This window comes from Camarhynchus parvulus, chromosome 3 (genome assembly GCF_901933205.1).
Source record: "Camarhynchus parvulus chromosome 3, STF_HiC, whole genome shotgun sequence".
In the NCBI taxonomy this organism is placed as follows: domain Eukaryota; kingdom Metazoa; phylum Chordata; class Aves; order Passeriformes; family Thraupidae; genus Camarhynchus; species Camarhynchus parvulus.
In genome coordinates, this window is record NC_044573.1 from 62030547 (window position 1) to 62174725 (window position 144179).

General features: G+C 39.3%; 2 protein-coding genes across 3 annotated transcripts in view; both read right to left on the reverse strand.

Moving 5' to 3' along the window:
- Positions 1-17247: 17247 nt before the first annotated feature.
- Positions 17248-73675, reverse strand: CLVS2 (clavesin 2). The gene is made up of 5 exons (XM_030944727.1): positions 73249-73675; positions 64434-64608; positions 32938-33048; positions 30225-30445; positions 17248-25537 (listed from the first exon to the last, which is right to left on the reverse strand). The coding sequence occupies exons 1-5, from the start codon at positions 73635-73637 to the stop codon at positions 25450-25452; spliced, it is 984 nt and encodes a 327-aa protein (XP_030800587.1). The 5' UTR covers positions 73638-73675; the 3' UTR covers positions 17248-25449.
- A 60298-nt stretch (positions 73676-133973) lies between these two features.
- The window catches only part of SMPDL3A (sphingomyelin phosphodiesterase acid like 3A), a 12852-nt gene continuing 2646 nt past the window's right edge, over positions 133974-144179 (reverse strand). For both annotated transcript variants that reach the window (XM_030945288.1, XM_030945289.1), the window contains exons 3-8: positions 143554-143698; positions 140562-140658; positions 139137-139315; positions 137824-138004; positions 135743-135867; positions 133974-134565 (exon numbers count right to left, since the gene is read on the reverse strand). In XM_030945288.1, coding sequence (XP_030801148.1) covers positions 134254-134565; positions 135743-135867; positions 137824-138004; positions 139137-139315; positions 140562-140658; positions 143554-143698 — 1039 coding nt within the window. In that variant the 3' untranslated portion in view covers positions 133974-134253. The remainder of the gene's footprint in view (positions 134566-135742; positions 135868-137823; positions 138005-139136; positions 139316-140561; positions 140659-143553; positions 143699-144179) is intronic.

The window sequence follows — 144179 nt, forward strand, 5'->3', positions numbered from 1 at the left end:
CATTGGGAAGATCTGTCTACATACCTGCAGTGTTACTTTCCTGTTCTTTTTAGCTATTAACCAGACCTGCAGTGTTACTTTCCTGTTCTTTTTAGCTATTAACCAGAGACTTTAGGGTTATACTTTGCACTTTCAGTTCCCAAGTACATTATCTTGTATTTGCAAGACAATACTTTTTTGCTTCTCCCTTATTTGTCCTCCCTGACCTTAGTATACCAATTTTTGTTCATATTATAGTCATGAGTTACCCCATCTCCATTATTCTGTTTATTTCACAGCAGTGATGAGATTAAGTTTTTGCATTAATATATAGATGCCTATATAGTATCTATGGTATTTAGTCTAGAAAGCTTGGATGGATTGACCAACTGTTCCCATTTTTATTCTTTCTAAAAAAAAAAAAACCCTTTAGGGTCTTAGTGGCTACTAGGAATAATATTTTTGTATCTAGAATCTTGTTGTTTGCATTTAGCTAGGATCTTGTCACGTATCACTGCTGATGCAGTCTGATACCCCTCCTTCCTAAATCAGAAAGAGAACAATTCAGGATTATCTAGGTTGGTGAGATAATTCTCCACTTTTTTTCTGAGGTGAATTCGATTTGTCAGTGGATCACTGAACTTTATTTCCTGCTGAAAGGACCAAACTCATGCTCTTGATGAACATTAGGATAGTCAAAATTTGAGTCTCAGTTACAAAGAAAGTAATTACACATGCAAAATATGTCAATTACTTATGGAAATTGCAGGTTATATGAGTACCTGTTCATTTGCATGCGCAATTACCCAAACTGAATAAGAAACCATGACAAATTTAATGGGCCAATTGGGTGTGCAGTCAGGCATTCAGCTGACTCATGCCTAATTGGGCACACTACATTTTGAAATTGTTTTCCCAGGTTTGTGTTTACCTTTAACATTTTGGGTGAAGGCTCTATAGTAATTCTTTCACAGTTATAAAATTGAACAAAGGGTAATCACAGCTGTCCTCAAAGAACACACAGCAGCACTGCCTGTAAGCTTTTTTCTACTTTTCTTTCCAGTTCAATCTTGTCTGAAAACTATACAACATCCGGGCCATGATGTTCATATTGTCATTAATCCCTTTGCAGACTCCATTCCACAGAAATCTATCAAATTTTTTGAAAACAATTCAACATCAATAGCACCAGCATGCAGAGGTTATAACTGACTTTTCTCTCAATTTTGAGATTTAAGGATTGAACTACATACACCTAATGCTTTCTCACCATGAAGTTATGCTTCTAACAAGGATGACATTTAATTCACTGGGAACCAGAATTTTGGTGACAGGCAAATATAGATATTTGTGGATGCATGATTTATGCACATAAGTTAGTTGGGTCATCACAAATCAGATACCTGCACACATACCTACTTACATTGTGAGTGGCTCTGCGCATAGGCAAACTGATGGAGGTATACAGATCCACTCCTAAGTCAGACAGGGGTTAGTACCTGGGGTGCAGTACAGACACTCACATTCCCCTTAGTCACTGCTAATCTGGCTGAAAATAGCTGAAGAAGAGTCTCATAATAAAGCACGAAAGATTTCAGGAGGAAACAATAAATGTAAGTCTCATGAAGGTAGGTAATTGTAATTCTGTATGTATAGCAGCAGCTTGCAATAAGATTTTATGACTCAAAAATGAGACTGTGGAGATCCTGTGAACAATTCTTTGGGAATGTAAGCCCAGTACTCAATAATAGTTACAAAAACAATTAGAACATGTGGATTGTTTTTTAAATTAAAATTTTAATTAATTTTTAAATTTAAAAATTTAAATTTTTTAATCAAAAAATCATGGCAAACATGAATAAAAGAAGTATGGTATATTATTTTTATAGAATATAAGATAAAGGGTATAAAATGAAATTATAGGCGGCAGGCTTAACATTAACAAAAGGAAGCAAGTTTTATGAGGTATACAATTAAACTGTGAAACCTTTTGCCTCAGGATGATTTGGATAGCACAAATAAGAACAGGTCCAGAGATTTTTTAATAAAACTTGGAAGTTACACTTAGGTATTCTAAAATATGATGTTGGAGATGTCCATCCACTAAGCTTCTAAACTCAAGTGCCAGAAGTGCAGAGCATGTCAGGAGAGAGGTGGCATTCTGTCCTTCCTGTATCTTGTAGTCTTTTCCTAAGCATGAAATGTTGCTTACTGTCAGACATAGACACTGTTGGACTGTTACCTTGGTCCATATGGTTGTACTCATAATCTATCTCAATCCTTTCCTTGGGAACTTTTATTTGCCTTTTCCCTGTTGTGTGTTCTGTTCTTTTTTCATGTAAGTACAGTGTTTGTCCTCAGGCTTATTGAGCTGCAACCTAGATTTTCTGACCATTTCTCCAACTTGTCAAGATTATGATATTTAAATCCATTTCCTCTCATCTTTTCTAGTAACAATGATTACATAAAGAAATGACTGAACACAATAACACTAAACCTTTGAAGACCTGCACAATAAAATTACCTAAAGATCATAAAACTGACTGATGTCATATACAAGGGAATTATAGCATTTTTAAAATTGTGATATAGATGTCGGGATAGATCTGGAAAGATGAAATGTTATGGTTCCCAAAAGTCTATATGATTTTCCTTCTATGCAGTCATTTTGCATAATATCACTATTAGTATGGAATATCCTAAGAGTTGTTTGGCTTATGAAAATTTATAAGATTGGTGCAGCTACTGTTCTCAGTTTGTAGGCACATGTTAAATTAAGACAAGTTTTAAAAAAGTCTAACTTTTTTGCCTGAAAAAGTGATGTTATTTTGAATTATTTCATATTACGCTTTTTTACACATATTACACTACACAAGGTAGATTTTCCTTCTGTTACCAAATGGTGATACTTAGAAGCACAAAAAACCTTAGTGCACTGAAAGCCTGTCCTTAGGCTGAAGACCCCAGAACTCACTATTTTCACTTCTGGCAGTAGGGCCAGGAAGGCAAAGAGCTGCTATGTGCAACACAATGTTGCTCTCTCTGAAGAATTAAAATATATTAATGCTAGCAAAGCCCCGTGCTAAATAACAGCTTGACCAGTGGAAACCTACATTTGCCAGGCTTAGCCAGGGGGCTGCACATGTGCAAGGACAGACAGCAACCTGTGCAGATATCCTCTCAGGTGCCCAAAAATGGATTGCACAAAGGCAGACTTGGGAGACATCTAAACTAATCATGCAGAAACGGAGATGGAAGGAAGGAGAGCATGGAAGAATTTAGGCACTTTATCTTGTTTTGCACCTCTTTCTTGTCCTGTTCTGCAATCTTTCTTTCAGAAGATAAGGAAGAGCCAGTGTGTTTTTTTAAAGTATGTCTGGAACAGAGGGCCTGCATAGCCACTCAAGCTCCCACTCCTTTTTTTTCAACACCATGTTGTACTAAGACCTCTCTCACATTTGAGGAGCAATGTATTCAGGGAGGAAACTGCCAGAAAGAGAGGAGAAAAGGGTATTTTTATTCCCTTCTCCTGGAGAAGATAGACCTTATACTAACTCACTTTTCATGAACTTACCTGAAAGTGGACTGTACCTGGGTTAGAGGTCACACTCATCATTCTAAACTTGCTCAGTGAAATTAGCCCTACAGAAATATTTTAGTACTTTTCTCTTTAAAAGATATTTTGATTCAGATTCTGTAACTTAGTTCCCCAAGATGACTGTAGCTATGATTTTTTTTTTTCTGAGAATTCTAACTTGTTTGACAAAAGTAATTAGTAAAGTCTGCCTTTCATGAGGTGTTTGATTTAGTGCCACATATGAGTCTTATTACAAAATTAGTCTCTTATACACCAGTAGAGAACACATTAAATGGATTAAGAATGCACTAATTGGCAGATACCCAAATGCAGCTGTCAATGGAGAGTTATACTGAAGTGAGGAATATTCTAACAGGATGATCCCTGTACAGGGATTAATTCAGTAATGTTTTATTAATGCTCTCTAATAATACACAATATCACTGTTGGTAAAATGTGTGGATGACACATAGATTGTCAGAATAATGGATAATAATGATGTAGACATCTAACTTGTCAGTCTGGGCCCTCTCAAACAAACGATCTTTTTAAATGCCAAGTATCTCTAGGAAAAAGCATCTGGACTATGCCTGGGAAACTAAATATTGCATATGAAATGGGGACTTGGTGAGAACCAGACAGAATTAGCAATGCTCTCTGAGCTTGAGATTCCAGAGTAAAGATGAGGTGAAAGGGGTCTAATGAAGACATGGTCAGTATGCAAATAGTGGAGCTGAGGTTGGGGACAAAAGTGTACTTTGTTATGTGACACTGGTGACAGCATGAATACTGGTGGAGAAATTTCCAACAATTGTCACTATCTTCGCACACAAGCAGTAACCTTGCTCATGGTCTGTTGCTCATCACATCCTGTTTTCCTGTGTCACATCCTTTGGACAAAGCCTCCAAGCTGGTTCAGGACTAGGAGAGTGCTGTGAGCACTGGGCAGCAAAGCATTGCTGCTTGCAGCCCCCTTCCCTCTGCCCCAGCTCCTTTGTCCTTGGTATTAGCTCTGCCCAGCACCCCATCCCAGGAGGATGAAGCACCAGACTCAGCCTCATATCCATGCTCCCCCACAGCCTGATAACTTTCTTCATTCTTACCAAAAAACATGCAAGTATTTATCTCACTAATGAGGCCTGATGTGTGGCTGCATGATGGTTTTGGACATTTGGACAGGCATAAATCAGATACGCATTTTTTTTTCAGTAAGATATATCTTTGCACACCCATCACATTCTTGATATTTAAAAAAATATTTATGTTTATATAGTAAAACAATAAGATTAAAATTTTATAAGTTTTCAAATAAGCTTTCTAACAATAACAAATCTAGACCCACAAGGTTTCTCTTCTTACTATAAACAGCATAAACAACATATTACAGATTTATGCTATAAAGACAACTTCACCCATCCTCAACACCTTCTTTTCATCAGATTACATAGCTCAAATAAGCGCATATAAACTACCGTTGTTGATTAAGAATATAACAAGTTATTGAAAACAAATCTACCACCCTTGGAGTCACAGCACTACTGAAGATTAAGATTCAAGCTGCTTAGAAAACACAGAAATGTCTAATAAGGTTCTTGATATTAAAACTTCCCAATTAACTAGTTTAGACTGCTCACAATAACATCTCAGATTCATACATAAATACATTATTAGATAAATTAGTCTTGTTACTCTACTAACTGGAACCTTTTTTCCCACTAAATGAACTTATGCCCAATGCCCAAATACTGTCTTCAAAACTTCTAGGTATCCAACTAAAAGTATACCTGCTTTCTGCTTTAATACGTAATACTTAAAACATTCTTTAAAATACCTTATTAAATATTGAAATATCAAATTTTGACAAATACAATAGCATGGTCAGTCCTTATATCCCCTCTCATACACTTGGATTTGACAGGAAGGTTCCTTCAGGTCATCCCTATAACAGAAAAGAAATCTGACCCCTGATCAGCCCATATGTGAGAGTGGGCAGACACATGCATCACACTAAGCACACACCCTTGTTCTCTTCCTAAAGCAGGCAGAAGAGAAGGACTTTCCCCACCCAGCTGACAGGGTGCCTTGCCTTCACGTCCAAAGACAGAGACAAGTGCATACAAGTTATAATCACAGTGAAAACTAAAGATATGTCTGGAAATAGAATGTATATCACTCCTATGAAGTTGCCCTTCATAGCCTCCCAGCTCTTCAAGGAGCCCCATGCCACCCAAACTGAAGCCTCAAGCTCTAGCCTACTCTTCTCATTAATCACTTTTGGAGACACAATACACGAGACCATGGTCTGAAGCAGAGGATTGCAATGTCATAGGGGATGGGGAAAATAATGCAGATCTTCCCAAAGGAGGGCCTGAAGCTGCAGTCTGAAGTGCCAAAATCACCTAAATCTGATACCTAATAAATTCTTCCTTCCCTTACATTTAGAGTTGCCTTTTTTTTTATTTTCTTCTTCTTTTTTTTTTTTTTATTTTAATGAATAATGCACCAATCTTCTAGCATGAAACCAAGCTAGCTCCAAATCACACCAGGCTGATTCCCCAGAATCCCAGAGGAAGACTATGATCAATATACAACGTCTTTTTGCAAGACTTTAAACACAACAGGACTACAACCAATTAATGTATTTTAGAAAAGCCAGCAATCCTAAATCATTGGTAAACACAAGTCCAGAAGATTAGACTGCTGGAAAACCTATCAGCGAGGTGCAATAGATTGCTATTATTAAAGTTTCTAATGGGCTGCCATGGAAGGAGTGATTGATTTCCAGTAAAAAGCATTGGATTCACAATAGGAAAGCTACCACCAGCTTCTGTTTAAAAAGAAGGTCTGAAATGTATAAAGTAGTTTGTGTACAGCATTCTCTTTTCCTGCTGTTAATTCTTTAAATTACCTTTTAACTGCTACTGATACCATTTCTTTTTCATACATTAGTCTTAGGTGGCCCTATCACAGAATTCTCAAAACAAACAAGAAAATATCCTTCAAACCTTTATAATCAACATTGTTGCCATCCAGCACTTCGCAGAAATGTGACTGTATAATGAAACAACATGTACTCAGATGTATAGACAATTCTCTGGCTAGAGCCAGAAGAACAAGAGGGTAAGAACTGTTCCATGTGTTACAAGCTCAGACAGTTCATGGGAACACAGAGAGAAGGGGGTTTTTAAACTGTTAAGAGGAGCATGTTGGTATTCTGAAATAAACTCAGGCCGTATTGAGATGAATACTGTCAGGCCACATTTGGTTTTCAGGCTCTCAGATTTTCTGATGCTACCTTCAGTCATTCAGGAAAAAATAGCCAGACTCAGATACACCAGCAATACACAGACTTAGGCTCTGGATATGCCTCCTGTCATTTCTGAAGGAGAGCCATACACATTTTGGTCCATCTGCAGCTTCCTGTGTCTGCACAGCTACCAGGGCCTCTGGCTGCATTCAATACCCCATGGAAAAGGGTGAGTGGCTGTGGCATTCACATTCTCTGAACAGAGAGACATAATTCTTTCTCTCTCAAGATTTTTTTCCTAAAGAAGCACAGAGAGAAGAAGAAAATAACAATTCTTATCTCTACTTGCTGCTCCTGTTGTTTTGCACATGTGGAATGTGTTAGGAAGATTGTTTACCTGAAGTGATTTGTCTCTTGGATTCTGCTGAGGATGGTTTTGTTTCCTTGGCCAGTTGGAAAAAGTGTTGGGAGACAGTCACGGGTTTTCTTTAGTATTCTTTGTAGTATAGTTATAGTATAGTATAATGTAATACAATATAGTTTAATAAAGCAATTGTTCAGCATTTTGAATCAATGGAGTCAGATGCCAATCATTCCCTGCATTAGGGCACCCTGATTTTACTATAGGTGGCTGCATAAAGAACTATTACATTTGAGAGCGGTTTCCAACATTGGATACAGTAAATCTCCAAAAGACACATCAAGACAGACATCCTAATACATTAAATACTTGCTGCCATCCCTTCTCTCACTTCCCTTTTACTCTTCTGCCTGCTTTAAAACCTCCACATGCAGTTAGTTGTCTTTTTAAATTACAGAACAAGTAAGTACCTAAATAACTTTTTCCTGACTGCTGCAAGCAGCAAATAACAATCCTTCCTTTGCTGACTGGTAGGTCAGGAGAACCAAAGCTGCATCTCCACTCCCTGTTCCCATATGAGTCAATGTTCAGCTAGTGCTCAAACACAAAAATTCATTGCTCAGAGTAAGGGTCTGAGTTATTGACATCTCCCAACCAAGTTACAGGTTACTGCAATCCCAAATGAGTATTCTGAAAATTTCCTTCACTCTATGAAAAACAGAGTAATTTTTTATTTAAACATGTGGTAAGTTCCAGCTGCTCCCTTGAAATAGCTGGGGATCTCTGGGTTATGATACCCCTCAGCAAAAGGAGGGTAAGACATTAGAATGAAACCTCTGAGAGAAGTCTTTGGGTCTCCACTGCTGTTTGAATAGAGGCCAATTTTTTCAAGGAAGAGATTTAGCTGACCACACAAGTATTTTCCAGATTCATAGGTAATGAGTCCATGGATCCAGCAGAGGACGCTATGATTTTTGGATTTTTTTATTTTTTAAGGAGAGAAGAAAAATGTCAAACTGTAGTATACACCCCTCTCATAAGCTAGTTTGATGTTCAATATGTGCTGAATGTAAAGAGGCACAATTTGTTAAGGGACACTGCAGTGTCCTTTATTGATCCATCAGAATGCACATCAGTTGTTCAGGAAGCCTGAACTTATATTACTCACACTTCTGAAGACTTGAATATTCACCATAATAAAGATCAATGCAGAAAGGTTTCCTGCCATATCACAGTTCATTCCTTTAGCCTTGTCTCTCAGAAGAGTAGCACATTTCAGTACTTCCAGCATGAGCTGATACATCTTCCGAAGGACGTGAAGTAGAGGTCAGGTGTGTGTGCAGCAGGGCCTCTTTGATGATGCAAGCCTTATTAACTGCATTTTATTAAGCAAGTATTATCCTTTAGAGACCTACCTCTTAGTTATACATAAAAGGTGCAAAACCAGCTTCTTTCATTGTTTAATAACTTGCAAAGAAACAATTCTCTTCTCCTGTGGACTGTGTGTGCAGTGCGTAGGCTGTTTCATTATGCCTCCCCTGCCAGTCTTACCAACAGCCTCCCCTAGCTAAGATTTCTGCTTTAGGATAGGATGAGTAGTGCCTTAGAAGTGACTGTTCCTCTTTATTGATGAGGGTGCATAGAGTTAGGTCACATGTAAATGAAGGTTGGTCGGATGAATGCCACCCATTTTGATTCAAGTAGTTATTTGTCAGCTGCTCTTATTGTATGTTCTCCTTCATGTAAGTGTCCAGCAGCTGTAATTTTGCATCAAAACACCATAACAGCAAGTTCCCTATGGATTAACAATGCAAAACATAGCATTTGGAGCATAAATTATATGAAGAACTCTGTCTTAAGGCAAATGGAGTACCTTCCATTGTGATACATTTAATTTGTCTGAAGAAGGAGTGAAGAGCAATTTAAGTGTCATCATGAAGAAACACTGACCTATTATAGATGCAGATCAACAAGAGTATTATTTTCAGCTTTGAAAATAATATACAGATATTTAAAGGTGTAGGTATAATTGTAAGTATAGACACAGATATTTGGGAACTTGTTTTTCACTGGTGATAGGAAAAACATTGATGGAACAAACTTTTTCCATGTGGCAGAAAGACAGATTATTTTATCTTGAACACAGAAACAATGCTCAAAATAATATGTCATACATCTGACACAATTCTGTTGTGAATTAATTCAACCACTAGGAGCTACAGTCCAGTTCCTCTGAACCTCAGCCATGGCAGCCCACTCTTCCTTGTGCCACCCTTCAGATGCTCTGCTCTGTGTTCACCTCCTGTCTGATATTATTCTTAGGCAGTTTCATTTCCATCATACATCTTTTCAGAGTCAGGAGTGATTTAAATGCATTTTTCTCATTCCTAGCTAGCCGTCTGAATCGTAGAACTGGGATTTTGGAGAAAATACAGGACAATCAGGCAATCAATATACTTTTTGAGTCAAATTTATCTTTTGGGGATGCGTTACACACACAAAGGAAGAATAGGATCTTTCTGGATAACAAAAGATGTCTTTAACATCTTTGTGGACTCCAAAATTGGTTAAAGTCTGTATGCCGGAGACATTTTCCGACTGACTTGCCCTTGCACTCTTGTTTTAGAAAATACACCACTCTGTCCTTGAAAGAAAAATTCAAAAACCGCATTTCTTGCCTTTTCTTTTTCGCAATGTGCTCCACGAGGGAGGAAGCAGAACCCGAATACAACTCTCTGCTTACTTCCCTTTCTTGCCAGTTCTTCCCTCACATTTTCTCCAACGTGGATGCCAGTCAAGGGCAGTGAGAGTTAATCTCTTGGCTGCCCTTACAGAGAGCTCTGTGTTTCATAGTGCACAGCTTATCTCCTAGGGGTGACGACAATAACCATGAATTCTCTTCTTCACTCATCAGAGCAGGGATTCAGGTGATTATCTCACATATAGATGTCTAAAGTCAGGTAATGTGAACTTCCCACATCTATCTTAATGATAGCAAGACCCTGCAGCATAAGTCTTTGAAGAATCCCAAAAGAGGACAGCTCTTACAACCAGCAAATCTCAAATGCATCACAGTGTTGGACACTAAATAAGCCCGTAGCATACAAGCTATTTTAGTGAAGGTAGGAAAAGCCATACTAGGGAAGACTAAAGGTCTGCCTAGTCCTGTCTCTTGACAGTGGGCAGCAGCTGATGCCCAGGAAAGATATCAGAATACTGCAAACAGGAATGGATGAACTGTCAGAATACTTGGAGCCCTGTGTCTCAAGATCTCCCTGAGACAGTGGACATACTCCTCTTTTTGTTTAATGACCCTAAATAAATAATCCTTTTATAAATATTTTTTTGGAAGTCATATATATTTTCAGCATCTACAGTGCTCTGTGGTAATGGTGAAAAAATTTAATTAGAGGGTGAATGAGCATTCATTTTTTCTTATGCATCCTGAATGTGCAGCCTGATAATTTCATGTCTCTCTTTGCAGCCTGGTAATTTCATGTCTCTCATGTTACTCTTTTCTCATATAAGGAAAAAAACATAAGACTAAAAACCACTCATGAGTTTTTAGGCTTTTATCATACTCCAAACCCCACTGGCTATTTTCAGGGCTGAACTGTCTTAGCACATTTACTCTTCATGTGCAAATACCTTTACATCATCTTTGTTATCACTCTATTAAAAACTTTTAGCTTTATTTTATCCTCTCTGTGCAAGCAAGCTCAATGCTGTACTTTCTAGATTGACTATTGGTGGTAGTCAACAATGCTGCAAGGAGAATACAATTTTTTTAATAAATAACAAAATAACATGTTCTCTTTGCTAAAGTAAATTGATTTTTAGTTGAGAGCTCATCAGAAAGGAAAGGGAACCATTACATGCTGGAATAATACTTTGAGCATGGCATTATTTACCCTAATGCTTTAGTTCCTTGCTATCACTCTAGATCTTCACTTTTCTCTCTCTCTTATCTACCCCTCCATAGGGGGTAGATGGAGGGGTAGATTGGTAGATTTATTTCCTCTCATAAATTGAGACATTTGTTGTTTTTCACATGTGAAAGTGAAAAATTAGAAAAGTGATTCTGATGCCCATATCAGAATTGTAGGATTTTGAAGAGAAAGATGCAAAGCCACAAGCTTATTTATTTAATATGCACTTCAGAAGATCTGAGGTTGGGGTCTTTGGCTGTCATCAGGTGACAGAGGATGAGGCCAAAGCTTTGGGGAGGATGGATGAAGAGAAAAGGAAGAAAAATAACAAACTTTTGAATGGATGAAGACGGTTCTGAAGGACTGGAGACACATACTGGTCAAATCATGACCTTCCTGAAAGGCACCTACAGCAAACAAGAGATGCTGATCCAAACAAAAGATAAAAAAGGAAATTTAGTTCATAAGAAAAGTATATGGATTTTGAAATTATACTTGCCTCATATTATAACCAATTGTAAAAATCTCAAATTTTTCAACACAATAAAATATACAAGTTGAAGCAGAAGCATTTTATGCCATTGTTTTAACAAAAAAAATCACCAAAGGAATAATTTTATCAAAATAAACATATTTAAACTGTTTAAAAAAATACCTCAAAAATGTAGATGTCATCTACATGTTGAAATGTTTTACAGCTTCAACTTTGCTTTTTCCAAAATCTTCAGTAGAAAAGAGCTTCTTGGACAGATTCTGACCGGTCTCACTCAGGAAAATAGAGAAAGATAGGAAAAATTCATAGCCTAAAACTGTTCCTTCCTGTGCAGCCTGACTCATCACACAGATGCAGGAATGCAAACAGGGTGACATTAATCATCTGTGCCCTGGAATTATGGACCTCACTATCTGAGGATAGAGGCAATAAAGCTGAGCAGTGCGTTGCTTAAATTTATAGAGCAGGTGCAAGCACTAACTAAACTTTTCAGAAGACTAGTCTTGCATTTTAAGAAGGTAGTTAATGACATTATTATTTTCTAGTTCAGTAAATCAGGAAGTAAGTGACTTTTAGTGTCCTCTTAGGCTATCTAATCTTATTTCAGTTCATTTGGTAAAGGAACCAATATATATTTGCAACTAATGATTTTATATGACAGAAGTCAAGCAACAGAGCACATTCAATTTAAGATCTTCTCTTCCATGAGAAATTGTAGTAGTTTGGCACAAGACACAAAATCAAAAATGATATGAGAACACATCTTCCTTTAAAAAGTGCAATGCTAATCATTCAGATTCATGATATCACTTTAATAATCAGAATAGCAGGCTTGATTTAAAAAAAAACACATTGTTTTAGTTATAGGTTATAAACAGACAGAAAATCAATTTTAAAATCAAAGTCATTTTGAGTAGGAAAATCAAAGTCAGGTCATTTTAAATCAAAATGCTCTTGCAAATAATGACTGCAAACTTGAACATTAAAATCAATACTAGTACTGCTACTAGCCTCTGGTAGTTTTCCTCACAAAATAAAAAGTCCCTTGGGAAACTCTCTCAGCTTGAAAAAGCTGACAGTTTTATTCTCTGCCTTCCCAAAATTAGTTCTCTGATGGCACTGATACTTTTCTCCCTAGGGTGCAGCAGTTCTGTTCAGTAAAGCTATGTGACAAAATCCCATGGAAACTAAACCCATATAAAGTACCACTTAGAAAGAAGAGGTTTCCATATCTGAAATGAAAACCAAGGAGCTGTGCTATAACTGGTCTCTATGGCCCCTCATCATTTAATGACTTCAGCCAAACACAAACTTACTTCTGCAGTCTGAAACCCACAAATATCACTCTGCAAACAAGCAGCAGTAAAAGGCAGCCCAACCAATACACAACTTTCCCTGATAGCCTTTTGTAGTAGATAAATTCTTACCTGAGCTTTAAAATGTAAATAAATAAATGATTAAACAGGGGTCATCTTATTAGTGCTTTTTTCTTCCATGTGTGAAAATAAAGATTAAATTATTTTTTTCCAGCAGAAAATGCTCAAGACAAACTGCATTGTTTGCTTTTTCTTGTCTCTGCAGAGATTTAAATTGCTGTCATCTCGGGCTTTATATTGCACTGTTAAGGTGCAGCTGTGAAAGGAAAACTAGGCAGGAAATTGGCATCATTATGCATTTTTAAGGTGCTTATATTTAATCATTAAAACCAGCAAATATTTCAATAATGAACTGGAGAGAATAGAGAGTCAAAAATAAATGTTTGTAGCTGCAGGATTGTGGAAACGTGACTTGATGAATTACTTTGAAACAGAAAAAAGGACTCATCTCCTCCCTTAAAAAAAAAAAGAAAAAGAAAACCTCTCACACAAAAATCACCTCATCATCAATAAAATTGGAAGACATGAAAATAGCAATAAATGAAAATTAAAGAAATTTTTCTCTATTAGATCCACCTGCTTCCTTTCATAATTCAGGACATTAGCAGAGAAATTTAAAGGCAATGAACTTAGAAAAAAAGGAACGATACCAAGTCACATTACCAGCTTCCCTGAAAACCTCTGGAAGATCTTACACCAAACATCAAGTGGCAGAGGATGTTACTCACAGGAATTGTGGCTTCAGGTCAATCTCAGTTAATGACTGAATTTTAATTAATCCACACTGCACTTCAGTTGCCTCTGTATTTTACTAAATTCTTATAATGAGGCAGTTTTATCATAGTGAGACATTACCAGTAGGCTAAATCTTAGAATCACAAAATTGTTTGGATCAGAAGGAACCTTAAAGATCATTTAGTTCCAGCCCCCCTGCCATGGGCAGGGACACCTTCCACTAGACCAGGTTGCTCAGAGCCCATCCAATCTGGCCTTGAACACTTTCAGGGATGGAGCATCCTCACCACCCTCTGAGTAATGAATTTCTTCCTTACATTTAACCTAAATCTCTCCTCTTTTAGTTTTAAACTGTTCCCTCTTGTACAATCAGTATCTGCTCATGTAGAAAGTGGTATTACTAGAAGACATATTCCTTGTCCCTTGTCTTTAATTCTGGAGGTTGAAGACCATCATTCCCTAAAGTGACTGCAAACCATGTCTCTTTAAGAGACTATGTATCTGACAGGTAAGTTTGCAAGCATTTTTTCAAACACTCTCCTGAGAGCAGCATCATTATTTCGTTATTAACTTCAGTATGTAATTTTTTTTCAAAAGACACTATATGTCAAAGGGTTTTAGTGGCACTAGAACAACTTAGGAGACTATTGTGGTTTAGCCTGCTTGCACAGGGGTGCATCAGCTTGATGCAGCACATGTACTGAGATCCATGGTTACAGTTTTCTTAAAGAAAGGAAAGTCACATGAACAAGAAATTAAATCAAAAAAGAGAAGATGTGATGTGCCAGGTCCATGTTTCCTAACAAGACAATTTGTTTCTCCTTGAGGTCTTTGCTATATGAGCATTAAAAGGATCTAATAATGATAATGTAGAGCCTTAATAGAAAAAAATCCAGTTGATAGTATAATGAACAATTGTACCTCATACTTTATTCAGAGCATTTTCAGATTTCAGGGTATATTCTTTAATTGTGGTCTCTTGATCTGAACTTTAAAAGGGTACATGCATTAAAGAAAAAATTGTAAAGCTTTGAATATGTTATTTTCCACTATTGTGTTTATTTAGAAATTAATTTGAGGCTTCGTATTTCACATTAAAATTTTATAAATTTTGGTTTATGTATCAAAATCTAAAAAAAAATTTCACTAAGATCAGCATCCCAACTGCTTCTCCATCAGGGTTAGACTTTATGTGGTGATTCTAGGATTGAGATACAGTTAAGATCAGTCTCATTTTTACTTCATTGTTCCATGAAGAAGAAATTACATGTCTGTTAAAAAAACATTTTTATTTTCAGAGACTGAACTGAAAATTAATGCTATCAAATCATATGATTATCTGTTTTCTGTAGCATTACCACTACTGGAGATAAAATTTAAACAGTCATATTTAAATAACATTTTTTCATTAATATTTTTTCTATGAATTTATTGGTGAAAGTTGCAAAGTTGTATATCTGAATAAAAGAGAATGATAGTGTAAAAATAGTATTATCTCCATTTTGACCAGTGTGACATATTTTTGCCACATAGGCACTTTCTCAGTTGCTAATCTCCAGGGGTTTCAGCAGTTAAGCTGATGGATGATGGGAAGAGGATTTCTTGACAGCCCAGTAATCTGTCCAGAGGGGAAAGGATGCTGTTGGTCAGGGCTCAGGTACTGCAAGGGCTTTTGACTAGCCAACCATCTGGACACGTCTGGAGGGCCAAGGGCTGCTTTTCCCCACTGCTCAGCTCATGAGAATGAAAACAGCACTGCCGAGAATCATGCAGACAATGCAACAAAATACTTTATTTGCTACTGACACAAAGAATTTTTGGCTTTGTGAACACTTACTTTGTTTATATTGTGCTCTACAGACAGAGATGTATGTAAACACTGCCAGTACTATTGAAATTATTAGCAGAGCTCCCAGTTTCACTATCCACTCCTCTACCCTTCATCACTGCAGCACTACTGTGGCTGCACCAGAGCTGTGGTAGCATGATAGGTAATTAACTCCACAGACAAAGCTCCCATACTCCTGCACATCCCCCTGGCCATGCCACTACACTGATGGGAGTTACACTGACTCCAGTCTCCTTCTGACTGGAGGTCATGTATGGACTCCTGCCCACAGGGAGCAAAGAGCATTCCTCTGCCCACCTACCTACTTTTATGGTGCTACATGTCTAAAATGTCTGTGTAGACCCAGTGTAGGTCCCCATTGCCTCCCAGTTCCCTCAGAACAAAGGCAGGTCTGGACCTCTTTCCTCCATCCTCCAGCCCACAGGCTGGTCTCTTCTGGTAGGAGCTGAAGGTACCAGAGTTGCACATGAACTGCAGGATGCTCCAGCCAGCTGCACATCAGAGCCAGGCAACCTGAGCATGTCACAACACGCTGACATGTGGCCTCTTTTTCCCACAGAAAACCAACATTAGGGGAGGCAGTCCAGCATGGAAGGTGGGGTGAGACAAGCAGACCCCAAAGATGACACACTGAGATCACGTTGTTTGCAGGGAAAAGCAGCCTGGCAGCACACAAATGTGTGGTGGTTATAACCCAGAACATTGGCATTGTAAGCCACACAATAATAGGGGCTTCAACTCTGCTGTCAGAGGGATGCAATTGAGGGATTTCCAAGGCAGCAGAGAGCTGTATTGGCATGTAGCTTGTATAGTTATGTCATGATGAAATGTGCCATTGTGCAGCAATGGCTTATATACTGTGTACGACCATGCAGCACCTGGGAGCTGAGAGACTACATTCCCACACAGATGAGAACCCATCAACATTTTTTCAACATGCTGGCATAAGGAATGCATCTGCATACAGCACTGAAATTGTGTGTGAAACAGGAAGCTACTGCAGCCTGTTGGTTTTTTTTAATCTATGTAAACCAAAGAAAAGATACAGAAAATGTACAGAAGAGGTGAATAAGTGTCCTTGTGTCTAAAGCAAGGCATACTACACAAATGACATTACAGAAGCACATAAACACGTTACTGTAATTTACTGGGCCTTGTCTCTCATGGGAAAAAAATCTAGAATGAAATATGGTCATTCAGCAGGCAGTGCTCCAATGTCACACAGCCTGCTCTACCCTTCCCTGGTTAATCTCTCCTGAGAACAGAAACATTTTGCTGAAGAAAGAACTCTGTGAAGAGTTAATCCCACTTCTCCCTGATGTGGCATCAAAAGAAAAGTCAATGAACACGAGACAATGCTAGGGAACACACTACACACGGAGCTTAGAGGCAGGAGAGTAGGAATTATCTTGGAGGGGGAAATGAGCTTTTCTTGTGTTGCACCTCTAGTGATCTTCACCTGTGAGATAAGAGAGACTTCCAAGTGACAGTTCAAAATGGTATTGTAAATGTGAAATATTTTAACTCTCTAAAACTTACTGATGGGTGGAAAGAGACATTCAGTGTTACCAGACTTTCACGCTGACATGCCACTCAGTATTTTTCTTTCAATACCTTGGTAAAAAAAATGCAGTTCATCCAGTTAAAGTATGTCTTCCGTATATGTTTTACCACAAGGAAGCCAGACAAACACATCCCATGTACAAACACAAAAATATATATGTATTTTAATTTTCATTTGGTCATATTTTATTTAACAGAATGTCATTCTTCCTCAATAACCAATGATGACTCAAAGTAGTAGCACTCTCCAAAGCAGCCCATTGATCACAGAGAACTGATGATATTTAAATATACAATATAAAGAGTGATGTTTCACAAAGTTGCTTTATCTTCAGACTTTAAGTTAGAACACAACAGACCAAAATTAACCATTTCACTAGGTCCAATAATAAAATTCAAACTGACAAGTTGTGAAAAGAGAATAGTAATTGAAACTTTACAGAGAAAGAACATGATTAATAAACTTGTCCTGGCTTTACAAATCTCAGACCCCCTGAGTCCTAACAATACTAAACTGAGAAACAAACAAATTTTATCCTGAGGATACAAGCATTGTTTGCAAATTACTCCTGCAATTTAATTTTGAATTTTGATATGATGCTTTAATATTTTCCATAAGGCTCCAAAGTAGATTGCTGCATGCAAAAAGAACATTATTCAGTAGTTACTGTTATGCAAGTACTACAGATCACAGGAGCCTTAAGGCACAGATTGCCAATCTGCAATTTTAGATGCCACCACGACTAGCTGTTAATCATTATTCTCATAACAGAGCTGTATTATTAGATTATGTGAGTGATTTTGTATTTGCATGAGTGCAGAATCAACAGAGTTAACATGATTTGTGCACAGCTTTCACTGGGGCACGAGTACTTATATAAAATGTTGTTGATTAAAAGTTGGGGCAGTAGAGTGACAGCTAACAGTCAGGGAAGGTAACATCTTAAATCACAAGAGCTGTTTCACCTACACTTCTAGCCAGACTCTTTTGTTTTGTATTCCTTTATGATGTGGTTGGCCTTGGTCTCATTTTCCATCTCACCCTGTTAACTAGAGATTTATAGAAGGGAAATATTTCAAATACTGGTCCTCAAGATCTACTCTGCAGATTATCAGTATGTTTGGGTTTTTTTACAGTTTTCTTCAGTTATTCATAGAATAAAGCACACACAGAAGACAGGATGCTGTTGAACACAAGAGGGTAGGAGAAGGGATGAAAAGCTGGGAATGTTTTGCAGAGCACATTTCACACAGCAATCCTTAGGGTGAAAGAGCTAGAGAAGCAAATGATTTAAAAGAGCCATTATTCTCAATTTGAACACTAGAAAACTGCAAAACAATTTTTCTTATTATTGTCAGGTAATCTAAATGTGTCCCTCTGAATATATTCATAGCTTTAGAAAATTTTCATTTTCTACTGTTAATTCCTGTTACCATTGCTGCATCAAAATGCATGTGAAAGTCAGGGACAACCATACTGAAAGGAAAGTGATTTTACACTAAGTCCTATCAAGGATACAATGCAACCAAACCCTAGAAGTCTTTAAGTTATCATAATCTTAGGCATTACTTGTAACAATCACCAATTTCATATTCTTAGGCATTAAGTGTAATGCTTAAAGTTGTCAGTTTCTTTTAAATCATCTCCGCTCTGAGTGACTAATGGCTACAATTAATATCACCAGCAGCACTGTTCAAAGACACAGGACACAGATCACCAGCTACAGCTTGAAGGCTGCATAATTAGCACAAGACACAGAGGTTTGCAGGGGAGATTCCCACAACACTTCCACTCACAGCTTTCCACAGAGTAGGTGCTGATACTGATGTCAGGGCAAGGCAGGCTGCAACTTGAGCAAGCACTGAATTCTCCCAAAAATTTTTCTCTGCAGCAGGGTTTTGCAGAATACGTCCCTCTCTTCTCTTCCTATGGACAGGTTGGGGGGCTCTGCCCTTCCAGCTCCTGCACGCTACATGATACCCTCATCCTGAGAGCTACTGTGGAAACAGCAGCACCAGAGGCACTTCAGGTTTAGCATATGCATCAGCTTTAAATATATCCAAACTGAGTTTGTGTGGGAAAGTGAGAAACATGTTATCTCTCCTTCCTGATGACAGATGCGCCATGGGGTTTGTAAGTCCTCTCTAATATTACTGAGCAGGTGAAAGCCTCCCTCATAATTAAAATGGTTAACCAGTTCACTCCAAATACCTAATGTTGCTTTCTCCTGAGGCCTGCCACCTTTCCTTACAGCCACAGGGCTCTTTTAATTTTCTCCTTCCATGACTTCTTCACTCAGGCAGGACATAGCACTTCTCATATTCCTGAGACCCATCTACAGGTGTCTCTGCTGTCTTGTTCTGACCCCTAAAGTTATATTCGCAAACTCAGCTACAGCACCTACTAATTTACATGGTAACCCGTTTTCTAAAGATTTGGGAAAATCCATTGTGGCCATACATGGTAGACCATGTGAAAAATGGAAACTCTGCTCATAATGTAGAGGGGGGACTCATAATAGGCTACTGATTAATTACTTGGAAGTGTTAATGCAAATTCTATCACATCATTTTTGCCATTCATACAGCTTTCCACTGCAAGCTTGCTTCTTTCTGTTTTGTTTTTTTAATTATTGTGTTTTATCATCTTCTATTATCTCTCCCCTTGATTTTTTCTACTCTTAAATTTTTATTAACCAAGGGACCTGATTTGAGATGCCTGCCTTTAGGCACTGCTGTTTGTTGCTGATGATGCGACAGCTTCTTTAAGGAATCACAGCCGCATTTCCATATCAAATAAAAATCCTAATTAACTCCTGCCATTTGTCTACTGCAAATTGACAGATATGTCAATTCACTGGAAGTGAATTCTCTACAAAAGGAAGCTTTGTCAAACCTTTATTTAAGAGGACTTACTGTGAGCCAGTGGTTCAGAGAGAACAGATCTGGCTGACCACAGTCTCTGCAGACAAAATACTTTGGCCACATTTTAACAAGCGTGTACCATAAGGAATTGTCAGCATCTTCCTTTGAGGTCTCTCTATTTCCCCTGTGTGCAGTGCTTTCCCCCTGGCTTTGGATTCCACAGCAAGAGCTGATCAATTCATATTTTGAACTCACTGCAGAAACTTCTTTTTTCTCTAGTTTTAGATTCAGACCATGCAAGTGTTAACATGTCTTTTATCAATCAAAGCAGTTTACACACACAAAACACAGGAGGAGGAGTGACAAAAGTGGGAACTTCTCACCCATGTTTCAACTTCACCACTGCCCAGCACTGCACAAATTATTTTTTAACAACAACAAAAAAAAACCACTTTGCAAATTATGCAATCCAACAGGGGTCAATGCTGTTTTGTGCCAACAGACACCTAGGAAGGAAATAAATTAAGATCCCAAAAGCTGATAGGAAAAAAATTCCTACACAACTGAAAACTGAAATGCAGACTGAAAGGAATGTCCAAGGGGATCTGCTAAATACAGATTTTGACACAGGATCATTCAAAGCTACAAGGCAATACAGGACGTGGGATTCTATCTACCTGGCTTGCACTGTCATTTGGGGTCACCTGAGCATGCCTCTAAACAAAATGTTGATGTTCCTTGTATAGTTAATGTAAGATAAGTATCTTGTTTTGTTCCCGACGGATTTCTTTATGAGGAAAATTTCATTTTGTGGGAGTCTTTGCATTAAACTACCTTTTTTCCGGAGAATGAGACAGGGAAGAAAGGTATTTCATTTGGAGGACATACACCCTCTTTGCCATCTCCTCAGCAGAAATGGTTAAATGTACACCCAGATTTAATTCCACAGGAAAGCAGATCACCCCTGGTTTGCAAAGGTCTCTTGGTAAAGTGTTTAAAGAAACTAGATGTGAGTGAATCATCAATAAGACCTTCTTACACAGAAGAGGGACACATCTCCTGTTAAAATCAGACTGAGTGATCAGTGTAATCTTTTCCACACAGAAAAATGTCTTCCATTGATATACGTCTCTAACTTGCTCCTGTTTTACTACCAGAGAAATGGGACGACTATTATTTTCTCAATTTCATTGAGTGTTTTGAAGTTTGTGGACAAAAGACCTATTCTCACCACCAGTAGTACACACTCACTGGCTGCTTGCAAAATACCTTTCCTTAGAGGGACCTGATCCAGCTAGCAATGTGATTAAGCGTTATCTTCAGTACAATGCTATGAGACCTTTGCTGTTGTCTTTCACATTGATATTTATCTTCCAAATTTGTCTTGGAACCCAACACTGCTAATAGCTCAGCAGGGCATTCCCCAGACGCAATTTAATATTATAAAATCCAAACTCCCCCTAAAATCCCATTTTAATATTCTTAATAAAATCCTGAAGCCTGATTGGTTTTGGTTTTTTTCTCTCTCGCATGCTCTTTCAAACATGACTTCATCAAAAAACTTGACAAATACATACATCAATAAACATAACAGAAACAATATAATAACAGGGATATGACCAAAGCTTATTGCAAAATGTTTTCCAAGTAATGCTAAATGGTAGTTCTTATGATGCTTGACAAACTTTAATTTCCCGAACGGAACAGGAAAATAATAAAAGGCATGAACAAAATACTGTCAGGTTACAATTTTGTCAGGTAATGTGCTTAGGCTTGGCTGTGACTGTGATTAAATAATACAAAGAGCATTCCATGCAAGGTATTGAGCTAAAACATTTGAGAGCGACATTAAAGTGAATCTGCTCCTCCACATATCAGTGACCTCTTGAGGCCCCTTTTACTCTTCTTTTCTTTAATTCTGTTTTCAGTTTGTGACTAGGCATAGCATGTTTGTAGAGTGCAAAACATCTTCTTAAATATGCTATACAGTAAATTTACATTTCTGTAAAGACATCTCAAACTATTTTACAACTAATAACTATTGGGAGGGAGTCTGTGTATTTGTTGGAGCTTAGTGGGTCTGATTACCTGTCTCTATAAAGCCAAGAGTCTACTGACATCTCTGATTACAAGCAGATTTTGGTCATAGAAGTTTCCATAATTTTTCCATATATTTTTAAACATTTGTGTCTTGGAAAAGTCATTATGTAAGAGGATATTTTTAGAACTTATCAAAAGCCCAATCAATTTTTACACTTTTTTTTTAATTCTCCTTTTTTTTTTACATAGTTGGACAGGTATATCCAGTTTCTCCACTAAGTTCCTTATATTGCAGGATATTTTTATATGCATATCAGCATGCATAATTACAACAAGTTTTTATTCTACCCAATACACAAGAAAGGTAAGAAATTAAGAGGAGTTCCTCCCAAGCATGTGCATTCTGGTTTTAGCACTTCAATTCTGCTATAAAAATTAGACAGCAATTCCTATGATAATAAAGATTGGAAAAAGTTTTCAGTCCAAATTCATCTAATAAAAATTGAACTACCTATAAAGATTTTCTACAAGAAAGGCGGAACCCTTTATGTACCCTGATATGTAAAAGAGAAATGCCTTCAAAGAATAGTGAGAGCAGGTAAAATATATTTATTTCTTTTACCCATTTCCATATTCTTTTTCAATGCAATTCACAATTGCAATTACCACTGTCAGAATTTGATTCAGTGAAATAAAAGCTGCAGCCAAGATGACCTGTAGCCTAACTCTTCAAGAGAGAGCATCTTATTGAAAAAGCAATTTTGTTCTTACTGAAAGATGAGGTCCCAGTTACACAAAATTATAATATATCCTACTTTCACTTTCTGGAAAAAATGTATTCATACTCATTATCTTAAATTGAAATCAGACATCAGAAAATATTACATAAATTACAGTTAAGTGCACAAATAAAGGATTTTCAAACAAAAAATTTATAAGCTTCAAAACAAATTTCAAGCTTCATACAGTGGAACAGATTTGCATTTTGTAATTAGACAGGTGGTGTACTCTGAAATCAGCATTCCTGCTGTCTTACACTAGTCTGGCCCAAGTATGTAAAAGAATCCATGAAGATGTTGATCACCACTGTGTCACAGCTTGTGTAAATGTGGAGTACTGACTAAATCCTGAAGCCCTTATAAGGAGAAATTTTCTACTGATGTTTTAGTTTTATCTGACAAGAATTTTTAAATCATAACCATGGCAATATAATATTCTACTAACCAGAAGTGTGGAAATATATAACATACATTCAAAAATGGCACTTATGCGAATACTGGAGACACATCTCACTTCACAGCATGATTTCACAAGGAATGTGAAAAATGAAACTGAATAAAAGAGTACATAAGAACTGATCATTTTTTCAAGTCTCTCAAACCACAGAAGTAGTATTAGGACAGTTTCTACTACTGACAACTTTTAGAACAGACTGATAAGAAGTTCAGGCTCCATATCTTTCCTCTCTGCATTTCCTAACACATACCATGAAAACAGAATTAGGAAAGCAGAAAGGCAAGGAGTTGTTCAGACAAGTTCCTGCAAGCTGATGGCATATTAGGGCATGCACTGTCAGTGCTGCTAATGACCTGTGAAGTAGGAAAGCTTTATCTGTGATTTGCCTGGGCTAATCAAGGGTGATGCTGGAAGAGTCAGGGTCGTCTCAGCCCTGAGAAATGCTGAAGCTGCCACCACGGGAGTTACAGCTCAACTCGAGACGACAGACTTTCAAGTTCTCACTCTGCTCTTAACCCATCTCAGCGTACCAAATCTTACAGCTGTAATCCTGGATGAGAAGAGGTGACCTACAACCAGTAACTTGGAAACTTCACCTATCACTGGAGCGATGGAGGAAATGTTTTAAACTCTAGCACTTGGGAGGCAGGGTTGCTGTGAACTATCACCTCCAGTGTGGTCAGTGTTTTCATAACTAATCCCTGCCCTGCCTGAAACATGCTCTTACAATGCCTTTAGCTATTCAGATGTCTTGCTGGGCACCGTGTGTGTCCTCCCACTCTGACTGTCGATTTAAGTCCTAATAAGAAATTACATTATCACCTCTGCACGCCACTGGCTCCACACACATCAGCCAGCACACAGAGATCACACAGCCCCTATGTTTCAGCAGATTTACCCAATCCCTAGTGAAAACTGTTGCCCTTTTGAGGTAAAATGTATTTCTCTATTATGGCACATGTTCAGTATATACAGTTACACTACAACCAAAACAAAGGTGTCCCAAACTATAGGCTGAGATGCTTGACTAAAATTATTCATATTAATCTTTGCTTGGAGTGGGATGCTGTTGATCTATTGAAAGTTCTACTATATTGATAATGACAGTGTCTCAATATACAATCTATAATATATCTAAGTACATTGAATAGGTATGATTTCTCATATAAACCTTCCATGAAATATACTTATCTAACAATGTCACCTTGTATGCTTGTCAGAGATTGGTAAAAATATATATATATGTATCCAGTCTCCCAGTGCACAGGATTCAGTGACTAACCTCTGCTGCCAGGCTTTAGTTTCAGGTACTGGTTATTCCACTGTAGTTAGAGGACTAATGTCTCACTCCAAGGGAGAAAGAGTTCTGGAAATATTCTTGATGTGCACCCAAAATGCAAGAGAAGTAACTCCAATGTGTCCCACATGACAACACCCAGATTAGGGTACCAAGCCAGGTTACTTGTGTAAATGAAAAGTTAGGGATGAAACCTCAGAGACCCATACAGCTAAATGACAAAGCTATCCAAGAGTTGGTTCCAGTTCACCTATGATCTTTCTCACAATGCACATTGTTTATGCTAAATAACAATCCTAGACCCCAGTGTTATTTAAGAAACCAATTCCCATAGTTAGGAAACATTGCACTGATTACAGCATCTCCCAAGCACTTATATTCCCTCTTTATCTTAGCACACTATGTGATCATTGCAGAAGAAAATCCAGTAGTCAGTGTACTGGTTGGCTTCCCATGGAAAGGACAACACTTAACTGCCTTTGATGTTTTTCTTTGTTCAGTATGTTTCTCTCTGTGCATGTGTGCATGTGAGAACACGCGCGTTTTCTTCTCTTTTTTATGGTACACTTCACAGACATATTTAATAGTCACTCATTTCCATAGCACTTGTTTATCATAACTTACAAAGTAAAGTTGGAGGATTATATTGTATTTACAAACAAGTTGGCACTTACAGAATAAATTATTGATTCTTTTTCTTTTTTTTATTTTTCTTTTTTTTTCTTCACTTCTTTTTCACCAAAGGGCTTCCAGAATTCAGGCAGAATAGTAACACCTGCTGCCAATATGCTACATTAACATGAGTAAATAGGGTTCCAGCTGTTACACTCTTCCCCAATGATTTTCTTGTTGCTGAGAGGCAGTGCCTTCCACCTCAGTTCATGTCCAATGCTCAAAAACTGTTAGTCAAGTGAAAGCAAAGGCTGCATGTTTTCTTCCTCATTCTTATCCATGCGTTTCAGCACCCCAGGATCCACAACTGACTGAGACCTGCAGAGGGACAACATGTTTATGTGACATTTCTAGATCAAGACAAATGAGGGTAAACCTCAGCTTTCTTTTGTTTATTTTAATTTCTGTCAGTGTTTAAAAATAAGGGTACAGCATTACCCAAGCATCTGATCATTGCAAATCATCAGGAAATACCCTCATAGAGGGATAACAGGGCTCAGTGCTGATCTGTAAATATGGGAGCAAAAGGTGGAATAAAGTGGATTCTCTCTTCAGTGAAATTGTGAAGCAGGGAGTATCCTCCACAGACAAGGGCAAACTAAGCAGTCCTCAGTAGTGACTTAAGCACTGTCTCTCCAGAAGATTATACAGCAATGGGCTGGCAAAGAAGGTACAATTCAGCCACCCAGCTGGCTAATCACCCACTGCAATTAGCAGGATGTGTCAGCTGGAAGCACAGGTTGCTCCTTTTCTGAATAGCATCTTAATTCAACAGTGCAAGATCCTAAGTCAAACCTAAGAAGAGTGCCATGGTTAGCAGGATTTCTGAAGCAGCACAAATGTCTCAAACTCACTTTTCAGGTCAACTGAACAAGGCAGGGCAAATTCACTGATGATTGTAACATTCCTCTAGATTCTCTGATTCAGCCCAGAAGCATAACATGATACCAGAGCCCTGCAACAGCCATATGTGAGAGGCAAAGAGGAAAACTGAGTCTCCAGCAAAATCAAAATGTTCTATTGAAAACAAATCCTGGAGTGTTAAGATGGGGTCTCACATCAGCCATGGCTCAGCTCATCAAAAAAGCAGCTGCTTCTGGGCTACAGTAAATGCAACCCTGGTTAGATGTTTCCTTTAGTGAGAAAAATCTCAAGCAGGAAATGCCTACTTCTCTTTCCTTCTGTAAAGATTTGAGATGACTAAAGAGCATGTGTACATCTCTACAATGCAGGCATTTATTTTTGATCAGTGGAAGCACACTGTGCCTGCAGCATTGCTACAGATTTGCCCATTTAGAGGGCCACAGTGCAGAGAAAAACCTTTACAAATTCTAACCTTTCCTAAGATAAGCACATGGAGTCAATCCCCCCCCCTTATAAACTAGCATCCTCCAGTGAAACCAATGAATGAGGCTGATAAGGTCTTTCTCAAAAAAATTTAAAGAAAACTTACAAAAACACAAGAAAAACATCTGACTTAAAGCTTGGGTGAAAACTTTAGACACAAAGATATTTTCTAATATATTTATCCCATTCTCGTACTAATACTAAAATCAAGAGAATTAGCTTTAAAAATACTATAATCTCTCTTATGATAAGCATAATTTAAACTTTTTTAATTAAGAGTGTACAATAATACTTATCCTGAACACTAGTCAGTTCCTCAGGCAGAAAACTAAACCACAGAATCAAAAATGCTTTTTTAAAAATCTTCACAAGGTACCATGCCAATGCGAAGCTGATTGAAAATTTGCTGGTGGAAAGCAGCACTCATGGAAAATCCAGTTCATCATGATAAAAATTGCTGTGGAAGCAAATTAACTTCAAAGGTTTGCCAACTGGATGTAAGTGCTAAAACTGAGCCTTTTCCTTGCCTGCCAGCGACTGAGCAGACAGGGTTTCCAGTTCTCATCTGGGGAGAGTTGAAGGGCAGCTGGAATTGCTGCAAACCTGGCCTCCAGTTCCCAGTGAGGAAGCTTTGCCCATAAATTCCTAGGGCCTCCAAAGCCCCCAGTGCCAAGGCAGGTGTGAAAATTCAACTGCACAAATCCTGTTCTATGGTTTGTAAACTGAGATGCCCAAAAGCCTTGAAGAAGAAGGAGATATAGTTTGCACTCAGTTTTAAACAGAAATTTACTGTCATGCTTCATCAGCAGCAATTCACAAATGAAGGTACGTGAAAGGAAAAACATTTAAGTCTATAGCTCCTTCTCTACTGCCTACATCTCCCAGATAAATTTACAGACATTACTGAATATATTCTGAGAAAACACAGTGGGTCAGAGTTATACTACAAAGTCCCATTGCAGAGGTGAGGAACCAAACCACAGCTCCTCTGCAAAGTTTATCAACACAGACACCTGCCCTGCTGGGTTAGGTGAGAGGAGGATGCAGGTCTCCAGCTGGGTGCCTCAGGATGACAGCCATGGGTGAACACAGCCACAGGCTAAACCTGACTGCTGAGACAGATGCAATGTTGCCAGATGACAAAAACAAGTTCTCCCCAGAGGTCGGTGCTACAGGCGGCATTAATTCCTCCTTATACCCATCATCCTCCTCCCAGTCAACCTTCCTTTCAATGTGAGGTCATCCAATTCACCAAAAATTCAAGGAGATCTGGAGAAATGTCAGCAGTTAACACTTGGGGCAAAAAGAAATGGGGGGTAAGAAAGAAATGAATTCTCAGTAGCAGTTTGGTTTTAGAAAGACATTCTTTCAGGAAGTAAACTAATTTTAAAATGGGAAGCCAAATTAAACAAGATAATTGTTGGAAATCTGCTAGATGCTTGTGAAATTTGTTCTAAGCTAAGCACTTTTCATTGCCTTAGTCATGGCTTTTCATATATTAAAAAATTTATGCACTAACATATACTGACTGTGGGTTTAAACTGAGAGAAACAACCCATTACTTGCTGAATAGTTAAATTTAATTTTTAATGAAATAGAGTTTATCTGTTTTATTGTAAGTTTTCTATTCGTGTTTTAGCAGAGTCTGTGCACTTAGTACACTGAAGTCTTGGGACTTTCTGTCAGTCTTAGTATTAGCACAGTAGGTCTACTTAGTACTTTTTATGTCCAGCAGCAGGGAACAAGGATTCCAGCAGATTCTGGATGCATGCTGAGAAAGAATACATAGAAGGTGAAGAAATTTTAGCATAATATTATACAGATACAGATTTCAACGTTTATTTTCTGCACTAGGTCTCCTACTGTGTTAGTTCACCCAGAATGAAAGAATATCAATTTGAAGCTTACACTGAAGTGTAACACTGTATCAAAAGAGTTTTCAAAAACAAGGTAAATGAGAATAAAAATTATTTGAGAAAGAATGAAGAATCTGGTCAACTCACTGCTTTTCCACTTAATAATATTCTTGCCCAGGACAATCTGGAAAACTCTGCTCCAAACAGGATATTCCAAAAGGACTTGTCATAGGCCTTCTCATATTTTATTTTGTTGCACCCTTGGATGCAGTTCTTTAGTCTCACAACATCATTTTGCAGCAGAAAGACTTCTGAATTTCAGTTCCTTAATTCCATCCTTCTAAGACAGCTTCTCTCTTGACTCAATTCTTGTATTATGTGCAAATAATATGTAAGTGTATTGCTCACCTTCCCTTCCCCTGGCTCTTTTTCTCTGTCCCATTTTCTCCATTAATTGTGTTAGTTACACATTTCTAGCTTCCTATATCTGGGCATTGGGGATTTTGGAGGCTCTGGGAATTTATGGCCAAAGCTCCCTCACTGGGAATTTGAGACCAGGTTTGCAGCTGTTCCAGCAGCCCTGTCATATAGTTTCAGAACCTTTTTTAACTTCTTATCCTAGCTCATTCCTATCCAATTTCTTGCTATTTCCCACCTTCAATAAAGTGGAGGCTTTTTCAACACAAAATCCTTAAACTTTATTGGGTTTTTTATTTTTTTTTTAATTTGCTATAGCAATATTATGTTTTCTCCTCTATTTCCACAAAAATAACTCCCTTTTAAACCACACTATCCTTCCCAGTCTAGGCAATATTTTCCAGCCGAAATAATCTTCCTGGCTGAGAAATCTGAAAATATTTTATCCTGATTGATCTCTTTCCAGAGTTTCTTTCCCTTCTGAATCACATACTATCTCCTGAAACTGAGTACTCAGCCTGGCATATCCTAACTTAATTTTAATGATTTTATATATTGGTTTCTGCCTTGTTTGTTCTTTTCTGATCTATTGCTAGGCCTGTCCCTTATAAGCTGCACTCTGACTTTTTGCTGCCCTTTCTATCACAGCTGTAATCTTTAGCCTTTTCTCTCCTGCTGCCCTGGCAAACTTGGATCAGATTCACCCCTTCCAAGTTAATGACCCCACTGCCTCCATAGCTACTGGAAAAGTAACTAAGCTCTTCCTATACTTTATTTTGAATGGTAAAACGCATCAAGCAATTACATTGTACCTTCTCAAAGAGAAGAATATCAGAATGCTAGAATGTTTACCAAACTTGAGTATAACAATTGGAACTGGTTTTGGTCCTGGTTCTCTTACTTTCTCAGACATGCAGTCACTGTGACTGATGGTTCAGATGCCATACATGTCCTGGCATCTACAGGCTGGTGGATAGGATACCACGCAGTGGGCTATGAGGTAGAGGAAGATAAGAGCTAACACTACCACCCAGAAAGATAATTGACCCAAATTTACCCTCTGCACGGAGGCTCACTCCAGCTAGCATTGTTCCTCCAATAAGTACTGTAGGCTGAGGTGAGATAGCAGCTTATTCCAAAGACAGTGCTGTGTATACAAACCTATATGGCACCACAGAAAAAATCAGCTGCACTGAGTTCACAACTCACATGTGTAATAATCACGGCCATGATCTCTCATCAACACTGATCTTTTTAAGAAAGGGAAAAAAACCACAATTGTCTTCCTATATGGTAGACTGAACTACCTACAGCTTCATAAAGGATGAAGAAGGCAAATGTTAACCTTATGGCAATACTAGAAGACAGCAGTACCTTTAACTCACCTTTTCATGGATTTGGGAGAGAGGTCCTTTTCTATATCCTTCGCAGGAGTGTTGTAGGAGTCCGCGTTGCATTCACTGTCATCATCGTATTCGTGGTCGAGCAGTGTTCTTGCCCACGTGCCCATGTCATAGGGGGGCAACATTCCTCCAAACTCTGAAGGCAGGATCTCAGGGTGTATGAGCTGATGCAGGCTGTTGAGGTTGTTACCATGCAGGAATATCTGTATGTACGCATGCAGGTAAAAACACAGGCATATCACCAAAAAACATCAAAGCCCAAATGACATCATCATTATTAGGAGGATGTTGTACAATTTAAACATTCTGGTTGTGTTGGGCTAGCAGAGGAAGGTACACATCATCTCTGCCTTAAGCATGGTCATACTATGTTCATAAATCTCCAAAGTGATTAAAGCATAAATAACTTAAAATGTGTGCAGGGAAAGGGACTCAGGGAGGGCAAGAACTGGCATCTGGTAGCTAGATGGACAAAATATTAGACAAACTGCCTTGTTAATCTCTTGTCAATTGCTCTCCCTAATTCTGTGAATTAAGTTAATAAATTAATATTATAACAAATGAATAAAAATAATATTCGCCATATACAACAAGGAATATATATTGACTATCAGCATGTAGTCATGAATTCTATAAATAAGATAAATTGTGCAGTGTAATGATAACAGTGCTGGAAATATTTTCCTCCTTAATCTAGTCCTACCAGTAGCTGCCATTTATACTTGACAATACATGAAGTAAGCAATAACAGCAAACCACTGTGACAACACTGAGGGAATAGCTGGTGGACTATTTGATATTTTCCATCAATATTTTGGTAGACTGATATTCATATATACTTCACACTTATATATCTGTATATTAGTATGGCGTGGTATGAATACTTGTATTTGTGTTTACATTCAACTTTAGTGTTTCCTCTCAGAGATCTTTCACGTTCCAGTTCAGCTTGCAGGGACTCTTCTGGGCAGCTACACCTTAGCATAATTTGTAAGAGTTAAATTCAAAAGGCAGAAGGACAAAGACCAAATATATACTTGTCTTTTATTGCTTACTTCAGACCACCTTCCAGTCAGCTGTGGACCCAGGAAAGTTAATATGACCATGCAAAACCAGTGATTTTCTTCTGTCTCAGAAAAGAATTTATCCTTTTGTGAAAGAACATTTATTAATGGTGAAAGTTATTTGCTTTATGGTGCCTTTACAGCTAAGTGTTTCACTTCTTAGCAATTGTTTGTATATATGCCTAGGACTGCATTTATCAGAATGTAACTATCACTTGCAAATCTACATGACAAATTAAAAAAATACATAATAATTCAGGATAAAAACAACAGATAAATAATAAGCCTGATAAAAAAATCTGAAGAGAATTCTCTTGGGTTTGAGGGGTATTTTCCCCAATCATTTGTTCTGCATCTAATAATTTTTTTTAAAGCTCATTTTAAATTTTATGTGCTGGTCATAACAGTCACATTTTGACACTAAGTTTAGGACTCTAAATCAATATTTAACCGCCTGACTACTTTTTATAGGTATTTGGTATTGACAAAAAAGGTTGTAAAAAGTCAGCATTTCTGAAAATATATGCCATTGATTCAGGTGTCTAAATAAAAATTTAGATGCTAACTGATAAGCCTCCATGTTCAACTGCCTTGTCACTTATTTCTAATGCTGCAACCCTCTCATGAGCTGCACTTTACTTGCTAGTTATGCATATGCAGCACTTGAGTTGAAAAGGCCTCAGACATATCTGGCACTACAATGCTCTTTGCAGAAGCTGCAGTCAACTGAGTGCAACTGAATCCTGCAAAATGGGGCTTCATTTGCATATTTATAACAGATATTACATAAAAGGCTTTGTGATCTATAGTTCAAAATCTGTAAATACCAGAGGCTTCTCAAGCATAATCTGTCAGTAAAAAACAGCTCAACACCAGGGATCATTGTGGCCTTGCAGAGTGTGTTTGAGGAGAAAAAATAGAGAGCTGCTTAAGAAGCTGATTCCATTGAAAAAAAATAATAATCGTGTTCTTTGTAGTGCCGTTGTACATGATGCTGATTGAGTTTTCCTGGATGACAAATTTCCTGTTACACAAATAATATCATTCTATACACTATAACCACCAAGCTCTAATTTAATTGCACTGATGCAAATGGTACAAATTCAGCAACATCTCAGAGGCTGCTCATGCTTATGCACAGATGCATGCACACAAATTCCCTTTTATTGGTTTTCATTCAAATTAGTATTTGCAAACTAATGCTACTAGATGCCAGCTGGGTATTTTAGCTCATGCTAATGTCAAGGAAAGCACACTAGGAAAGGACTTTGTAGTCACTAACTCTGTTTTTAAAAGAAAGACACAAATAATTTTAACAGAAACTAAACAGAACTGAATTGAATACAAACTTAATAGAAACCATAATGTTGGCAGTATTTTTTTATATAACCCCCAGGAGCAAGCATACGCTTACATTTTAAAATACATTTAAGTGCACTGCTTGACTGTGTCCTTAAAGGATAATGTTGTATAAGTTTCTAAAACAGTTAAAGGTACCCTTTACAACACAGATATATTTAAACATTTTCCACCAATAGCAAGCTGATATCTTATGTTAATCTGCTTTATTAGAGTATGATGCATCAGCAGATGATGACTGCCAGGAAATGGACAATTAAAAAGAAGAATACCCTTTTTCGTGTCTTCTCCTTTAGAAAGGGCCGGATAACTGTGTAGAGGGCATGGATATACCACGGCTGATTGACGAAATGTATTCCTCCAAACCGAGCTGGAAAGCTGTCCTGTGTGCCACAAAACAAATACACAAAATTTGAGCCAATTCTTGCCATATGTAGCACATGCATCTAACACCTTTTTTTTTTTTTTTTCTGAATGCCTTCATCCTAATAATAAACTTTTAACAAGAAGAAAGATTATTCAAAACTGCGTCCTCTCAGCTGAGTTCCAACTTTCCACACCACGGAGCAACACACATTGGACAGGATAAGTGTGGAGGAAGTGTGCTGAGATAGCTTTGCTATTCAAATAAAAGCACAGCATTTCTAACCTCCAGAAATGCTTTAAACATTTATGATTTGCCCATAATCCATCTATACAATGTATTTTTCTCTTTTCCACTTCTATGGATTTTATTCATTTTTAATAGTAACAATCTCAACTCTTCCAATGTCATTGAAGAGTGCTAAAAATGTCCCTCGTCTCCTCCTTAAAAAGAAAGTGTAAATCTAAGCTACTATTCAGAATGTCTCCAATATTATCCATATTTCATAAAACTGAGGCTGCATTAAACATTATGCACAAACCGTTATGCAATATCCATGACAGTAATTCTTGTCACATAGTCAGAGGCCTTCTGGGAACTTAAATGTAAGGATAGCATATCTGTATTGAAGCAATGGCTCTTCTTTTTTACTTGCTGAAAATCACAAGGGGCAGATAACTCACTAGGAAAAGATTCAGATATGCATTTTCAATTTCTAAGTCGAAAGAATATGCCAGAGGGTTTGGCAATTTCAAGAGGACAGCCACTCTGTCCTGGAATACAATTGCCAAATTCCTTGTCCTCATTTTGTCTTCGCCTGGTTGATCATATGCACAAACAACGCAATAAACCAGCTCCTATATTTCCTAGAGCTGGACCATTGAGGAAGGAGGAAAGAGGTGCAAACAGGTGCAGTTGATGCATGCTCCCTTTTGTTTTCATGGCTTATGTCAGAATCTTCTCAGTGAAGAACCTTCTCCTACTTATACAGACTCCCTAAATTAATGGCTTTCATTTGAAGCTTAAATCATCAGGTGACACAGCATAGGCAGCCATGGCAGTCACTTAGATCACAACCAGGTTCCTCACTGCAGCAGCAGCTCCTGTTTGACCATACAGGTAACAAACAAGGATATCCTTTCCAGCTACACCTCCTCCTATGTGGATGCAATAAAGGCAACTTCAGGTCTGTGCCACTGGCATCAAAGGCTCAAAGGAGGCAATCAAATAGTCTGACCTGGTGCTTTGTGCTAACAGACCTATTTTGTCTCCTCTGGAGACAAGAGAGGAGGCCCTATAGAAGCACTCAGCAGCCTCGATGTAATCTGCAAAGCGCCACTGAAAGCACAGGTCATAGAGCGCACACCAAAAAAATGGTCAAGAAAAGAATTAAAAACTATTCCAGCCAATCAAGAACTGTCACAAAAGGAAAGCAGAAACTGCAGGAAGGAAATCTTCCATATTCCAGATAGGAATATACTTTGAAAAAGTGCAACTGTCTTCATATCCACAGAACCTCTTTAGTTCTGCAAATGTGTTTATCCCTGTGGGAATAACAAAGTACAAGTCACTTACTCCTCTCCAAGGATCCATCCACATCTTGTCAGGCATGCCTAACCCAGGATTCTTTACAGCAAGGTACCCCTTGCCTTCAAATTGTAACAGCTTGCTGGATTTTCCATCAAGGAGGCAGCACCTTGACAATAATTTACAGGGAGGATGACAACCACAACACACACTATTCACATCTGGCTGGCCAGAGCACAAGTCAATGCAATCAATGGTCTGTTTTGCAGCTTTTCTCCAGAAACTTTTGATTAACAGCAGCTTAGAAAGAAAACAATCCTATCAAAAGACTGCTGCAGAAGCCTCATTCCGCTAAATGCACAATTCCTGTCAGCACCAACTAAATGTCAAACAGGATAGTTGGTAATTTGACACATAATTCACCCTGTTCACTATTATAAATCCCTAAACATCATTCTGAGGACACAGCTATGATGTGCAAAAGGCAGTAAATTATGTTTGTATCATAGTGATCCAACAAATCCATTTGGGAAGGATAAATCAGTGGATGACACCTTAACCTTTACTTACAGGAGATACAATTAATCTACAGAAGGTTGTGTTTATTTGGATTATCACAGCTGGTTCTCCAGCAAAGAAATCAGCTACTCCATGCTGCATACCATGCACAAAAGAGCACACACTTAGAGCTGCAGAAATCTCAGCAGAGCTGAGTCACACAGAAACTGAGGATAATTTGTGAATAAGAGCATCTCAATAGGCAAACTGGCATGTACAAACACAGATTCAGAGCAGCCTGCCAATGGCATTTGTATTCTAATGTGGTCTCAGAATGCTCTGTATCTTTTTAAAGATATAAAATTTCCAGCAGACAAAAAGATTATCCTTAAAAACTACCGCTTTGACACATCTACTATCTTTTCCTGCATCTTGGAAACCATTTACATGGAGGATCACAAATATATGTGGAATGATCCTCAAACAGAAGATGCCACTTGATCTTAAAAGCCAGCTTGTTTCAGTGTTTCTCAGAAATTCTGAAAGTATTTTCTGGAATTAAAGAAGATGGTATTTATCAGTCTCTGTGACCAAACCAAGGTGCCCAGATTCAGAAGCAGTTCCTAAGGTGTAACTAGGACCCCCAAAAATTTGTGGCAAAAACCAGAAAGGGTAATTTGGTCAGAATGATCCTGCACTGTATACAGTGCTTAAACTAGTATTCAAAAGCTGCTGAAAGTAGGTCCAAAAGGAAATCTCAAAAGCACCTGCTGAAAAATAAAAAAGCAGAATAAGCACCTACATCTGCTGGAGAAAGAGGTGTCAGAAGGTTGTCTTGCTCTTCTCAGATGTATCTGATTTCCACATGGGGATTTGCCAGACAGATGGTCATCCTTACATAAACAGCAGGTAGGAATTTCTTTCAAATCAGTGATTCTTCTGAGGATTTATGTAGATTAGGTTACAAGCACAGTGGCAGTCACAACTGCCTCTGCAGACACGCTGTACTTCAACAGATGAGCCTGTAACCCATGAATCACATGAATTCTAAGTAAAAGGAATCTCTTGCCAGAAAACGGTAAGATATGGAGATCAACTATAAAGTGAGCTGTGCTTCTGACTGGAAAAGTAATAAATCTGATGGGGTATTACCAAACTGCAAAAAAAAACTAATTATGTCTACACAGTGGGTGGATTTTTTTTCACATTCACTGTAACCTCTGTTTCAGCAGCAGAACATAACTTTTTCTTTTCTCTGGTGAGCACAGCTTGTGACATGGCCATGCCATAGACACAGACAAGCAGGCAGTTATTATCAGAGACCACAGGCCCCGTGACACGAGGCTTGCAAGTGACAACTAACAGCCAAGGAAGAGGCACACCCCTACACTACTCTTTGCAGCACTGGGGGACTACCAGTGCACCAGCAGCATCACAGAACGATCCCTTGCTGGGTTTCCAACTCTTGTGAAATGGTTCTGTGCACTCACAGCACACCAATTCTACCCTCTCTGCCAAACATAATTTATACAAACTATCTTTACAAGCTTTCTCTCCAAGGGCTCGGCTGCTGTTGTCTGCTACTACCCTTGGCACATACAAAGAAGCCAGGTTTCCACTTGCCAGACATCACATTCCACCTTGTGCTGGGTTCAGCCATCACCTGAGCCAGCTTTCAGGGTTTCACCAAGGGTCCTCTGCTCCATTTTGGCCTTAAGGAACTCTTACAGCACAGGCAGCAACAGCAAAACCAGTATAGGACATTTTCAACAGCACTTATGGGAAGAAAGTGCCAAATTCCTACTGAAAACCAATGTGAGTCTTAATAGTATCAGGACTGTTATCATAAAAATGACCCTCTTTACCAAATGCAAAAAATAAAGGAACTTCTTAAAGCCCACAGCATTCTTCACTCCTTGAGCATCACGTCGACATTTAAATCTCTGAAGTCTACTTTTAATGAAGCAGCCTTCCTAGGTGAACTCAGTACTGTACCCAAATTTGTTTGCACAGCTTTTAGAAGTGTAGTCTCAGAAACTGCTGAGTCCACTGTGTGCCCAAAGGTGCTTTGGCAGCCCACTGTCATCAGAGCCTTCAAAGTATGCTGCACATCTACAGCAAAAAGACTGTCTGGACACATTTTGCCACATATTAACATCAAGAGAGTGCTTGGCATGTGTGCTCTGGGGTTATTTTTGAGGGTTTGCTGTCCTTATGTGCAATGAAAGAGTTTTTGCAGACAGTCTAGAGACATCCCTCAAAGGACAGTCTAGACAAACATGATGAATATGCTCACACCCTTTACTTAAGGCTGCACTTGAGTGCTCTGATGAATTCAGGCTGTTGCATCTGCAGACAAGAAGAGGTTACAAAGTCAAAACTGCAACAGCTGTATCTTCATAACAAAAATTGCAAGTTCAAAGAAAGCATACAAAACTATTAATATCTTAACTGTGACTTAAGACTTATTCCTCAAGATAATACATTTAGTCCTCTTTTAGCTTTTCTGCTAAGTCAAGCACTTCAGGGAGAAAAAAAATACTACCAAAAAGATACTACCAAAATAGTATCTTCATAATGGAAAGCTCCACTAGAAAGAAACTTCAACATTCTGTCTTCTACAAAATGCATCACAACTAAACTTCATTTTTAGCATGTTAAAGAGAAAACTATGGAAACTCATGGAAAGACTCTGACTAGAAGGAATAGCTCACATTCCTTATCCAAGAGGTGAACTACCAGAGGAACCAAGAGTCATGGCCATCTATATCAGGAAAGAACACCCATCTTTCTACCGAACTGTAACTTTCACCAAAGGTAGGAAAGAAAACGGCATTCCTAATACCAAACTTCCTGCCAGCATCCATCCATTGCAGGAGGACTTGCAATGCCTCAAACAAAGAAATTTCTATGTCAAGACTGATCACCTATGCTCAAGATATGACTGGAACCAGTGGTGAGATTGGATGATTAGGAGACTGGAAAGAGAATATTTGAAAATCTGAAAAAAATTGGGTTGGATTTTTTTAAGGACACAGATGCTGGACACACCAGAGAGAATAAAGAGCAGGTGAGGAAATAACCTTTCAAAACAAAGGACAATGTTGACACTGAAACAAAGGAGAGAAAGCTGACCAGGAACACAAATAGATTGGAAGCTGGACAGCTTTGAATCGCCAAACATGCAACAAGACTGGCACCCTAAATCATTTTGAGAAAATTAGTAAATTCTCAAGAAGTTAAGCTTCAGCTTGTCTAACAACAGGAAACATTCCTTCTGTACCTCTCTGTTAAGGTGCTTTTAAGGTTCAGATCCAAAAAAGAAGACTCAGGTGGTAAAATTTTGCTTGACCGTGGAATAGCTGCACTAGTGATTTCCCTCTGTAAGACTAACATGCTGTTTTCTCCTAGTCTGAGCTTTTCATTTTTATTACACAATGTTGAGACATTTCTAAGACAAACAAAAAGTGCCCAAATAAATTTTTGTTACTGTGCTCAACCAAAAGGACAGTACCTAAAGGCAAATTGCATCATTCAGTGATATTCCTGCAAAGTAAGATTTAATTATCTAGAACTGGATGTTGTCATTTGGCTAAGAAGCTTCCAATGAAGCAATTTGACTTTTGGCAGTCCTTTTCATTTCTATTAGGCATTTTATCTTACAACTCATATAGAAATACGTTAAGTTGAATGAAATGAGAAGAGAGATGGTATCCATCCAGTGAGAATATTGCTTTTTTATTGAAGTATCTGTTTTAATTTCAAATAGTCTTCCACCTTTCTTTTCAATATGCTACTCATAAAAATTATATATTGTTTAAATTAATTAGGTGGGATTTAAAATTCATTTGACCATATGTGCCTGCATGCTTATATATAAATATAATAAAATTTAAAACCTACAAAGATTTTGTGCTTTCACTGTTTGGATAAAGGGATTATATCGCTCCAATTTATAATTAGGTGGGCTCGATAAAGAAAGTATTTTATGCAAAGCCTTCACTTTAATTAGAAATTACTTTATTTCTTTACAAATTACCTTCAAGAGGTTTTGACCTTATTTAAGTTTTAATTAGAAATTGGAAATTCTTTTAGAAATTTTTCTTCATTTTAACGGGGGACTTGGGGTTTTGAATATTGGTCCTTGCCCTATTTGTTTAGTTTAAACCTTGAAGATTAAGGCTTTAATTTTAAAGAAGAAATTTAAAATGCTGTTTTTCAAGGACAATACTGTTTTCAACAATCAGCACTGCTTCTTCTCTAACACTTAATTTGGAATGTGAGATATTAAAAACAGGGAAAGGAACTCAAAATTTCACAGCCTGATGCTATTTTCCAAATAAGCAAAGCCAGAAAGAGAGTAAGAAGGAGGGTAGAAGTAGGTTCTTCTGTTCTGTTTTTTACCCTGTGATGAAAATTATTCTTTACAATAGACAATTATCAGATGGTGATTTCTTCTATGGAAATTCCCATCGGGGAAAAAAAAAAAGTCTGTTTTCCAGGCAGCTTGTGAGTGTCTTATTAGATTAAGCAAAGAGAAAAAAACACTATACTGCAAATTGCTGTGCATAAATGCAGTAGCAATACTTTCATAATACTGGTGGAATAAAAATAATGTGGAAAATTACTGTCCATAAAGGATTCCATACTCCAGTTCCTGAAGGCAGAACTCTTTGGCCAGAGACTGCATAGCAAGAGCTGAAATGCCACACCAGCATCTCAGCTTGTACCACCCCCGTCCTGAAGTCGCCCTCTTTTTGTCAGTGACACTGTCCAAACAGCCCCTGGTCTCTGCCAAACTGCTGACCACAGGATTACTGTCAGGATGCTTTTCATCAAGCAGAAAGCTTCCCACAGGCCTGAGGACACTTCAGAGGAGCATTAGTAGCTATCAGATACCACCCCCCTTTCTTGTACCTGACCACTTTCAAATATGAGCAGGTTAAACAGCACCTGGGAACAAAGGGATATTTTAGGATAATGTTAAGATGGGGATTGAAAGAAACAAGGCAAGGCAGAAACCATAGAAATAAGATAAAAGCGAGGAGCAGAAGAAATTAAATAAAAAAGCAATTCAGGGAGAGATATCAGGATATTACTATGATCCACAAGAGAAAACCATTCATCTTGTTCCTTCTCTAACCCCTTTTCAAAATTTTCACAGGAAGGTAAGGAAAGAGAAATAGGAAGTATTCCTGCATGGAGGACCCATGTTTTACAGTCACATGTCAAGACTGATTTTAAGAATGAACTCAAATAGGGTAAATATACAACAAATCTTATATGTTCCATGTAATTTCACATATCATTCCAGCTGACAATTTCCTAGGACCAGACCAGCCTAAGGATTTTCAGTTCAGGATTGACTTCTGTCAAAATCTGCAAGAAGCTAATCTGAACCTGTCCAGACAATAGGGGCACACAGGTCTGCTGATGGATAAGGGGAAGAAAGGTCCTGCACAGAGGCAAAAATGCATGTTTTCAAATATCACTGCATAGCTTTTCAGTGCCAGTAAGTTACTGAGTTGAAAGACACCATTTCTCCTACCATAATATTCACTTTTTCTACCCTAGAAATGGAGAACTTCTAAACTGGTGCCTACAAATTTATTATTCAAAACTCCTCCAAAAATGCAACTCTTAGTTTCAGACAAGATGCATTAAAATTGGATTAGCCCCTTGTAAGTTTCAATTTACAACAATACAATAAACTGAAAACTATAGTGTTTCAAGAGTTATTTAATGAGCCATGTGTTTCCTCATACTATAAGGAATCAATCTCCATCACTGCAGAAAGCACTAAGAGCCATAATCATTTTAGCCATCCAATTTTAATCTGTCACTCCATGCAAATGACAGTCCTGAGAATTGAACTGAACCGTAAAATTGGAGTGATAGTGATTTGAGAAAAATCAGCTGAGGACAGCCACTGAGATCTAGAATGCAGCATAATTAAGCTTTAAATTACTGAGGAAATTGAATAACTGACTTGAGATCCATTAATAAGTATTATATTTTATTAAGAGTAGAGGTATCATGAACTATGCAGCATACATAGTTTCAAGAGGTCAGTTCCCCACAGGACAAATCTAATTTGAGTTCCAAAAAGAGCTCCAATATCTTTGTCATAGTACAGAATGAAGATTTATTTCAGCCTTTCAGCTTTAAAGAAAGCCTTAGTCTGAACTGCTCAGCTATACTTTATCTTTATAAAGGTGGTTGAAAAAATATGATTTCCTGCATGCTAACTCCAGCTTCCCTCTTCTTCTGCACTCCTGAACAACTGCTGGTGGTGCACACATGCAATATGTGCCTGGGAGTCCAGGGAGTTTCAATATTGTTTGAGGGAGAACTGTCATTCAAGTTATTACTCCAGAGGACCATAAATCATTGGTGTTGAATTCTAACTTCAGACATCAGCCCTCTGTCTTTGTAAAGCCATATAAGCATGGGTGTCTCCGGAGGACAGAGACGCCCTTTCTAGGGAGAAAATCTTCCAGTAAAACCAGAGATTCACAACAACTGGGAAAATAAATAGTTACATGTTTTACCATACATATCTAGGACAAGGCTAATGTGTTTGCTGAGCTATCAAGATATGCCGGTAATGAAGAAATGTGATGGTGGAATCTCTCTTAAAATCAAGCTTTTGAAACTCTTGAAAATTCATGTGCAAGGAATTGGGAGATCAAAACCAGAAATGCAGATGTCTTCTTGCTAAGATAAAAGTGGAACCCATGTGAATGTATTCTCAGCAAGAGACAACAACAGTAGCCTCAGCTGGCATCATATGGATACCCACAGAGAAAATAACTCAACTCTGAAACTGTCTGGAATGCAGGGTCCAGTGCTGGGCTTCCAGTACAAGGCAGGCAGAGACATACTGGACACAGTCCAGCAAAGGGCCAGAAGATGACTCAGGGGTTGGAGCATCTCTCATACAGAGACAGAGAGCTGGGAATGTCCAGCCTGGAGGAAAGAAAACTCGGGGGAATCTCAGCAATGTACATAAACACCTGAAGGGAGGGTATAATATCTGGAGGGATAAGAATCTGGAGCCAGGCTTTTTCAGTGGTCCCCAATGACAGGATCAGAGGCCGTGGGAACAGACTGAAACACAGAAGGGTCCTTCTGAATATAAGGAAAACATCTAAAAAACACTGATGAAAAACATAAAATCACTGAGGTTAAATAGTCTTTTTACCAGATATTTCTCAAACCACTTACCACAGTTGTGCTAATTTTGAAATTCCTCACCAGCAGAAGTAACCAGTGTGATAACAGACTCCTCAAAGGCAATGAAAAAAATTTTTTTGCTGGTAGATGTTAATATTTACCCCTATGCAAGTTACTCAAGCTTCTTGGCTTGGCTGAGGTCACTCACCTTAACAAGGTACTGTCAAAAAACGTGCTAGGCTTTCTCCGCCTAAACAAAGGCTCACCTTACCTCCAAACCCTGACATTTCATGCATCAAACTCTTTGAAACAGGATTGCAAAACATAGCCACTGCCAAAGCTGTCTGCACAACACTGAACAAGTTCAGTTTCCAAAGGCTGGGAATGAGCTGCCTCCCCAGTTCTGGCACCCACCAGTGAGCCCACCTTTTCAGAAATGTCAGAGGGCAACACAGGCAGCTCACAGACCAGGGAAAGTCAGCAACAGTCAAATTAACTCCATTCATTAACCATACCTTGAGGAAAGAAGTTCAATTTCCTTTTTGAAATTGACAATTTGCTGCTCTGCTCTTAGCTCTAGCAACATAACAAAGCGTGGTTGCATTTGAAAATACGTTTTTTCTAAGTATAGCATTATTTACAAAGATATTGCTTTTGCATATGTAACATCTTCAGATGTTTATAACTAGAGATTGCAAAATGTTTATTGCTCTACAGCTAAAACCTTATTCAAATGGTAGCATCTTAAGTGCAATGCAATATACTAGACCAGTGTAACCTACTTTTTCCAGGAAGCGTAAGAATGTATGCAAAAAAGATCCTCCCTCCCTCCCTTATTGTATTTGCAGGTTTCCCAGACAAAGGAAGGAATGATGAATCTGACTCCATGTTCTTAGAAGGCTAATTTATTATTTTAAGATACTATATTATATTAAAGAATACTATACTAAACTATACCAAAGAATACAGAAAGGATACTTACAGAAGGCTAAAAAGATAATAATGAAAACTCATGACTCCTTCCAGAGTCTTGACACAGCTTGACCCAGATTGGCCAATAAGTCAGAACAATTCACATGAAACCAATGAAGCAATCACCTGCTGGTAAACAATGTCCAAACACATTCCAAAGCAGCAAAACACAGGAGAAGTGAGTCAGATAATTGCTTTCCTTTTTCTCTGAGGCTTCTCAGCTTCCCAGGAGAAGAATCCTGGGCAAAGGGATTTTTCCAGAAAATATGACAGTGACAGTCCCCCACCTTCCATTCTGCTTTTCTGATTTAGCCACATTCTGATTTGCAGCCCTCTTCTACAGCATGGATTAAGTATTCTGCTTTCCTCTACTCCTGTCACTCCAGTGCTAGTGGTTGGCTCTACTCAGAGAATTAAATCCCCAGCAGAGGGATGATGGCATATGGCATGTGTGAGTGGACTGAACGGAAGGCAGAGAGCCCTGCTGGCTGTCTCCTGTCTCCCATCCATCAGCCCCACAGAGGGCATCGTGCCGCGCTGTCCGGTGCATCTGCGCTATTAGCGCCGCAGCCGTGCAGCCGCCATCCACGACGTGCAGGCTGCAGCTGTAAAGGCCCCTGCTGTGACCACCACATGTACCTCAGAGGGAGGCTGAAAATACACAGCTCCCCACTTCAGCGAGAGTATCATTAAACATTAAACCGTAAACAAGCTTCTACGTCTGCCTAGCTGAACAGGCAAGAGTCATTCCTCAGCAACACAGGACGAGCTGAAATAAAATCAGAGCCAATGGTAATATAAGCAGACACGGTCTCTTCCAACTTATCCATTCACAAATGGATGCTGCTGTTGAGACTGTGTCACAAAGCTCTTGCACCTGTGAAAAAAAATAGTTTAAGCAAGTGAAATCTTCTGTTAGGTATTACCAGGTGTGAGGTCACAGCAGGATGCAGATACACACTCAAAATGCACCACATTTTCTAGAGATAAGACAATTTCAATTGTCGATGAACAGAACTCCACTGAAATCTAAAAGGAATGTGTCAAACAGTGCGAGCGTGTCTGAGTATAAAAATCATTATGCCCCAAACAGCAAATAGTCCCTTAAAAAAATATTAACATGGATAATTGGGCAATTTCCAGTAGTCTATTCACTTTAACATAGATTTAAGAGCTCAGGCTATCAGCACAGGACAAAAAAGGCATTTCCTATCTAGGAACGAGAATCAGTTCCTTGTGCCCTACTGGTAAATCAATTATGTATTAGAGCTGCTGCTGCTTGACTTTTAATCCACATTAGTTCACAGACCTTAAACAAATTTGATGCTACCGTATTAAAAAGGGAAAGCACTAGAACAAGTTATACATAAACAAAAAGGAAAACAGATCAAGCAAGAGACCAATTAATCAGTCAGATGCTGGCAGTGAGGAGATGGGCTGCCTACTGCCAGCACACAGGGAAATATAAACACACAGATAAATCACTTAAATTTCCTTAAATGTAATTAAATCCAACCTGGAATAACCATAAGATGATTTTTAACATGTTTATTTGTTAACCTTATTTTTTGGCAATTCAGACAAAGAAATTTGCTGACGTGTATATATGTGTACAGTGTAGTACTATAGATTTATAATACACGTTCTCATCCTGAAATCAAAACTACATTTTGATCCACATTCTGGACATCAGACACCAGCTGTATGCTTAGCCATTTGAAGATCCTGGCTGTGTATTTGCTGAAACAGATCATTTAAAGCAGTACTTCAGTCAGCTCTGCTCATTTTGGAGTCTGGCTGATAAACCTTCACATGTAGCCGAAGCATTAAAAAATCTTCCATTTTCTGAGCCCAAATTCCTGCATCATTGTATCCACTACAATCTTTCAGCACTAAAATTAAAGGCAGCATGAATATTTAAATGTTCTGTGACAAGAATGCAGCAGTTAAATCTGCCAGTATACAAAATGCAAAGGCTACCTTAGAATTTGAGTTCACTGGAGGGAGGGAGGGAGGGTAGGAAAGTAGATGTAAAAAAAAAAAAAAGGAGGGGGGAAATTATCTCAGAATTCTTGCTAGCTACTGCTACTGCCCCCCAGGAGCTGTATTTGAGTGCTCTAAGCTTCCATTTCCTTACAAAGAATGTTATTTAGTTGAAATATTTTTTCCTACAGTGCACAACAGTGTCTCCTGGAGACAGGAACAGATACAGCCTAGAGGTAAATGGGGATCTGAATGCTCCACTCAATGCTGGCAGCTTTCCCAAAATTAAACACTTCAATTTTGACCTGTATGATACTTTTCAAATTAAAAAAAGACTCTCTAGAAGGGAGATATTTTACATAAACATTTTATTTTAATTGTTATGGAAAATTTGGGATTCTTCTTAGAAAGGCTTTAGAGTCAAAGGCTATATAATGTTTCTGTTTAAATTTTTAGAAGAACTATAGCCTATGTTTCTGTGGATAAGAATGCAGCATCTTGCAGCTATTCTAACAGATACCATTCTGTTACTTGCTGGGATCATACACAACACAAGCTTACACCAGGATAAGGAATTGAATTTCATGCAGATCTGATATGGAGAGTTATGTGATGCAATAAATCATAGACAAGCACAATCCTGTGTGTCCCAAGACACTCTCAGTATTCAAACAGATTGCTCTGTTATTTTAAGCTGTCACACTGCTGCAAATTTCATCACCCAGTACTGTGACTGTGACAGACCTCATCTGCAAAGTGAGGCCAGGCAGAACAACCTCCAGGTGGAACCCAAAGTGATGCCCAGTGGTTGTTGGCACTTCAGTAATTGGTTCTTCTCCTCTGGCTCAACTCTACCCCAAAGTTCCAGCACAACTGAACAGTTGGTGTGCTCACTGAAACTGCCAGCTCTCAGCAGGAAAAAAGTAATGAAGGTTCTTGACCATTTCTGTGTGTATAAAGTCCCATGGTGACATTGTAGACAGAGAAGCATTAACCTCAATGATTTGGTCAAATAACAACTGGAGGAATCTCATTCTGCATATCTAAATCCAGTCTATACTTTCAGCTGATTCCAGCATTTTTACAGCAGCATTTAACTGCCTCAAAGTGTCATCAAGAATGAGAAAACACCAGACACGACAACTTACCCAATGTTAGATGTGATCATGTCATCACCATGAATAAGAGTTTATAGCAAGTGGGTTTGATGAGCCTGACTAACTCTGTGACATTCCAATCCTGCTACATCAGCCTGCAGGGGTGAGTGCAGGCTCATCAAAGATCTCCAAAGCAATGTTCTTCACACACAGCTCACTCACTTCAACTCACTGTGGACTTGCAGTAGTTTGATTGTATCGGGTGCACTACATCATTTCTAACTACAGAGCCAGGCATTCTCCCTAATGAAATGTACCATAAGTAGTAACAAGATACACAAAGTAACATTCTACAAAATTCCAAGCATTCCAAGCAGCATCTACACTGCACAATTAACAGTGCCCAGAAACATTCATGGAGGAGAAACTCATTATCTATACCGTGAAACTGTTAAAGTCATAGCCACCGTCCCTCTCCCAAACAGTTTGGAAGGTAAACAGAAATCAAATACTGTTTCCAAAATGACCTTTGAATGTAGCTATATGCTTAGGTTAACAAAAATAGTAATAGTCAGGACATAACCACTACAGCAGAAGGGAGCAGCCCTGGGCATATCTGTTTTATTAGTACATAGTTATACTCAGCAAGAAACTCAGGAAAACATGAAGCAATTTTAAATTATTATGCCTCATAAAAAACAAACATATTCACTTTCAAAAGTTAGTTATGGATTTTTAAAATTCTATTCATCACACAGATTAAACCTTTTAAATACCATTAATTAAACAGAGTGGCTACTCAAGCACTATGAGGTCTATTGTGTAAATACACAGTAAGGAGTCCTGAGAGATGTTTTTGCTCACTACAGTGACCTCTATTGAATAGCTTTTTTTTACAAAAATTGGAATTACACCAATGCTTCTGCTCATATCATCCCTGTTGAAATTTTTATTGTCCATATTCTGTACAGGTGTAATTGTGACTAGAAATGGCTGCAAGACAAACAATTCTCCATGCAAAATATGCATCATTATTACTTTCTTAGCCATCAGGTCTTCAGCATCTCAGTTCCTTTTCAAAATCACTGAGAAATGTAGTCATTTAAATTTAAGGTAAGTTATAAATATATAATATATATTACTATTATAACTTATTATTAGAAGTTATAAGTTCTGTCCATATTCCAATTAATTCAGCAGGTAACTCAAAGGTTTCAACCAAGAACCCTGGGATCAGTAACAATATTTAGTAAAGGGGGAAAGTGAGGGGGAAGAGCCCAGATCTGAATATCAGTCACAAGGGAAGAACACCAGAACTCACTCACAGATAAGCAGAAGTAGTGAGAGCATGCAGGGGTTTGGAGAACCCCAGTCACAGCAACATATCTGCCTGTGAGGAGCTGGACTCTGCATCAGGTAAGAATCAAGTCCAGTCTGGGTAAAGTGATAAATTCAAAACAAAGTGATAAATCCAAAATAATTTTTTAAAAAATCCACATGCAGGGCTCTGAATGTTGATGAAAATAACTATTTCTGATAGTCTTAAAGAGTAACTCATCTGAGCTATGTGATTCTCCTTTTCCAGAACAACGTACCTGTCTGAAAACAGTTCTCCTCTACTAAGCATCTACTGAATGCTTTTTCTATGTAAGAGGCTCCATATGCATATAATAAAAACAACTTATTCCCTATAATCAGTAGGGTGAACAGCACAACCCCAGTGGGAACAGGAGCTAGATTAACAGACAAGCTGAATTCATAGCAAATAAAAAATGTGAGCAAGACCTTGCATAGTTTTGCATTTCAAAGAGAAAAAAAATGGATTTACAAGCGTTTTTTACTTTTGAAATAAAACTCTCCCTCATTGTGTTGGTTTTCTTTGACGCTAACAAAAATACAGATGTAGGTGTGTTTGCAAAAAAATTGTCTTTTCTACAACACTATTTTTAAACAAATGTTGACAGATCAATATAGCTCAGAATCAGAGCAAAGACTTTACAATATGTACTCCAATATAGCACAAAGTTTATAAAATAGATGCATTGTTGCATTGTTGATCAGCAGGCTGTATATAGTTTTATATAGTCCAGACAAGCTATAATTATTCCCTGATCCATACCTATCATACTGACACGTGCTTTTCAGTACTACACAAAGCAAAAACAAGTACAGATGCTATTTACTATCAAAGCATGTGCACAAGTATGTGCATCATCTACAATTTCTGCAGATGAAAAGTATTCCCAGTGAGGATCATACTGCATTGCCCTGGACATGGCTTCCAGCCAGGTAGGGAAGATATTTTCTCTTCAAATGAGAGATCTGAAATTATGCCTGAAGCAAGAATCAAACCAGAAGTCAAAATTTTGAAATTCAAGCAAGTAACTCTCTGTCCAACCTGGCAGGCCTAGCTTTGTTCAATTCCACATCAGATTGACACCAGCTCTGATGATCTCCACGGACAGGCGACCACTGCCAACTCTCCAAAGCTGCAGGGCTTTGGAAGCACAGGAGGCTGCACCAGAGCTTGCAGGAGCATGAAGATAGACACAGAGAACACATAAAGGCACAGAAAGACACCAGCATCATGGATGGGAAAGTTTGGACCTCCTGCACTGTGTCAGCAGTGAGCATCATGTCTAGCTCACGAGGAAACAGGGTTTGGATCAGTTTTGGCGAAAGTCACCTGCACACTCACTGCAGGTAACCACTGAGCCTTTTCTGCAAGGATGGAGAGCTGCATTCATTACTTTAAATGTGTTAACTAGAAATTTAATTGTTAAAACTAATTAAAGATATTGAAAAGCTGGATTTGACTCAATGTTATGTAACACTAAAGGAAATTAGATCTATTTTAGGACTCTAAAAATGAGTGCAAAACAAATGGCACACACAAATATGAGCCTCTATCCCCAGGTCTCACTTCACAGCCTGGACATCTCCCAGCCTCAACACGCTCACCTGTTACCTGGGAAACAACATGGAAATTTTACTTTCTAGCACCAACTCCTCTAACTCTATGCCCGATGACATTTTCTTGCAGAGACAGCTCCTATTTTCACCCCTCCTGCTCCTTCTCATTAACATACAAATGCATTACAGTACATTTCATTCTAGAAGAACTTGCTGTTCATCCCATTTCTATTTTACAGCTAATGCTCAAGAAACAGGATGCCCTTAGTTACTGCCATTTTCCATCCTTTCTGCCTTCTCCCCAGTGTCCCTGATCCATGTCGATTGTCCTTCCCAGGTTTCCCCAGTGCCTTGGGTGCTGAGGGTCACCTTTCCCCTCATCACCTACAGCCTTCAGCGCTTTTTCCTTGCTCACTTCACGCTGAACATCATCCCTAGAGAACTCCCTTTTCCTATGAGCATTTCAGTGTCATTCCTGTGTTAATACACAAATAACCTTATGTCTTCCACTGCCAAGCCTCACCCATTACTACTTGTCTGAAAGCTCACTAACAGCACTGAGCTCAAATTCACTCCATTTTTTTTTTTTTTTCTAGTGTTGCAGCAATCCTCACTATAAACTCAGCCAGCAAATTCACAGCTCTGGGTTTCTCTGTAAAGTCCTGTTCTCCTCTAACACCACAGTGTCTGCAAGACCAACACTTACCACATCTTTCCACATACAATGTTGTGGGAAACCTGACCCTGTTATCTTTAATATCCTACTGCCACATTTTGTGCTGCCTAGAAGTTATTCTAAGGGTTGAGGTTTTTTTAATCAATATGTGTTTGATGAGCCCAGGGCTGTGAATTTCAGTCCATGTTGAAAGGATCAAACCCAAGAGAGAAAGGACAAGAACACATCACCCACCTAACAGAAGCAAAAAGGGAAACTAGGCTGACACTATTTGAGTGACCAAATTGTGATCTATGCGAAACCTGACTGAAATCCCTTCTAAGTTTTTATTGTGTGTTGAAAAGAACATCAAGGTTCTGAACGAGGAGGGGTGAGAGAAGCAAGCAACACCTGCCCCAATATGATGCACAAATAGCAAAAACATTCATTTTGAAACCATCTGCTTTGCAGCAGAGCATGTCTCCTGCAATACAATATGTGAGTCAAAGCAGATTATGCCTGGGCTTTGCTGCAGAACATGAACAAAGCAAGTCATCCCAAAGCAGCCCCCCCCGACATCAAACCACGACGGATGCAAGGTCAGGAATGCCAAACAAAAAGCTGAACAGCCTGCCAGGGCTGCACTCACTCCATCCGGCCTTACCTCAGGAAGAGGGACAGATGGTGCCAGTGACTCAGAAGAATGCCAAAAGGCTCTCATCTCACAGCAATAACCTATGTCCTGGCCCTGTGACAGTCTGTCATCCAAGCAAATGATATTTTTCAAGGACATAAGTGTGAACTTGATGCTGCTAGCAAAACATGACAGAGTATTTTCACAGACAACCTCTCTTTTTGCAACCTGGGCAAAGATAATTCTATTCTGCAGTTTCACCTGTGTGCCCCTCTGTGTGAGAAGGCAGGGCCTTGGGTAATAATGCCTGGCAACATAAATTACAGCTTAGTGTACTTCTTCTAACTTTAAATTGTCAAAAACCTATCCAGGAATAAAAAGCCTCGGGGAAAGCATAAAAGATTTGTGAACAAGACTTTATAACCTTAAAAGAAATCAATCCCAACTTTAAAATGTGTAAAAATACCCCCAACAAACCAGATCCTCCAGATTCTGCTTTTGTATTTTCTGGGTTTTTTTCAATTACTGTATTTGCAAAATAGAACAAAGCAATTGTAGGTCTTTTCCCTGCCTCTTTAATTTTTTTTTCCATTTGCAAAGTGCAAAATAATGGCTTCCCATTTCTACTGCGGGGAAAAATTGCTATTGCACTTCTTTTCCCCAAAAGCGGGCACTGAGTGAATAAACACCGGGAAACACTGGCTCAACATCTGGTCCCATACAGGAGACAAGACTAATTTAGGACAAACAGAACAGGGATAAAGCTTTGTATTGGTAGACCAAGACCTGGGCACAAATGAGCTGCTGAGAAGACTCATGCCAGTAACAGCTCCTAGGATGGCATTCTTAGAGACACAATGCTGTAATGACATAACGACATTAAGCTTCATAGGGAAGAATAATTTTCTCCTATTAGACAAAATAGCACAGAATGAGACAGCTACATCTTGGCCCAAAGTGCTATTCTGGGGAGCTGTTCCACAACGAAAGCTTTATATTGCATCTTTACGTCCCTTACGACACAGACACTTCTACTCTTCCAGTCTCGGCTCAGTACACCAAACACTTGGGGGCTTGTCAGCAACAACTCCGTTTCCATTTGCCCTCCCAATCAGAGTTGTTTCTCAAGAGAGCCACCCTGCTTCACATGGGCCCTGAAGTACTCAGCCCTCTGTCCCATTCTTTTTTTCCCATGTGTCAGTCTGAGTGTGAGTTTACATATCACCTCTGTGCTGGTAGCTCACACAGAGATATCTCCAGTGCCCTTCTGAACAATAATTTAAATTTGAAGTGCGTTGTTCTTAAAATGTCCAGCAAAAGCCCAATGTAGCAAGAAAAAAGACATCTTAAACCTGCCAGCCTTGCCACTATTCTCAAACCTTGCACATGACAGAGCTGAGTCATTCATCACATTCAGGCCCTGTCATATTCGATTTCAGCTGCTCTCAAGCCCCACACATCCCACCTCTGTTTACATTCTGCAAATTCTCCTTGCATGGTGTTGCTTAGACAATGTAACTGGCTGAGAAAATGTGCTCACCAATGCAGCAAATTATCTTTTTTTTCCAAAAACACAGAAGTGTGGCTTTCCTGTTTTTCAGGGAAGACATCAGTGCTGCAGATGCACGTTTTTTCATCTCAATCCTCAAGTCTGCTTTCTTAGGCTGTGATTTAATGAAAGATTAAAGACTAGCTTATGAAAGTTCACCACAGCAACTGCTGATGTCATTGGGAACTGGATTCACAGTCTGGGCTTAAAGAAAGATGAAGACCATATTGATAATTGACAATATTTCTGACATTATTCATCTACCTAATTAAGCCACAACTCCATGCCACTACATATGCTCAAAACTGAATGAACAGAAGATGAAGCACCATTAATATGCTTAGCTATTGGTGCTACATAAAAGTATCCCACAGAAATTAACTGTTCATGGAAGGTGTAGATGATTTACTCCTTTCGTATGATGCAGCAGAAAAACAATTATTCATACATCTACTTCATGATGCCATGCCTTTAATAATCCTACTGAAAAAAGTATGTGCATTCTAAATGCTGTATCCTACACACCATAAAATGAAACAAGATTTTTTTATTCATTTAATTGCAAGCACATTCAAGCACTGAAGGAAAGGAGATGCACTTTTGGACAGCTTTGCTGGTAATCATTGTCATGTTTGCCATCCTTTAGGGAAGAGGCAAAACTTTTGTCTACGAAAACACAAGAACAAAAAGCACATTCAAAGTAAGTGAAGTGTACATATGTTCCCTGTCTGACTCCTTCTGAAACAAGTTACTGCTAAAATGCCTCCATGGTAGTTTGTTGCTTGCTTCATCCTTCTACAGCAGCCCAAAAGCAATGTACTGATGGGCAGTCAGCCCGCAGCATGGAGATATTCTCCTTTACTGGGTGTATCTGCCACAAACCTGTAGCTTTCTGGGATGGCGAATAAGGGGCTGTTCAGGACTTTAGCAGATTTCATGAGGAAGCAATGCAATTAGGGGAGGAAGCAAAGGTTGATTACAGAGATTTAAGAAACGCTAGCAATGAGTACAAACAGTTATGCTTCACTTATCTACTATGATTACAAGGATTTTGATGACAGGAATGAGAATGGAGGTAGACAGACCATCTTCTCCCTACATTTAAGTGAAAGCCATGAGACCTGGAACTGTGCCTGAGTGCTGGACACACAGCCAAGAGGCCCTGCAGTTCTCGTACACAGTGTGACCGCCATCCTCATTACAAAAACAGGGTAAGAATGTCAAAGGGGAGCTCCTAAAAGAAGACATTGACAGTCCCCATAAGAAACTAAAACAATCCACCAAGAAGATTTAATGGGACAAAGTAAAAGAGGATGAAGAAAAAATACATAGTAAGGCTCAACTTGCACGTAAGATGCTGCTAGTTTGGCATCGTTCTTACAACTTAAAGCAAGAACACACATGGTCCAACATGTTCCCATGGATCTTCAAATAAATTCATTCTTAACTGGCTTTCACACATCTGTCTTTAAAGGCTTCTGTGCTACTTTCATTTGATACTGCATTAATTTTCTCTGAAGTTTTCTCCTACCATGGCTACCCTGATCAATTAGTGTGCTATAAATAGAGCAGTCAGATTCCTTTCACTGGTCTCATTAAATTGCACTCCTGCTGAATTTCTGTGGAGAACAGAATTGGATCATACTGATAGCAATAGTATGAAGACGTCCTTGCGTTTTCTAGAGAAAATCAATTGCTCAATATTCCTAACAAAATGCTTTGAAAAGCATGACCCAATGGATCTCAGCTAATGCCCAAAACATATGTCAAACCTTGCTTGCAGTTCTGCATCTCCAAACCCCTGAAAAATAAAGGATGAGAAAATAAGTGGTTAAGAGGCTCAGGCAGCTTCTCACTGGTACATAATCCCTCATCAATCACAACTATTTAACTGCATCCCCTCATAATGGAAACGTTGCTGGGGGTTTGCAGTTAACCCATGTAACATGAATTAAGAATTCGAGGAAGAACACAGTCTCAAGGCATGCTTGGTGCCTGTCAAAGTCACCATGTTATGGTGGTGTGCTCACTGACTAAAACTAGAGGGGAATGATAATGTCTGGTGCTGTGGTAAAGCTCAGTTACTGCAGCAGATGTGTGACAGCTATGATTTCAAAAATGTTAATATTTATTTTCCAATGGTACGTGAATATAGCTTTTAAAAAATTTGTTTTAGAGATGACAGTTTAATCAATGAGATTGATAAGAACCAAAAAATAGGAAATATAATTGCCTACTTTGAAACATTTCAAAATCTAAACTGAAGGGCAGTTTTTAGGTCTGTCTTCTGCCCAACACCTTGCTCTATCCTTTCATAATTATCCTGTCTTCTCCTGACATCCTTAGTGTCCTCTTTTTCCCCTCTGTTAACCACTACCCTTCAAAATCTTTTCCATCTTCCTTGCAAAATGAATCTAGATTTCCACGATACACTCTTCTTCAGGTTGAAAACCCCTATTGCAAAGGCTGGGTTTATAACTGCACTTGAATTACTGAATGTATCCAGTGTTTCTGCATGGACTCACTGTGTCTGGAGCATAATCCATGGGATTTCTGCGTAAAGGCCAGAAAGATCCACTGCAGACTTCAGAGGACTGGCTGTACCTTGCAAAGACTCTCTGAGGAGAATGCTGGACAACTACCAGTACTTGATGATTTGCCCTGGGTTCTTTATACTTTGCATGGTGGCCTTCAGCCAGAAAATGCAGTGCTCTAAATTTATATTATACTATTTAATCTATACTTTCAGTCAAGTAGCTTAGCATGAGATGAAGGCATGTCCCAACAAACTCAGAAGCTTCTGTAAGTAATAAGGCACATTCAGTACAATGTCAGGTAAGAATTAATGAAAACTGCAGTTGAAACACACCTTTAGGGAGGCCCTCCCCTGAACCACAGCAGAATCACTTTCTCCTTCCAGAAAATGTTTTTCAATGGTGGACGTGGCCAAGGGTTGAAATCCAGTTCTAAGAAAGGAAGCCCTGTCCCCAAAAGATTTTAACAGCTATAAAGGATTCATGAGAACCAACTAAAAAGAGCAGGGAAATAATAAATACATTTGAAAACAATCTTTAATCACTGATTAAAAATTGCATTTTCCAATGGCACTGTGTGATGTTAGAGCCAGTCCTATAAAATAAGGGACAGGAATACATATTTCGTAGTCAAAACCTAAACTGTGAAGGACAACATAAAATGTGATCCAAAAGAGCAAGCAAGCACCTCAGCACAGCCAGAACTGTGCTGGGGGAGATGCTGACTCAGTGTCAGGTGCTGGAGTGAAATTCTTTTTTTTTGATTGAATGTAAATTTATTTTCCTCAAAAAGGACAATATGTTCAGCCACCTCGGATTTCAGTCCATATCCATGTTTAGATATTCATTATTTGTAAACAAACCATTACATTGCAAATCTTTTCCATTACAGAAAAACACTGGGGAAGATTAAAAGCAGTATTTTCATATTCCACATAATAAGAAGAGATGTTTTTTAAGAATATATTCTGACTTTTGCAAAATATGCAGGAAAAGACTACAGAAATGCTTTTCGGGGAAGGGAGCTTTTTTTAAAGCATATTATCCACACTGTAGTATGATATTTTAGAAAGAATTAATACTTTTTTCTTCAGAAATACAATTTTCTTCGTTTGTCATATATCCAAAGTTTCAGCTCCTGAACTGCTTTAAATCACCACCAAAGTATTACTTATTTAAACAGTTATGCCTATTAAAACATACAAAAATTGAATTTTCTAAATTGTTTTATGATTAGGAAACATGAGAGAAACCTTTACTAGCCATATAATTTCACATTTTTTATGGTGCTTCCCCCAGAGAAGTTTCCCACAGTTGTTTTCAAACATCAGTGAATTATGACAGCAGTGTTCTTCCTGCACAGCAATCACTTATAAACAAAGTCAAAATTTTGCTTATAACCAAAGGCAAATTGGATTCATAAAAAATAATTGTCAAAGGAGGTGAACACTTGCTAAGGAATATAAACCAAAATCACAAAAAAACCACATTGTATTGTTTTGTGGATGGAACACTGTAAGACTTTGCTGGCAGAGGCATCACATGCATGGGCAGTATGTGCAGAAGACGCTAACATAAAGACAACTGTGCACAGCCTGATAAGATCACAGAGGATTTTTTAGCATCATAGAAAATAAAGGTTAGATTGGTTTCAGAAAATAATTAAAAAATGATCTAGTGTGTACTTTTGAGGTAAATGTGAAAGATGCATCTATAAAATGGATTGATAACACAGGTAAATTGAACACTATAAAGAAAACCAGATTTAAGCTCTCCAAATAAAGAGGATCCCACTGATTTTCACATCTCAACATCTCCAGTGCCAAAGAAGTCAGAAGGAACATCTCCAGGACCTGATTACAAGTCACTGCTGCTGCAGATAGGTACTGCATCAAAACAATTCCCTTCTATGAGTTACTGGGAGTCACATACCAATTCCTGCTTTGGAGCCAACAGCACACAGTGAAGTAGCAAAGGGTTTTATAGGAGTTGACATTTTGAAATAGAAAAATTAGGACTAATGCCGAGAGGAAATCTGAAGAGCAAGAAGTCTTAGAGAGGTTTCCAAAGAATGTGCCAGATTTGCCTTCAAGCTTTTAAATTAAACTGTGGGAAGTACTAGAAAATATAATGCGCAGGATAATCTTGCCTTAGCAGGAAGGTGAACTATGGTCTTAAAACATGTCTTCTGTCTCTAACATTACAACTTACAACAAATTAGTTTTATTTCTGAGTGACCTTACAAGGAAGACTACTATTTATTCCCTTTATTGCCTTAAGATACTGAAGAAAAGAGAAATATTTAGAGCTTGACTGAGAAAAATCACTTTCAAAAATAAATAGATATCCTGAAGCTGAGGAATGGTTATAACCATATAGTTGTTGAAGTGTGGTTTACCAGAGACAACCGAAAGTCATTCACAGTGACAAGAATTAATTTCCTATGCTGAGTTTGTGCTACAAACCCTTCATGTTTGTGTCACCTTAGTATTGTATTCATTTTTCAGCCTAATCAGAGCAATTAAGTCACTCTCTTTAGTTAATGCATATAGATACAGTTTCCTAATAAAAAGAAGAAAAACAGAAAAGTGGATAGCATTTAGCAAAAGCTCAAGAAAGAAGCAACCCTCATGTATGAGTCTCTTCTATTTTCCTTCTCTCAAAATGCAAAAATTTTATTTGAATGCTTTTCTCTGTCAACAAAGCTGATGCAAAAATATACACTGTGAGCATTTTCATTGGTTTCTACACTAACCAGATATACTTTGTTGAGTAGAAGAGAACATCAGATTTTAAAAAAACATTCTTCTTTTTCTAGATCATGCAATGTCATTCCAGTAACATCCTCAGAAGCTCCCAGTGTCTCCTGCCTGGCCCCATGAGGGGCAAGTCGTGTACCAAGCAGGCCAGCTCTGGTGCGAGGAACTAAAGGGAGAGTTTCCTTAACAGCCTGGTGTCTGAAGGACTCACTTGGCATGTGGACAGATCAGGACTCGCTCTCCAGTGCTACCTTCACGACTGTTACAAAGAGCAATGGGACCACTGGTTAAAAGAATATTTGGAGATGGGAAGTTTGAAGGTGATTGGAAGCCAGATGTGGAGAGCATTTGGCCAGTGAGATCACAAAAGGCTGAAATCTCCTACGGAGTCTAAGATGAACTGAATGCGCCATGCAGTCATCTATGGTGACTGAGGTTTTGGAGGATGCCATCAGAATACAGACAAAAATACCCACATGAGTGAAGACTAGTACAAAGTAAGACAACGTCAGCAGGAGTGGGTGGAGGAACTGGGCAAACAGTAGGACTGTGGCAAAAGCTTGCTCAAAGCAAAAAGGGCAGGAGGAACGAGCAGAAGAGTCTGTGCCAGTTAGATCAAAGTGTCTGAACAAAAGCCAAGCTCCCCACAACTAATCATGCCTTGCTTACAGCAAATATCTGCAAACCACTGGCAAAGTGCCCTCTGTCTGTCTTTGTTCAGGTTCACATGGAGGATGACAACCTACTGCAGGCAGATACTCCACTAGCTCCAGCAGCAGTGTTTGGAGGGTGGATATTTAACTTCATTAAACTTCCTTGCAGCTTTCAGTAAGATGCCACAGAGCAGAGTTTCTTGGGGGGAAAGGAGATTTTTGTGTGCTGCTGCTTCTCATTTCTTTCAGAGGTGGCAGCCCACGTGGCACTATGTGCATTCAAAGAGAATCTAATGAGAAGCTCTTAATTTAGCCATGCTAGAATTCAGACTCCTGGCTTGGGCGCTCAAGATCAAGACTAAAGTCTTGAATCCTCCTGATCAAAAATAAATGTCAGCTGGACTCCAAATATATAAACTGTGACTGAAAAATCAGACCATAGCCTGTCACAGTGGGCACTGCAAATTAGGAAACACTTAACAGTAACCTTTCAGTGGAATTATTCTCAGCTGAGAATAGAAAAATAAGAAGAAAAAAAAGACTATGGTATCCCCTGATCTTAAAAGTGTGTTTGTGAGAATACATAAACCAACAGTCCAAAGGCATTCAACCATTTTTTTCATGAGCATAATAAAAGAATCTAGCAAGGGAATTAATTATTCTGTCTTCAGATAACAGGCTAAAAACTGGGACCACACTGAATAATGGCTGTGTCTACAAAGCCATGCCTGTTTGCAGCTGAACTCAAGCTATGGTCATAAAGTCCTTTCTCACCCAGCAGGTCAAGCCCATCCAGACAGCAGGCAAGGCGCTAGAAATAACAATCACTTCCAGTCTACCCAGTTTCCACAGTAAATCGGTGCTAAGCATTTTATGGTCTTCTTGCAAGTAAGGAAGACCAAGTGTAAGCAAACTCCTGAAAATAACAAGCTCTTCAGAAAAATATCCCATTTAACTGCTGTTGCTACAGAACATGAGTTGAATTGGTATGAAATCATGCTGTTTACAAGCACATCCCTCTGTTCTCTGGGAAGTTCTGGGCCCAGAGGACCCTAGCATTTACAAATATTTAATTCTTTGATAAAAAAAAAACCCAAATTATTTACTAGACTTCCTAAAAATGGAAGATATTCCCATTAAAAGTTTGAGTCTGCTACTTTTTTATATTCTGTCAAGCAATATGTGAAGTGTCAGGACCCTGTTCTCAAAAAAATGGTAGAGAATTCAAGCACTGAGTCAGAGGGGTGAATGGTTTTAAGTCTGGATCTAAAAACATTGAAAGCTCTATTTTGTGATTTGCAGTTCACTGTGGCTCACTGCTAGCACAAACTGTTCTTTCAGCTCATTATTAACAATCTTATGCACTGCATGGAGCATGTGACCATGTAATTATATGAAGTCATGATACTGTTTCCAGAGGCATCCCTAGTTCTGGAAGTTCCTGTCCTAGGAATCCTTGGCACTGCAGCATGCTGGTTGTATAGATGTAGCCCAGAACCAGGTGGCAAAGTTTAAGCACTCTGTGCTTGTTGAACCAACCCTAATGTTCAGCAAGATTCCCTGCAAGACCCTGTGATAGAGCTCACACTTAAAGAAAATGGGCGTAGCAAGTCCTGTCACTTTCATCGCCAGCCTGTACAGGGTCTTTGTCTGGTACTTCCACCTTGCAGTGCTGCAGCCAATCTGGCTGGGGATATTGTTCCTGCAGCTCACAAGAACAGCTGCATGAAAGACGTTTTTGACAGCAATTCTAGCTGCAAGGATGCTGCCTTCGTTTACTTTCTGGTTTGCTTTCATTTTTACAGGACTGAGTTTGTTTTAGCTTATGAAGCCTTCCTCTGTTACAAAAAGGACACAGTTAAAAGACCTGCCTTGTCCCCCATAACACTATCACTGTTTCTCCCAAACAACCTTGTCCCAGAAGTAAGAGTCTTCTGTGTTCTGCAACAATGCTGACTGTCCACATATGCTCAGCTCCCATTTAAATGTGTATCATCCCTTTTCCACCAGCTTTTTAACTAGAGGAGAAGCATTCGCATTCAGCCAACTACATACTTTTACAAAGCATTGAGATGTACAGCCCGCCTGAGTGAAAACATGCATGAAAAAAAATCTGTCATGCATGCAACTACTATTATGCGCTAAATAGAAATCAATATTTAAGGAGGAATTAGCGGTCCAGGTTTTAGAATACTAAATATCAGTTAATGCAATTCATGCATACCTATAGTGTTCCATTTTGCAAAACTCAATTATAATTACCCCCAAAGCTGTCTATTGAGTAAATAATAATTCCAACTTCCAATACAATTTTCAAATTGAATTTTCAATCTTTGAAACTGTTTTCACCTGCCTTATGAAAACATTGCTGTCTTGATAGTTAAAAAAAAAAAAAAGTCCAAATCCATATAGGGGTTTATGTAAAAAAAGGACTATCATCAGGAAAATAATCATACCCTGAACTTCTTCCCTCTTTCTTCCCAGGAGTTCTCAGCTAGGTGTTTTGGTAGCAGGGGTCAGGGCAGTGCCAGAAACAGTAAAACAAAAGGCAGGTTTTCAGAATGGGCAAAGGAGTGGAATATACAAAACTTGACTTAATCATGCCATACCAAAAGCCCACCTAACCTTACATCCTGTCCTTAAGAGAGGCCAAAACAGAGAGCCTAGAGCAGCTACAATTTGGACAATATATGTGATTATTTCCACTCAGCATCCACCTCATCTCCAACTTTGTACAGCCTAAGAAATTCTGAACTTTGATTTGGTTTTTATATATTTACCAATCCTCAGTTCATCTCTCTTTTCATTTTCCCTAAACACAGCTATTTAAGCATCCAGAATTCCTCACAGCACAGAGTTCCACAAGTTACCCAGATGTTGCACAGAGGTGTTTTACAAAGAGCCAGGCCTCCTCCTAGTATCACCTGATGATGCCCATTTCTTAAAATGTAAATAACAAATAACAGCAGCAGCTTGTCCACTCTCTCCAGCCACCCATGATCTTCTTTGCATCCTGGTCTGACCTCTCTATCCATAAGGGACCCTGCTTTAAGGAGGAGGTTAGATTTGCCAAGCCTCTGAGGTCTTTTCCAAGCAGAATGATTCTATGGTTTTACAGATTTCTGTACTTTCCCCCCACATTTTTTCTTCTTTCATCCAGATGAATTCCAGCCAATTTAATTGTTCCTTATCCAGAACCCATCTGATACCTTCTGGGCTTTTTGCTCAGAGTTCATCACCATCTACAAAAATTTAGGACTGGTTTTCTTCAGAGCTCTCAAAAGTTCTCTCTTCTATGGGAAAAATAGCTGAAGCACACAGATTGCAACCCATTACTGGTGAAGGAGGCAAAATTTTGTAAAGTTTTTGAGAGAGACTTTATGAGGAACTTGGGTATTGAAGCACACAATGTTGTAACACTCCCTGCTTGTTGCCATCGTATTGCACATCTTCCATACTTTCTTGGTCATTTCTCACAGGCATCTTCTCATAGCACTGACTCCTTCACAGCACAACCAACAAACTCCAGCTCTCTCCTCATCCAGCTAACCCCCTCTTTTGTAGCACTCTTCTTCTTATTGGACACAGCTGTGGCCTGTTAAGGGCAGGCTTGTTCTTAATCTTTGGTGATTGGTACAGCTGCAACTCCTCAGGTGTGAGACTACCTTCTGCACTGTCTTTATTGTCTTACACACCTCTTACGCATCTTTATTTTCTTTCTCCACACCTGCTTTCAGGAGCACAGCTGCTGAGTAACATGAGCTTCTTCACAAGCCCAAAATGAGTGATAGGCTACAGAAATCAATGAATGGGCAAAAGCAGGCACTTAAAGACTGGAACTCACAAACATCCACATACTGAATGCAGTAGGAAGAGTCAACACAAAGTCCTAAAGTCGAGGCATGTGTTCCAGCTCTCAAAAAATGTTTTCCTTCTGACTTTACACTAGGGAAAGTGTGGGAGCTCTAAGTGAAAATTCCCTTTCTCAATGATGAGGACCAACAGGAGTGCTGTAGGCACAAGCATCTGCAAGGAAAAGTGTTGCTCTTATTTTTCAAAAGCACACAGCCGGTGTATGAGCTAGGATGGGAGCATCAAGAGTCCTGGCTGAGTGCCCCCACCTCCACATAAAGTTTTCTTGTCTAGTAAAACCATTTCTCCTACAAATCAGCACTGACCTACACTGCACCAATTGTTTGGTACAGCACCGTTGAGTTGGGTATGCTAGAATTTCACATCAGATTACAGACAATCACTGTCCTGTAAATGTCATGATCAAAAGTCTCCTTTTCTGGAAACATCTACCAAGGAAGTTTTCCTAATTTATACAAGTAAGTTTGGGGTATGATTATTCTTTTCATACTCCTGTTTAACACATATGCAGACAAAGTATATACAAGAACTCATCTTTTACTGTACAGTAGAAAACTGTATATTTACTTCTCTTACTTTCAAAAGCAATTTCTTAAACATTAGGCCATTGTGAAAAGCCAAAAAATGCCATACCTTGTAAAGCCTTTGGTACATACCATATTGAGTATTCTGCTCACTATGGAAGCTAAGCAAATATAAGGCAAATTCAGTAGATTTCATTCAGGAGGCAAAGGGATTTGGTTAACATCAAATTCAGTGGTCACTAATCCCACTCTCACTGTCCTCTTCTGCCTAAGCAACACAAATATTTAAATTCTCCAAATGGTAAAGTTCAGCATCTTGAGCCCTGTTAAATCTTATAAGCCAAAGTAAATTTCATTTTTCTGATTAAATAGAAAGTATTTACAAAAATCATAAATAAATAATGTGTCTGAGTTTTTCTTGTTCTCTTTCATTCTACCTGATTAAGCACTTTTTGCTTTGACATCATGAAATGAATGATGTTTTCACTATGCATTTTTCTCCAAAATAAAAGGCAGTCATTAAAATGCCTTTTCCTTCTTTCTTCTGGAGTATTTCACACCCACTTTTGCATCTCTGCAGTGAACAGCACTGAAGGCAGTGGGCACAAAGTGGTGCCATACATGCTGGCCACCATCAGCCTTGGAATATTAGAAACTACAAAGCTGGAGGCATGGGTAAGTTAAGTAAGCCAAAGGACTTCTCCTCAATTCAGTCATGAACCAATTGATGGCAGGAGAATCCTGAGTCTCAGGGCCCACCTGAAGTTTGGTAGGTCACCCTTCATACTTTCAGATGGAATTATTCACTGCAGCGCTCTTCAAAATAACCATCTCTGAATAATGCCCAAGAAGAAACACCACCATTTGAAAACAAAGACTATTAATGCATTTGCTCTTGTTCTAAACCAGAAAACAATGGCTAACTTTGAAAAAAGCACAAAAAAGAAAGCAACTTTGAAAGCAATAAAAGAAAATGCGGCACTTCTAGAGCACAGGTCTCTCTGCTGCCTTCTAAGGTAGTTGTGAAGATGATGAAATCACACTGTTGCATAAGGAAACACAACAAAATGAGAACTGAGATCTTTGTCTCATGTCATTACCCTTCTGTGTGCAACAGCAGGCTGAATACTAGTTGAGCCATTTCATCAGTTAGATCAAAACTCTATATTACTGCTATACAAGTTTCTTCAGAAATCTCACTATTACAGTGAAAAAAGTTCAAAGGTAAGGCTGTTATTTTGAGTAATAAAAATGTATAAATGATTGAAACATTACAGAAGAGGAATACATGTCCTTCTAAAAGCAAGGCACACTGCCACAGGAGTGAATTACAGATATTTTTAATGTGGCAACTCAGGCTTGTGTAGAGAACAACTACCTTAGTTTCTCATTTTAACAAGAATAAAATACCATGGGAAAGAGATGCGAGTTACGCAGTATCCTTTTCACCACTGTGCCTGTGCCATGTAAAGTGCATTTACAATGAGCTGAAAAGAATTTAAATCACTGCATACTCAATCCCAGAGGCTGCTGCTCAGATTAATCCTGACCCAGAAAAAGAGCCAAGCACATGCTGAACTTTGAGTAAATAAATAGTCACAGCTAATGACAGGGCCCTACACTTTCATGACAAAAGATGTAGAGCCTGTCCCCAAAAGATTCAACAAAAAAAACCAACCTGGCACGGAAGCAGCAACCCCTATTTCATTAGCCCTGTGCATAAGTACAACATGAACTGATTGCTTCTAACTTCCTGTTGCAGAAGCTACCATCTGAATTTACAGAAAGACACGCACTTTGGAATAAAGACAAAAAATTACCTCATATTTATAGCAAGGAAGGAGCCTACACATCAGGAGTTACTGCAGTTAGCTGACTGAGTTCACACTTTTGTCACAAGCAGCTTGCCTGTACACCCACACGTTAAGGTGTTAATAGCCTTGCTATTCATAAGCTGCTGGAATTTTGTTTTGCTTGGGTCTTTTTTATCAACCTAGATTTGTAATGAACTGCAAAATGAAGAAGAATTGGGAAAAGAAAGAAAATAATAATGGTACCTGAAGGCCCTCTATGGCTAATCTAAGCATGCTTGGTGTGAGCTTGGAGGCCTGCTTGAAGGTGAAGTTGCTCCAGTCTATAATCAAAACAAATCCATTCACTTGCAGCTCAGGGTCTTCTATCATGGCTTCTAAAGAAAGAAGTATGGCACGCAGAATATCCACCAGCGTGTACCTGAGAATGGGAAGAGGAGATCTGGTTAGGAAAGGAGCAACAACCACAGAGGTGGAGAAGTTCTGAGCAGTCTCCCTTTGTCAAAAGTTTAAATCAAAGATTGCAAATGTGTCCTCAGAAGCGCCTAAAGCTGGGAAATCTTCAAAAGCTCAATTAGTCGAGCTCATCTTCTGGAGAAGGATTTATGTACCTATAGATCATCAGCCAGCCAGCACAAACTACAAGAATGTAACACATCAAAAACACATTTGAACTTCTCTGTAGTATCCTAAGCTGCCTTAGTATCTTTATGTGGAATTGCATTACTAACAATAATTGCATTGTCTGTATAAGAACTTCTACACAAATTGTATTTTTCTAAAATCATTATGATACCAAAATTTGAGTCTAATACCAGAAGCTTAGATCCAAAGTTGCCTCCTATATTTTCCTAAGGAAATGAAATAATAGGTCCTAAAAAATTACCAAATAAAATTGGTAATTTCCACATGCTCTCCTTATCCCACTCTTTGTGTAATTTTTTCTCTTAAATCCACAAGTGCAGAAGGCTGATTACTCAAGGATCTTAAAAACAGAAGGTAACACATACTAGGGCTTTGAGGTGTTTGTCTACTGAAGGGGCCCCTGCTCATGGTGGAAGAGTTAGAATTGGACAATCTTTGAGGTCCCTTCCAACCCAAACCATTCTAGGATTGTGGGATTTTACAAACAGTTACCAAAACAGACATAAATTTGCCAGTCCACACCACAATATCAAATGAGGCACTAGAAAGTTAAACCTGAAAACTATCAGAAATACAAATATTCCAGAAATGAAAGAGTTAAATATTCAATGTACAGATATTTTTAAGCAAAGCCCTTTAAATGTCTCCCACGATGGCATCAAACAGAAGTTTTCAAAATTGTGAGTCCCCTAGAGAATTCTTCACCATTCTGCATATGTAGCAAAGAGCATGTGTGCCTACTTAGAAATTAAATTAAATTATACTGAATTCTACTTGCTTTAATACAATGAGTATACTGCTCTGTTGTGGGCATAACTGTATTTTGAAAAGATCTGCAAAAGGAAATAACACAAATGAAATTTATCTGTTGTAGCTGACTCCTTGCATCTTTCCATCTTTATTTAGCCAACTTTGTTTATATAGCCTACTAAAACTCAGTGAACTTCCCCGTTATGCATTCATAGGAAATGGATCAATAAAGGACTCTCCTAATGTCTGAACAGAAGAAAGTGTGTTTTCCCCAGAAAACAAAAAGGGAAGCATTTTTTAAAATAAAAATTATAAAATTAAATTAATTTTATATAAAATTAAAAGTAATTTTATAAAAACAAAATTCTTCTCTTCATTACGGAGATACTTTTTTTTTTAATTTTGTTTGATTGACAGGAATAAAATTTTTCATATTCACTCCTTTGAACTTTTATGAGACTTAACTCTTTTCTAATGCTTTACTTTTCTGAGATCTAAGGTTTACAGGAAGTCTGGAATGCCTTGGTATGAGGACAGTTTTGACCCCAGCTCATACAAGGAATAGACATTAAAAATGTTCAAATTCTAAAATTAGCCTCAATCCTACCTGACATTTAGGTTGTCCCATTCAGAAGATCTCATTCTCCAGAAGGGCTCCACAGTGCAGAACCCTACATTCTGTCCTGGAATAAGGGTCCCGAGTTCCAGATGTACATCTCTAATATCCTCCCTAAGGAGTTTAAGGTGACTTCACATGCCTTGGATTAACAGTGTCCTAAGTTGTACAAGGTTGCTAGAAATCTGGTGCATCAGACATAAAGATTCTTTGCTTATGAGGCTAGTCAGCTCACTAAGACTGACCTAAAAATGCTTTTTTTATGTATGCCTAAAAGTCCAATACAAGATGTATACACGTAAACAGAAATCATGTGTTTAATTCATTTAAGTAAATGGGAAAACTGTCAGGCAGCAATGGAAACAGGATTTCAGCTGCCATAGAGAGTAAATAAGAGTCACAGGGCTGGGTCTCCACAAATCTGTGGCATATTCACCACCACCATAACTCCTACTGTAGGTCTAGTGTAAGAAATACAATTCACAACAACAACATTCATGTTTACTCACGGAAAATAAGAGAGAAGCCCTGCACAAAACAGGTCCAGCTAAAAGCAATCAAGAATGCTTTCTGCCAGAGGGAGGTACCTGAAGTATTCTCAAAGTCTAAAAAGCTGCATCAGGAGTACACAGGGACATGGCTCTAGCAATCAAGCTTCCCACCTCAAATACCCTTCAGGGCAATTAGTTGAAGATAGGAGCTGGTTTTCATTCTGTACTGGATCTCTTCTCTTGGTTCCAATACCTTATTTAAGTACAGTGCAGAGCACCAGAGAGACAAATCCATTAGTGTGTATTTAAAGCAGCTTTTACCCTGAACACATGCTAAGGCGCCAGAAATGAAAACCTGGTGTGGTAGATGAAATCTCAGGTGATGCAAAATGCTGAGTATAGAAAGTATCAGCTAAGCAGCTCAAGAAAAAACCCATGGTTGAAGAAACTGCACAGAAGCTTTCACACAGCACAGAGTTATTTGTGTAAAGACTCATCTTTAATCCATTTTAGCCCCATGTTGTCTGACATTTCACCTCACTGCTACCACTAGGATGCACAGGCTCTGCCATAAAGCACTCTCCACCTCTGGCTGGACTTTGGCGAAATCAAAACCATGCATAAAAATCAGATGTAAAAAATTACTCTGTATTTTGTTGCTGAAACTTCTGTTCCACACTGAAATTACTTTCCATACAGATACAGAAATATGACCAGTCAAAAGTGAGAAAAACAGGACAAGCTAGTGAGTGTGAAATATATTTGGTCCAAGGCAGCTTTGACTGCCTTTCTACTTTGAAGGAAAAGAAAAAAAAGAAAATATTAGCCTTTAATTTGAAGAGACTATGGTGTACAGTCAGAGGGGAAGATGGTTCTGTTTTATTCTTACCAATCTGTGCTAAGTAAAAACATGTACTTAAGGAACAGCAAGCCACACATTTTGCCCTGGCATCAGTTTTCTAATTACTTGCCCCAGTGCTGTCAGATATGTAGGGTGTGCTGGGCCCAATTGGCTGCAGTGCATGTTCTGTAGCAGTCTGAAGTTCTGCTGTGAATAAATAAATCCTAATTTATTTATGGCTAAATCCAGTTGCATTCACTTTTTTAAACAGACTCTTATGGGACATATTGTAGCTAGCAAGATATTACTAATTGCTAGGATAATCAAAAACTCACAGTTAATTTAAATGTATTTAATGCCTTCTATTTATAGAACCATGCTTAATTCAATGGAAAACTTGGTCAAGTTTTTTAGTCCTGTTATTAATGTGAGTAACAAATGCTGGAAATATGTTACCACATATATAATGCACTCTTAATGTTCCTTTTTTATGTGAGTCCTAGTTTGAGACTGACTGAAGCAGGGACTGGTGTGCAACACATACTCTGTTACCTCTTGAAATTTTTCATTCAGGTTGACTTTAAAGTAATAGAGCCTGAGAAGGTGTGACAAGTGAACAACCACACTGACAGTGATTCTTTCAAATGCTTTGGGACAGCTACCATTTCTACCCCAACAGTGACACAGCTTTCGAGGGAAATGCCTCACTGGGGTCTTTATTTGTCAAGAACAGACGACCTCAAACAATTTACTCATCATCCCACTCTCTTGTAATTTAACAGTGGCAGCAATTTCCCTTCTACAGAAAAGTTATATGAGATTTTTTTTTGTGGGACATGAACAAATTCAACACATTTCCAAGGATTTCTGGGGCAAACAGTCTGGAAGACATGGCTGTCCACTCTTGGCAATACTTCACCAGGACCTTTCACCTTTACCTCTAAGTTATGTGGTGTATGCATACTCTTGTATGCATCCACTGTGACCTCCACCAGGCCAACATGAAGAGTCAGGGAGAATGCAGGGTACAGATGTCTCATGTCAAACTCAGCTATGTCAGCTGTTTTCAATATGTTATGCTCTTGATGTTGAGTGGCATCAGCCATATCATCTGTTTAACCAGGTTCTGGTTCCAGTCAATTCACTTTTGCTCTGAATAACAGATAATCTGATTCAGCAGAGTTGCCCTAATATCTCTATGGCTATTCGTCATGTCCTCCCTGAAAGAAAGAAATTTGAAGTAATTTTGAGAATTAGGACTGAATGGCATGAATCTGCCTCCCAGGATGTGAAATAGAAGAGATAAATAGAAAGTCTCCTTTGCTTGAATTTCAGCCCTATGTCTCTTGAAGGTCTGAAACACATAAAGAATGCATAGTCTGTATTTTAAGCTCCTCACCATTTGGACAAGAAAAGGCTTCTGTCAAATGAGCTCTTGTGCCACTGTGATTTAAAAGAGAAAGCTGGTCAAGCCTCTGAGCCATCATACCATCTCTAAAGTACTGTTCTGGCTCAATATTTTTAGAATTTCACTAAAACAAGAGCCCTCAAGATACACAAAGGAGTACTTTGAAATGGTGCCTCATATCTCCTTGGTTTGTCAGTCTGGGTACAGATTTGAATGCTGAGCAGATGGGGGATTGAAAGTTCTCTTATGGCTATTCTGCTTAAATAGTGGCAGCATGCCCTGAGGATATCTTATTCTAAATACAAAAAGCACCACCGCTGTTACAAAAAATGCAAAGAAAAAATAGAAATCGTTTCAAGTATTTTACCGGATTAGATTCAGATTTAATACCATCAATTATGCCACATATTAGCGCAGTGACTAACAGTCACAGCCACAGATGAAGATTCAGCTGGTCTAAATTTTACATTGATCATAAAGCTCCCTAGCCAAAACCCCTACAGTCTAAACACAGGTGATGATAGGCAGATAGGGATACCTGGGAGAAAACTATGAAACAATAAAACAACATCAGTCAGCAGGAGTAACTGTAGCAAAAAATGACAGTGTTTACACTAGTTAATAGTTATTATTTGGAAGATATAACTTCCAAACAAAAATTGACTCTGCTAAACAGTTGGGTTTTTTACTGTTAATATGTTACTACTGTTAGCATTGCTATTTATTTTGTCATGCTGCCTCCATCAGAGTTTGAAAAATACCTTGCCATCTTGCCTGTTATTTATTGTGAGCTGAGGAGCAGACCAGCCTCCTCATAGCTACAGAAGTTACATTTTCATTTAACAGGGGGAAAAGTTTCTAGCACTTGGGCACGTGAAAGCCTAGTTTTGAAAGCAAACCCGTGGACTCTGTCTTTGCCCTGCTGTAAACTGTCTGATGCAACAGCAGAACCAGCAGTAAATGAGTGCAGGGGATTTCCATATTCACTGAGGATGCTGTGAGCTGACTGGGTCACTGTGACATCAACAAAACGAGGTACCATTTCACTTTTCTAATGCACTTTTTAGGGAAAAACCTGATATAATTAATACCAGAAAGGTGTCAAACACATACATCAAAACAGACTGATATTCCTGGAGAATGTGTGTCCAGGTGCCATGAAGAACACACAACACCATGCATGACAACAGATCCCTTGAAGTTGAGAGCTGAAGTTAATAGCACTATTAACTGAAAAAACTTCACCAGCTGGACATATTAGAAGAAAGGGAGTCTTCAAATGCACATAGACACCTGCAAGCCAAATTTAGTTAAGAATCAACAATCTGGAAGCTAATAGGGAAGGCTGATCCCCCCCTGAGTGCTATCCAGCTTCCTGGCAGGAATGCCACGGACCTTCATTTTCCCCATAGAACAGACAGGGTGGAGAGTTAGGCTGGGTCACACTGAAAAGCTGCTGGGCTACTGAGTGCATTATCTTTCACCTTTCCTTTTTTGTTTGTTTGTTTTAAATACATGTCTGATTGGGTTGTTCAGATGGCAGGACATCTGGTACAGTTTTCAGGCCCTGCTTTAATTTAATGATTTAAGATCTAGTACACAGGCTTGTTTTACCACAGAAATTTTTTGCCTCCCACACTTTTCTTTCTAATTGGAACTATGTAAATCATAGGCTGACAGTGCTATATAAATCATCTCCAGTATGTCTGCTATTCATTTAAATAACAAATTTGAACTATTTTTTTCTAATTGTTACATCCTGGCCATAACAATTTGCACATATATGATAATAGTGGAGGTTTGCTATGCTCTATTAACTTAGTTTATGAAGCACACAAAAGAGCCCAACCGGACAGGCTTCAATAAGTAATCCTCCTATCGTTGCTGTAAGAGGAACACTGGGTTATGTACTGCAATATCTCAAGTCAGTTAAGGCATAAGCTTGAGACATAATGCATAGCAGCCCAGGCATAAGTTCCACAGTGCTCCCCAGGTTCAGCCACTGAGAATCAGATAATGGAAGGCACTAAATTAATTAGAAAAGAAAGTGACCTAGCTCTATTCCCAGATGTGTCACTGACTTGTCATGTGCCTTGGAGCAAGCCACTCCCCACAGCTGGGCTTCAGCTCTCTCTGCTTTGTCTGAGTGGTCTGTGTGAAAACGAATCCCTCGCTCGGGAGGAGAGGCATGCCGTGAGCATGCAGGGCTCAAAAGCAGTAGGCACCCCACTGCAAACACGTCCATTAAGTACTCTAGGGTACCCCAGCCACTTTGGTGTCATAGCATAAATAATATTAATCATACTGATAGGACTTCATGAACAAAAGCACAATAAACTCATTGCTGTGTCAGCTGAGCCCATGTACTTTAAATATCAGCATATCCAACATCAAGAAGAAAATAAACCTATTCTTTCTACATGGCAACTATTATTTTAAATGCTACTTTATCTCTGCACTTGAATTCTTGGTATTCTTTTGACTATAATCAAGTCAAGTAATATGACAAGTGTCACACAAAGCTTTAGGATTTTTCCATTAATAAGAAACAACAGTATACAGTAGGTCACGCTACCTTTAAAATGGGAACTTCTTCTTCATAGACATACAATTTAATAAAAGTCCTAAACATGTATTTCTTTGCTAATTCTTCCTTCTGGGATTTTTAACAGTTTGTGGAGTCGTTTTTAAAATTAAAATTTGACCTGGTCCTTATGTGAGAAGCAAGGAAGGTCCTTATCTGAAAGGAAAGGAAACACACTCAACTGACTCCTTAGCCTCATTACCACTGCTCTTCACTCAGCTTTTATGCTCCACCTGCTAGAAAAGCAAAGCAGAAAAAATATGCTGGCCCCTGGTCTGCATACATCCATCCACCCTTTCTAGTCACTATCCTGGCTGTGGGCAGTTTTGATTTGTGCCAGACAGCATTCTTCTAGCCCCAAGACTCGATTTCATGGGTTAGCAAGGGACAGGAAACTTCTCCCATAGACAGTGTGGGTGTGGCAGACATGTCTGAAGGACAGGAATGCCAAGGTGGGCCAGCATCCCTCTGGACAGAGACCTGTCCATAGCTGCAACACCAGCCAGGGCAGGGAGCTGTGGGAATGCTCCCTGTGATGGCAATCCATACAGCCTGCAAGAGGCAGCTAAACAAACACCCGAAGGGCAAACTTAAATATGCCTCTCCCCCAGATTTTGTCCTTTCTATCCACACTGACAGTTAGCTTGAGTCCACCCCAGAGTTTCAAAGTAGCTGAGCTGAGGATACCTGCACTGAGCTCTCAGCACTATGTTGGTGGCAATAAGGATGGCAACTTACAAGATTCTAAGTTTTCTCACTAAAAAAGTGAGAAATCAGATCTTAAACCTGCACTCAGGTTGGGAGCCAAATAAAACAGTGCAGTGCTCACAGAAGCAGGTTTTAAGAGTTTAAATGTACTGAAATCAAGCCATTTTTGTGGATATAATTTTAGACTGCAGGAGAAACTGAGTATGACAACCCCACAATGTATTTAGAATAAACAAATAGTATGACATAATATCAAGCCAATTGCTAAAAAGGGCCTTGATGCGAGACAGCTCTTAGGTCACCCTACTAAATCATCTTCAGGTTAGAGTAGTCCCAAAAAAAAGACCAGAAAATGTTCTAGAGACCAGTCTCCAATTTGTGGTCAAAGCTTTGTGTACTCAGATTATTATGCAGAGAATTGACATTGGGAGCAGTATGAGTGGAAAAAGAAGTGGTTACAGAAACTTCCATCCTGGCATTTCTAGGTGGCTCAGGAAGAGCTTTCTTCAGCTGAGGGAAAGGATTCAGAGTCTTAGCTTCCTGCACAGACAAACTTTTCAGCTTAAAAGCCATACTCCTGTTCTACACACAGCATCTCCCACTTTCTCCCATGGCACCTGGGCAGCTCTGTGTGTGCTGAAACAGAAAGACCAGCCAAGAGTGCAGCCAGCCTTTGTCTGGGGGATAAGCACATCATCTACGTGCCAGCTCACTTTGGCTGAAGGGAGGTAGAGGGGTGTAAACCTCCTAGCAGACAGCTGAGAAGCACTCCAGCAGTGTCTACCTGCCTCCCAAAATTCACACCCCAAAAGATGACCTGCTTGAAAGGGCCCTAAGCCACAAAACGTATTTCTCCTTTATTCTCTCTCCCTGCCTTCCAGGCTGCTGCCCAGCCCCCTGTGGGCAGCGCCGGGTGTGTCCCTGCTGCCCACCCTCTTTCCCTCTGTGCTGGCACCGCTTTCCCACGCATTGCCCGGGGAGAGAAGGGGTTGAGGTGGCCGAGTGGCTCTGCTTTTACCTGCTCTGGTCCCAGTTGGCAGCAAAAAGGACGAGGATCTTCCTGCCGTAGTGGTCCAGGTTGGCCAGCCCGCCGGGGAAACCATCCTTCAGCGCTTGCTTGATGCCCGGGTCTGTGGCCTTGAAGCTCTTAAACATGTCCAGGTTCTGCTGGCGATATTCAAAGTATTGGGCCAGGAGGCGAAACGCCTCGAAGTGCTGAAACTTCCTGGCCCGCAGAAACCGCAGGATGAAGGCATCGTCGGTGCGGAGGAAGCCGATGTCCGGCCGGGTGATGACCATGTCCCGCACCTCCTGGATGTCCTGGTGCAAGGTGTCGGGGTTCTCGTTCAGCTCCAGCCGGGCTTTCTCCAGAGTCTCCGGGGAGAGACCTGCCTGCAAATGAGTCATGGCGCTGCCCTCCTCCTCCTCCCCGGCTCTGCTGCCTGCGCTCCTCAGCCTCCCGGCCGCTTGGCCCCCGGAGGCGGGCTGCCCCGGCACGGCCGGCCGCCGCTCCCCGCCGCGCCGGGCCTCGCCCCGCCGCTCGCCGGCCCCGCCGCCGCGGCCAGTCCGTCCGCCGAGCTGCGAGCGGCTCCCAGGCAGCCGGGTCCCGGGGGGGGCTGGCACCGACACTGCCCCCGGGCTGCTGGCGGAGGCGCGTTATCTCTCTGACATAGCGCCCTCCCCGCCGCGGGGTCCAACGCGCCGCATCATCCCCGCAGCCGCTCCGCGGAGGCGCCGAAACCCGCCGGGAGCGGGGCTGCGGGGCTGCCGGCTGCTGCTCAGCGCCCGCCCCCGCCGGTGCCGCTGCCGGTGCGGATCTCGGGCAGGGCGGCAGCGAGGAGCCTGGTCGCTAGGCAGGGCGAGCGGCGCCCGAGGATGCTCCCCTGGCCCGGGGCTGGCAGGGGAGATGCCCTCCCCGGAGCAGCACCATTTACGTAAGATCAGCGCTCACCCCGCTTCAGAAGCGTCTCCCTGGATTTGAGGGAGGGGTAAGAAGGAAAAAAAAAAAAAAGAAAAAAAAAAAAGCCCCACCACCACCAAACTGAAAGAATCCAGCGAGGAGGAGAAAAGCCGATCCGCAGGTACTTCGCCGGTACTGCTGCCGAAGCGCGCCTCCCGCTCGCCGGCGCGGAGCCCGGAGAGCCGAACGGAGCCTCGGCCTGGAGGATGCCCGTGTCCCCCTCCCGCGCCTCCTCCGCTCCCCGCCCCGCTCGCAGACGGCACCAGCCGGCGCGGGGCTGCCCGCTGCGCGGCCCCGCCTTGTGCGCGCCCCCGCTCGGGCCCGCACCCGCTCCTGCTCGGGCGCGCTCCCGCCGCGCCGCGCCCCCGGCCGCGGAGGCAGCGCGGGGCGGGCGCTCCGCCGCTCCCCGCTCCGCTCCCCGCACTTCTCTCCGCACCGCGCAGGGCAGCCCGCGGGGCGCGGCGCTCCCGGCGGCGGAGCGGGGCGCGCCTGCAGCGCCGGGGCTGCGCGGAAGAAGATGGTGCTGGTGGCGGCCCGGTGCGGGGCGGTGGCCGGGGGGATGCGGGGTCAGTGGGGCCACGCGTGCGACCCCGCGGAGCATCCCGCGGGAGTCCGACCAAGTGTCTGGTGTCGAGGTCGTGACAACAGCGAGATGTTGTTCATCAAGCGGTGGTTTTCCGAGCAGTTCTCTCTTGTGACCGAATTTCCTAACGTGAAGCACCGTGAGCTCAAAAATCTGGGAATAAAATAAAGCAGCCTCTTTTGCGGCCTCGTGTTGGAGGCGGCATGTCTTTGGTTGCTTTATAGTGTGAAGGGCAGCAATACCTTGCTTCTGTGTGCAGAATATTTCCCTGAGGAAAGATGTCTTTTTTCATGCAAGAAAGTTTGATGCTGCAGTCTCTTTTGGGGAAAAGTTTCCACTGAAAAGCATTTGACCTTTGTCTGTGGGACTGGACCTTCCCGGTGCAAATGTGCCTGTGAAAATCAAGCTTACACGAAAGACACGGCAAACATGAGAAAGCCTGCAACATGTACCTGCTCCTCCTCCTTCTTCTCCTTCCTATGGGAAGGGACAGCTCTTTGGTACTGCATTGGGCTCCTTTCCCAAGGTGACAAAGACAGGCTGAATTACTGAAAAGGCACTGACGCCACTGCTCCGCTCAGGGTATATACATGGAGAATACACCAGAACAAAGTATAGGATGGGTTCTCAGACAAATAGCGAGGCTCATGGAAACATTTCAGTGTTAGCCTCCATGGGCTGCAGGCCAGCTCCAGGTGCTGGCAGCAGCGGGGAGCCCTCTGCAGTGAGCAAGGTCCGAGCAGTGTGCAATGCTTCCGTAGCAAAATTGGCATTCTTTTGGAGGCTAAAGAGAGTTTTTTCGGGTTTACTGGATTTCATATGGGTTCCTGCGCTGGGATCAGACTTCCCATGTCCTAGTTTAGGGAGAAACTTTTGGAAGGACCAGTCTAACAATGCCCAGTCATTGTGCCCCAGCTCTGTTCAATCTGAATTTCATTATGTGATTTGAGATGTCTCACAAGAGAGAAAGATATGCTATCTATCTAAGGACTGAATCACTCTCTAAAAATGCCTATTTCTCTTTGTCTGATAAAATGACTTTAAATTACCGTCCTTTTGTAGATGTGATTCATCTGGGTTGATACCTTTTTCTTAGAGCAGTTATTGCTCCTGAAATAGTTTGTGTGCTTTTTTTATTTTTTCTATTATTCTGAAATCTTCATTTCCCTTTGCTCTTACTATCTTCCTCTACATTACCTCCTCAGAGAACCTTTCAGAATAGCAGCTCCCATCACCCCTGTGGAACAAACTGCCAGACTTTTCCTGCTATCATTTTCCATTTCTGATGCTTCTCCTCTGCCTTTTCCATTGCAACTAAGCTAATAAAAGAGTAGGTCATGTGACAAGTGCCTTAAATTCACTCGGTGCAAGGCAAGCTGCAGGCATCCAGTGTCTGGCAAAATCAAGTCCATAATGTATCTTGTCTGTAACCTTGTGGTGGGTTCATGCTGGCTGGATGCCAGACACCCACTAAAGCCACTTCTCCCTCCCCCCCACAGCTGGACAGGGAAGAGAAAATATAACAAAGGGTTTATGAGATGAGATGAGGACCAGGAGAGATCACTCATCAAATACTGTCATGGGCAAAACAGGCTCAAATTAGAGATATTAATTGAATTTGTTGCTAAGAAAATCAGAGCAGGATAATGAGAAGTAAAGTGAGACCTTCTCTGCACCCTTCCCTTCTTCTTAGCTCTATCTCCTCCCCCAGTGGCACAGGGAGACAGGGAATGGGGTTATGGTCAGTTCGTCACACATTGTTTCTGCCACTGCTCAGGGAAAGGAGCCCTTTCATTGCACCAGTATGGGGTCCCTCCCTCAGGAGACAGTTCTCCATGGATTTCTCCAGTGTGAGCCCATCCCACAGGCACAGTCCTCCTCAAACTGCAGTAACATGGGTCACTCTTCCACAGGGTGCAGTCCTTCAAGGACAGGCTGCTCCGGTGTGGGTCCACCATGAGATCACAAGTCCTACCAGAAACCTGCTCAAATGTGGGCACCTCTCTCCATGGGTCTGCAGGTCCCTACCAGGAGCCTGCTCCAGCGCAGGCTTCCCATGGGGTCTCAGCCTCCTCTCAGGCATCCACCTGCTCCAACATGAATCTCCTCCGTGGGCTGCAGGTGGATTTCTGCATCCCTGTGGAGCTCCATGGGCTGCAGAGGCACAGCCTGACTCACCATGGTCTGCACTGTGGGCTGCAGAGAAATCCCAGCTCTGGTGCCTGGAGCACCTCCTGCCCCTCCTTCTGCACTGACCTTGGTGTCTGCAGGGCTGTTCCTCCCACATATTCTCATCCTGCTCTTCTCTGGCCACAATTACCACTGTGCAGAAACTCTTTTCCCTCCTGTTAAATCTGTTATCCCAGAGGTGCCGCCACCATTTCTGATGGGCCCAGCCTTGGCCAGCAGCACGTCCATCCTGGTGCTGGCTGGCATTGGCTCTGCTGGACATGATGGAAGCTTCTGGCAGCTTCTCACAGAAGCCATCCCTGTAGCTCCCCTGCTACCAAAGCATGGCTGCACAAACCCAATACAGACTTCTATAATCCAATCCTTAATCTGCTTTAGTTTTGTTTTGCAAATGAAAACACCTAGATCAGATTTTCTCCTGTACCCTGGAGCATAAATTCATTGACTAGGCAAAAGAAGCAAGCTAGCCAAAATTAAAAGGTTAAAAATTTTGACAGGAAAGGCTATTTCTAAAGTTTCTTAATTAAAGAAAAAATTAAATCAAAAGAAAAAACAAATAAACAAACAACAACAACAAAAAAGGATAATTTATCTGGAAGCTTTCATTATTGTTCCATTTCTTTGTTTTCCCCATTTTGACCATATTTAAGGCAATCTTCTTACCATTTTTAAAATTTAAAAATGTCCAAAAAACACAAGGAAAAGCATGAAGGAAGAGGATAAAGAAATATTGAAACCAAATAAATTAAATTCATCAAAAACTCTCCATTTTCTATACACTTCTTTTTAAAGACAGATTCTGTCTCCATAAAAATTGATTTTATCATGTAACAGTTTCTAAATTTTACTTTGTCATATTAAAATAAGATTCACTGAACTTGAACAGCATTGCAAGAAAATCATTTTGGCAATGAATTGTTGAAAGACAGATCAAAACAGCCTCGTGGAGGGCAGTGTGGAGGTGGAAGGAGGTGCTTTAGCCAGCTCTTTCCTGAAGTGAGTACGTTTAGGAGGTGGACACTATGAAAAGCACATGTAGCAAGGCAGCCTGAAGGCAGAGTAGGTGAAAGAATAAGATATTGGTCATGTTCTATCTGAGCCACAGACAATAATAATATTTTTCAATATTTTGGGATCTTGCATATCAACACACAAAAGATCTGGTTTAAATATAAGTAACTTGGTAGAAGGAATAAAAAACTCTGACATCTATAAGCAGATTTATCAAACCAATTAAATAGGATAATGAAAAAATATGTGCTTTCCAACATGTTACCCCACCTAAGTCATGAGGGGAAAGATGGAGCCACCAATGCAATTAGATGCAACCTATTGATGGCAGATTGTAATTTATTTATTGTGCACATGCACTTTTCCCTCTATAAAACAGTAGGGGTGTCTGACTAAATCCATTATGTAAATCTCAGCATCTTTTCACTTGCACTTAGAAACTATTATTTTTCTTTGAGGCATTTATAGTCACTTTTGCCTGAACTTGATACAATTAAAATCCAAGTGCTCTGCAATTCTACAAGCACTGCAGTTAGGTACCTGATTTGAAATAAAACTTAAACAAAAATAAGGCACAAAGGTGTTTGTGTAGGTGTTTGATATCAGAGATCTTAACTCACATTCAGAATTAAATTGTTTAAAGTCAGAAATAGACTTCAGGATCAAAAATAGAATGCAGAAATAAAACTTAGAAAAAAAATAACGTTGGTGATAAGAAGATAACTGTACTAAGACCAAGGCTGGTACCACACTTTCTCTGAACTGGTTTAAGATCCTAGACAATTCTTGCTGTTGCTTTTGATTTAGATTAACATTGTCCACAGCATGCTGCTCTGGCCATTCCTTCAGGGCAGTTGTTCACTTAGGATCTAATTTCCAAGTCAGTTTGTCCTACATAGCTGTGATATAGCTAAAGAGCTGAGAAATATATTTGAAAGTACATATAACCAGGAATGTATATGCTCACATCCTCTCCTTTTCAGCAGCGTTTTGTAGGTACAAGGACATTTGTGTGTCCTTGAAGCTTTTGAAAAGTGCTAAATACAACTTTGTCGAAAGCACCTAAACGACGCCTAAATCAAAACCAGCTAAATTCAAAGTCTGGGTCCTGTTTCCAGAATCAATTTAGAAACTTCATTCAAACATTTTAAGAGCATAAGAACATCTATAGGTGGCCTGAACAAGCATCTTTGTCAGTTCATAGTGTGTCTCCAGAGTGATTTAATGTGGATGCCTCGGGAACAGTATCAGCTAATGTTAGGCTCTCTGACTCCTGAAATATTTTCTTTGGCGTGAGTTAATCTTTGAAATCTGCTGTGACTTAACAAGTTCCTATAATACAACTGATTATAAAATGATTGGTAACTGATTATAAAATCATAGAATAACTTGGGTCAGAAGGTATGTTAAAGATCCTCTAGTTCCAACTCTCATGCCTTGGGCAGGAATGCCACCCACCAGATTAGGTTGGTCAAAGCCCTGTCCAAATGGGCCTTGAACACTTCCAGGGATGAGGCATCCATGACATTTCTGAGCAGCATGTTCCAGTGTCTCATCACCCTCACAGGAGAGAATTTCTATCTAATCTAAACCCACCTCTTTCAGTCTAACACCATTACCCCTCGTTCTATCACTTGTGAAAAGTAATCCTTAACCCCTACCAAAACTCCCTCTCCAGCTCTTACAGGCCCACTTTAAGTACTGAAGGTTGCTATAAGGTCTTCTCAGAACCTTAATGATCTTGTTTATGACCTTGTCTCACTACAAATAAGTAATAAATCTTCGCAGTTCTAATCTCAGTGGAAGCCACTTGAAGCTGAGGATGAGCTCAGATCCATTCCGTAACTAGGTGAGTTACAGGAATGCAGCCCTGTCTCAGAGCATGATGGGAGTTCTTTACTTAAGCATATTTGTAGAAAATGTCAGGATGCTTGACCTAGAAAGTCCCATTATATCTGAAACAAAGGAACTTCTAGAACTGAGCTCTGTAGGAAATCTGGCTGCAACTCCAGATGCCAACTGGCTGAAAAATTGGCTTCTGAGAGCAAACTAGGCATCTGTCTTTTAGTCATCATCATGGATCTCTAACAACATAAGGATAAATAGCTTTACAGGAGCCAAGGCATAGCATCAGACCCTAATCAGAGAAATATTTCAGTATGACAAGCCTGCTCACAGAATCATAAAAAAATAAAACTGGAAGGTATTTTAAGAGATTGCCTAGTTTATCTATCCCCCATCCTGATGGATGTTTGTCTGAATGGCATTTAAAACCTCCAGCAGCAGACACTCCACAGCTTTTCTAGACAGTCTGTCCCAGAGTTTCACTATCCATTCAGGACATTTTTCCCAATGTCAGACCTATCTACCACTCACTGCAATTTAGCCCCCCCTTTTTTTTTAATCTTATCTACTATAGACTGACAGAATAATTTATTTCTTTATTTGGAGACTGGTATAAAGTCTAAGGTAAAATCTCCTCCTTTTTTAGTTGCACAGCCTTTGTTCTGGCTTTTAAAACACTTCAGATGTATGGTGAGGGGATGGGTGTCAGGAGGGCATTAACATCCTGGGAATAGCATTTGGATGGGCTTTCCTTTCCTATCTACAAGAGGTGTTTACTTTATTTATGCAATTCTTACTGTTGGAACAGATATACTTGCAGAGGTGTGGTTGTAAGTAGCAATAATTAATCTGTGATTTAGAAAATTCGGCATCTTGCAAACAGATGATACACAAAAGTAAAAGTTTCACCTGGCAATATTGCCAACACAAATATCTTAACTGCTGTATTAATTTGGGAAAAAAGAATAAAACTAAAATAAACAAACCAAACTTAGGTAACTGCAGGATTCTGTCAAGCAAGTTCAAACATCAAATTAGTGTTAGCAAAAAAGGTATCTGGAAATGTAATGAGCTTCATTGTTATATTAATGCCACATTAACTGGGAGCAAAGCACATAGACATATTTCACTGCAACAGAAATTTGCGTCACAGAGATATGTAGGAAATAAAAGATAATGAATTCATAACTGAGCCAATACTTCCAGTAAGCTTAGTTCAAACAATGAGTTAGGATACTAAACATTCCATAGTTTTGGCACCTAATTAATACAGAATGCTGAAGAATGCTAAGGTTGGAATAAATGTACATTTTATTAAAAATGTATGAATGCAGTCCTGAAACAAAATTATTCATTAAATCATTTTTAATGCAGATATGAGAACGACATATAAGCCTGAAAAGCATTCAGTGATGAGGTGTGCCTTGGGTTTCTTGAATTCAATATTCAGACTTGCATACCAAAGTAGAAGGTGATCAGTTTTGTCCTTGAACACATCCCAGCATATGCATCAGATGGATGAAAAGCACAACTTCAGATGAGATGTAGAATGACAAATCTCATTTCTTTCATTATACTGACATCCCCTATGTCAGAATAAGGGCAAATTCATGTAATTGAAAAACCAGGTAATGTTTGGTTTGTCTGTGCAAAGTGCGTGTGTTTGTGATTTCCATGCGCCTCATTCAGTTTACAGCTCAGGAAGCTGAGTGCCTTCCAAGCTAGTATCAGCTGTTTTCTTCAAATCCTGATGGGAGAGATGCTGTAGCATGGATTCAGTGCTATGAAGGTACTCACAAAATTCCTTTGCCAAATCTGGGGACATATTTTCTTCTGTATAACTTCAGTATTTCTGGCTTTAAAATCTCCCATTGAATTTTCTTTTAGAGTAAGTTACAGCTTTCATCTGACTGGAAATATTACATTGCTTTATTTCATAAAGAATTATCTTCTGTTCCCAAAAATCCAGCCTTTGAAAAGTTGTCACTGGCTTATTACTCTCCTGGCTTACTTTTCTGTCTGTGTGGCTTTTTAACTATTTATCTTGTTTAGAGCTCATTTTCTACCAAAAAAGTAAGCATTTCCTACTACATCCTGGCTTCAAGTTCTCATTTCCTGATATTTCTTTATAATATTTTTAGTGCCAGCTTTGTCCACATGGTCAGATAACTGTAGTTCCTCAGTGGAAGTCTGTTTTGCTTGCTGTGTGGTGTGGATCCCTGCTGGCACACACAGCATCACACATTTTATCTCCAGAGGTGGCACTTTGTACCACATCATACTTTTTGATAAGGCACAGAGGAATATTTTTCTCTTTAATATAGCGCCTCCTGAAGGATACTTTTCCCTTGGTGTATAGTTTCATAAACAGTTCCATAGGTACTTCTTGGTACAGTATTATTCTTAGTGTTCTCTGGGCTAGCTTAATTCGAGTCATACCCACTGCAATAATGATATATGTGACTCTGCCAGTTGCAAGCTGGATGCAATTTCTGACATTAATCCTGCAGTATCACCACACCATTTCTGGCACTGTTTGATCCCCAACATCTAGATGCAATAACAAATCTGTCATTGTTGACTTGGTTACAGCCACTGATCAGATTACTTGGTACAACCTGCAGGTGAGCTCTTGGTAAACATTCATGTCACCCTTTCACACACAGCAGCCTTAAACTACCTCCTTTCTGTAGAAGTCGATTATTTTCATCTACTACAACAATACAGTATGGACAGAAACATCCATTCTGATCTTAAAGGTCATAATTTATACCCTTTTGAATGACTGAGTTTGTGAATTTGGCTTGATTCTGTCAGTTACTTTGAAATATCAGAAACTGCTTGAAAGCAAAGCAATTGAATAAAGCTGAAGTCAGCCTGTTCTGTGGCAGCATTTTCAGCTTGTTCAGCAAAATGTACTTGCACTCCATCACAGCACAAATACTTCAGTCACAAGATAATGTAACTACCATGAGCTCTCTTTAGTAATATAATTTCATTAGGATTTTCCAGTTTTCTCCTTTCTTTGAAAACTTGGTACATCATCCATATATTTTGTGATTTTCTATTTTGGTTTTAGAAAATATCATGAAGGATGAAGAAGCTTTCTGCCTTTTAAATTTGTCTCTAGTCTTTTTTCCTTTGGTTAGAAAATTCAGGCTGTTTGAGAGCTTCATCTATTTACTAAGTCAAAAAAACAGTTTGCACCCAAAAGCTATCAAGTGGCAAAATTGCCTTCTGCTGTAACTTGTTTCAAAATAAATGGAGCCATTGAAAGTCATTAAACCAGAAGGGGAAGAAAGGTGGCCTTGTTTTCTAAACTTACACACATAGAGAACTTGTTGTCACAGCATCTTACAGACAGTAATGGTAGCAGGCAACAAAAGTTCAGTTTCCTTTGAAAACACTGATGGAAACAGCTCAATGCTAACAAATGTAGACACTTTAGGTTTTGGAAATTAAGTTCATTCTGCTACTGCTGCAGGTGATTTGATTTTAGTACCTTAAAAATGTCACTTAGGATTCAATTCTTTTGCCAAAGCACAGGCATTTAGGGTCTTTTGAGATGGCTTCAGTAATGGCACTTGGTCTTCAGCCCAGCCCTATGCAGGTGCCATCTGTATCTCAGGGAATCTCACTTGGTGGTGGACACCTGCCTTTTGAAAAGCAAATTAAGCACTATTAAATAGCAACAATGTAGGTTTGCATGTTTACTTTCAGTCCAGCTTGAACACTTAGCTATCTTCTGGCTGTCAGACTGTTTGTAGAGATATGGAATGGTAGGAGGGGAAAAGGACACCTACACCTGACCTGTTAATTAGAGAGACAAGCAACTACTTTTAGTTTTGCCTAAGTCTAAGGTGCCTTTATCACTGAGAAATTCAAAGAAGGACAAGTGCAGAGTTAGATGGCTGGCCAGCACTTTTAATGAACTCCCGAGATCTTTCCAGGCACTGCTTGATTCACGCTAGAAGCTAAAAACATTCATAGGTTGCATGGCTCACCTTTCTTCTCTGCAGTGACTTTGCCCAGAAGACAGGAGCAAAAAAGAGCTGGGGCTGCACTGAGGCACATAGACATATTTGCAGCAACAAAGGGAACCCTTCTTGTTGAACTCAGACCACCCATCTCTGACTTTCCTTATACAGGGAGAAACCCCAACATTTCTACAGTTGTTCTCAGTGGCCAAGAGACCACTGGGTAGAAGAGATGCACTTTCAAACAGCTGAGATTATCAGAGGACTGAACATGCTCAGGACTGAGAGAAGAAATTGGGAGCTCATTTCTCTGTCACCAGTTGAAACTGTAGGAAATTAAATGGAATCAAGAGGTAACACCATGGTGTTGCCAGGGCTCAGCAGGCTTTGCTCTCATCAAGCCTCTTTTGCACTAGCAATACTGAAGGTGAGGTACCTTGATATCTTCTCTTTCAGTATCACCAAGTTTACCAAAGAGCCTAGAGAGGACTTGAGCCCTAACTCAATAGGTTCTGTAAATAAAAATAAAATATGATCTGCATTTTACCAGTCTTTTGTATAGCCATAAACTTTCCCCAAGCCCTTTTCCACATCTCTAAGTTCTTTTGAACACCAGTGTTCTTTTCTGACCTTTAGTTCTCAACTTGTTTCAGTGGATTATCTTAGTGAGGTGATAGCAGCAAATCTGGAACTAATTTACTTGTTTTCACACATCAGTGCAATGAAAATACCATACCCACATGAAGTCTTGGTCCACAAAGTCAGAGGAACTTTTCATACTGCCTTTGAGAAGTAAGGGAATTCACTCAGTTCCTAAACTTCTCTAGGAATACTTCTTGCAACACAGCTTAGACTAACATGGCAGTCCCCATCACCTTAAAAATACATGGTTCTCTAAAGCATAATGTTCATGAAAAGTTTAACTGCCTTACTGTTGATAGTGAAATAAAAACAATGATATATATACCATGGTACTAAGAAATCTACTGCTAAGGAATTGGCAAAGTTCAGAGAAAGGTAAAACCTGAATCATCAGATTAAATTAGCATCTTCTCTATTAGACTCTGAATATTTTGTCAGAAGTTCATAGAAAATGCATCTGAATGAATAGAAAATGCTACTGATAAAGCAGCAGGTGTACTTCCACAGGTTCTTTGCCTTTCAAGAAAATGGGCATTGCATCAAATGAAAAGGCAGTTTGCTTATTGGACAAAAGGCATTTGATATTCTAGCACCATAGAAGTGTTAAGTAAATCTTTGAATACCTCAAGTCAGAATGCCATCATATTTTATACTATCAGGACCACACAAAATGAGTCCAGGATATGCCCATGCCTGTTGTAAGAGAACTTCTCAAAATCAATTCTGAAAGGACATTTGGCATAAGCAGCATCTCTGACTTTCCTTATACAGTTTCATAGTCAGTGGCATAGAGGTAAATTTCAGTTTAGCACAAAAGCATTCAGCTTCTTAGCTGCCACAAATGTTAATGAGAATCTTTTGGCTAAGCCTCTTCCTGCAAATTGGAAAGTTTACATTTAAAGGTCAGAAGGTTTCCATGGCATTTGAAGGCAATGAAACATATTCCCAGGGCACTCTTTATTCTGCCACAGAAAATCAAGTTGCTGAGACTCAAAAATCATCCCAGTAGCATTTCTTATGCTTTATAAAGAACAGAAATCTATGCTGGTTGTTAAAATATCAGAAATCCAGCCAGATTCTCCTGCACTTTACTCCAGAAATAACCATAAAAGCAAACGGAGTCCGTATAAAAATGAGTGATCCAGAAGCATTTCTAAGCTTGCAAGTTTGGGTGAGGTACATGGGTGGTTTTGAACAAGTTTCTACCTGCCAAGTTTGTTTCTACCATGAAGTAATGGCAAAACTAGCAAAAAAAAAAAGTCAAGGAACTCATTTACACTGTAATGCTGTTTACATAGCAAAAAAAAAAAAAGTGGACAGCCTCTAAGTGTTTTTGAGATTTTTTGGGCGGAGTTTTATGAAAATCATTGTTTAAACCTCCAAAGTAGACTGTGTGGAGAAAAGGATGACGCAGAACTCTCTCTGCTCTCAGGAGCTGAATGTGTTCTATAATTTGAATATGGCCATTTATCTGGTTCTGTAGGATTTTTGGCAATGGGCTTCAGAAGAGTTGTGAAAGACATGCCACAGTTTCCTCCTCAGAGAAACAATTTATGACAGGTAGCTCACATTTCTTGCCATTTAATACACAGCCACTCTCCAAAGAAGCAGTGATCGGTCCAAAAGGATTGGAACAAAAAATGCAATAGCATCTTCTCTATTACATTTTCACAACATTATCCCACAGAATCTGTCCAGGCACAGATTTAAAGCTGTTTTCTTCAGATAGCTGCACCAGCAAATTGGTTCTGTCTTTCACAGCTTTGTGAAAAAGAGTTACAAAAATATAATTCTCCTAAAGGTTCCCTACCATCATCTGTATTGTATGGCCACATGCTATATTAAAAATGCTAACGTTGCCTGAAGAAGGAAGAAAGAAAAGTAGATAATTGTATTTTCTTCTGCTTGTCAGGAACATACTACTCAACACCAGGCATTGAATGGAAGAGATACCACTGTTTGGTAAGTCATGGTAATTGAACAGCTGACCCAAAAGGTCATTTGACTGTGAACAATAGGTGTCTGTTAAGGGTTTATCACTGTTCCCGATTATATTATCAAAGCCTTGCTTAGAAAAAGTCACAAATGCTTAAGAGGAGCAAGCACTTTCTTCTGTTGTCTGAATTTTTATTCATGCAACTACACTAACCTTAGAAGAATTATCTGTGATTTATAGTAACCAGAGATAAGAATCAAGACAAAGATTGCTTCTTTAAGTTAGATATGTGTCCCATCTAATTCATGGAGCTCTTTCAAACTAAATGTAATAAAACTGGATATGTTCTGTTTGGGCATAAATACAGATTAAAGACAAACCACAACACATTCTTGATGAAAATTGACTCAAGAGAAGATGAGCTGCATTAACTGAATGTCTAAGGTAATAAATGATGGACAATGCTGCAAATGATCCTTCATCAGCCAGACAAATCACAAGTGTAAGAAATTTTGTTCTATCCACTAGCATTCTTATATGGATCCTTTTGTTAAAGTTTGGACACTGAAAAAAAAATCCTCAATAAAAGGCAGAGGCCATTCTCCAGCAACTTTGTACTCATGATGAGGAACTTGAAAAAGAAACTTTTTTTTCTGTTCTTTGCATTCTGTTGATGTAAAATTAGGCAAATTTTTATTTCTTTGTAATAGCTGCAATAGTTTCTACAGTGCCTTTTATTTAAAAGTGTTGATTTTGAAATGTGCTGCTTTCATGTTTCGTATTTTCTTTTATTATTTCATATATTTTTATCCTGTACTCCTTTCTTTTCTGTGTCACTAACTCTCACCCCCATTCATCCCTTTTATTTATTGCAGTTAGACTGGTGACTTGCACAGGAAAAGAAGGAATGAAGGTGGAGGAAAATTAAAAGAATGAGAAAAGGAAATCTGAGAAGAAAGAAAAAGATAAGGCATGAGTCAATATTATAGTGTAAGTTAAATTAGGAAAATAAAAGATCTTTTTAAATAAAGGGCCTAATTTCTTGAAAGATTTGTTAGCTGTATTTCCTGAGGTCATTTAACCCCAGTTTCTCTGTTCTGTGAGTCACTATAATAAGCATCATAACTATCAACTGCAAAAAGTTGTAAGTCCTGGGTTAGGAAAACAGAGCAGACCTGTCACTGGCTAGGCTATGTGGGATGTGCTGCCATTCCTTCTTGACAGCACATCCCACACCAAACCCACTACACCATGAAAGAGGACTCCCAGTTGATGACAATTGCCATCATAGTGATGTCTGCACTGAAGCCACTGGTCACAAAGTGTCCCAGAGCCCCTGATTGTCATCCTGAGTGGGTGGCACCATTTGCATTCAGACTTCCCAAGAGCTGAGTGCTTTTCCAAGTGATCCTCTCCTTTTCAAAGTGATCCGTTACTTACTGAAAGCCAGTGCCAAAATTGTTGCATGGAATATGAGCCATGCACTCTTTCCTCCCTTGAGCAGCTCCTTCCACAAATGCTATATAATAATGAATATTGAACTGACAAATAACATTAGGCACGTTAGCATTATTCCCACAAAAATATGTGCCTACTCTTGGTTATTTAGAAAAGATCCCATTTAAGAATGCTGTGGCCACTCAAGCCATCTGTTTCTGACTTCCAAGATATGCTAGCTCTTTTTACCTAGTAGGGACTGTGATTGCTCCAATTTTACTCTGAATTTGTATCTTCAGTACTACGAGTTATTTATATGACAAGTTTGCTCAAGTGAATTTGATTTGCCATTGAAGTGTTGAAAATAAACTTACGAACGTTTGGAAAATTAAACTTGACCTTTCAAACCTGTGGAACTTCATACTTTATACTACAACTGCTTGCCATGTAAGCTCCAGCTACTGATGATGAGCAAGCACAGATAACATCAACTAATTTAACACAATGCTCACAGAAGCATCATTATTTCTTTATGGACATCTACTTTTATTTCAGTTGTTTTTTTCTCTATGACATATCTGCATAGACAGCTGACATATCCACATCAGCATTTGTGACAAATGGTAGTGAAGGTAAGTTGCCATGATAGGAATGTCAAATGGCATGGACATAGATACAGAATGTCAGCTTTCCAGTTCTGAAGCGGAGTTTCTGTTTTAAAGTAAAACCCACTCAAAATGACAAAAATTCAAAGGGATATGTTAGCTAAATGCTGCAGCTTGATTTAGTTTCTACCAAAGTCAGTGGTTTGTCTTTGGATAGTTAGCCTTTTTTGGAGTGTGCAGATCTGTAGTTCCTTTGAGCATTACTGCTTGGACTTAATTGGCAATATAGCTGAATGATCAGGGTTAGTGATGCCAGTGAACATTTTCTTCAGAAGAACGACATAAAGCACTTGGATCAGTAACAGTAGAAATTACCTCATCAGTAACTGCCAAAAACAAAAATCTTATTTTATTATTATATAAGAGCACCTATATGAGCTGTCATGCTCTACAGATCTTGTGTTTCTAGTACAAAAACTTCAGAATGTCCCTTGTTGCCTCTTTTTTTACATGCTAGTGGAATGATGGATTCTGTATTAATCCTTTAAAAATGCATATTAAAGAGCCCTCATGATGGAAACCAGAGTCAACCTTCAGCCCACTGAAGTCAAAATAGAGTCTGCTTGATTTCAATGAACGCTTTATTGTATCCTAAACACACATATCTCTCGGCATAGCTATGAAAGTACTTGGAAATCAATTAAACTTGTCAAAACTTGAGGAGCTAACTGGCCACTTTCCCATGATTTCTCTTTTCAGTTTATATAGTAGTGGGAGGTCATGGGATAGACTTGACACTTGGCATTTTCTTTTTCTTCTCCCTGTCTTTGCAGAATTATGCCTGACACCCTCAGGCTGTTGCTGAGGTGTCTGCAGAGGGCAGAGCAGAAGAAATGAAAGGTGATTCTGGCAGACAACAGACTCCTGTTAATCTGTCAAAAGAATTTGTGCTTTAGGTATTTTTGCCACCATTCTTGTCAGCTTCAGGTTGGCATCTTAGGAGTTTACAGAAGTGCTTGTCAGAATAATACAAGCAGAATTATAGAAAGAGAAATGTAGAAGACAATGCAAAAGGAGAGACTTAAGATTAATTGCGAAACTGCACTTTTCCATTTCAATGTTTTTTCTGCTAGCTGGTCTCAAGCTGACACTTGACTCTTGTAGTGTCCTTTAGCACAGCTAGATTACAGAAGTAGAGGGAAAACTGAGGGAGGAGAATTTCTTGGGCATCATGAGGAGTTAAGCTCTTTCTCTGTGCAGAGAAATTAACTCTCCTTGGAAAATCCTCCCCAAAAGGATACAGGCTAGTTAAGTGGTTTGGGTTTTTTTGGTTTTGTTTTTGGGTGGGGGTTTTTTGTGGTTTTTTTTTTGGGCGGGGGGGTGTTCTTTTTAAGTACTTCTAGAATTTTAGATTATATATCTAATTCATGTCCTATAATGTGCTTGAAATCCTTCTCTTTTAGTGTTGTTGCAGTGCCCAGTAGGCAAAGAGTAGATTATCTTAAGCTCCAGAACATTTGGAAGGGACCAACTCTAACATTCTTAATTTGTATAGGATTCTTGGGATTTTTCTCAGCACACATGAATTTAAAGGCAGTACCTCTTGCAAGGACAAGGGCGTGATACAGCTCATAATCAAGATTCTTAACTCTCTTCCTGAGGTAAATGAGCTCTCATGCAATCAGAGGAGAATGAATGCATAGTGTGAAAGTGATTGCAGCAATGCTTCCTCATGTTATTTCAAATTTTTTTGCTAAACTACTCAGCAAAGCTTTAAATTGGATTTACTTCAATCTTTTTCAGGCAATATTTGGAACACTTTCTATGATTTTGATCAATTTAGAACATGTATATCCTTTATGTGGATATGTAACATAATATGTAACATTTTGTATGCCCAAAGTGGCTCGAGGTTACCATTCTAGAGCGTGGTGCAGCCCAAGAACATTGAGGAAATAAGTTCTATGCAAGGAGATATAGATGGGGCTTTTATCAGGACACATTAGCAATTCATCTGGAATCAAAACCTTCTGGTGGTAGAAGCTCCACTCTCACTTCTTGTCAATATTGGTCAATTTGCAAACATCAGGATAGCAACATATCAGAAATACTGCTGCGGGACAAGGAGGAGGAGCTACATTTAAATAGTGCCTACTGGAAATGAACCAGCAAACAATGTTTCTGTCTACCGTCCCATTTCGAATGCCTGTGACTTGTTGGGAAGAGAGGCATCCAAAGGCCAGTAGTGGCCTCTTTGTTTGGAAAGGGCAGGAAAGATTTCATGGATTACACAGCAAGTAACTTCATGTTAAACACTTGTCATTTCTAGGAAGGAACTTCCTAGAAGTTTGGTAGAGTTTTGCTGGCCAGAACAGGGCTCCAGCAGACATGAGAGGGCTGCTACCTAGGTGCCTTATGATCTCTAAAAAGAAATGGAGTAGTACATTTCACCTATGCATTATGGAAATAAATGGCAATATAGAGAGGAAGGATAAGATGGCATGGGTAAGTGTATAAAACAGATATGACAAAGACAATGCTAGAAGTTTTTTTCAAGAGGTGTTGGGGTTTCTATTTTAGTCAAAAGCATAGTACAGTGGTGTAGTGAACAGTGGCACTCAATGAGACAAAGTATAATTCACCAGACATTTTCAGTAAGATAAATAAACCCACTTATATGACTAGTGGCAAATAATCAAAAACTTTTTACAGATTGGTCCAGGAAGGCACCAAATGGCATTGAACAATTAATTCAAGCTTATTAATTCTACTCAGATGTCCAAGAAATTAGATGCCTCATCATACTGTCATATAAGTATTAGCCTCTAGCTGAGACCCAGACCCTGAATTATTTTTCTCAAACTATGCCAATTTGATACAGCTTTTTTGGCCATTTCCTTTATCAAAAATGTAAAGATGCTAACTAGTCTCTTATTAACTCTCTTCTAAAACTTGTATTTTTCCTGTTTCCAGTATTTTTCTTTCTTTTTTTTCCATCAGTCTAGTCTACATGTGAATATGAAGATAGATGTTATCTGTAAGCCATGCCAGCCTACAGGCTGAAAACCTGTGTCAGAATGGGCTAAATATGCACACTATTCCAATAGGAGTTATTAAGATGCAAGCAAAACATATCTCTGATAGAGCTGAACAGTGCCAGAATCAAAGTTATCTTGTTCCTGAGGTAAAAAAAGGCAGAACTGCTCTTGATGGGTCAGAACCAGCTTAGGCAACATTTGGACAATACTGAACATGCACAAACCCATTCTCCCATGAGCACTGAGGGAGGTGGCAGATGACGCCAAGAGGCCACTTTGAAAGCCATAGCAATTGGGAGAGGCTTCCTGAGAAGTGGGAGAAGGAAGATATCACTTCTGTCTTCAAGTGGAACAAGAAGGAGGATTATGGGAACCAAATGTTTTTAAGCATCACCTCTCACCCAGGGAAGGTGCTGGAGCAACTAATCCTGAAATCATTTCCAAATATATTTGAAGGTGATTGGGCATAGTCAGCAGGTATTTGTAAAGGGGTCCTGAGCTTTGTGGTCTATCCAGTCCTGTTCTGAGCCAAGGGGATGGGGTAGATAATACCCAAAGGTCCCTTCCAATCTCAGTTATTCTGTGATCCTGTGATCTTTGCTTTAGGATAATATTAATTTCCACAAGTCCTACTTCCTAAGGAGAATCATAAAATTTACTGTTCTAGTCTTATCTTGAAAATTAAAGGAATAATCCTCAGGGGTTATTTCACCTGAGTAAACTTCAGTTAAATTTTTCAAAAAAGTATATTTCATAGCTCTGCCAAAAGAGATGTAGTCAAATATATATACTTTTAACAACTTCAATAAAGAACCTCCACAAAACCAAATATGAACAGGGAAGAAAATCAGATGGTAATCAGCAGTTCCACAGAATTCAAGGAAATAAAGACATCCTCTAACCCAGTCTAAAATCTTATTATGTCAGGAAATCTCACAAGATACTCAAATGTCATTAAGAGTGAGATAGCTTGCTGAAATCTACAGATCACATTTTCTCAGACACGATTTTTATTTTTCTTCATGTGATTTTTGGAAGGAAGTGTAATTTCTACCTATGATTATTCTCACATTGGCCAGAGACACTGTTTTAGTGAACACAATATTAGAGACATTCTTTACATACTACTGAGAGAGCAGACTTTCATTAGCTCAGTCTTATTTCCCTCTAGGTTGCCCTTGGACTGCATCCATCTCTCCACCCAGTGAGATTTAATATTCCAGCTTTTGCAACAATATCTAGAATTACATGGTGAAAGCCCCACAGTCTAACAGTAACCTGGTTTATTCCATTCTATCTTCTGCTCCTCTGAACTGATATTTGTCTCTGGAGGAAATGAAAGCTGAACATTACTTTCCTGGAGGCAAGAGGGTTTTTATACATTTTAAAACTGATCACAATGCTTATTTCATTACTTAAACATTCAAAGAATGTAATAACAATCCCCCTCTGAGAGTCACAGCTACTGCTGCCCCTTCTCTCCCCATTCTTCCTGCTGTCAAGTAAATGACACAGGCAGGTACTCCAGGCACTTTGAAGCGAGTGGAATGTGGATTCTTGAGCAAGTTGGATGCTTATAAAAAGTTACATCTGAGAGAACTGGAGATAAAAGTGTGCGGTGGCCATGCCCTCAACCTGGAAGCTGAGAAGTCTAGCAATACAGTTTTCTATGGAGCATTGATGCTCCCAGTTCAGATGTAGCTTCCATACCATTTTCCTTTTCAAACCTGTAGCATGACTATGGCACTACTGAAGTCATCAGAGATGCCCTTTGAAGTAACAAGCAACGGATTGAGGGATTGGCCTATAAAATATTTCACCAATTGTATGGTATAAGGTGATGCAGTTGGGATCAGCTCTAGGTCCTTTACAACACTGCTGCCAAGAGATCCAGGTACACTGGTGGCCCAGGACTCCACTACTTCATGGACCAGCCAGAGCACCTGGCTGTGGGTTCTCAGGACAGACCCTACCCCTGTGGCCTCTGAGAGCTGGAAAACCCCAGCCAAAATGCCAGTAGCTTGTTGGAGTCCAGCTGCAGCTTGTTCACTCCCCAAATACACGTTCCACCGGAGACTGCCTGCTTACACCTTTTCCCTTTAGAAGGCATAAACCCCACAAAAGTTTAATCAGCCCTTGCACAGTCTCCCCTGGTCTTTAGTTTTTATTGTTTCTTTGTTCTTTTGCCTTACCAGGTGTTGGTGATCATTCCCAACCATGATCCCATCACTTACCTTTGCCAGACTCTGTCTGCTAGCACATGACAATGGAAAGCAAATTCAATTTCCCAGGGTTGCTTTCCACATTGGACTGCCTGCAACAGAGACTGATTATCTGGAATTCTGTTCTATCATAGTGAATAGCAAAATCCACCACAGTCAGCCTAAGAGAAGATCACACCTATTTAAAAATGAAACAGATGAACATTTTTAGGGAAAAAACAGAGGAATACTATTGCTGTAATGCTTTGTATCTTTTGTATTTGTTGTAAAATGACTCCAGGCTTCCAGAGGTCTTCCAATTATTAGAGTAGACAACAGGATATATTTATGTGTTGCTTAGAAAGAGGAATGTTTTCTTTACTTTTATAAATAAATCTTCTGTATTTTTGACACCTGCAAGCATAATTTTCCTGGTTCCACACATCAGGAACAATCCACACATTTTGTTTCCTATTAAGCCTTAGTCTGCATTAAAACACAATATATAATCCATCTAAGAAGCTAAATAAAGTTAAGAATCAATATTATTATTTTATTACCTATAATTTTAATTTTTAAAAATTGACTAAGTGCAATAATAGTTTTTAAATATTGTATAAGCAATAATAAAACCAAAATTATAGACTCATTTAGGTCAGAAAAGACCTCTAAGATCTTCAAGTCCAACCATTAACCCAGTCCTGCCAAGGCCACAAATACACCATGTCCCTAAACATCAAATGCATGCATCTTTTAAATACCCCTAGGGCTGGTGGCTCAACCACTACCCTTAGCAGCCTGTCCCAATGCTTGAGAACCCTTCATGTAAAGAAATTTTTCCTAATACCCAACCTAAACCTTCCCTAGCACAACTTGAAGCTATTTGCACTCATCCCATCCTTTGTTACTGGGAAGAAGAGGCCAACCCCCACCTTGGTGCATCCCCCTTTCAGGGAGTTGTAGAAGAGTGAATGGTACAAATGCATGGTGCAAAGAGTTACCATGATAGAAAACACAGCAAAATGTGTTCTGCTGTTTAGACAGATATCCCTGGGATTCAATCCACTTAACTTTAGCCAATCAGAAATGTAAATCTTGCCTAGAATAGCAGTCTAATCACAGGGGGAAAAAGAGGCGCCTCCAGGCAATTCACCTCCTCTGTCCTGAGATGGATGTCTAAGGTATGTAGGATAGATCACCTTTTGGAGAAGATCTTGCTGCTTTTCCCGCTGATTAGAAGGAGACCAGACAATGAGTTTGGGTGAGATATTGACCTTTTAGAATACTAGCATTGGGTGAAATTAAGCCCCCTCTAAATAAAGTCGCATCTTTCCCAGGGTTTTCATGTTGTTCATGTGACAGTCATTGTGCATGTAAGTACAATAGGAAGGCCAAATGCTAACAACTTTTTATATTGGATTCCTCACAGAGATTGACTGGGATTTCCATCAAAAACATTGGAAAAGAGGCCACTGACTCTGAAAGCACACTCACTGTAGCTCTATTCATTACTCAGCTCCCTTAAGAGCAGCAGCCTCAGGTTCTGAATTTTCCCACTGTGCATCCATCCCAGCTCACTTCTTTTCCTTGGTCTTCCGTGACTACCAAAATAGCTGTCAGGATCTTTTACTTCAGGTTATGAACATTGCATGCAGCTTCAATAGCAGCCAGAAAAATATATTCAAAATCCAAATCCTTAATGATCCTTTTAGATATTGTGAACACTAATGATTTTTGTTTGTAGCAAGTGCTTCTTTGAAAAGAAGCTTCAGGGAAAAATACGGTGCATTTACATACAGACAAGTTCCCTTTACTTGAGAAAAACTGCTTCTCTGTATCTCAGGAAAAGGGAGCTGAATGAGCTGCTTTTATAGTAGAAAATGTAATTACTGTTCCCTGAGCCAAAGTGGATCTGTCTGGCCTTGCTTGCGGTAAAGCTGGACGCTGAAAACAGTGCTCAGTCTTTAAGTGCTTGTTTTTAAGCACGAGAACATCCTGAAAAGAGCAAGCAAACATATTTTCTCACAAGCAAACATCTTTTCTTACAAGGACACATCTTTTCTTAGAGACACGTGCTTTTTTGTCCCAGCTCATGCCTTTAGTCCTGTCAGATATTAAACGAGTTCCTGAGAGCTCGAGGGTGGTTTGGCTGGGCCAGCCCACAGGTCAGTATGCCAGCAGCATGCTCTCCTTTGAACTCCCCAGATTTCACTGAAAACTTAACACAGTCAACAATTTGGCTTTAAAAGCAGTGCTCCAAGGTACTTCCCCCTGGCTCTCTCAGTCTCATCCAATACATTCACCAGCACTTGCTCTCACTGCAATTTTGTGTTTTGTTCATAAAGAAAGTCACTTTGCTCTGACTCTGGTTTTTGTTTGCAATTGTCAGTCAGGCTGATGTTTTGAGCCTTGCAAAGACATTCAACATTTCAAAGCAAAGGTCAATGGAAAAAGCTGGAAGTGCCTTAAATATTCTTGGTAGTCACCAGGTGCAAAAGAGAGGCTGAAAAAGAACAATGAAGATGCTTTGCACATAGATCTGGAAAAAATTAATCTTAAAAAATCCAGAGGTAATCTAAAAATTGTATTATTCCAAGAAAGAGGGCAGCACTAGATACTTGTCAGTAAATTTAAAATGCAAGGTATTTAAAATACAAGGTAATGCTTTTGCTCGCAGTGGGTTCAGCAAAAGCAGTTGTTGACATTGTCAGTGCAAATGAGAGATGACAAACAGGCTACACTTTTAGGGGACTGGCTGTAAAGATAGGTAATGTAAGCCTGATGCACAAGAAAAGAATTAAAACAGCACATGACTTTGTCTGGAGCAAAAATTTAATGCACAAAATACTGTGGTGATACAGTGGATAATTGATTTCTTTGACCTCATTTATTGGCTGATATTCTGTCAAACAAAAAAGAATTTGCAAGGACATTAAAAAAGATCATAAGTTAAACAGTTAAGCCAATCATGCATATGGCATACACAAATGTATCCCAACATGACTTGTATTTCAGCATTTCCTGTAGTTCCAGGTACATGAAAGACAGTAGTTGGAAGGCAGCTTCATTAGTCTTCCTTCTGAAGCATTGTATAAAAGTACTAGTGATTTTAAAATGGAAGTTACAAAGTAATATTTAGCTTTCCTTTTTTCTCTATCATGAAGTCCATGAATCCTGACAAAGAGAGACACCACACAAAAAAAACAACAAAAAACAAACAAACAAAAAAAAAACTGCAAAAGGAAAACAATTGCCTTCAGAATTCAAATTGTCCTATTTCACGGTGCTGTATATGAACCAGGAGAGTTGGAATTGTTCCCATAGAGCAAAACAGAAAAATAGCTCATGCATCTTTTCCTTCATGTAAAAAAGGGTTCATATTCATCAGTGTCTTAATTCACCATTCCAAATCAAAATCATAATACTAAAGACATCCCGGTCTGTAGAGATAAATTTCCTTCTAAAATAAAGAAAAAATTTGGAAATTATGTAACATTTGTCTTTTTCCTCACTATGCTAGATAAAAAAAGCACAGAAATTTAGAGCATATCAAATTACAGTGGCTCTTCCTGAATCCAATGGCATATTATGAAAAAACCATTACCTCCATTTGTAATTTGATTACAGGAAAACAGAGATGTAGAGAAAGCAGTTTGTCATAAGTGGCAGTTGATACCCTGCAACTAAATGCTTGGTAGGTTGATTTTTCTTCGGCGGGCGGGGGAGTTCATTAAAAATGGATGTCAAAATGCTTGGATAAAATCCATATTTTTAATATATTTCATGCATATGAAGGTGCAATTCTATTAGTTTTTACTAAATTACTGAGAGTTGCTTGTCAGTGGTTTTGAAAATATTGCACACAATGTCCACCATAGTACTATCAATGAAACTGCATTATTTTGACTGTATGTTTAAATTCATGTCATGATTTTGTTGAAAATCATAATTTTTATTTAGGATTTCATATGAAAAGTGCTTTTCATGAACAATCTCACATCTTAGTATACTAGGCAGTGTTTTGTTTTTACTTAAGGAAATCTTTTTCATCCAACTACAGCTTTCCAGCTCACAATAATAACAATAAGAGATATTCTTTTACATATGTGAGGATCAAAATAAATATATTTGAGGGTTTTTTCAGGAAAGCCTCTGAAGATTATAAAGTGAAATGAGTACCATGACATATTCAAGTTACATTCTCTTTTTTATATTTCCTAAAGAACAGTAAGTGCCTGACAATTTCTTACCTTTATTGTGTCTCAGCCATAAAGCTTCAGTTAAATTATAGTTTGAGATCTTAACATTAATATGTTAATTGCTTGAACATCACTTTTTACATATAATATGACAGCTACTGAATAGCACAAACTACGTATGTATACTAATGCACTTTTTCTCAGATTCTCGTATTCTTCTAATTTTGTGAATATCTTTGAACAGAAACTGTTTATTTCTAGCAAGAACTTGTTCTTCTACAGGTTCTGCTTGTTTAGGAAGGTATTGATGTAATGCCACTTAGAGTCCTTTCAGTTTCAAAGAGGTTTTATCAGAGAGATTTTAGAAGTCATGTATGCTACTCTGTACATTAAAGTTACATTCATTACAAAATAAAGGTTTTTGCACTGGTTGACAAAGCTCCTTGCAAACTTTGGCAACTTGTACATGGGTTTAATTGAACTTTGCTTTTATATCTGTGTTGAATAGCTTCTAACCTTATCAATGCTCTGTGCATCCCACATGGTCTAAAATAATCTGTAGATATTTGACCAAAAGCATTGCTGCAGTGAACGGACTTGCCTTTTCTCTGTTGTTGTCTTCACCTCTGCAAATCTGTTCCTTCTCTCCTCCTTTTCCTCCAATACAAATCCTCCACTCTTCATTTTTCTCACATTAAAACAGCTCCTGAATGCAGCAAGCTGTTGCACACAGAGAAAGAACATTGAAAATAAGAGTTCTTGCCTCTCCAATAATGGCATGGCTCTGGCTCTTGGACCAAGGCAAGAATTACCCTTTAAAATCCACCATCTCCATGAAACCTTAACTTTGGACAAGGAAAGAAAAATACGTTTTCTTATATTTGGTGACAGAGAAGTAAAAGAATTATCTCCCTCTGCTGCACATCTCCAAATATTAGCCTGGGAGAGAAAATAACCCATTTTCAATATTCAGTGCTTCAAGGTAAAACACCTGGGACAAAACAACCACACTGACACAAACACAATATGATTTATTACCACTATGTAGGAAAGAGATGCTGTGTCACAGTATAGCGCTGTGAATGTCATCCCTGCTCAGCAGCAGTCAAAAAATCCCCAAATAGGAGGATCACAGTTTACAGAGAGCCTCACATCGTGAACACTGGGCACACCCCAGATATACAATATAATAAAAATACATAGTTGATTTTTAAAAGGGAACAAAAGAAGGCAACAAAACACAAACAAGCAAGACCATGACCACACAGTCTAGAAAAAAGGCAAGTGAAATAAAGCCCTTTTTTCTCTAAGTCTGAAAAAAACCAACCATTGAATCTTCCAACATAACAGCCAAGAACACACAATCTACTGATTAGACAACAGCTGCATTCCATGCATAACTAAACTGGGGAAATCACTTTCAGTGTCAAAAATAATAATGGGCTTAAAAGTAGAGGAATAATGGAGGGCTGGGTTAATTTGTAGTTGTTAAATGTAATGTTCTTAATAAAACCTCAAGAAAAAAACCCATGCCACAAGAGGCTGGAAACTGGGAGAAGAGCAAGGGGAGGAACTCTGCACATTTGCTCAGCTCCAGAGCATCAGATTCCTGTTATTGAAGGAGTCAGCATTTGAAGCTGGACAGAGCTTTGATCTAAAGGAGCAGGGTAAATATTGCACTCTTGTGATAACCCATAACTAACTAAGTGCTTCTGCTGAGACTTGTTTAAATTCAAAACAGTATGTAAAGCAGCCACCTGCTTCCCTTTTCACCATAATGGCTCTAGTGACAATTGGAAGACTCAAAATGAGCCAGATTATGTTTTATGCTTTCCCCCAGAGGCCCTTCCTTCTCAGTGCAATCGTACTCTGCAGCCTGTTATGATGTTCCCATCTGTCTTAGTCATCGTGCAGCCAAGCTATTTGTATTTAGCTCCTTAACCTTTCCTCGTGAATCAATTTCTCTAACTTGGTAATCAACACTGTCTGACGGAGAATGAAAGTAAATCTTGGATTTAGAAATAGGGTTTCAGACAGCAACTCCTGAATCAGGAGATGCAGAAATTCTCTAGGTCCCTTGTACTACCTTTGTTTGCATAAGCTTGAATACTTACTGAGGGAAAGAATGAGGCAAAAGGATTGACCATGTTTGGAAAAAAATTAGGCACTGGATAGGAAAAAGCACAGAAAAGTCTAATAGCAAAAGACAGGATTATGATGAGTTTTACTCTTTCCTGCTGTCTTATGAAAAAGCATCTATCCATCCATCCATCCATCCATCCATCCATCCATCCATCCATCCATCCATCCATCCATCCCTCCATCCCTCTATCCATCCTTGCTCCTAACATCCTGTTACTAACTTTAATTTTGACTTTGACCTAACCAAAAGTATGGTTGTAATATTCACTTAATGTTCATTCAGTGAGCATGTACATTCTAATCAGTTATAAGGGTTATCTTGTTTAGCACTGTGCTGCCAAAAACCATGAGCGGCAGCTTTCAAGAAAATTTTGGAATCAAGCTGAAAGACAAAGACATGCTCATGAACTAAAAAGTATCTGTCAATGCCCAGTAGTGAGAGCAGCCATTTTTGAAGCACTAATGAAGCTCAGTAGCTGCTACAGTTGCTTCTTGACTTTCCCAAGCGTTACTTTTCTACATTCACATTCTTAGCAGTTCTCTGTTGAGGACTACTTTCAAAAAATACAAGTAAAAACTTCACCCTGTTCAGTTCCAAAATGAGTTAAAGAAATAGCATAAAATTGCTCTGAAGCAATTTGCTGTGTTTGGAGCAAGACCTCCTCATGTTTGCCTTGCCATGGACTGTTTGTCTAGGTTATGCTCATGGTTGTCTCAGCAGCTAATGTAACAAGACTCAGGGCGAGACTTATGGCAGGAGAAGTGATATCTGTCACAGGTGGCACTTGCTCGTCTTCTCAAGCTGAAACACTCACAAGAATCAAGAGGAATGTGTCAGGAGGAAGGTGCATGTTCCGGATTTCTTGTGTGCAGCCCAGGGGGAAAGGAACAGCAGCTACTGTGGGTCCTCACTCTGTTCTTTGCCTTCCTCTTGAAAAGCAATGACAGGGTGGGGTTTGTCCATGCCTTTTAAGGCTGGCTCCCTTTAGGAGCCAAACAATTATTACTGTGGGGTCATTCATCTCATAGCATCGCTGTCCACACCCTCCATAAATGTTAGACAAGGTTGCCAGGCTCTGCCTTTGGTTGCTTCCTCTGGGTATCTTTTTGGCTACCATCTGCCTTTTGGTTTGGAAGGAGAGAGCACAAGCAATGTGAGCCTGTGTGTAAAATTTGTTCACTGGACAACTTCAGCCGAAAATCATTACACAAACATCTCAGCAGAATGAAGACTAAACAGCACAAGCCCATGCAGGGGGTCTTCTCTGCTTCTATAAATTGATCATCACATTACTGGGACTGAGAGACTCTGCAGAAAAACCTACAAGGTGTCATGCCATGTTCATTACCCCCAAATGGAACAGGAACATAGGAGACTTCATGCTGTGTTTTTCTGTCTCTCAGACTCCCTCACTCGGAAACTGATGACATTAAACATAGATATCTAGATATCTAGATCTGTATCTATAATAAATAAAAGAAGTTTAGCCCAAGAGGAATCCATCCTTATTTATCGACTCTTTCACTCAGAATAAAAATAAGGATTTGATCTCATCTCACACAGATGTCTCATCCTTTTGGAACAGGCAAAAGTTCTTGTATTCTGAAGTGAAAGAATCTTTTATTTTTATACTTCTCAATCTCCCAGAAAATCAAAAGGGTGTCTTGAATGACCAAGACATAAAATCCATTTCAATGATAGAATTGACTGAGTTTGGGGATGTGAAAACTGGCTTTACTTCACAACATACTATGCTGAAAAGAAAGTTGATATCTGCACATAAATCAATGCTGCTACTGCTGCTGGTCTGTATTGCCTTCCTCTCTTGGAAGGAGAGGTAATAGCAGGATCACTGCCATGATCTTGGCAATTTTACCTGGATATTAATGGCATAATTAGTTCTTTTTTAATGCACAGAATGAATTTGGAGATTAATATCTATTACTAGGAAGCATCAGTGGACAGAGGTAATTTAGCTTAATTCAGCCTTCCTGAACTGTATTTTCTGTCACATTTCATGTGACATAAACTGCTCAATAGATCCATTATTCCTTTTATTTCAATATTAAGAAATTTTTCCATTAATAATGGCAAGTCTAATAAGAAGAAAATATTATATGAAGACCAAAAGGGAAATAAAGCAGTAATTTCTTCAGGATAAAACCAAAATTTAAATCATAATAAACTTTGATGAAATTTTGTGCATAACAAAGGACAAAAATGTGTATCACAGCCCAACATGCAAGGAGAGGGGGAATTTGAATAAATACAGATTTATAAAATAGTAGTTAGTAATTCAACTTGTGAAAAATTACAGCTTTTAAAATTTCTCAATATTCTGCCTCACTTGCATTCTTTGAACTTTCATTTGCCATTGAACAAACAGCAATATATTAATGGACACTTAAATATTTTTTCAGAATTATTTTAAGACACAAGGATAAGAAAAATCATTAAGTATTTGATGACAGTTGCAATATCTGCCTGATTTAGAAGCAGATCTATTCCCAGGAAAATACAGAGAGGATGGTAAAAAGATGATCAATAAAACTCTGCTTATAAGTATCATATGAAAGAAATAAAATGAAGGTAACCAGATTCAATGGATTCATAAATTAAACTGCAGGAGGAATAAAATTTTTTATTTCTCTTGAGTTTTTATTCCACTGAAAGAACAAAACCAAAACCAAATTAATTAAAAGCATTTTAGAATAAAAATTTCACCCAGTAAAGTCCAAGGGCATTTTATCACTGCCTTCAGCTGGGATGGATTATCATTTATTCTCAGCTCTAGCTACAATTGAGTTTTATCTTTGTGGACGTAAAAAAAATTGTTGACACAATGCAATTCACTGGCAGATCTCTCAACAAGTTTTCAGTCATTTAGCCCATGTTCAGAATAGAAAGTACTGTAGAACGCTTCACTTGCTTTGCAGTGGCAGAGCAGCAGACAATGAAAATGGCACTGTGGGTGGGATGAAGACATCTGTTGTTGTTTCATGTCATTCTGCCCATGTAGCTAGGTTAGATTAAAATTATTTCAGTCAGAGATGCATGTGCTTCTTAATGTATTAACATTAAGCCTTACATTTTATTTATTCCAGTTGTACTGATATTTAAACCTGAGGTAGGAAAGTGGTGTGACACAGAGCAAATTAGAGCTGGGAAGGAATCAGAAGTTAGTTTCCTCATCTATGGTAAACCCAAGCTTCACAGCAGTTTCACACAGCCAGGCCCCAAGACACCATTTTCTGGGCACTGCTGATTTGTTGTTTGGGCTTTTTATTTGCCTAAGGAAACATGCTTGTAGTGCATGGCCTGAAATGCTACACAATAATTTGCCTATGAAATTTTTTGGTTGCACATTTTCTTCCTCTCTGCTTCTATTCTCCTTATTTAACTGAGTCTTCTTCAACAAGAATGTCTGAGCATCTTCTTATGATCAATCTGAGCCACAAAATAAATTTGTTTCCTAACTCTTAAAAGTAGCAAGATTCTCTTCTTTCTGGAGCGTACAAGAAATTTAATTTCTTTTTCAAGTTCAGGGCAATTTCCTTTGGCTGCTTTGGTTCTCAGATAATTCATAATTGACTTGGAAAAAAGTCAGATTCAGCTTGGATCTACTCCATATCACAAGAAGCAAAATCACAGCTGACACTCTTGTTAGCACAGTCAGCAGAGAAACCCAGAGCCTGCTTCTATAAACATTAGTCAAGCAGAACTTATATTCTGAGTAATTTATTGTTAAGAATTTTGCTAGCGTGAGGGCACTCATGAAATTGAGACATTGCTCCCTTGAATGAGACCCTATCTGTTCCCAAAATTACACCAGTTTAACAAAAAGAAAAAAGCTTTTTTAAGCATTTTTGTTCATTGCTTATGTAGGAGTTAAGAGTTTTTTTGGTTGAAGTAGAATTTCTTCTACTTAGAAATAAACATAAATTAAACAATCTACTTTCCACCTGAGTAAAAATGTTCACAGTGGTTCTTGTATTGATTTTAGCTGTAAATAAAAGCAAGCCACTAAGGAAAGCTAAGGCAGAACCACTTCTTCACCAGAAAGGTTAATTGTGCCAGGGAAAGGATCATCTTTGGCCTTGTGTCTAATCAAGGCACTGATAAGCTCTCATTACTCTTACTTAACCTGCAGGAGAAACTGGAAAGCCGGAGTTTGTGGCGTGCCCAGCTAATAAAGGGCTTGCTTTCCTTGCCCTGCCTGGTGCCTGGCTCTGCTGTGCAGTTACACAAACTCAGCCCCATCAGATGCCACAGGAGCATATGTGCAGCACAGGTTCATGCTGATGCAGCTGACTTAAGCTCCTTATCTCCCTTCAATCCATGCTGCATGCTTTATCATTCATGTTTACTCCTTTTGAAATGTAGAATAAAAAGCCCTTTTTTCAAGTAATATTTCTTCTTTCCTTCCCTCTGCCAGTTTTATTGCTGTGTCCCTTAATTGCTTTCTTTCACCAAATGTTTCCAGGTTTCATCATGCCAGTAAATAAATTATTTCCATTTATAACTCCAAATAGTCTGTTCATAGCTGTCAATGGCTAATATACTCATTCATATCCTGAAAGGGCCCCACATCAAAACCTAATTAACATTTACTGAGCAGAAGAAAATTGTATGGAAGAAGCAGTTCTCTCTAGCCTGTATAATACATACTTACTCATTTTTCCTTTCCTGGATTTGTGTCCTTTACCCAAATTTGAATGGATTTGTTCTAACTCCCTTGGCTTTAGGCATGGCACATGCAGACCCCTGTCCCCCCCAGCAGCCTGTGACAGGCATCCTTCTGAGAGCAGTGAGCATCCTAGTGGCATGGGAAAGCTTCCCACAGGTCTCAAAGTTCATTGTGGGCAGACATGCAGAGCCATGGCCAAAGCTACATTCCTGTCTGCCTCCAGGCTGTATTCCTGCACTGCTCCTCTTGCTCTCACAGTCATATGTTTGAGGGGAAAATTTAGCAGACCAAAAAGTAGTTTAAAATTTTATAGAAAGGAAAAATTTTATAGAAGAGGAACCCCTTCTCTGGTGGTTCAGACCATTTGAAACTGTCTTGATTCCATTCTGGGGGAATGGAATCCCTCTCTCTCTGCTGCAACAGGTATTCTTTGTCTCCCCTGGCAGTGGACAGTAAACCACCAAATATCATATTCTAAACATCCCAGAGATACAGAGGTGTCTCCCACGGTGTAAATGCATCAGCAATCAGCATGCATCCTACCATTCAGCTGAGACCTTCCCCATCTGCACAGGTTCTCTGCTTGGGCCATGGAAGCTGGGAACTCAGCCTGTCCCCACTCCCAACTCTTCCTAAATCTAACCCTATAGGACAAATTCTCTCAGCATTCAATAGGGGAACAATGCAGCTGAGTCTTCAATAATTTGGCACTGATACTAACTAATCTGATACTAATCTGATACTAACTCTCTTTGTTGGAGGGGTCTGGACTTTCTGTTGTGACAAAAATTTTCCCAGACTGAACTTTGTTCTCCTGCCAGATTTTTTGTTTGTATTTCATTTTTGAGAGTGGCTTACCCAGAAGAATTGATATGTACACACACCCACTTTGCTCTTTCACAGTCAGAATTTGTCCACATGAGTGTGAGAAAACGCAGTGATCTCTATTCAGTTTCCAGCACCAGAACTACTTTGGCTGAACATTGTGGAGGCAGAGCCTACAGAGAATTTACTCACTGTCCAGGGAGCGCATAGAGCAGCCTTCCAATACCTAAGGGGTCTGCAGGAGAGGGGGAGAGGGACTTTTTCCAAGGACATGCAGTGATGGGACAAGGGAGAATGGCCTCAGACTGAAAGAGATTTGATTTAGATTAAGTACTAGAAAGAAAGTCTTTGCTGTGAGGGTGGTGAAGCACTGGAACAGGTTGCCCAGAGAAGCTGTGGATGCACCATCCCTGGGAGTGTTTAGAGTCAGGTTGGACAGGGTTCTGAACAATCTGGTCTGGGTAGGTGTACCTACCCATGGCAGTGGGGGTTAGAACCAGATGATCTCCAGTGTCCATTCCAAGCCAAACCATTCTGTGATTCTATGAAATTAAGCCCTTTCTGTGAGTTTCAAAGCTGAAACTGTATGCACAAGAGAGACTAAACATTTCAACTGAAAGAAGCTAATGCCCTTTGTAATAAGATAATTACTATATATTTTAATTCTAGTAGAAGAAGCTATATTAAAAAAAATTGTCATTTCAAGATATCATCATCTTGTCTTGCTTCAGATTGGAGGGCACAACCCATATAACTGCAAACAACAGATGAAAAGTTCATTCTTGCTTTTCAGTGACACTGATCATTGAGTTGTCATAAATCTGTGATGTGTAGCTCTACTTTCTTTATGAACCTCGGACCTAGTGTTTCTGTGGCACAATTATTTAGTTATAAATTTACATAGAAAAAAGCTAAAATTAATAAAAGCTATTGCAGCTGAATTTTGTCATGCAAAGGTCTAATCCCAGAGTGATTCTCTTTGTAATTGTTTAGAAATTAACTACTTGCGTTTTTTTAAGATGCAAGAGTAAAGATTTTTTTTTTTAACTTAAAATGTTTGTCAGGGGTTTTTTTCTAAAATAATGTTAAACCAAATGTTTAACAGACAGTTTTTTAAAATTATTGATTTTACCACTGTAATGTAGTGAAAGGGCTCTGTTTAAACAGATACTTACACAAAAAATATTTCCCATGCTGTATTTAAGTAACTCAGGCCAGAATCATCAGTCTGCATGAGACAGTGCACCCCATCTCTGGGGGACTGTTGTAACAGGGGTTACTCGGGCTTCTGTTACAAATTGCTGGTTTAATTTGTAAGCTTGTGCACCCTTCTGCTAACAAAGCCTTTGAACAACAAGAGCAGAAAGGCAGTCTCTCACAGAAAAATGGCAATACCGCAATGCTCCACAAACAAAACTTCAGCATGACGCATTGTGAAGTCAACAAAAAATGATTTTAAAAATACACTTTTTTAATTTTCCTAAGTGGATGTTTACAATAACAGTTTACATATTTCCTTGAAGGCTTGAATTTTAATAGCACACTTCGAGAAAATGGTATCTAATGTATTCCAGGGAGGGGATTAAGGTACAGACGCAGAAGGGAATAAGGCACTTGGGAAAACTCTGGGCAAACGGATTAAAACAGGGATTCATTTTCCCTACTTCCTAAGGTACTAACCAAACGAATTGTCTAGATTTCCTGTGTATGGAAAGAATACCCAGAGGGCAATTCATCACAATCTACTTAGGAGTTTATCTTAGACTGGGACAAAATAAATGTGCTCTGAAGGTATTCTTTCTCTCCACTAACTATAGGGGAACTGAAAGATGTGGTTTAAATTAGACATATAGGTTTTTGACAGCAAAGTGGGGTGAGATATATGGCTTGCAAAGTAAAAATGGGAGCAACATCAGCAGCTGAGAAATAAAAGGAAACTGCAAAGGGCCTTTGGGGTAATAGGAAAAATGTGGAAGATGGGAAATAACATAATTAGGTAATCAAATGGGGTCACACAAAAGGATTTGAAGAGCAAGACAAAATGGTTTCGCAGCAACCAGGTGAATCTGACTGGGCTGTCATCCAGTATAAAAGAAAATAGAGAAAGTGATTAGGGAAAAGGTTTGCAATAATCACTGCAAAAGTTGTTCTGCTCAATGCATGGATACAAGACTCTCCTGTATGGATGCAAAAGAATTGCCAATCTTTGGGATATTGTGAAAATACAAAGGGTATTCAACTGCAGCGTCTTCAAAAGATGAGGAAGGCGCTGAAGGTGAAAATGGGTTGCATTTTTACTGTAGTGGAGATAAAAAATATGATATGCTAAATTGAGTGAGAAAAGATTTTTTTTGTCTTTGAACCAGATCTAAACCTTACAAAGAGGAAAAAGTCTATTGCATGTTAATAGGGGTTTTTTTCTGGTCACCTATTGGGGCAGAATTGCTGGCTGAGATACTAGAGATAAAAGAAACATTTACATGGAAAATCTTCAATCATAGACTACAAAAGGGAACCTATTTCATTGAAAAAATAAATAAAATTTACACAATTAAATAAAGAAATCTGTTCCTTGGCTATGCATTATACCACCTAGTCTTAACAGTCTGACTGTACATTTAATAGTCTCAGTCTGTAATATAATAATAAATATTACATAATCCAGACAAAGAAAGAGCAGATATGATTCAACCAAATCTGAATAATGAACTGATAAATAGCAAGTGACTGCAAAATGGCTTCCAAGTCTGGCTCATTTGGACAGTTTGAGAAATTGTACCATAAAAGCCTGTGGTGATCATCAATAACCCGTGTTATCTGAAATCAATCACAGGGTAACTGAAGGCACTTTTAGAGCAAATCACTGCTTTGTGACTCATATTTAACTAAAATAATTTTATATTTTCTCTGCCCATCTTCCCAGCTCAAAATCTGAGCTGCACTTCTTTCTGTTTTTCTAGGAATTCATCTAGGACTCCTATTTTTCTCTGTGATGTTTTGACTGCATTTTAAGCATAAATATTATGAATCCTTCCCTGTCAACTTTTGATTTACCAAACATTTGGCCAAGTCAATGAACACATTAAGCTCACTACATAATACCAGATGGCTTTATGGGCTTGTGTCCTCTCCTGAGCAAATCCTGCTGTCATCTCTGAGCATCTGCATGGAGCCACAAGGGATGTGTGCACTTTTCATTCATTCAGCTGGGTCACTCATCATTAATATTCGGAGGAGGAAAGGAGGTGTCAGACAAGAGAATTGGTTCTGGCTTCTGTTAGCACATTGACATGTCAATCATCCACCCTAGAGGCTGCCAGACCCAATTTAGAACAAAAGTAACTGCTGGGCTGAGCACAGCACAAAAGGAGACGAGGTTTCTTTGTGTTAACCAGTCCCCACACAGCGCAGAAATGCAATTAGAATCTTCCTCACAAACAATAACACACGAAACTCAGTCACTGTTGGGACGTACTTTGAGATAAAATCTCTGACCCCAATCACGTTAGGAACGATCCTGCTGCAATCATAGGGTGTTCTCAAACTGAAATTGTATTTAAAGTGCCTGTCTCAGGAAAGTGGTCCGACCCAGCATGGTGATAACTGGAATATGTTAAATTCCCTGCAATTTCTTACATGACAGCTTTGATCACTCAAAAAAGATACTGTTGTTTTCTAGATTAATACAGTCACCTTTAAAAGAAAAAACAGCAGAAACAAATTAATCCTTAAGCTGTTTGATCTCAGTGCAATTCCCAAGCAGCTGCATGTGCAATAGCCTCCTAGTGCTCCCTACTGGAGTCCATCCAGAATGCCTCCTGCTTCCACAGGCAGCTTTCAGGTAAAAAAGGTGGGTATGATAGCAAAACCTACATGGGCTGAGCTGCCTGGACTAGGAAACAGGAATTCCTGCTCCATGAACACTTCAGCCTTGTCTTCCAAAACTTTGATCATTTTTTTGGAACTTTGAGACAGCCAAAACAAATGTAAGCATCAGCAATGAGAGCATTTACTTTCACAGTTCATACCTGTGTACCATCAAGGGGCAAAATTTTCATTTTGCTCTGGCTTCTCTCTCAGCAGATGGGCTAACATAGGACAGCTTTCAAGTGACTGCCTTTATAACAGCAGATTCAAACCTGAGATCTGAATGTCAAAGTTAGCTTCTTCTCTGGCCTCAGTTGAACCAACATCTAGGCTGCAAATATTCTGTTGAAGGTTAAATATTTATTGTATTGATCAGCTCTATCTCTGCGTTAAAATCTCCTACCCTCCACTGATATTCAGATAAATATTTTCTTAGGACAAGCCACATGTACACCAGTAAATCTCTGTCAGAATCAATAGACAAACACCTTTCTACGCCAGCTGAAGAACTGGCTTACTTAGTTTTAATATAAGGTTATCAAATACATGTTCTTTTCCCTTATGCTTGCAGCCATCTGCTGTTTACTACATGTCACACAAGCAATCCACCCTGAACTGCTGTCTGGGTCTGAATGTGGGAAATCTTTCACCTCCAGCATTTCTCATAACAGATAGACACTGTTTCATGCACTTAATTTATTTCCTCAGGAAAATAAATTGAAAAAAAAAAGTATTTCAGTGTCTTTAATTCCCTTATCTCCTTCAGCCCCACTGACTCTATCTGACTGCATCATGAAAGGTGCATTCTAACTGTGGCCTGGTTTCACAGTGAAGTTTTATGGCCAGCTATATTTAACCCAAAGTATGAACCTCACGCCTCTATTTCAGATCCTGTAAAACAAACACAGAACATCAGCAGCCAGAGGTTGTAGCTAAACTGCAGGAGTAGCAAACAGTGACAGCTGGAAACAATAAACCACTTCTCCTTTAGCTCTCATAGCTATATATTACTAATGCTGTTCAGAGGTAAGTGTGTTTGAATGGCTGCAACTCACAAGCAGGTGAGAAGGAAGCCTGACCTCCCTACTTACGTAGCCACCCAGGGTACAAGCAATGGAATATCACAAAATGTTTGTCTTTGCCTCTTACTTAGACTGATACTTTATCTGTACAGATATGTTGATATTCAAGTACCTTCAGACTGTTGTATGACTGACTACACAAATTATTCTGCATCTCAATAATATGGCGCCATGCCCACAGAAAAGAAGAGTAAAAAGACACTGATTTGATGAACTTTTAGGAGTGCCCTTTGATCATCAGAATAAGATCATTTCCATTTTATAGTTTAAAAGACTAAGTAGGCAGCATAGTGGCACTTTTGCATGCCTTCATAAATGCTACTATTATGTAAATTATATCATTCATGATATCATTATATCATTAATATCCCCTTCAAAAAACATGTTCTTGCCTATTTCATGTACTGTTGTAGTTTGGTGAAAGAATATGGCACACAAACTCTGGCCAAAATATCAACATCGGTGACGTATATACCATGGCTAAAGAAAGAGATGCAGGGGATCTTTCGTGCTCTCTCACACTCCTCTAAATGATGTGAGGGACCAAGGAACTAATGTTCATACCTTTTTTCTTAAGGTGCATCTTCAGCAAAACTGATCCTTCAATACTTCAGAAAAAATATTGTGCAGAGGCAATATGTATATCCTAGGTCAAGCTTAAGCCAAATTTCCCCACTGTTGGGGAGGAGGAAACAGGAAAGCCTTATAAATATGATTGCCTGGCAAAAGATTTTGAGAATGTAGAAACTATAAGTGAGATTGAAATGAAAGCAAGCATTGAGATCCCTTAGTTATTGAACAACGGGAAAACAATGGTGTGGCCGCTGAAGGTAATCCCCTTCTGATGAAACAATTCCCTCTGCTTGCAGGCAGGTCCAAGGGTCAGAGCAGACCCTGCCAGCTTGGCAGAAGGGGCCCAAAGAGTGGTTTTTAGGGTTTAAAATGTAGCACAGTATGGTAATCTAGTGATTCTTGTAGGCTGTATGGAAATGCTATAGGATTTGTATCTTGTACTAGATTGGTTACTGAGAATCAGAATATTCAACACAGAAGATGATTTATTGTATTGTAACGGGAACTTTGCTGTCTTAGCTCTTACTCTTACTCTTGCTTCCTAGCTCTTACCCCTTTTACTCTCTTATGCTTTTACGCTCTTACCCTCTCATCCTCTCTATCCCTCTCTTCTCTCAGGCCTGCTCCAAGCTGCAGCTGTCTGCTCCCAGCAGGGCCCTGCAATAAACCTTTGACCCATAGACCCAATAGACCCATGAACCAATAGAACCAATAGACCCATGCCCTTTGCAATAAACCTCAAGTTCCACGATCTGGCTTCAGAGATCTCTCGTCTCCATCCATCCTGACCGTGCTGACCCCCCGGCACTCCTACACCCCGCCACCTGTCACAACATGAAGAAAGGAGGCTAATTCAGCTCTGAATAAGTGCCATCACTGGTGATGTAAACATTTGTATGGCAAGTAACTTAGGGTGTTGTTGTGTTGTTACACATGTCAAAGCTATGTTACAAATACACACGTTTAGATAGCACATCAGAGAGGAAGAGCACATCAGTGCTAACCTGGCAGAAAAGACAGGATCTCTCTTTGCTCAGCAGAGGTTTGCTGGGTTCATTCATCCTCTTCTGTTCCTCATCTCTAAAATGGAGATGAATGCATTTTTTTACACATTAGGGAGATGTATGAGGACCTTAGACTAATATGAATAGCATTGGTATAAATATCTTCTTTTCATTGAAATTGTTTTTCCACAAGGAATGTTGCCGTTTCAGGATAAAGATGCTTGAATTTTCAACACACTGACAGCATTTGGATTAGTAAGACTGCATTTTCTTCCCCTTGTTTCCATCAACATGATTTTTACATAAGACACAACTGGTCCCTCTGTAATTCATCTGCATACATAGCATTTCCACACAGAACTTTATGAATTCAGAGATAAATAGTTTGAGAAGGCCGTCTGCTTTCATTTGCGTCATTCTCTGTGTGCTCTCTGATCTGAGGTTAAGTTTAGCAGCTGCCTAATACACAGTCCCAAGACTGAATTATCTCTGTTACTTGTGAGGACAGGAACTCCTCTCATTATGAAACATTCTATCCGTTGCAGGACAGAGGAAAATATACACCAAATGGAGGGATCAGCCACCATTATTGTTCACTCACAGTTTTAGGGAGTTTTTTCATATTTAAAAAAAAAATGCATGTGAAAAGAAACTGTACCAGAGTACTGAAATAGTCAAGATTTCTGAGTTGAATTTTAAACAATGGAGTCTTACCTAAGAAAACTCACACCAAAGCATCCAAGAGAGTACGCAGTATTTATTTAATGTTGAAGACAAGTTTAAGAACATGTCCAATGGAGACTCCTCAGCCACCAAACAGAGCTTATGTTGAGAAAGCAAGGAAATAAAGTTTAAAAATTTAAGAAAATTTATACAATACTTTGATTTTCAGAGATTAAAAACTGGCTATATTACAATAATATTGAAAATAAAATGTTTCTTGTTAAAATCAGCTATAAGTCTATATAGGACTAACAAAAACACAGCTTCTTTCAGTGGAGGTTTAAGAGAAAACCATCTCTGAGAAGACTATGGCTCTTGATTTTTGATTAAAGACATAGTCACAGCAACCTACATTTTCATAACTTCCAGGGTGGATCAGTACTCCTCATCAAACTGCTTAATGCACATGCTGAAATTAAAAAGTGCTTCTGCTGGTGTAAATCCCAGCAATCTCTTGTAATGGCAGCCTTGAAGAACATGATCCCCCAGCACTTTGCTCCCTAGCACAAAGCAAAGAAGACAATCAGCCTTCTGTGGCACAGTGCTGAGCTCCAGGATGAGCTTTCTCAGCTGATGGTCCATGAGCTCCTTGTTGGAAGAGCTGTTAACCACAGTTGGAGTCTATATTCACAAAGGGATTTAAGGTCGAAAATTCCCCTTCAGGTCCTTAAGTTGTTGGAGTTAAGTTGCAGCAGTACTCACAGCTGTGGCTACCACTAGGTCTGAGCCGAAAAAGCCCCACAGAAGATGGATGGATGGATGGATGGATGGATGGATGGATGGATGGATGGATGGATGGATGGATGGATGGATGGATGGATGGATGGATGGATGGAAGGCAGGAAGGCAGGAAGGCAGGAAGGAAGGCAGGCAGGCAGGCAGGCAGGAAGGCAGGCAGGCAGGCAGGAAGGCAGGCAGGAAGGAAGGCAGGAAGGAAGGCAGGAAGGAAGGCAGGAAGGAAGGCAGGAAGGAAGGAAGGAAGGAAGGAAGGAAGGAAGGAAGGAAGGAAGGAAGGAAGGAAGGAAGGAAGGAAGGAAGGAAGGAAGGAAGGAAGGAAGGAAGGAAGGAAGGAAGGAAGGAAGGAAGGAAGGAAGGAAGGAAGGAAGGAAGGAAGGAAGGAAGGAAGGAAGGAAGGAAGGAAGGAAGGAAGGAAGGAAGGAAGGAAGGAAAAGAGAAATGGCAGCTGCTGGGCAAAACCCAGGCAAGTGGCAACAGTCTGAACAGGGAGTGACTTAGTGACTTTCTGGAGGTCAGGCTGAAAGAAATGGCCTTAAGAGAGATGAGATGACAAAGACTGGCACAGGAGAAAGAAAGTAAAAAAAAAAAAAACAAAGCACAAGGCAAAGCATAAAAGATGAAAGGTTTAAGATGAGTATAGGAAATGTTTCCATGAAAAACATCTGAGAAAGAAGCAGATCGTGGAGAAGGATACTACAGACCTGAACCATAATTTGCTCAGATGCAAGGCTTCATGGGCTTTTGAGAAAAGGCCCTTGAAAGAAACTGAAGAGAAGAAGAAGAGACAGGAGCTGATCCAGCACAAAGAGACAAGACACAGGCACCAGAAGTGAGTTAATCACCAGGTCAAAGATGATGTGCTTCTGCAGAAGATTTGCTACAGAACAAAAGCTTCAAAGATCTCAAGAAATCCTGGATCAGCTGATGGAGGAATGGATTAGGGAATCAAAATGAAAAAGCTTTAAAGGAAGAAGAACGAAATTCTATGGCCAAATTTAGAGTAAAAGAGAATGAGGAAGAGAAGACATATAAGTGTGCTGCTAAATATAGCTGAGAGGAAAATTCAGCAAACCCCAGAAATTCTGGCCAAAAGTACCCAACAGAAAGTAAAATACATCAAGGAAATTTTTTGGAGGAAAGAAACCACTGCTTTCAAAGACAAAACATGGTGGTGAAAAATGTCATCAACAGGAAACAGAAGAAAAAATCAGATCAGAGAAGTGATTTGTTGCCAAGAGCTTTGAAGTCTGATGGAGAAAAAGTTAGAAAAAGTACCCAAAACACCGTATGGCCTGAATCAAAAGGAAAAAAAAAAAATAGTGAATATTTCAGCAAACAACTAGATGTCTTAAAATGCCTCTTACAGTGCAGATAATTGTAAAACTTAAAGAAATATTACAGCTAATCTTTCAAAGATTAGTCCAAAAGACAGCTTGCAATTTATTCTTTTCAAGATTTGGCAAGAATTCTGGATTGTGTTGAACTAAAATGGTTTCATTTTAACCTTGCTGCATCCAATGAATATACCAACCACCATCTCTCCTGGCAGCCTGGCCTACCTCCCTGCTGCTCCAATGTCCTTTGGTAGCACAACACTTGAAACACATGGTAAATATATCTAATTAATATAAATTTCAAATATATTTAATTAAATTTTACTAGATAACCTGATTTATGCAGGAAAAAAATTGAGATCTCTTCACAAGATATGTTTACCCTTCATTAACTTTGCAGCTTTGAGGAGAAAGAATTGCTTTTTATCTGTTGTGCAGATATCTGTCATGTACCTGTGTTTTTGCCTCAGGAATGCAACACAAAATACAGAAATTTTTCAGAGTTCAGAACTAGAAGAGTTTGTTTCAGGACAAATTAAAACAAGAACACAATTATATTTAAACTAACAAGTAACTAAACAGTTTGCATTTCTGTTGTTGAATAAACCATTAGTCAATAACTGGACAAGGAACAGTCACCTGAAAAAGTGAACAGCTTTCTTTCCTAGAAAATGAAGGCTGAAACAAAGTTCATGGCATTAGGCTCTACACCTTTGTGAGGAAGAGCAGCACAGCATTCCAAAGAGTTTCAGCTGATGGCAACTACACAAATGGTGAATGATGAGTGGGAAATAGACTGCATTTGAGAGCAAGCCTTGGTCTGGATGCTATCAAAAACCTTTAGGAGCTTCTGCCTTGTGAAACTAAGTTTGGGTTTTCCCAAGCGTGTGGTTCAAAAATAATGTCTCTCTTCTAGATGAGAAAAATTCTGAGCAAAGCAGAAAAATCTAGCAACTGGGAGAGCCTAACCCTTTCACAACCACTACTGAATGTCAGTATATTAGTTTTGTTCAAGATCCTGTGTGAAATTTCTTAGCTTCAGGCTGCAGCCCAACAAGTCAAAAGCACTTCTTGACAGAAAAATAGTAAAGCTGCATTTTGCCAATATAAATCAACTACAATTTGAAGACTTTTTCCTGCTAAAAATTCAAAGAGATTGTAGAAGCAGGATAGCCTGTCTAAGAACCCTACAGTTGGAAATACACGTTCCCAGTAGAATCGAGGAATCTAATTTGTAAATCATAACAGCAAGATATTTGCATACTTAGAAATCTTCAATATTTTCTACACTGCTTTCCATCATAGTCATCTGCTGAGAGATTCTGGTTAAACTTTCCTGCTTTTCAGATGGAGTTGGAAAGTGTAATGTCTGTGATTCTGATTTCTGTGTGCTGAGACTCTGGTGAGGCACAGGCAATGGACTGGTTTGCTGCTTGCCATGCACTTATCCAGCAGTATAGAAACTTACTCCAGCTCAGTAAGGAACCGTAATACTACACAATTCTCATTATTTTTGGATAAGTATAGAACTGTAACAAATTTCTCTTTCAAAGAAAACATTATGTTACCTCTTTCTGGCCTGAGCAGAGACCCAGGAGTCTGGGGTCTTGTGAGTTATTTCAAATGCAGAAGAAACTCCCAGATGCCAGCATATCTTGGATATAAATTAGCTTGTAACAAAAAATGTTCAAAGCAACCTTTCCTCAGTGCAAGAGAAAACAAACAACAAGAGCAGGTTTCTCAGCAAACAGGTAAAGGTTGTCCCTTTTTGAACAACACTTAGAATTCTCTCTCTGTTTTCTCCCATGCCTGTTTATAATTGCCTTTTGTAGACTTTTCTCCTGGTAATTTCTGTAATTCTGCATCCCACAGATTTGAACATCATCATATTACAAAACCCATTTGTGCTGTGACTTTTTTCAATACAAACTATTTTCATTACAGTTTTCTGAATACCTACAGAAGCACAATCTTTTCTTACCTTTATCCCTCACAAAAGTCTTTTGCTAAACCTATAAGCATTTAATGACATCTGGCCAACTATGACAACATCCTGGTTTTGAACACTTAGCAACAGCTACAGAATTTCTCACTGCTGCGAACAGCAGCCATATCCAGCCCTGTGTCCCAACATCTATTTCAGCAAAGGGCAGACAAATATAAATTACCCTGGTGTTTGGAGATAAAGAAACAGCAGCATAATAGTTCTCATATGTTTCAGTGCTTCAGAGGTGACAGAAAAGGAATCGACTCAGGAGTCACTATGGACAAACAGGATAAGCACAACAGGATAAGCTGGGTGCAGGAGGAAGAAGAGAACGCAGTAGTGCTGCCTTTGGAAACCCTGTCAGTGGGTGAATGCTGTGAAATATACAACATCCAAACAATAGTATGGATTCATGCTTAGCAAGACCTTGAAACATGGTTTTACTTGTCTTTCATGCTGCATTTCTGGAATACTGTTTTTGTTTTGTAATAAACCCCTCCCTCCTTTTCCTAATTAGCCATATCTGAGAAGAGAATCCACTCTTCCTTTTAGTTTTGGACAATTATGGGCAGACATCTATTTAGATGTCTGTGAGTGTGCCTGAAGTGCATGTGAAGGTCTTGAAGCCTTAATCCTAAAGTGAACTCTATACAGTAAACAAACAAGCTTTTTGTTGGATTCCAACGGGACACACAATATTTACAAAAAATATTTACAAAACTATTTTGAAATTTAAAATAAAACCCATGAGGGATTTCAAAGCAATGTTTATAATTGATTTGGATAAGCTCAGCTTCTAGGATTACTTCCTGCTACTTTTTAAAATAACTGGATTATCTGAAGGATGAAGAAATCTTTGACCTATATATTCTAGTTACTGTCTCTTTCTCCCATTTCCTTGGTTTTAAAGCATATTAAGACAAGCTAACCCATATAAGTGTCTTGTGGGACATTAGATCCAATTTTAGTCATGCAAAAAGTACCTGTGTACCACAGGAAGACAGATGGACAGACTCTTATTTTAGCACATATTGCAAGGCAGAAGGAAACCAGTGGAAAGCAGGACTTGAATTTCTCTCTATCTGAGAAAAGTACAATCACAGAATTAACCCAGAAAATTATAATAAGATAAAACAATACAAACAAAAACCACCACATACAAAACACCCACCAAACAAACAAACAACCTCCCCCCAAAATCCACAAAACCACCTTCATGCTGCTTGTATTGATAATTCTCATATCAATGAGAATTATCAATACCAGTGTTGGTTACATGTTCATCAAAGCTACAAAAGCTACATATTATCAAGGAGAAAGGACAGACAGGAATGTGGCAACTTAATTTATCAGTGAATTCCCATTCCTGCAGGGAGGATGTGACAGGCAGAGGAGAGAGTAACATTAGGGGAAATTGTTCTTTACCAGGAAGGAAATGAGATATGTATTATGTAAGGAAATACAATAGAAGCACTGGTCCAAGGGTGTGAAGCAACAATCGTTTTCCAAGCAAGGACCACAGCTGTTTCAGGTAACACCTCCCAAAATTCCAAGGAAATCTGAGTCTCTTGACTCTGCATCAAACCTTCTTGCTCTTCCATGGGACTGGCATAGAGTAGCACACAGTGAGGCTGCAGGGATGTGGTCCCAGGGCAGAGAGGCTGTGGAGATGCTCCCCTGGCTCTCAACAGGCCCAGTTAAGCCATCTAAAATTATGGATGAGGTGAGTCTCCTGCATCTGCACTCACAGTAGATATTTGATTTTACTCTCCTGTAGACTGGCTCCACCACCTTCAGATTCATTCTTTCTTTGAGCAATGTGTTGATTCAGATAGCACACCGGCCCTCCCTTTCATCCAGGAGAAATGCACACAATGTTCAGTGGTAAATGACCCACATGGAAGAATATCTAACTGACCTAGAGAGTGTTACTGTTAACTTATTTTTTTCCACTTGGCTCTCTGACGTACCTCACTGAGAATTCAATATCATTATGACCCCTGGAAAAGAATATGTAAAACAAAAACATGGCACACACAGAGTCCTTTGGTGGTTTTGATTTCTTGTTCCCTGAATAAATGAAATGCCCCCTTCCCCATTTTAAGACCAATAGATTGATTTGAGTGATAAAACAGACAACAGTAACATTTCAATTTAGTAACAAAGTCACAAAATTATTTTCTTAGCTATATTTAAACAGTCTCCTTACCAAACATAGGCATTTCCACACTGGGACAGGGGAGGGCACTAAAGAGTTATACATAGATCTGAAAGCTGAAGCAATTGCTTTGTTCAACACGTAAATTGGCTCGACAATGATTCCAGGATTAGCATGTACACTTCTTGAATGAAAAAAAAGCTTTGTTACAGCTTATTTTAGTTGCTTGAACCACTTCCTTAATCGTTAGGAAAAGCTGCTGAAGCAGAGTTTGCTTTTGTACTCTATCTAATCTTTCAGCCAAGTAAGGAAAAATACATCCCTGTCAATAGTATTCCAAGAATATGTTGGACTCTGAGAGAAGTAGATGTGGTTTGAACAAGACTAGTGTGTTTAGGCATTAGTTTTATTTGTTTCTAGTCAATCAAATTAAGTTTTAGGATTAAAAAAAATCGGTTATAAGATCCTTGTTCTACCTGAGCTAATACCCCTACAGAATGGGGACAGTTCTTGGATAGTGTCAGTTTGGACAATCGACTGCAACCATTACTGCACTGTCAAGAAATCTCCTGTGAGAGTATTTGCAAACTTACTGCACTTGTTAGCTTCTTATGGGAAGCAATGATTCATCTTCATGTGCATGTGTGTTTTGTGGACAGAAATGAACAACACACAACTATTTACATAATTAATTACCATCAAGCTCTGAGTAGCGTATGAAGCTGAGACAATTCTTCCCATTTTCTGCCTGTCAGAGTCCACTGACAGCTTCCATCACAGCTCAGAACATGAACTGAGGTCTTTCTTTGTACAAGCACATCTGAATGAAGACTCTTTTAATTATAGCAACTTCTTTTTAATTAGTGGATAATTCTGTAACCAGTGGTAACATTTGTCATGGTGCAAGGCTATAATCAGATCTCATGCACTGGTGGATGAGTTTGTCACTGCAGAGATCAGGAAGGCTTTATGAACAGCATTAATTAGTTCAAAAAAGTACAAATTCTATATTTTTCTAGAGACCTTTTTTTTCTATTTTTCATACTATGCAACATGTAATAAAGCAGGAGTAAACCTGTGTGTGTTGATCAGTCACCAGAGAGTTATGAGGCAAAGTTGTGCAGTGCACACGAGGAAAAGAAATGCTAACAGAGATGGAGAGGCATGAATGCCACTTCACAGGTCACTGATACAGTTCTGGCCCACTGTTCTGGTCAACCCTGATCAAAAATATAAAATTTTAAAAATGGAGCAGAGATATCAGAGGAAGACTGTTAAGCAGCCCTGAAGCTTTTGAGTTGATGGATATCCTGTATGCAATGAACACATATGTAACACATCCTACGGCTCAATTTTGAAATACTTCCAACTCTGCATCACACTTTTCATTTAGCAACTCCAACAGATGCTCTGGGGTAAAAAGGGTTCCTCTAGCCATCTGGATTACATCCTCCTTATTGACGTTTTAGAAGGAGTATCACATGCACCAGAAACAGAACTAGGGAACAAAGAGAGGCACGGAGGAGAATGCCTGCCTGGAGAGTCCTAGACGACAGCCCATGCAGAGGTGTGATGGAAGAGTCCAACAGCAGAAGTCGTCCAAGAGCTCACCATGCCAAGGCCAAGCTCTGCTCTGGTTTCTAGAGAAGGACAAGCTTGCTACCTGCCTTCATGGTACAGAGAGACAAGTCCCCTGATGGCTCACAAAACTTCTTTTTCTCTCCATGATCACATCCCCATGACAACCATGCATTTTCTCCACAGGGACACTATGCCTGGCTGCCAAGAGATGGACTTTTGTGAGAAACAGAATTTTCACAGAAGCTGGACCTGTCCCCAACAGATGGAAATGGTTCAGGTGCTTATGGTGTCCAAAGTATATATAATGTGAACCCATTTTCCACCTTTGAAAGAAGCAACAATGAAAACCACATTGCAAACAGAAAAATTAAGCTTCTTTTGAATTTCAAAACAAAGCAAAGAAGGAATCGCTTTATCTTAAAAAAATACCAGGAGCTTGCAAAAACAAGGACGAGCTGTGCAAATGTAACCATCTTGACTTTGTGGGTGTAATAGAAAACAGGACTCATAAATGCACACCATGTGTTACAATATTTTTTTTGAAACAGATCTGGCTCCTGTGCTACCATACTGACACAGACTCTCCAAATGAGTTGCAAGGACATTGCCATGAAAAACAAGAGCGAGGGAAGTGCTAGGTCTTCCCAGGAGCCGCTGGGGGTTACTGGAGGTTATTTCCTCGGCACACTGCGCTGCCTTCGCCCCGTCCTTCCGATTACGCACCCTGCCTTTGTGCCGCCCGGCCTGCCGGGGGAGAGAGCTCCGCGCCTTTGCCGTTTTGTTCCCTTCATTACCATGCAGACAATATTCGGCTGTTCTCAAGGAAGGTCTGGGATCCCTGCTCTTTTCCCAGGCTTTCTTCTCGCCCATGAAAAGAGGAAAAACAACGAGGAGGCTGTTAGGCTCCGTCTCGCCAAGCCGTGGGCTGATGGTGATGTAAGGGGAAGGCGGGCGGTGAGTGGCTGCGGCCGGACTGGTCATGCTCTGTCCAGGCATGGCGTGGCCATGGCCCGGCAGCGTCGCCTCACACCTCGGCCCCGCCGCCGCACAAAGGCGGCCACAAAGCGCCAGCCAAGCATGAAGGGCCAGGGGATCTGCCCTCGGCACAGAGACAGCTCCCAGCTCTCGCCCGGCCGCCTGCCCGGGGCTTACACGATTCCTGGCTCACGCTGGGGAGCCCGCCTGGGGCTGCCCATATGATGATGGTGACGGTGATGATGATGATGATGGCGGTCGTTATTATTATATAGCTGGTGGGACGGGATTTTGTGAAATTGGGGCTGGCTGGGGGAGTAAGCGCAGAAAGAGGAAAACCAAATCTGTTTTCGTTTCGCAGATCTCAACCGACGTAAATCAGCGTGGCCTCATTGCTTCCAGCGGCAGATACATTCACATACAGATCAGCTCAAAAGCAGGTCCGTGATGTCCGATATGTCAGATAACCGAAGGCAGTTTATCTCTGCAACTGTTGCACAGTTCCTTGTCGGGCAATTAGTAAGCTAGATGTCTACTAGCATACATTTAAACAGAAACATTAAAGCAGTATCTTTAAAACCAGTCTGCTTTTTTTTTTTTTTTTGCGGTTTTTTTTTTTTTTTGCTTTTTTTTCATTTTTAAAATTTCATTTTGCCAAAAAAAATTTATTATTCTCAACGGGAAAAGAAAATCCTTAGGCAGTCCTTTGGTGATTGCTTTCCCCTTTTAATTTTGAAAATTAATTACATTATTACAACTAGAGATAGGTGGCCACAGAAGGACAATGAATAATTCTCAGGCTTGTTGTGCGATCTTGCCAGACACCCAACACAGAATGCAAACCCCCAAATATTTGGAGTTTCTTCACAGTAGAATGTAGTAAATACAGGATTTATCCTTGCTAGCAAACTTGTTAACTAGGTCTAGTTTTTCAGTCTTCATTCTGCCTTCACTCTGCCTACTAAAGGCTGACTCCTGGGGTGACACATTCAAACACTTTGTGTCTCACAATGCTTACAGCCTCTTGACAGATCCATGGGGAATGAAAAGCAATGGTAGTTTGCAGCTTGTTTTCAGAGGGGCAAGACACTGAAGGCACATAGCCAAGTTTTTCTGAGAAAATATTAGACTTAAGTGAAAGAACAGGAGGACGAGTGGGAGGAATTAAGTATTCCATGTTATCTGAAACATCTCTTACCTTAAAATTGGACCAACTTCCGAAGTACCAGTCAAAGTACTTTTCAGATGCAGCTTCCCAAGACACTGTGGTATCATTTAGACTTGCATAAGGGGTGTCAGACAGCATGAATGTTTTACATGCCTTCCAGAGCCTTGAGTTTGAAATGTGCTGTATTTTAATTCAGCCAAATCATAGGTGGTAAATTAATTAATTGTTAATTGTAATGAAAATAAGTGCCCAGGTAGCTAACCTGCATGCCTTTATACTTATTAGAACACATAGAAAAAATAAACAGTAAAGCCCTAGTTATCACCCAGCAACACAAATATTCATCAAAAAAGCCTCTCCTCAAGTTTCTCATCAGACTTTTTAAGTGTTTCACAATACATTTGCAATTTTCTATCTGCTGCATCCATTTATCAAGAGGATGCAGGTGCTGCCTGTTTCTGCAGCTCAATGACATACAGTGCATGCACAAAAAGTCTAATGAACATTTCCTTTTGGGAGATCAGAAATTGTCTTGTGAGCAGTTCAGTCTCTCATTGGCATTTGGAGATCGACGCATAAAAATGATGGTGCACAAACTGAGATTTACAGCAAAGCCATGCACCCACCAGGACATTCAGGATCTCTTCTCTTTACCTTGCTGCATCTCATACATGCACACACTCAAATGTTTATGACAGCAGGAAATGTGTGCAATAGAGGGATAACAATTGCACTAGTAAAATCAGAAATTAGAAGTGCTTGAAAATTGGAAAGGACTTCAGTATTAAAAAGTAAAATTAACAACAACTGGTGAATTCCCTGAGCCTGCCACTGTGTGTTCTTATGGAAAACAGAGCTGGGGAGAGGAGTGTTTGGAGTTGATTTGTTATTGAAAGAAAAAAACTAAACAAGTCACAACCTAGAAAATTTCAGTCTTCCCCCAAGCAGTTTTCTTTGCTAATTAATTTGTCTTCATCATTAGAGTTTTTTCTTTTCCTATAATAACAAGCTATGTTGTATGACCTCACCCTTTTTCTTCATGGTACTTTTCATCTCAGTGCTCTGCTCTGTAGCAAAAACTACAGTTCACACAAGGTGTTGCAATCCTGTGCTCTTAGGATTCTCATTATGACTTGGAAATTCACTGTTCAACCTGATTTTACCTCACTGCCAGTAATTCCTTCCCAAAGCCACCTTTCAAACATGAAATCTGAAAAGAACTAACAACAGTGATTTCTTAATGGTTAGTTCTGTTCTGGGTGTTACCCAAAGCAATGGCTTCTGGATGTGGGTGCCCCATCCCTGGCAGTGTTCAGGTCCAGGGTGGATGGGTCTTGGAGCAACCTGGTCTAGTGGAAGGTGTCCCTGCCCACAGCAGAGAGGTGGAACTAATGATCTTCAAGGTTTCTTCCAAGACAAACCATTCAGTGATTCTATGACCTCTTGTATTTCTCCAACCACTTCCTGTTTTTCACTGGGTCCTCTAAGCAAAGTCAAGAATTGCTTGAGCTGTAATTTTTAACATCTAAACATTTCAAGTGACATACAGAAAATGTGTCTATAAAGAGGAAGGTGAGGCCTGTGAACAAAGCACGTTGCTTTGGTTTTATCTTCTTTGTTATCATGCTTACAATTGTACTGCAACAGGTTTTCCTAGGCAAAAACTACCCAGTGTTGATAATGATAGTGACTGAAAAGCAGCAGAACAAACAGAAGGTAGTGAAAATATTCAAGCCATAAAAAATAACTAGGGCACTATGCCACTTGAGAATCCAAAGAATGGATTGCTTTGGTAAAATTAATAAATTATGTTTAAAAAAAGGTATAAAAAAATCAGTAAAACCTACATAGGCCTCCAGAGGAAAAAAAAAAAAAGAAGCAAAGAAGCCATCTATCTGTACTTATACATGTTTGGTTAGTTTTGACAACAGTGAGCTCCATTGTAAGGAATAAACATTTCCAGTTCCAGAGGGCAAACCTTCACACTTCAGAAAGGCAGAAAGCAGAAGAGGCTTTTCATTCTGCTGTGAGATGCTGGGTTTTGTACTTGTTATGTGTAAGGAGACCCAAGCTTTCATGTTCATGGGGAAGTAAAATAGTTCTTTATGGAGTATTTTATAAAGGACTATCAATCATTCCAGTATGAGTCTGAAGCAGAGGGGAAGCAGAGGAGAGGTCATGCACAAAAATGGTTGTGTTTCAAGCCATGCAATGAAAGATTTGACTGTGGGAAAGCAGATTCACATTCATGCAGACCCTGAACTTGGCCTTGCAGGGCGGATAAGTGCTGCTTGTGCCTGCAGTATCCTCTCACTGAGGTCTACCACCTATAAAATAAATCCTGTAATGAAAGCAGATCACCTCATAATGCAGTCCTGGAAGGGGCTGATTCATCCAATATCTCTTGCTTACAAATGTACCACGGGGTTACCATAGTTCAGGCAGCCTCATTAAAAGCAGTGCAAAACACGCCGAGCCTGAATGGAGATGAAATAAAAGCCCTATAGATGGTTGTTACACATAATCCATTTGTTACTATGCTTCAGGCAGACAAAGGAGCACATTGTTTATAGAGCTGCTCTCTGCCAGCAGCAGAACAAATTCTTGTATGATTCTAGTGAATATTTTACAACATTCAACAAAACGAAAGTGTGCCTCCCCCATAATGCTAGTAATTCATAACTGGGAGAGAGATGAGGGCAGAATAGAGAGTTGTGAGAGTAAAATAGTGAGATCTGGTAATTTTTAACAAGGAAACCAAAACCATAACTGATTCTCAGCACCTTAAGACCTGCACTGGAAAAGAGATGGAATTTTTCATTCTTTTATATGCATTGCATATATTATGTATAAAGTTCAGAATCTATTCCCTAACCACTAAATTCAATGGTTTATCATTTTGCATATCAATGGGTGAAAATGTCTAAGTTCCGAAAGGCAAAAATAAAAGGATATTCTGGAAATAAAAGTTGGCCAGACACTAAAAACCACAATTGAAAGCATTGAATGAAGCAACAAATTTAAGTGTAGGACCTGTCTAGTTACACAGTAAGAAAGTTTAAAATATAATTGCTATTTCTAGTTCTATATTTGGCATCTATGTTGAAGACTTTTTTTCTCCTGAAAAATTATTCAAAAAAATAGTTTTCAGTCTATGTATTATTTGCTTTCTCACATCCTGAGTTAAATTATGTAGATGATGTATATGCAGACTTCATCCTGACCTCACTGGAGTTGCACCAGACTCTAAACATGCCAACCTAGGTGTCAGCCTAACCAATAAGCACTGGTTAATTCACTTTTTTCACCACTCCTTTCTTTGTTTGTCAAACTGTGTCTTCAGGAATACACTGTCATTGCTCATAAATGTGAACAAACAAAAATTCCCAAATCTGGATTTCTAAAAGGAGGCTAAACACTCCTTAAGCTGGCATAAACTGAGAGGTGGGCTTTATACCTAAACAAAGAAAGTGTGTGATTGTTCTTCAAGCTGAACATGCAACACCCTACATAGAGCTAACCCTTTGCAATTTAAGCAGAGGACACTGGTCTGTCACCACACCTATGAACAAAGTATTAAGAAAAAATTATCACCTGAAAAAAAAACTAAGAAAAAGGGTATCAGAGACAGAGCCCAAAAAACCCCAAACCTATTGTGTGGTTTTATTTAGCAGCAGTATGACAACAGTTGTGCAACTGCAGCTGAAGGAAGGGATTTTCACCTCCCCTGGTCATGATGTGACTTACCCTGGCTTACAGGAGAAAGGGCAGGTCTCTCTCAAATGGCCTTAGCCCTCCTTTGGGAGGGAAAGCAAAGCCAAGAGACCCTCAATGCAGTTGGAGGCCTCAAAGAGGGACTCACTGTGCAAGGAAATAGCACACCATGAGGCCCTGGCTGTTAATGCCATCTTTGTCCCGAGAAGAGAAGTGGCGGCAAAACACAGCCTGGTGAAAAGACATGAAGACAGGACTGGGGCAGATATGCAAATTCCTGTGGGAAAACATCCCCTTGGAGGCATTGAGAAGCACTGACATGTTTTCACATAAATCATTAGGCAAGACAGGATCCTATTTTCCATCCAAAAGGCACTCCAGAAGCTGAGGGCCACCCCTCTTCCATGCACAAACAACCACTCTTGCCTCTATCCAGCTGCTCACACAGCAATTGCTTTTCTGCATAACTATATGAAAGTAGCAAAAATGATAAGCGTTGTAAGGAGTTTACTGTTTGTGTATGCATGGTAAATATTGATAATTGGGATACAGGAAGAGCCACATTCAGATTTTCCAACTGCTGATTTTCTGGATTGTAAGTTTCCAAAGTCATTCAAGGCACTATGACACTGTGTCAGTGCCATTTATATATTCAATACAAACTCCAGTGGGGTGGATTTCTGCTGCAGCTGAAAGGTCTAATGGACTAAGTAAGCAAGTAAATGCAGTGAGTGAGTGGTAATTTTTTGACTGTTTCAATGGATCAAACTTTAATTGTAGGCATATTCTGAATGATGGACTCCCCTGAAAACTTGAACTGATACTACACCAAAACCCTAACAAATAATAGCTGACATTTAGCAATTAAATAAAAGGAAATATGACTGGGTGACAGAGAAGGTTGCTGAGAGAAGCTGTGGATACCCCAGCTCTGGAAGTGTTCAAGGCCAGGTTGGATGGGGTTTAGAGCCACCTGGTCTAGTAGGAGGTGTCCCTGACCACAGCAGAGGGATTGGAACTACATGATCTTTAAGCTTCCAGCTAAACCATTCCATGATTCTATGACAGGGAAAAACCTGGGGCCTTAGAGAAATGGCTTGAAAATCCTGGGTAGAGGGATGGGCTTTGGAGAGGGGCGCAGGTCACACAGGGAGCTGCTGAGGGCAGGGAGCTCATGTGTTACTGCCATGAGCAGTGGCACCTGCTGAGCAGCACTCCAGCCCCAGCACCTGCGCCGATGGAGAACCGCTGAACAAATGCCCCGATGAGCCCAGTGAGAGTGTTCTGCTCTGCCCTGCTGCCCCACCAACCTGCCTCTGACCCACTCCCCTGGCAAACTCCCTGCTCCTAATCCTCCTTCCCCTGACCAGACTAAAGGGAAAACCCCCATTTCCTGCTGATAGAACCCCCTCTGTCCATCCTTAGAGTCTCACACACAAGAGTAACACACTCCACTTCTCCCGTGGGTCACTTTGTGGGGGCTCTTCACCACATATACAAATATTTAGCAACTGGTTTCAGCAGAAAATTCCCAGCATCACATTGGATGAGACTGTGGGCTTGGGGCAGTGTAGTGATTAATGGGTCCTCTGCAGAACAAAACCTCCTCAGCTCTGTCACAAGATAGTTGCTATGGTTTTTTGACATTGCTTAGCAGAAATTTGCTTTGGCCATGGCATTGGAGGAGGGGAAATGTAAAAAAAGAAATACTATAGAAAATCCCTCCATTGTACACTGGCAATTATTCTGAGCAAATCCTGTGCCTGTCTAGAATTTCAAGCTCTGTATAAATACTTTCAATTAGATTTTAAAAAACAAAACCAGAAACAACAAAAGAGGAGACTTTGTTAAGAACAAACAGCTTGAAACATGTCTTGTTAGCTATCAACAAAGTCATTAGAAATGCTGGAAGGTTTCAGCTAGGTTGATGTAGAAACAACATCAAATATCCCGTGAGAGACTAAGTTAAATGTTCTTTGCAGTTAATCAGTCAAGGATAGATAAGAATGCACACTTCATTGCAATCAGCTCCAACAACCTCAGAATCTTTTAGCATGATATTTTACCAAGGTCTCAAATTTCAGCTGGCTCTGTGGCAGATGGCAGCCTTCATAGATGTAAAATGTTCTAATATATCAGACAAGTTCTGCCTAAAACATCCAACAAAATAGAAATGAGAAGTCGGCAAAGGAATGTTTTTGAATGTGCTTAAAAATGGATGCTTCCCATTTTATACAGCATAAAAAGGCCAGAGCAGCCTGCAAGAGTTTTAAGGCACTCTACCCATCTGGAAGAGGAGTTTTTCCTGCATATATTTTGAGTGACACAATGACAGGCTTGTATCACCACCCCCACTTGAAGGAAAATCCTGCTAGACTGAATACTGGAGATTTGGGTTTCAAAGCTTATATGAGATCATAGAAAAACTGCTATTCTTTAGCAGCCTTAGGCATGCCTGAATTTGCTTGTAAACTTCAATCCACAAGATGCAGAGTGCTCTAACTCCTTAGAAACACTGTATTAGGGTGTTCCATCTATAGTCAACAAACATCAAACCAGAACATCTGGGAGCACAATTCATTTGGGTTTGTACGTTTAAGTCTGTTGGTATGTATCTGCATGTCAAAAATCAATGTTATACAGGCAAACATCCAGGGTAACTTGGAAGGGAAGCAGGACAGCTGTGTTATCATGTCACTCAGGGCTACAAGGGGAATTATTCCAGGAGGAGCAGTATACTGATACAGATACTCTGCTACTGCTACCTGGGTCTGTTCAGTTCCAGGAAGGACTGCATTATGTAACACAGAAATACTTTTTAAGGTATATTTGAAAACCCATTCCTGAATCTCAAGTAGAATTATTAATTTCTTTATTAATTCATCACGTTACTAATTTCAGCGCTCTTAAGTCAGTATTTACCAGCTGATCATCTGATCTGCACAAAATATCAAACATCTTAGACTATTCAGGACTAATAAAGCTGCTGCAGCTTTATTGGCATCCATTGGCATGTACTCTGTTGGACAGGCAAGGTGTTAATTACAGCATGTGGGAGAAGTTTTGAGAATTGCTTTACAGTTTCAGTGGAAAACGCTGCATCACTATCAGAATTTTATGTATAAACATAACAGTCCCAATGAAAATTTTAATTTAGAAAGTAGTTCAGTTCCAGGGCAGAAGGAGAAAGCATAGTCAACACCATGACAATGCATAGCAAATGCTTGAGGGGGAAGGTGACAGGTTCAGGTGCAAATCCCCACTTTGCACTTCTCTCTGCCTAAAACCTTGGCACAGTCTTGATTTTATTCCAGTGAGGAGTACTGAAATATCAGGATGCTTTTCAGGATGGGAGCAACTTTTTCTGCCCAGGTCCACATTTACAACTTCTCCATCTCACTTATTCCTGAGTTTATAGGGTATGAGATGAGAACGGTGTCCAATTTTCTTACCCAGCGCAAGCTAGAAGGCAAAATAGGGGAATATTTCAGTAATTAGATGTAACATATTTGACAGGTAGATCCAGATTAAATTTGGTACAAATGCAGATAATAGAAGCAATTTTCTAAATGTTCTATAAATACAGCTCTATCACTGAAGGCACCATAAGCTGAATTTGAAGAGCTGCAATTTGGCCACATCTGTAAGCACGTCTGTGCTCTTCCCGCTGCTTCACTGAGTCTTTGAGGCTGAGGTCACCACATTTCCAGTAGTTTTCCTTTCAGCATTTTTTCAGTTGATTACTTGGTTGTATATTCAGTCATCAACCAATGGTCCATCCTACATGTGGCTACTCTCCTGATACCTACTTTGGCAGGAATTCATATATGGTGATCAGTAGGACAACAGAAGTATTTAGTACAATGCCTTCACTATTCCCACAAGCACCAGAAACTAATTAAACATAGGGTACTTTAAATTTTTGGGTTTTTTTTCTCTACGTGTTTTTTTTTTTGGTTTTTTTGTTTTTTTTTTTTTTTTTTTTGAGTTCCCACAGGTGTGATATTCCACCCACTGTATGAAAATAACATTCACCTTACACTAGAGTTCTTTGCAGATCAGGAAATAACTAAACTGGTGGAATTCATAGGTAGGATGTTCCTCTAGCAGAACGAGAAACCTAGGCCTGGTAGATGAGAAATGAATTACCTAAAGCAGTATTTTCTTGTTGAATGCTCTAGTGTTAAGCATATGGAACCTAGTCTTCAGCTTTTGGAAAATAAGGAAGAAAAGCAATCTTGAAAGTTCCTTTCTTCATTGACACTGGCATAGTTCATTTGACTGGGAATGAGAGGGGCTCCCATGAGTTTTATTTTATTCTCAGACCAATGTAACAACTCACCTTCTTGAGCTTGCTTTTCCATGGAGGGAAATTAGATACAGCATTAAACTAGATACTTTTTCCTTGGAAATGCTCTGTGCTCATCATTTGTCCATTTCACCACAAAAGAATACAAAGTTACCTGTTTCTGGTTTTATGCTCATAAATTTTACTAACAATACGTCACTCACATATTCTCCAGTCCCATCTCCTTCAGTCATTTCATTTCTTCAGGCTGACAAGTGAAAACAACAGAATTGATGAGATCACATCCCGACACCAATGAGCGCAATCTAAAGCAATTAACATGTCTGTCTGGATGAACCTGCACTTTGGTTTGGATCAGAAACACAGCTTTGAACACAGTTTACTGATCATCCTCACTTACTGTGCCTTTATTCATGTTGCCCAGAGCTCTCGGAGCGTGTTCTTTCAGATGCAACTGCAGCTGGCAGCTGCATTTCAAGGGTACATCTAACATCCTTCAACTGCTACTGAAATGTGCAGCAGTCAGATCAGCTCCTCAGCACCAAGTCTCCTGTCAAAGAAGGCACTCCTACTAGGCTGCGGTTCCTGTTAATGTAGACCTAAGCTTCCACAGTGAAATTCCCTGTGGAATTTCACTCAGTTCTTGCCTGGATGGGGGCTGAGACCAGATGGATCCAGAACCCTGAGACCACAGGGGTCAGGATCCATCAAGGGGCATGGCCTCTTAGAAGCCAGCAACATTTAATACCCAGAAGTGCAACAAGGTAGTACTGCTACAAAGAAGTAGCAGTACTTCCTTGGGGAAACTAGTTACCTTCAAAAGCTAGGAGTTAAATCCTAGAATATTTGAGAAATCCTTGTTCATATGCCTCTAGCTCAACTGCAGACAAATTAAAACGTTTTTACTCCACTAGGTGGTGTAATTTGTCTTTCTGTCAAAGGCAGCCTTACAAATATTCACCCTAATTCTTCATTTCAAGATGAGGCCATAAAAATATCATCTGAAAAGTGAAGTGGGTATCTGGTCTACAAGGGTCAGCTACCTTATCAGGTCATACTTCTTTGACATTTTCCATGATTCCTTAGAAAAGCTTCTGTCAGCACAGGATAACTTTCTTGTAGAACATTCCTAGATCAATGAAGGAATAAAGTAGGAACCCAAACCAAGAACATCTCCCTCTATGTCCCCTTATACCCAGGTATGTTGCCTAGGTATCTAAGCTATTCCTGTGATTTATGTCATGTATTTTCAACTGCAACATCTCTGGAAGCTCTCTCCTTGGTTTATCTCCAAGTTACAAGATGATGCAGTCAAACATATAGCTGGATCTTTCTTGTCCAGTTATGCTTGCACTTCCATGGCTATAGTTACATAGAGAAAAAGCAGAGAATGCCAGCCTGCATAACAGGATGTATCTTAGGGGTTATATCCTGGCTCAATCTAACCCTGGTAGCTATAACCCTCTGTCTGAAACAAAAAAGACCTTGGCTGCTGCCATTCAACTCGGCTTCAATTGGAGTCCACATTAAAAAAAAAAAAAAAAAAAAAACAACAACAACCACACACAACAAAAAAACCCCAACTAATCTATGCAGTATGCCCAACATCCCATTTGCAGAATACCCGTCTTTCTAGAATTCTGTAGCAGCTAAATCAGCACATGGTCCAGCTTTCCTTCAAGTTTAGCAATAAAGAAGCCTGTAATGTAAGAATTTTTACAATGTTTTCAGGATGTCTTGTAGATATTAAGTTTAAACAGAAGCCACAGAACTCACAGAAACAAACCAGCGTGGTTTAAAGCTCAAGACTGAACTGAACAAAATCCATCTGGCAAATTGGAGGAAGCTCAGCTATCCTACCAGCTCCAATTGCCTTATGCTATCCACCCACAACTCTGCTTGCTTCCCTTGGAAAATGGGTACTGGTAACAGGCATTTTTTAAATAAACACACTCATGAGAATCACAACCAAGGGACACATACAACACACAGGGAATCATGAGCTTTCAGAACGGAAACTTTATGGCACTTCCTCACAGTCTGTACACTCACAGTCTGTACAGTCCCTATGTTAATTTAGATTACTTACATATCCAGATCCATTTGAGGCCAGGCAGAGTAGATAGCTCTAAAGAGTTATGTTCACCATATCTTCTCCAAGCACTGAATTTAAAATACAGGACTGCCCGCTGTGCACTGGAGGATTTGTTTCTGAATGCAAATTTAACAAACCAACCATCTCCAATGTGCATGATTGATGCATGAGAAATCTGAGGTATCCACATCTACAGCTGAGCATGCTACAGACTCCAAAACTGTATCTGAAAATTTTCTGCTGCATATTTTAAGCTTGAGTAGAAACAAACCAAGGAAGTTCCTCAATAGCTGCAGTAAAGGCTTTAATCTCATTATAAAAAAACCTATCAATTGGATTTGTTTCATAGCCACTTCTACAGCTCCCCTTACTCAAGGATAATATAAAGCAGGGTCTGTATTGTATTTTATTGAACAAAATTTCCAAACGTATAGCTCTTCATGTGGCAGAAAAATGGGTAAAGGTCCTTCTTGGTTATACACACACCAAATAAAGGGCCATCTTAATAGCATCATCTTATGCACATATTTAGCCATAAGAAGAGGAAGAAGCAATCTCTGCAATTGTAAATTTGAACATGTGATACTCTTCACATTAAGTACTAGATTGCTCTTTGAAAAAAAAGAAACCTAAGAAACAGCACAAGTAAATGTTTACCTGTGCCATACAGAGAATGCATATGCTGAGTCCAATTACTGATGTTGATCAATTTAATCCTGATATATAGTCTGCTGCAAAATCTCATACCAGGACACTCCTTGACAGCTGTATCAATGTACATTGTTCTGTTGTAAGAAAAAAGCCCTCTGTGCTGGGCAAATATATTCTGAAAAATTAGATTAAGCATTTCCAGGATTGAGGTTTGTGTTCCATTAAGTCACTTTTGTGCCATCATTAGAAAATGCCCCTAAGAAGTGGATTTGAGGGATTAACAAGGAAAACTTGGCACAGAGAGATATATAATACTGGCATTGAATCAACAAGATAACTGCACTCAAGTCTCAGCAAATGCAGGTTTTGCCAACTTCAGTTTGCAAATTTTGACAGCCAGTGGTTGAAACCTGCCCCCATAAAAATCCCATGCCTGGAATGGTGTTGCCTATGTTTACACACCCTGAGAAAGAAGGCTTGGATTTACAAAGGCTTGAGTGAGTAACTTCTATTCCCACACACTGGGATGCCTGTTAGAGAAGGTACAGGACACTTGAGACAACAGCAAAGTATCTGGCCACTATTACAAAGCAAATAAACTTTTATTTAGATGATATAGGAAAACATATTTGCAAGAAGAAAGATCTAGGGAGTTTTACTGCTCCCCTGAAATGCAGAGAAGTCCCACAGGCTCCCTGTCAGTGTGTCAGTGCTTGAGCGAAAGAACGAGCAGGTTCTTTAAATCACAGGCTAAAGTCACTATCTGCATTAACTGCACAGAGATTTCATCTCCACATTGCCTCCTGATTGATGCAATCTGTGTACGAGGAAGAATCTAAATACTGGATTGCACATATTTGGCAGGTCTTGCACCCCTCTTCACAGAGAATAGTTTTGTTATAACTCACAATATAGTTACTGTAATACTGCTCAAACAGTGTGCTGTGTGGCATAGACAACTGCTTGACCATTTCATATAGGCTTTCTGGCTTCAAGTCTTCAATGCCATAAGTTTTAGTCAGGATGTATTCTAATTTCCAGTTTGATTCATTTTTCTTATTGGCATCTCTGAGGTCCAAGTAAAACTGCCAAAGATCCTACAGTTAAAACAAAAAAAAAAAAAAGAAAAAAAGAATGAAAGAAAACATAGGCACTGCTGTATTGCTTTCTTCCCTGCTTCATTAAGTCTCTGGAGTGATATATTGATTAGGAAGCTGTCACTCCTCATTATTCACATGTGAATAGAAGGTCACGTCCCACCCCAAGAGCTGGGCTTACACCCAAAGCTGGTACTTGCAGAGCGGTAATGGCGGGGGGATGGGGAGGAGAAGAAAAAGGAGCCACAAAGGCAGCAGTGGCAGTGTTAGAGGTCTTTCCTCTGCAAACTCCACAACGTTCATGTCTGCCTTAGGAGTGGGGCAAAAGGGTGAGAGCCAGAAGTTTCTCTTCTGTGGGCACTACTTGAGGGGCAGAATGGACAGAAGAAGAACGGCTCAGGGAGAAGTTAAGGAAAAGGAGGGATGCCGATGCAGGAGTGAAATCTGCACAACAAAGAAGCAGCCTGAATTAGCATGGGTCTCCAGAGAGAAACCCCAGTCCCAATCAAACTGCAGGGTGCACTGTCACTGAACTCAGCAGGGTCAAGACTTTGTAATTCAGGATGAATTACAGAAAGTCTAAACCATTCACAGCCAAGATAATTACACAGGATTCACTTTATCTCCAAAAATTGCATGAAACTACAAAGTAGAAGTCTTCTATTTTTTATTTTCCTTCTAAATTTATCTAACGTTTCCTGTAAAAACTCTTTATAGGGAGTTTTGTAATTGCAAAAGACATCATATGGTTAAAAGTGCTTTCTTCATCAGCTCTTTTACACCCTTTAGAAACATTTCATGGGCTGTATTCCAAAACTCAGGCTATCACCAGCAAACAACATTAGTATGTAAGCATGCCCAGGATTTAGGTGAACTTCTTTCACTCTTGCAGAGCTCCCTGCAAATAGTTTTACGACTTTGGCCAGAAAAATTATGTCTTTGATCCTACACTGTAAGACTATTTGATACAGACCAGAGAGTACTGGGTAGTTCTGCAGGCACAGAAAGACCAACCAAGTTATCTTTCAGATTTTCTTTGCCTTGCCCAGGAAGAAAAACTAAGAGCAGGCACCAAAATTCCATCACCAGCAGCCATAATACTACAAAGGCTGATATCTTCCTGTAATTTTTACTGACACTATATTGTCTTAAACAATGCTTTAAAATCTTTACTTACCAGCAAGCTGTAGTCAAAAAGATCATACTGATACAATCTGACACCAGGGTTATTGGACTCTGTTTGCAATACACTCTTCACTGGGGTTACAGCAGGTGCCACAAACAAGGAATTGACTGGCTTTTCTACAGAAAAAGGGAAATTGAGGAGATAGTTTCCTTTCAAATAATTCTTTTTCAAACAAATGTTTTTGTAGAGTACCAACACAGCAAAAACAAGAGTGATAGGTTTAAAGACATTAGAATTTATCTGCATCACTGTGAACTGCCATACTTCCAACGGATAGACTAAACTCTGTGTGGAATACCACAGTACCCACTCCAGTGTGTACCACTGCTTACACTAGAGGCTTCCCAACCAATTCAACTGCCTGTGCAAAATTGCAAAATGGTCTTGCCTATATGCGAAGTCTCTGTATTTTGTATATTTCTACTAAAGAAATATTAAAAATCTTTAGTTGCTGTTTCCATACAGTATTTTACATGTTGCTTTATGTATTTAGGATGTTATTAGAAACACCAGGGTCTGTTTCATCACCTGGCCCTTAATAGCCCAGCGCCTACTGTGTGAACACCAACCTTTACAGCAACTGAAACATGAGGATGTGAGTTTTATTGGGACAGAACATGCAGGTGAGTACATTGGGAAGTTCTCTGTAGAACAAAAAGGAAGCCCTAACTATTCCCATCTCTGACAGCGTCCCAGCAGTGAAATCACAAGGTCAGCCTCCAGATATAGGCAGCAGTTTTGAAAGTTTGGAAATCACAAGGTCAGCCTCCAGATATAGGCAGAAGTTTTGAAAGTTTGGAAATCACAAGGTCAGCCTCCAGATACAGGCAGAAGTTTTGAAAGTTTGGAAATCAGTAGATTCTTCTGGAGAAAATACAGATGAGTTCTGTGTCAGTACACTGGTGTTGGTCAGAATATTGCATTTATCTTGAATTCTCTGGAATTTTGTCAAGAGGAAAATGTCCTGAATAGAAGATAGTCTAAAACTGTACAGACAAGCACAATGCGTATTTGATTACTATACTATTTAAATTTTGTCAAAAGATGCAAAATTACTAAAATAATTAGGAAGCGCTTACTTGCACATGCAAACTTTAATGACAAACACTAAGATCAGTCTGTTCCCAGTGAAATTTGCAGTAGAGATGATGATTTCATGAACAAATGGGACAGTGTAAAAAAATAAAGGTATAAGACTGCATGGAGCATCATTTGAAAGAAAAAAATAATGAAGGCATTTCTTTCACTGGGCTGGATTCTTTTTTACTGGAGATTAACACCATGTAAAAAGGTAAAATTTGGTATAGGATTACCTAGTCAGCATTTTGGACATTGCTCATATGAGTTCCTACAAAAAATTGATGAAGAGCCACTTAACATTTGTACTTTACATAAATCAAAGCAATGAACCTCTTACTGTTCTATGGGGAATAAAAAACTTCTTCTTTAGAGATGCTAAGAGTGCTCCATATGGCCATGCGCATGCTTAGAACTAAGGGATTTCAAAGCAATAAACAAAAATTTCAACGTGGGTGATTTTCTTGAAGGGAAATTAGCTGATCTAAGAGATGCAACAGGCAGAGACTTTCTTTCCCCTACCTCCTGCTTACCCTTATCTTAATTAACTTTGAAACAGCAGGGAACTCAGCAGAGAGGCACAGTAATGATGCAGGAAATACAAGAACATAGACCATGTCTAGCTGGCCTGAGAACATTCCCTTTGACACATTACACAATAGCAACTGGCTGGTATAATTTGCCCGTGTCACTGTGAGAGCAGAGAGGAAAGACTAGAAATTCTTGTCTAGGCATAAGGATTCATTAAAAAAAAAATAGGAAGCTTGGGGAGTTCTGCTGACACCAACAGAAAAAGACAGTCACCCTTTCAAGGTTCTCTTTGGAAATAAAATTGGAGTGTGTGACACTTGAACTCCTGCAGATAAATAACAGTATTTTCCAATTTCCTTTTTTCAATTATTTATAACACAGGCTGACTAGAAAGAGCATGCAAGAAAGTATTGATTTGCTTTTAATCAGGAAGAAAAAGTTCAAAAGTCAACAAGCATCATTACCTTCTTCATCCAGGAGGACCATGATACTATCTCTATGGGTATGTCCAAAAAACTGGCCCGCAATAACACTACTGTATTTGCGAAAAATCTTTACCAGTCTCTCATTGTAATACTCCCTGATAGCTGTAGTATTCCTTGCATATGGCAAGTATCCTACTGGGACATGACCTATTATATACACCTAAGGAATTAAATACAGAAAGCACAATTAGCACCTTCATTTGAAACTTATAATCTTAGCTGTATCCTAGAAGTGGTTACCACAGTTTCACAATAATGCTGCCTTTAAAAATGGCATTCTAAAAGCTGTAAATCATGACAAGTTTTTTTAATATAAAATCCCAACAGGAAAATTGCTTAAGTTCATAATATCAATTTAGTATCTTGCTGGGGAGAAAAAATGTTCTACTAAATCTATGCATGATTTTAGGCCTAAGGAAAATGTTATCAATTACTTCACATGAAAAAAGTAAGTTACTAGGACAAGGCTTATAATTTGGCATCTCAAGGGGACACAAGACAAAAATTATGTTTGAGTATTACAGAGTCTGCACCAGGGAGTCAGAGAGTCACCAGAAACATGGATAACTGGTTAAACCCCTCTGTCTGAGTTAGAGACTTAGTGCCAACTGCACACACCAGGCTGCAGGGTTTCCCGAGGAAAGGAAATCTCTCCTCTCTCCTGACTGTAATATAAGATTCTAAAATTGCAACACTGTAGCAAAATGTAACCATGTTTCAAATTAAACACAGTTGCTCAGATGATGATCCAATCCCCACACCAATCAATCAATCCATCCATCAGGAGCCAACAATTTAAACCTTCACTTCAAAACCTGTGTATTAAAAGACAAGTATTATAACACTTAAATCATAGCAATTACTGCAGCTTGACTAAGTTTCATGCTGATAAACTTTTTTCAAATTCCTATTTTTGATACCTTACATTATATTACAATGCAAATAAAATATGCTAGCTTTTGTCTTAGGTCAAGAGCATGTTTTAAAATTAAAGGCTACGTGTAAAAAAGGTCAGATACTGACTTCTGCAGTCCTTTACATGCTAGGAGAGAAAAGGTATTTTACTGTATAACTTGAGAAACTTCATTCAACTAGTTTTAATTGTTGCAGTAAAATGGGCATATTAAAGGAGGAATGATTAAAAAATAAAATTTTGATTTTGAAGTAACTTTGGCAGCATTTTTAGTCTTCTAGAAGCATGTTTATACTCTCATTATCTTTACTTCTTCTTTCTTTTTTATTTTTTTTCAAAATTGAAACAAATAATGATAGCTTCTGATCCCGATCCCTACCTTTTCCTGCTTTTGTGAAGAGGTTTCAAGTATTTCCTCCAGCCAGGCAAACTGGTTGGCTGGGTCAGTGATATTCACAGTTACCTTGTTAGGGCTGTAATATAAATTTGTGTTCAGACTGATTATCCTGAGTGGCTGATGGCTATTACTGGATTCAAATAGCTGCGTGTAAAAGCCACCTGTGAAAATAAGACCAACATCACATGACAAATTAAAGGCTTCAAAGCACAACTTTACAATCAAAGTACACCACTGACAAAATACCCAACCCTCCTCTTTCTAATAGAATATCATGCCTAATCAAGCCACAGTCACCTTATCACAATAGAACATGTTAAAAATGTTTCCAGCCAAATTTTACTAAAAGTTGACACTGAATTACTTATGAATTATTGCCTGTATTATCTTTGTGTTTATTTGACAGTATTTAGATAAAATTATTCAACTGACATGGAAAAAGTGCCCTGTAATAGTTCTTCCACTTTGACAGATACAGTAGCTGTTAAAGGTCTATACTTCTTGAAATACAGCAAACATACAGGCTCCTTCAGGAAGAACTGTTTGCGTTTAGTAGCCTTGTACTTTGAAAGTCATTTAACTTCAGACTGATGATATGATGAAAAGTAAGGATCACATTTTTCAATCCTTGCTCCCAAAATTCTCCATGGCATGCTGAGCTTCTTCAATAGGTATAACTTCATTGTTCATGGACTTCAATGGAGCCATGGCAACAGAAGGATAGCAATATAATTTAACTGCCTCTTTGAGTTTTATTATCCTTATCCAAGTTTCTACTTCCACCCTTATCCAGAGTTTGCTCTCATTCAGGACACACAAACACAAATTAAACTTCCAAATCCCTAATGTTTGAGTGGATTGGAAATTGGGTTGAACTTTTCAGTCCTTTGCAAAAAGGAAAAATTCTAATTAGGATATAATTATTCTGCCAGTTTAGTAAGTTGCATACAAACATTAACAGCATAATCAGCACAGCTATGTGCTATCATGCCCTGAATAAAAATGCACCTATTCAGTATGCTCTGAAATACGTATACCATTAAAACAGGAACAACATTTTAACAGTTTTTCCCATCAAAGTAAAGTTTTCGTGTGCATCATATGCCCTCATCTAAAGAGTGTTATGAGGTCTTCAAAGCAAAAAGATACTTCACATGCATTGGTACAAAATCAATAACACTAAACATGTCACAAGAAGTGATAAATATTGCAGCAGAAAGTAATAAATGTATTCTGAATATAGGCATTGCCATTCAAAAAGATCAGTAACTTCTTCCAGGAGAAGCATTGCAGATAATCCATTGTTCTGACTCATCCTATGAGACTTAGCTAAACAAACAGCACAGATCCACAGAAACATTAATTCTCTAAGCCCTAACTTCACAATGTATTACTGCCATACTTTACCTTTTCTGAAGGTACTGATTGCTTCATCACTTAGCCAAGGTTTCCAGAAATCTGCTACAGCATTGTAAACTTCACTGGTAGTTACAGGAAGTTGGTCCTGTGAGAGAGGAGAACCTGCCTTAGTATTCAGACATGCAGGCAAAAAAAAACACTAAAAAATACTGCCTGACCTCTTACATAACATGTAAGTGTATCCAGTCATCACCAGGAGTTATTCAAGAAAGAAAAAAAACCCAATTTCTGAATATCTAGTATTGCAGATCAGGAACAAATGCCTAAACTTAGAACTCACTCCAAGGTGGTGTTAATGCATTATTAAACTAATGCCAGAAATATGTCAAGGCCTTAAGAATACAGTAGAATGGAAAACCATGCATTCTGCAAAATTAATAAATATATCAAAGTCTAAAAATAAGTTTCTCTTTCAAATAACCTGGGCTTCATAGCAGCTCCCCAAAACTGCACTTCTGCCCTCAGAAACATTCTGGTGAAATTCACAAATGTTTTCATGATGTCTTTTTTTCTCATAAGAAAGCATTTAAAAATGTACAAGAGAAAGTTTTGTCAATGGTTTCTCCCACTGGCTCTAATTAGGACTGTAGCACTCTTCAGTCTGAGCCACAGGCTGATGAGACCCATGCTCTGATCTAACCCTGACAGGAAGATACCAGCCTGTCCTTGCCTTTCTTAAAATATCTGGAGTCTTGGTGCTAGAAGGAGAAAAACAGGGGTTGAAAAATTGCAGTGCATGTTTTCTTAAACATAAAATTTGACCTTTCTAAGATCTTTGAAACTAAACCTACGTTATTCGAGGTTTAGGCAGTAAGTGTCTGTCTAGGAGCAGAGCAATCAGACGATGTCTGTTGAGATATTTGTTGATTGCAGTGCCCAGACATGAGTTGTTAGGACACACCTTCGAGCCAGAGCTAACAGTCACTAACAGAAAAAACCTGATTCCAGATAAGAGGCCATGTAATGGACTGAAGGTGCTTCGGCCCAGGAAGTCAGTGCTCTCTGAACTGCTAGAAGCAGTCTGGGGATTTGTTTTAAGCAGGACCAAGAGTGTGAAATAAGTAAGACTATGCAAAAAGACTGAGATCACAATATATGATCTGAAAGGTATCCCAGTGCTTGATCAATTTGAGTAGTACTTTTAACATGTTCTGCAAGAAAAATCACCCAGGACTGTTCAGTTGTTAAGCTCAGAACACAAAAGAGCAATTAAACTCTTTGGTTCATGGTAAGTGCACAGATTTTACACTTGCTTTGGAACAGCCAACGTACAGTGTGTGGCTTGCTCCATATTGCTCCCAGTCTACAGGACAGTTGCCAAGCATATCCATATGGAAAAAGAAATGTCATAAAGTACAAAAAACAGACATTAAAAAATTGAACAAGATGAAATGAACCCATCGTGGCGACTGTCTGACCCCATGTCTTTTTCAAACAATAACTGAAAATCATGCCAACTCTGCACATTAGTGAAGCATGCCATTTCAAAGCATCACAGAAACGCTCCTGAGTGGCTTTGTGCAGGGAGAACTAACAACAACCACCAGTTATTCCAATCACCAGCTTGTGTCAATTTTCTATTTGCTGCCCATCTGCCCCCCCTGAGCATCTTTTCTTCCTCTCTTTAGATTTAATTTCACAAACAAAATTCATACTTGTTGAAAAAGTCCCTACATTCTTTGTTTACAAGGCTTTTGTAGGGTTTTTTTCTCTATTAAAGGAGATTGCTGAATAACAATTCTCTGCTAAGACATTTTTAAAACTGAAACAAAGTGAACATGAACACTTTGTAACACTTCAGTTCAGGCCTTACTTATCGAAATACTTTCCCAGTCATTTCTGGTGAATCAACCTGTCCCCATGTCAGTGCATATGAAAAGCCAAAGCTTTACCACCACAGTAAGAGCACCAAGGACTGAAGTCACAGTTTGGTTTGTGCACTCACACTTCCGATATACATCTAGTGGTTACTTTGTCTCTCACATTTCCTTTGCCCTGTCTCTCAGCACCTCTGCTACGCCCCTATTTGGAAACCACCAACTCCAGCAATGACACGGGCTATTACCCAGTCACCTGCTGCACCAACCTACACCCTGACAGGCCTAATAAATACCACAGAAACCTGGAATACAAGCCTTGAGGGTGTGAAGGGGTGTTACTGAATTCCCATGAGGAATTTCAAACAAAATACTTCAGCTGACTCGCTTCACATCCCTTCTGATCCCCTCACATCCAATGACAGCATTTGCTTCTGATCCAGTGTGCTGCCAGATCGACCCACAACACACTTTAAAGGACAAATGAAGCAACTGTTTACTTTGGAGTATGCCAAGAACAAAATTCAGCGCAGTCAAAGTGAAAAAGCACCATCCTCAGCTGAACATAACTAGTGAATCATCAATGTGATATCTGAATGTCCAATGAGGAAAGAAAAGTAGACATATTTTTAATAGCAGTGGAAAAACTATGGGAACTTGACAAAAATTCTGCCATTACTTTAGCTAAAAAACAACAACAAAAAAATCTAGTGATGCCAGCTGACAGATTTCCAGTAGGCCTTTGAGCAGGTTTTAAACTTCCCACAGGCTCACAGGTCCATTAATGATGTCACTTCTGATAGCTTTAAGTTACTGTACACACATGCATGACATACACAGTAAGGAAAAGTATGTGTGTATTAACTATGTTGACACGTGGTAGTTCTAAGCCATGAGGAATGATTAGTGATAAATTTGTGTGACATCAGGCCATGTACAGATTCTACCTGGCATCAACATTTCCTTAGGTAAGAGCACAGAGAGAGTGATGTAGCTTCTGTTCTAGAGTGTAACTATTCATAATATTAAATGCTAACTGAAAAGGTGTAGAATTCTGTTTCCAGAATAACAGTTACAAATTATTAACTCTTATTTTTCAGACGTGCTTTCCCAGGAGTTAGGAACACACTTAATATGATGAACAAATTTCTAACTTGTTTTACCTGTGGCCAGTAGTCATGATTGCCTAAGGCTGGGAAAACCTGAAGATCTGGAAAGAAATTACGAATTGTAGAACTCAGATTACCAATGATGCTAATGACCAACTTCGTGGAGAGCTCTTTTATGGGAACATGAGGAGGGCTATCTCTGAAAAAGGAAAAGGCTTGATCAACAAAGGTTTGTTAGCAACACAAGGAAGGCAAAAAAGTCTGCAAGCACATCTACATTCTAGCATGTAACATTACTATACACTTTAATTAAAATCACAGAATCAAAAGCTCTCTTGCAAAGGCTTTTGTTTAAAAAACCACAAATACGTAGACTTGTTTAGACAATGTCTATCCTATGATTCATATTTATCATAATGAAGATTTCTTAGACACTAAAGTCAAAATTTTGAGCTACTATGCAGTTTGTGTTATGTATCTTTCATCACCTGCACATCATCGCTAGTTCCTTTTTTCCCTTTTAACAATATCCTGTTGAAAATTAAGTACAAGAAGGTAAGTGAAATAGATTAATCACTTGCCTTCATATATTTCTTAACACTCTTTCCCATTAAAAATAAGTGATATAACAAACTAGTTCTCACACTCAAAAACACTAATCTCTTTGATAAATTATCCAT

Coding starts and splice junctions, on each gene's coding strand:
- CLVS2 (XM_030944727.1), bottom strand. CDS start 73,637: ATGACTCATTTGCAGGCAGGTCTCTCCCCGGAGACTCTGGAGAAAGCC. Junction 30,446..32,937: donor AGGAGAAGACACGAAAAAGG/GTATTCTTCTTT, acceptor GCGTACATACAG/ATATTCCTGCATGGTAACAA. Junction 25,538..30,224: donor TCTCCCAAATCCATGAAAAG/GTGAGTTAAAGG, acceptor GTCCCTCTGCAG/GTCTCAGTCAGTTGTGGATC.